The sequence below is a fragment of the Grampus griseus genome, assembly GCF_964374135.1.
Source record: "Grampus griseus genome assembly, chromosome: 10".
NCBI lineage: Eukaryota > Metazoa > Chordata > Mammalia > Artiodactyla > Delphinidae > Grampus > Grampus griseus.
The window spans coordinates 14082390-14226568 of record NC_139004.1 but is presented as its reverse complement, the minus strand read 5'-3'; the positions used below and the strand labels follow the sequence as shown (position 1 = coordinate 14226568).

The 144179-nt window shown below is 40.7% G+C and overlaps 1 protein-coding gene across 1 annotated transcript; it reads right to left on the bottom strand.

The window, feature by feature from the left end:
- Positions 1–40421: 40421 nt before the first annotated feature.
- On the bottom strand, positions 40422–121682 carry RNF144B (ring finger protein 144B). Its single transcript, XM_082664399.1, has 8 exons — positions 121360–121682; positions 108936–109139; positions 77840–77944; positions 67105–67165; positions 51375–51579; positions 49310–49454; positions 45851–45940; positions 40422–44449 (listed from the first exon to the last, which is right to left on the bottom strand). Exons 2-8 carry the CDS (start codon positions 109101–109103, stop codon positions 44309–44311), a joined length of 915 nt encoding a protein of 304 aa, XP_082520525.1. The 5' UTR covers positions 109104–109139; positions 121360–121682; the 3' UTR covers positions 40422–44308.
- Positions 121683–144179: the final 22497 nt, after the last annotated feature.

Here is a 144179-nt window from a genome sequence, read left to right as displayed (position 1 = left end):
CCACAACAGTGAGAGCCCCATGTACTGCAAAAAAAAAAAACAAAAAAAGAGTCATGTACCACAATGTCCACTGCAGCTCTATTTACAATAGCCAGGACATGGAAGCCACCTAAGTGTCCATCGACAGATGAATGGATAAAGAAGATGTGGCGCATATATACAATGGAATATTACTCAGCTATAAAAAGAAACGAAAATGAACTATTTGTAGTGAGGTGGATGAACCCAGAGTCTGTCATACAGAGTGAAGTAAGTCAGAAAGAGAAAAACAAATACTGTATGGTAACACATATACATGGAATCTAAAAAAAAAAAAAAAAAAAGGTTCTAATGAACCTAGGGGCAGGACAGGAATAAAGATGTAGACATAGAGAATGGATTTGAGGACATGGGAAGGGGGAAGGATAAGCTGGGATGAGGTGAGAGAGTAGCATTAACATATATACACTACCAAATGTAAAATAGCTAGTGGGAGGCAGCTGCATAGCACAGGGAGATCAGCTTGGTGCTTTGTGACCACCTAGAGCGGTGGGATGGAGATGCAAGGGAAGGGAAATGGGGATATATGTATACATATAGCTGATTCACTTTGTTATACAGCAGAAACTAACACAACATTGTAAAGCAATTATACTCCAATAAAGATGTAAGAAAAAAAACTGGTCCATATAATAGGAAGACTGCAAGGGAGCTGGAGATCACCTTTTGAGAGAATTCAATATTTCGTTTAAAAAAAAGAAAAATACTTCCTCCATTTAAAAAAAAAAAAAAAAAGGAACAGGTATGTTCCACCCACTCCCAAGCCAAAGGAAGGGCCTGTGCTACCAGGAAAAAAGTCCTTAAATAGAGGATTCCCAGCCTAGCATGAGTGCCAGGAAGGAGAGGAAGGTGAGTGAGAATGAGGAGTCTAGACTGGTGGGAGAAGGTTGAGGTTGGGGGATCGAGATTGGGGCTGGATGATAACGGAGGGGAGCTTGAACGGAATGTGAAGTTTAAAAATGAACAGGCGTGGGGCTTCCCTTGTGGCGCAGTGGTTGAGAGTCCACCTGCCAATGCAGGGGACACGGGTTCGTGCCCCGGTCCGGGAAGAACCCACATGCCGCGGAGCGGCTGGGCCCGTGGGCCATGGCCGCTGAGCCTGCGTGTCCAGAGCCTGTGCTCCACAACGGGAGAGGTCACAACAGTGAGAGGCCCAAGTACCGCAAAAAAAAAAAGAACAGGTGTGGGACTTCCCTGGTGGCGCAGTGGTTAAAAATCTGCCTGCCAATGCAGGGCACACAGGTTCAATCTGTGGTCCGGGAATATCCCACATGCTGCGGAAAAACTGAGCCCGTGCACCACAACCACCGAAGCCCACGCGCCTAGAGCCCGTGCTCCACAACAAGAAAAGCCACCGCAGTGAGAACCCCGCGCACCGCAACGAAGTGTAGCCCCCGCTCGCCGCAACTAGAGGAAGCCGGTGCACAGCAATGAAGACCCAATGCAGCCAAAAATAAATAAATAAATAATATTTTTAAAAATGAATAGGAGTGAGTCACCTAAATGTGATTGTTTTAATAGCCAAATAGCTGTGATTCAAATACTTTAAATGGCTCTCGCTGGTGATAGAATTGGGGTGATTTTTATTTTCTCCTTTGTGTTCGCCTAAAGCACCCAAATTTTTACAACAAACTTGTGATACATTATAGTCAGATGAAAAAAAGTTCATTTTGAAAAAAGTAAACTATTTAACATTAATATCTTGAGACGACATCACAAAACCATTCAATCCCATGAGTCAGCCAGAACTTCAGCAGCTACTAACACAAGCTTTGTGATTCTCACAGTAATTAAGCGAACTTGTACTACCAGATAATAAAACATGATGACACTACAATAACGTAATGTGGTACACACGTTAAGAATAGACAGTGGAACCAAATACTCTAAAAATGGAATCTCATACATATCTATTTAAAAAGAATTTAGTATATGGTAAAGGTGGCATTACTAATCATAGGATAAGAGAAAGTATTATTTAATAAATGGTGCTAAAAATAGCAAGTTAACTATTTTAGGAGGAAGATAAATCACTACCTCACAATGTACAACAATACATATTTTGGATGGATTAAAATGCTAAGTGTAAAAACTATACTCAGGAAACCTAGCAGAAATACATGTGAATTTATGATAAGACCTAGAATGACTTTCTAAGCAAAATGCTAAAGGAAGAAAATAAACCAAAGAGAGAGACCAATTTTCCTATGAACGTGGTATATCTCTCCAGTTATTTAGATCCTAATTTTCACTCCCTCTCACAGGTATCTATGGATGTTGGGATTCTCGATGCTTTTATTTTCTTTCTCATATTTTAGTTATGTTCCAAGGTTTCTATAGTGATCATATAATCCTTTCATAATAAAAATTATTTTAAAAATAAATGCTTAATGAAAAGACTAATTTAAAAGATCTTATAGGGCTTCCCTGGTGGCGCAGTGGTTGGGAGTCCGCCTGCCGATGCAGGGGGCGCGGGTTCGCGCCCCGTTCCGGGAGGATCCCACGTGCCGCGGAGCGGCTGCGCCCATGGGCCGTGACCGCTGGGCCTGCGCGTCCAGAGCTTGTGCTCCGCAGCGGGAGAGGCCACGGCAGTGAGAGGCCCGCGTACCACAAAAAAAAAAAAAAAATCTTATAAATACTATAAACCCTGTTAAGTATCAAATGCTTGATGAGAGTTGAATACCAAGAGGAAATTTGTGCATGAACATTGACATGGCTCTACAGAAAGATTTCAGAAGAAAACATGCTAGTCCAGAGAAAAGGGAATGAAGGAGAGCTTAGAGAATAATCAATTTTCTGTAATAATGCTCTCAATTCAGTTTTGATATCATCTACCACAAATCCTTGCCTTCTCCTAGTAAGCAGGGAATGGAGGTTATTCTGTGCACCAGAAAAAATCAAAGCAGCCTCTTGCAGTTTAGCCAAAAAGTCCAGGGTACGGGAGGCATCAATCAAGCAGCTGCAGTCTTTGTTATCTGTGTACCTTTTTTTGTTTTGTTTTGTTTTGTTTTGTTGCGGTACGCAGGCCTCTCACTGCTGTGGCCTCTCCTGTTGCGGAGCACAGGCTCCGGACGCGCAGGCTCAGCGGCCATGGCTCACGGGCCCAGCCGCTCCGCAGCACGTGGGATCTTCCCAGACCGGGGCACGAACCCGTGCCCCCTGCATCGGCAGGCGGACTCTCAACCACTGCACCACCAGGGAAGCCCTGTGTACCTTTTTGATGCGCACTGAGGGATGGCAAGGACAGTGTGACCTTGACAGCCATGACAGGCAGGCGCTAAAAGCAAGCAGCAGTGTACTGCTGCTCCACAGCTCTGTGATGCATGAGAAATCTTTGTTAACCTCTTGGAATATCACCCTTTGGAGACATCGCTGCTTTTTTTTTTTTTTTTAAATACGTTCACTACCCAAATGTTGCCTGCAGACACAGCACAAACTTAATGGCTCTACAGCAATTTGCCTTGGAAGAGAGTTCTGGCTCCACGAGATGCCACAGACATATCAAGGGGAAAAGAGACACCTTACAGAAAGGGAAATGTGTGCTTCCCACTTCCGCATGCCCCGACACATAGAGTTTCAGATCCTGAAGCACAGAAGGGGGCTGGGATCGAGTCACAGCCTCTTGACTCCAGAGAGTCCTGTCATTTATATCTGTGTATTCCCAGCTAACATCCCTATCCAGACATATGTGGGAGAGGTGAGAGCAACATCACTGGCCTCAAGGCAACAAGGCCAATTGGAATTTTGAAGACGCAGAATTCTTTTGTCCTTCAAAGAAACATCCACGTTAAAAGTTAGCCTCAAAAAAAAAAAAAAAAGTTAGCCTCACCTCTCAACAAATAGTTTCACCATCCTGAGTTTGTCTTGTGTCTTCCAAAACGGAAAAAAAATTTTGCACCTCACACTGCTAGGAAATCAATATCCCCTCCTACCTCACTCCCACGCCTCACAACTCTAATCTACCAGAATGCACAAAGCTCACTAGACCACATGGCAATCAGAGTGTCAGCTTCACTAATGGCTGATATTTAATCTTTAAAAACACAAAATAAAGGCAGATCTCTAAGGCCAAGACTGGACTTCCTTTCTGAAATGCAATCTTCTCCTTGAAATGCAAGATCACCCTCACACATCCTGTCAGGTACTGGTGAAGAAGCTGGGCCCAACAGTGAATCTGCTGAAACAGGTCCTGTTCAGTCTGCTTACCTCATGGGGAAAGGCAGTGCTAATCCCTTCTGCCCTTCTTGCAGAATTATAAGACAAGCAGAAAAAGAGTAAAGTCAGATTCTCACTTTGGAGGCATATTAACTACCCACTGTGTTGTACATGACCCTAGATTTACACTCCCTAATTAGTTATTTATCTTCCTTTCAGGAGGGTGAGCAAAAATGGTGGGTCAGAGAAACAAGAAATGTTTACTCCAGAACTGCCTAGGACTAAGGTGGAACTACAAATGAATGGATTGGAGCCCTGGCAGAATAGAGTATCCTGAGACTTAAATCTTAAAGACCCAGTTTACTACAAAGCTCAAAGAATACATTTTCAGCAAATGTTAAGAGTGAACATCAAGGTGGGGTGATCCTAGCAGAGGGAGAATTCTCAGGTCTCCTCAGTTTCTGATAGCAGATGGGCTCAGGCTGGTGACAATGGTATTCTACTTGTCCAGCGAGAGATCCTGCCAGGTTGCATGAAGACCGACCACTGTGAAATTCTGAACAACTGTTTTATGTGGCTGCAAAAACTAACATTAGTTAGCCACATGAGCTGGCTCTACCATCCAGTTCTAAGTGTACTTAGTTACAACCCCATTGGCACCATCTTGCTTTCTTATCCGAGACATTATAGTAATAGATGGGCAGTCACATGACAATTGTGACATGACCAGGCCATATGCTTGCCCAAACAGGTATCTAAGAAAAACTGAGCACAGCAGACCTAGCCCCTTTTATACTATCTCCATTTTACAGATGAAGAATTTAAGACAGAGGGTGGTTACATAACTGTCCAAAATCACAGCTAGCGTGTTGTAGGGCCAAAAAATTGAACCCGAGTGATCTAGCTCCAGAGTTCATACTCAACCAGTGCACTGTGCTGTGTTGCAAAACTACCTATATATGTTTCTAAGGAAACATGCCCTACTAAGATCAAAAGAAAGAGTGAGCTTTGCTCTGGTTAGAAAAAGAAAATTAGCCTCCACTCAGATTGTCACCCAGAGCCACAGACTTAGAATTAATAAGAGGCTGAGCCATCATCTTATCCAATCCCCAGTCCAGAGCATAAATCCTTTCTATAAACCTCCTGACAGATCTCATTTCTCCTAGTATGCCACAAATATCACAACCGTAAGAGGTAGTATTTATTAAACATACACTCTGTGCAAGACTCTCCTAAACGCTTCATGTAAGGTATCACATTTAGTCCCTATCAGATAAGAAGCACAGAATTGCCATTTTCAGATAAAAAATTTAAGTGTGAAAGGATTTCATACTTTGTAACTAGCACACTCAAGATTGCCTATTGGAAAGGGGTCTAGGAGTCAAGATCAGGGTGCAAGCCCTTGCCAGGGAGGGGCAGCAGTACACTGTGCAGGGCACAGCTGTCGTCTGAGCCCCCTGGTATGGCACATGTCCTCAGTAGGGTTGTCGCTGTGGTTGTTCTCTGTGCCATCACTTTATTCTTTCTGCTAGCTGCCTTTTTTTGCCCCCTCTCTTTATTTAATCTGTTTTATCTTTTACACATCAGCAGTCATTTAATGAGACTGACATAGGCACTGAGGATAAACCAGTGAACAAAACAGAAATCCTTTCTCTCTTGGAGCTTGAATACTGTTGGGGGCAGGAGAAGTGTGTGTGTGTGTGTGTGTGTGTGTGTGTGTGAAATATATAGTCAGAGATATCTAAATATATCTATTATCTATATATATTTACTATAGATATCTATCTATAGACATATCTATCTATAGACGTCTTCTATAAAAGATATCTATATCTATCTTTCTGATATATATCTGATATATCCATCAAATAGATGGATAGATGCAGAGAGAAAGAGAGAAAGCTTTGGTGATAAGTGTTATGATAAGAAAATAAAGCAGAGTAAGAGAGACTGAGAGTGAGAGTATAGGGAGGAAGATGGAATTTTATATTAGATGGGTGACCTATAAGCAGAGACTTTATTTCATGTACTTTTGGGTCCTCATATCAGAGAGGGGATGGGGTCAATAGTATATCCCCAAAGTAATGTCTACATATCTTCCTTCATTCATTCATTCATCTTGGAGTATCTTAGACAAAGATTTCATTATGCTAGACTCTGTGGAAGACACAAAGATGAAGAATAACAACTAGCTGTCTTCAGTTGGTTCCCTGGGTTATATACTCTGAGACCGAGATTTGTGTGCAGAAAGGAGTTTATGGGGAATGCTCCAGGGACAGCACTGTAAGCATTCAGTGTTGGGAAGCAGCATTGGGCAGAAGGACATATTGACTAGTCTTATAGGGAGCTCTAGAGCTGGGATGGCCCTACAGCAGCCAGGCCGACAGGCGTTTGAACTTTTGCATCAACCAGTCACTGGATGCAGGCTGTCCCTAAGGACAAAGTGAACTCTGGCTAGGCTGCTCCCCTCTGCAGAGGGCAACTGAAAGTGAGGGACTTCAATCCCACAGCAACCAACACTCCCAACAAGTGCAGAGATGAGCGAATTAACACCACGGTCCTGGAGGGAAGTCTCCACGACGCACCACAGCACTACCTGTGCCAATTGTTTTCTCAGTAGGCAGCATGATGAGATTGTTAAGAACATGTTGGGTCAGAGCGCCTGCATAAATCCTGTCTCCACCATTTGCCAGTAGTATGACTGTGCCTGCGTTCCCTTGTCTGTAAAATTAAGGTAATAATGATTTCTACTTCCTAGGGTGGCTCAGAAGATTAGATGAGTTGGTATATGTAAAATGCTTAGAAAAGCACCTGGCATACCATGGTAAGCATCAAATAAATGTTAGTTAGGATACCAATTTTCTCTTTCTGCTCTCAGAACATCTCCTGTACATATTACTATTTCCATTTTAACAAACAAGCTTAGAAAACTCATTCAACCTTTCTTTCCCTTCTTTGCTTTGCAGCCCATGTGGTTTAGATGGGGCTGGCCCCACCCCTCAAGCTCTGGAAATGGGCACATGACTTGAGCCCGGCCAATCAGAGCAGTGCAGAGCCTGCTGCAGATTTTGAAACAAGCATCCACCTGAACTGAGACAAGAATTTCCTCCCCTAAGTGCTTTTGCCGGACTTTCATGAAAGCATGCTCTTTCTCCTGAAAATTCTAGCTCTAAGGATAATATAAAGATTCTGAATTTCTAGGAATCCTCTTTTCTAAATTTTGGAGAAAGCCAGCCTAAAAATGAAGCCAACCCAAAGCGAACAAAGCCAATATATGAGAGACAGTTTGTTAATGACTGTGTTTGAGTTCCTGAATCCTGGAATGCCTGAAACCAAAATTTGGGGTTTTGTAAAAACATGAATTAAGAAATTCCTTTTTTAAGTTGGGTTTTTCCACTGGAAATACTTGGTTAGGTCAGCACAGCTGAGCCAGCTAGAACTCAACTCTAAATTCTGTGGAAGTGAGCATAACCCTGGAGAGTTACCTGAGATCTCAATATAAAGAGAATGAGGCGTCAGTAAGCAATCAACAACCACAGCCCAAGAGAGCCCCGTCAAAAGGAACGATAATCCCTGATACGGATGTGATGAGAATGGCACTTCCCCTCTCTGCTGTCACAGGAAGAGAAACCTAAGGAAACATGATGACTAAATGTAATGTAAACGTGGTAGCCTAGATGAGATCCAGGAACAGAAAAAGGACATTATGCAGAAATTAACAAACTATGAATAAAATATGGAGTTTAGCTAATTTTTAAAAAGGGGGGCACAGGGGTGGGCGAGGGAATAACCTCTGCATTTACTACCAGTTAGTCTTTGCTCTGACAGCTGCGTGGCCTAGGAAGATGAGGGCAAAGCAGAACGGCCTCAGCTCTAGCAACGGGAGCTGCTTCCATCTTCCTGGATTATACCTCTTCATCACAAGGCCTCTCCCACTCATTTAGTACAGCACGCTCTGTGCAAGGTACTGGGGCTCAAAGATGTGCAAGCTATGGGCCCACTCTCAAGGGATTTCCAGTCTGGGTAGCACCGGACAGAAAGGGTGGGTCTCTTGGCTCCAGCAGTGGCTCTTAGACCCACCGCCTCCCCAGCAGATCTATCCTTGGGGCTTGGCTTGGATCTTTCCGTCCTTGGCGTGGAGGACCCCTTTACTTCAGACAGCTGGGTCATTAGAGGAGACAGGATGGAAGGGAGAAAAAGGAGTTGGTTCAGTTGGCCTGGCTCTGAGAAATGACCATAGGCTCTTAAACCTATCCAGATCCACAATCCCTTTTCTGAAATCTTTGAGGCAGATATGCTTCAGAATTGAGAATTTTTCAGAATTTAGAAAGCAAATATAATGAATTACTAGGACCTCCAGTAGAATCTGGGGCCTTACCCCATTATCAAATGTATTAATATTTTATCAAATATTATCAAAACAAAACACAAATATTCACTCTAAGTGGGATAAATATAATGATCATAAATAATCTCATATGAATTCCAGACAGGTTTTGCCACCAATGAATTTTGGTGCCAAACTTATTTTAAAACTCTTGGTTTTCAGAGCTTTGTGAGTTAGAAATTTGGATAAGGGATTGTAAACCTGCTTAACCTTTCAGCTTCAACCCCAAGAGAAAATCAGTAGTACTCCCCCCATCCCTTTCCACTCTCCCTTGAGCTGTGTTTGGTTTATTTCCTAACCCTGCAGGAGACCACCTTTAATGTTCCTTTCAAACTTCTTTCAGCCATAGAACAATGACTGTATTTTGGAAGAAGCTGGCCTGAACCGGTTTCATTCCCTAACCTACTTCCCTTAGTTCTCCCTACCTCATCCACACAGAACTTACTCAGAAGTTCTTAAACTTGAGTGTGGATCACAATCACCTGGGGAACATATTATAACGAGTCCTACAGGCATAGTTTCTGATTCAGTAGGTCTGGGATCAAGCCTGAGAACTGCATTTCTGACAAGTTCCCAAGTGCATCGCTTAGACGGTGCTAGTTCTGAACCACACTTTAAGGACCCACAGCTATACTTGACAGTGCTTTCTCATTCCACACTGAGGAGAAAAAAATCAATAAACACTCAAACCCATTTTTTATTTTCATGAAGACTATCTCCCAAATGACCCCAATGTGTATTTGATGACTCACAGCTGCCTGCCTGTCTGACACATAGACAGAAAGACAGCAGGATACTTGTGAAAAGCTTGCTTGCCATGGGATTTTGGATGGGATGTCACCCTGAAAAGCCCAAGCTAGGCTCTTTACTGGTATAGGAATCAAAACATCAATGCTAACGGGGATTAGGGAGGGGGGTTAGACTTTGATTCTAAAGAAAATTCCTGAATTGAAGTTTCTTTCCCAAACCACTGTATCATGTTGCTATGTGGAAAAAAAAAAAAAAAAAAAACTTTGCAAATGATCTTCAAAAGTCATTAAACATGCAAAATACTATTTTCCTTTTAACGTTCATAACTGTCAGCCAACATGTAAACTAGCAGACATAGATTCAATTCCTTTGGGAATCAGGAGGTTGTACAAACTCTCGTGAGTTGATTTTCTTAATTTCTCTACTTATAGGCCACTTGCTAACTTCAAGATATCTCTTTTTCACACCCACACATATTTTTTTTCAATTCTCTTCTTCCCTCTTTATTTTCTAGATCTTATGCGCTAAGTCCAGAAAAAAAATCTCTCCTCTTCTTACTCTGCTTCAATTCTGAGGGGGAAAATGGCCAACTTTGAACAAACACAAGAAGGCCACCCATTTTTAGACTAACTTAGACACAAGAATCAGTGCCACCAACATCTCAATACAAAGATATTTTTCTTCTTCATGTTTCTCTAACACTACGTTTACTGAAACATCTTGATAACTAAAAATGTATTTCTACTGAATCTGGTATCTCCTTCGTAGTTTTGACTACTCTAGCTGTATTCTTTTCACTTGCTTCAGCTACAAATTGCATTATTTAACCTACCTCATGGGTTTAATAGCTTTTGGAGGGTTGATCTGAAAACCTATTCGTGATTTATAATTTTTGTAATAAAGGGACATATGCATTTTTGCCTCAATAAATATCTACAAGCCAATCCATTTCTTGTTCAAGGACTAAATGAATTTCTGTAATCGCTTAAACATGGAACATGTATTTAACAAGAGAGACCCTTAATGACCATATCTTGGCCAACACACAGATTATCAAGTTGAACTGTGTGATTATTTACTTTGCAAAAAGATTCTTTGCTTTTCAAAAGAACTAACCAGTTTCCTTTACTTAGTCCCATGTTTGACCCACACACATTTTCATGCACACAGCTGTTGCTAAAAGCAAATGTAAAAATGAAATAGAAATGAAGGGTAAGTATCATCACACTTATTTTAGGCCTGTAGACTCTGCCTCCTTAGATTGACTCCCAGTTCCTAAAAGAAAGGCTCAAAGCATGTACCTTTCCATGTGGATGTTAGATTGAACATTAGCAGACATGGCTACATGCCCTCACCATAGCTCAACAATAAGTAGCCAGGTGAAACCTAGGGCTAGGGATGTTTAGTGATGCCCTATGCATAGGGTCACCAACAGCAAGAATTAAAATGTCTAAAGAGCAAACTACAGTTGACCCTCCCTGAACATGCAAGGTTAGAGGCACCGACCCTCCACACAGCAGAAAACGTGAGTATAACTTATATGTGGCCCTCTGTATACTAAGTTCCTCTGTATCTATGGTTCCACATCCACAGATTAAACCAACCTCGGGCCCTGCAGTATTATAGTATTTACGATAGAAAAACTCTGAGTAAAAGTGGACCTGCGCAGTTCAAACCAGTGTTCAAGGGTCAACCATATTTATTTCCAAGTATCTTTTCTGAAGCTCACCCTTAAAGGCAAGAGTTGTGTCTCAGAAAGCTCTGCCTCAGGGGAAACCATTCTAAAATTAAGGCCCATGCCTGTTCTATCGTTCAGCTAGGGTCCCTGACTCTACTCCTAATTCCAGTTTTAAGGATGGGGCCTATAAATGGATTTTTAACATTCTCTCTGTTTTATGCCTTAAATGCTCTTATATTTTCATATTCCTTAACTATCCTTTAAAATATTCAGCCCTGCTTCTAGAAAAGGACCAGGTTGGTATTTGTCTCAAAGATACATGCCTCCCATTCTCAGGCTACCTGCCTCTGTGAAAATAAACGAAGAATCCCATAACTCACTCACTATCTGAGAAGACCTCCGGCCAGCAGGGTGTACATCTTCCTCATCCAGATGCCACTGAGGTGAAATCATACCATCAATGAGAGACAGAATGCGTACTCACTGGTACCTACTATGTGGCCAGTGTTTGCTAGGCTAGTGGTATGAAGATAACCAACTTAGTCCCTACCCTCAAAGGACTCAGAGTCAATTAAAGGGATCCCTTCTTTAGGGTTAATTATTGTTCTTTCTCTGTAGCCCTCTTAATATGCAACTACCCATGGGTAAAATGAATAATATAACATGCTATGAATTTGTTCATCAGGTCTTTCCTCCCAATCCTAAAGTATCTGTGGGAGAAGACAACTTTTAAAGAAAACAATTCTCTCAAACCTCTGAAAATCAATACAATGACTCACATACCCAGTTTAAGAAAAACTCGACTCTGTCACCTTAAAGACTCACTTTGCTGCAACCTGTGTCCTTTTATGACTGAGCCATTCCTCTGCCCTTCCTACCGTGAAGCACTAGATGGCACCAGAAAACTGCTGCATCAGAGTAACTGCACAAGCATCCTTGGCTTTCCATGTCTCCTTTCTCATCAAGGGGTCTCAGCATTTCACATATGGTGCCTCAAATTTGCCCTTGTAGGTATCATTTTCATCAGAGAGGAGCTAAAGAAACAAAAATAAATTGATATTCTAACAGAAGAAGCACCTACCATTATCATCGTCAACACTGATTCAATTGCTAGGGGCCAGCAATGTGGCTTCAAGGCAACTTCATGATTTTCCCAGCAACTCAGAGTTCTCATTTTCTCATATACTAATTAGATCCAGAATCTCGTCTACCTCCCTGAGAGGAATGTGTGAGAACAAAATGCCATAATGGATTTGAAAGGCTTTTGTGAACTGTGACGGGTTATTAATTGCCATTAGCACACATTTCCCCCTGAGATCAGAGCTTGTCTTGAGGCAACACAGGCTGTGAAGGGAAAAGCAGTTTCTCTGCAGAAGGCATGAGGTGCTTGTGCCTGGGTATGCAGTGTTTCCATTGAGCTTGGCCAACATACTCAACAGCATACAGTGAGGGAAGAGAAGTGTTATTCAGTATCTAGACACCAGGGATTTGTTCTCTCCACTCTCTGGTTAAAGTATCACCCCGACTCAATTCCAGTATCAGGCAGAAGCCTCGACACACTCATTCCCTGTCCTCTCAGCAAACTCCACGTGAAGCTGAGTTCTAAGCAAAATGGTGAAGTAAGTGAAGTCTCTAAAGTTTTCCTCTTCATCCATAGACTGATTTAACTTATCCTTCACAGTTAATCCTGTACCATCACTTTTACCCAGGCTGTCCCTGTCAGGTTGGGAAATGAACAGGAAAAGGTATATATAGATTAACATGTTACCCCTAGAAACATCTATATTTTAAATGAGAATGGTAACCAAAAAGACAGTGTTTCATCCAAAGGAATAAATCTCTAATGGTTGAGTATGAGGCACTGTAGAGAGATTTTGTTATCTCTTTGCACCAAAAAGTCATCTCTCATAGCTTTTAACAGAAGGCCCAGCCAGCTTTTTCTCCTTCTGCTCCCCCACCCCAACTTTTTCTCTCTGGTCTATGCAACTGACCACCCTCTGAAATGCACCTACTGTGCTTTCCTTTCCTCTATGCCCCTCAGCAACCACACTTTTAAGTTTACAGGACCTTTCTTTCTGACCCTAAACTCAATGATGACGTTCTCCTCCCTCCCTATACATACATGCTTAACAAAAATCAAGCTAGCCACCATGTAAGTACCAGAATTATAGCTCTTTACACTAATTTATAATTGACAAAGTGTTCCCATCCAACAGGTAACGGGAGGAAAATGAGATGCAGTAAATTACCTGAGGTCACAGGACTAACTGGCAGCAGGATTCAGACCCAAATACAGACCCCTGGCTCCCAGCAACCCAAGGACTGTTCTGAAAACTACGGAAGAAGAACCTAAAGACCAGAATGACACTGCCATGGAAATGCCCTAAGGGCCCACACCTACACCTCCAGGCCCACAGACTTCCCATGGGGACCAAAGGCAAATCATACCTACAGCCAGTACTGGTACCCTCACTTTCACTGGGGCTGGGGGAAGGAGATGGAGGACAGAAGTACTGTACTATCTCAGGCCCCGAGATAGCCCCTGATTTAAGGGGACCTGAGATACTTCAGACAAATCCCACCCTGAGCAGAACAGGACCCAGAGTACCGTTTCCATATCCAGATTCAACCTTGAAAAACCATGAGATAGGGGAAGAAAGAAGAGCCCAAGAAAGCAAAAAATTGGGGCAGTAAAACCATGTTCTTGTTTCCAGATTTCTTAATCCTCCCTGAGGACAGCTCACGTAAAAGAGCATTCTAGGCTGTTGTGAAAGAAGGGGAACCACCACGTAATTTTTGGGTTTTCACTGAAATCCCCTACTATGATTTAACCATACACCCACCAACATCCTTTCCTCCCATTAGACCATCCCTACTAGGGCTTCTTCTTTGGCCCACAACAGAGCTGCCTTGCCGGTCCTGGGCCAGCGCCTCCTGACACCACACGGTAAAGCCTTTATAAGAGCTGGCACTCCTTCCCCGCTGGGGAGAGCCCAAGACCTGGGAAGAGATTCTCTGCCCTAAACCAGGAAGGAAGCACCTTTCAGCCCTGAGTGCTTCACCATGGAGGAGAAGGTGGTAAAGGGGAATAGGAGAACTGGAAAGAGTTACTGAGAAGGGCCACCCATTTCTGAGAGTGCAGTCCTGTCAGTGGCCCCTCTTAAAACTCTTTTCCACATCCATGTGAAATGCTTTCATCCGAGAGCTGGGCAAGTGGCCCCAGCTCTCTAGGGCACCCCAGTGCCCACAGTACCCTCCCCAGTTATACTGCATACCTAGAGATAACTTCCACACAAGGCATCCAAAGGCAGAAAAAGAAGCAGGCCCGAAGCTTATTCAATTAAGATCATATCCAGAAGCCTTGTCAGCACAAAGGTGAGCTTGTGGTCGCTGCTGCCCTGGGACAACCGTGCTTTAGCGGTTTCTTTCTGCATGGCCTACCGCTGCCTTGGCAGAACCTTGCTTCCAAAGGCCCGTATAGACACCGGATAGACATATATATACCCGTGTACACCGGTATACATATATTTATATACATTTCTGTGTATATATGCACATATATACTTACAGCGTCAGCTCTCAGTATCCTCTGGGGACTGGCTCCAGGACACACACGAATACGAACTCGTGGACGCACAAGTTCCTTACATAAAATGACCGTGGACGCACAAGTCCCTTACATAAAATGACCGTACCGTCTCCTGGTTCCGCCCCCGCGGGTTCCGCCCCCGCGGGTTCCGCCTCCCACTGATCCGAAATTGACGCGTAATCCTTCAAGTGTGTGGCTAAATGGGACTACAAAGGAAAAGAAAAATAACAATACACTATACTTCTGTAAAACTTTCTACCTTTATCCAAAACTTTTACACCTATTACGGTATTGTTTCATTCCTAACTCATGAGGTAGATTGGACAGATGTTATTAGGAGCCGTATTTCACAGATAAGGAGATTAAACTTCAAATACAGTATGTTGGTTTGAGTCATAACTAGAATCCAGGTTGAATGACATCCATGTCGTCCTGCACCAAACAGATATTTCTTAGTAACTGTACAATTAAATATGGTGCAGTTTGAGATATCAAATTCCATGTTTTATTGATATAAACCCATTTTAAGAATTATTGTTGCTGATAATACCCCCTGCAGATCACTTTTTATCTCTATAATTAAAATTGGAGTAGAAGTGAGCAAAAATTATTTGGATACTACCTATCCTAAAAGAGCCATTTGATCTATTACTCTCAACCCTACCTGCATGTTAGGAATCAACTAAGGATCTTTTTAAAAATATCAGTGCCTGGGCTTCACAACCCTGAGCATTTGAAGTAGACTATCTGGCGATGGACAGAGCAAAGCAATTTTTTAAAGCTCCTTGTTGGATGTTAATATGCAATCACAAACTTAGTTGGCACGGGAGTATACAATGTCAACCAATGCCAGATCATTTTGTACATTGTGTGCATGTACGTGTCCCAGGTCTATAATCCAAATGTCCCCAAGTTTACCGGCTATTCAGGGGTCACCCTTTTCATCAATACTCAAATAAAATGACTAGAGCTACCATCTAACATATGCTGAGAAATCCAATCATCTCCCTGATATTTTTAAGGAGTCTAGGAACCATGTTCTCTTGGTTCATATCACTCCAACTTCCTGCTGTTGCTGGTTTCTCAGTCCTACTTACCATCTTGCTTTCTGCAAATGCTGACCTTTTTCCTCATTCTATCCCCTCACCTTTGGCCACCACCTTCCTACCTCCTTTCAACACCCAAAGCAACTGTATCATTACTACTTCATGGAACAAGCCTTTACTAAAAGCTTAGGTTTAATAGAAGAACACCACCAATCCTAAAGAAAAACTTACCACCGGGTATTAGGCATTACTCTTCTTGAAGCTTCTCCATCCTCTCACAGGGGATTCCTGCTGGCTGTTTTTTTTCCCTTAGCCAACAACAACTATTATTCAACCATATTCAACCAGACTTTTCTATCATCCTTTGTCTTCTCTCAGTCCCAGGGGTCCTCACCATTTTTCTACCAAGCTACCAACCAAGCAAGCTCACATTCACTTAATTTTTTTTTTTATTTTAACCGAAATGATCCATCCAGTATTTTCCTAAACAAAAAATTCATTACCTTTAACACCTGGCAGAAGCTTTGAAGTTACTGTTTTTCTTTGATTTGTCACAGACTGAGTTTGTAGACTGTGATCCCTTCCCTCACCACTTTCTTATGTATATATTTATGTATGTAATTTATATAGGTGTGTGTGTGTATATATATATGCATATATATACACATATATATGGGTATATATATGCATATATGTGTATGTGTGTATATATGTATATGAGTATATATGTGTGTATGTATATGCATATATACGTATATATAGGTATATATATGCATATATATGTATGTATATGTATATGTATATATGTGTGTGTGTGTATATATATATGTGGCAGGCAATCATTGGCTGTCATGTGGAAGACTGGTTAGAACCTTAGGAAACAAGGGACATAACAGGCAAGTTTTGGAGAGTCCATAGGAAGAGACAACTCCAAAACATGTGGAGACATCTGAGAGAATTAGGCAATTTCAAGGAGCAGCCAGAAAAGGCTAATTGGTGGGCCAAATGTGAAGTGCTTGAGCGCTGAACCATTAGAGAATGTCCCAAGGCCAATTTCATTTAAGGCAACCTAAGATCTTTCCTCAAGCAATCAAAAATATTTACCAGGAGGGGATCTACGCTCCCAGGGAAGCTGTGCAGTGCCAGACACTGAGCTGGGTAGTTTTATCACAAGCCTTCAAGATAGGGTATGATGGAATTCTCTGGCCAAGATGCCTTCCAGACATCCCATCTATCTCCAAATTACAAAATCGTCCTAATCGGGTTTTTGGTAACGAAGGAAGGCAGCCTCCTACTCATGACCTTCAGGGTATTAACTAGCAAACCTGGCAATTCTGGACTGTATGCAGGAGTATCTATTGCACTGCTTGGCAGAGTGCATAACCAAATCAGGACGATTTCAGAAACAGGGTATCTTGCCATGAGGGATGACCTAGAATTGGGGAACTACAAGAGAACTAAATAAGTCATCTACTTCACCTCTTCATGACATAAAGGAACTGGGGTCTTTTGGATGCTCTTGGATTCTTAGTTGCAGAGTTGAGGCAACTTGTCTCCCGGTTTCCTGTTGTGGGATGTTTTGTGAACACACAAGCTGTCATAAAGTGTACCTTTAATTAATCTTTATTCTCCGCAATAGTAGAAGAAGCCTTAAGATGTGAAATGAACTATATTTCAATAACAAAATCATGATGGAAAAGTATGTTTCCTGACACAAGTGCCGTTTCGTTTCTGGCTACACTGCCATCTTCTTCTCTCTTTCTCCCTGATACCATATCTGTCTACCCACCCACCCCCTACCCAATATATATCGCAATGCCTGAAAACTGAGCCTCTCTTCTGACAACTGCCCATGAAAACCGCCTAGAAAAAGGCAATGATTCAGTCTGACCCCAGGATGAATTAATAACAAAACACAGAGCCCTGAACAAAACATGGCCTTAGTTTTGTTGACTTAAGAGATTTTATCCCAGCATATTTTCTAAACCTTATCACCTCTAGATCTGCTACTTGCTCTGCTAAAAATGTGAAAAAAGGTAAATCAGTGCCAACCTTACCTATTAAACCATAAACATAAATTTTCCAGCATTTTTTTTTTTTTTTTTTTTTTGCGATATGCGGGCTTCTCACTGTTGTGGCCTCTCCCGCTGCGGAGCACAGGCTCCGGATGCGCAGGCTCAGCGGCCATGGCTCACGGGCCCAGCTGCTCTGCGGCATGTGGGATCTTCCCGGACCGGGGCTCGAACCCGCGTCTCCTGCATCGGCAGGCGGACTTTCAACCACTGTGCCACCAGGGAAGCCCATAATTTCCAGCATTTTGATAAAATACCAGGCAATCCCCCAAGGAAGTTTATCTCAAACACACACGCACACGCACACGCACACACACAAAAGTATAAACTTTCCAAGCTGGGCACAGTGAAAAATGACAGTGAATTGAGTGGGAGTCAGGAGGCCTAGATACAGTGTCAGCTCTTTTGCTGACTGACATAAGACACCATCCCAGTAGGCCTTGCTTACCTTACCTGAGATCAAGAACCAGACTAAGAATCCCTAAAGTTCCTCCATCCACAAGTTTCTTTGACTCCATATAATCATACAGGTATCCTCTGTGATATCCTGAGTGATGTGACTTAGGTTGGGTCATCAAAAAGGATGGACATGCCTCCCTGGGTTACCCTGGCAAAGCATATTAAGAAGCTGAATGTTGATAAGAAAAATTAATGTTGAAAATTAGGGTCACCCTACTTGCCCAGGAACCTGCTTTACTTGGAAGGAAAACCTCAGAAGCTCAGTGGCCGTGGGTCATTATTGAGGCTGTGGGATTCTTTCCTCACAAACCAAGTGTTGCCTTGCCCAGCACATCAGGGGCCTCTTCTAATACTGGCTCAGAGGGCACGAACCCCCTACACTCTGTTTTCCTTAAAATTTTCTTTATAAACATTTGACTACATCCCACCTCTGCTTATCTTAAATGAATGGACCAGGTATGGCTCCTCTTGGTCCACAGCCAGAAAAATAAGGAGACAAACAATTCATGGCTACTTTATGTCTTTCTGAGCAAGGAAGAAGCAGCAGAAGAGAAGACTCAAATAGGAAGACGGCATTGGAAATAATGGAAGAACCAAAGGGGGAAAAAATGTACTCGTAACTTTTGGCTATAACTAAGTCAGGAATAGGCAGTCAATTGGGAAGGAACCAAGCAGTGGCCTCTCTACTATTTATATGTCAGATTAATTATGGAAGCTGATGGGCAAGTTGTATGATTTGCCTAACAGAGTACACACGTCTCAAGTGCATGCATTCAAGAGGCCCTAATACTCAACACATAATTTGGTGCATGGCACTCTGGCAGCCTTCCAACATGCCTCAACTTCAGATACAAAAAAAGGTTGAAATCAGTGAGGCCTTAAAGAAGTGACCACATCACTGATAGTAGAATATTTAGGATGCGTTCTTGCTACAACAAAGCTCAAAGGTGGCAGAGGAGGTGGAAGTTCTGTGGTGCTTTTCCCTTTCTCCCTTTCATCTCAGAACTTGAGCATACAGAGTGTTGTGGACGGAATGTTTGTGTCCCCCACCCCGCAAATTTATATGTTGAAGCCACGACTCCCAATGTGATGTTATTGGGAGGTGGGGTATTCGGGAGATACTTAGGTTTAGATGAGGGCACGAGGATGGGGCTCCCATGATGGGATTAATATCCTTATAAGAAAGGGAAAAGAGATTAGCACTCTCTCAAAGAGGTCATGTGGGGCTTCCCTGGTGGCGCAGTGGTTGGGGGTCCGCCTGCCGAGGCAGGGGACGCGGGTTCGTGCCCCGGTCCAGGAGGATCCTGTGTGCCGCGGAGGGGCTGGGCCCGTGAGCCATGGCCGCTGGGCCTGCGCGTCCGGAGCCTGTGCTCCGCAACGGGAGGGGCCGCAGCGGTGAGAGGCCCGCATACCGCAAAAAAAAAAAAAAAGGTCACGTGAGTGACAGCAGCTTACAAGCCAAGAGAAGAGGCCTCAGAATGAAACTTACTTTGCCAGGACCTTGATCTTGGACTTCCCGGCCTCCAGAACTATGAGAAATACATTTCTATTGTTTGAACCCCCCAGTCTGTGGTATTTTTTTATGGGAGCCCAAGCTGACAAATACACCGAGACCCAGAAGTCACAGTCCTTCAGTTAAATCCTTTACCAAGGCTTTGGTGCGTGACATAGAGCACGGGATGTCTTGAAGCCTGAGCTTAATCAACACCACAAATCAGGTCAAATAAATCCCAAGAGTTGCAGGTTACTGAGTAGAGTTTTCCAGATAAACAGGCCTCTGCTGCCTCCTCATTCCTCTGTCTAATTTCCAATGTAGAGTTTCCTTCACAGACCATGAGGCAGACCTGGATTCCTCTGACGAATCTGACCATTTGGCTTTTCTGTAGCATGCCATTCAGCACTGAGTTACACACCATCATGGACTTTTCATGTTTTTGTTTTGTGCCTTAAATGTCTCTTCTCCCTGAAGATCAATTTTAAGCACCTAAAGTGCAGAGACCACATCTCATTTGGTTTCAGCCTCCACAAAGTCCAGCACGATACTTAGTATGTAATAGGGAATCAGTGTGTCTTGGATTTATTGGTCAAATAAAGAGTAACAATTTTTGTGGTCAGGCAAAGAGCAATAATTTGCTACAAGCCTCACCTGTGTCAAGAAAAGCCCTGCCGGGGCTTCCCTGGTGGCGCAGTGGTTAAGAATCCACCTGCCAATGCAGGTTCGAGCCCTGGTCCGGGAAGATCCCACATGCCCCAGAACAACCAAGCCCGTACGCCACAACTACTGAGCCTGTGCTCTAGAGCCCGCGAGCCACAACTACTGAGCCCACGTGCCACAACTACTGAAGCCCACGCGCCTGGAGCTCATGCTCCTCAACAAGAGAAGCCAAAGCAATGAGAAGCCCATGCACCACAATGAAGAGTAGTGCCCGCTCACCACAAGTAGAGAAAGCCCACGTGCAGCAACGAAGACCCAATGCAGCCAGAAATTAAATAAATAAATAAATTTATAACAACAGCAAAAGAAAAGACCTGCCATTTTTACAGACAAGATAAAGAGCTTTGCTCTTACTCAGCATCACACCTAATAGCAATAGTTCTTCCTATTTGCCTGGCACTTCATAGCATGCAAAGTGCCTTCAGAATGATTGATTCCTACAGGTTTCTTCCCACCAAACTGGCAAACATGATCCTCATATCAGAGCCCTTCCTGTCAGGGTGAATGGAATTGTAAAAGTCCACCTCATTAAATACCACCTATCTCTCTCCAATCCCCTCAACCAAATCTAGCAATATTTCCATGATTAGAGTAAAAGCGTGAGGCTTTAAACGTTCTATTTACTCACAGATAGGAGTCATGAGAGAAATTCTCTCTACGTGACCTGGACAAGGAAAATAATTTAGAAAGCAGACATAATCAGCTTCCTCACATTCAAAACTCCCTCTTGATTGAGGGCTGACTGGAGCCCTTTGTCCCTAGGAAGGTAGAAGAAGCAGAATCTACCCTGCCCTGTATCCCTACACATGAGTGAAAGGTTCTTGGAGACAGGTAAATGGTTTACCTATTTCTTTTATGAACAATAGAACCAGACAGCCTTTAGGGGAAAAATAAATCATAAAAGGGTAACATTGTAGTTTTAGCCAGAGGGGTGTATGCAAAAGAGGAAAGACTTGCCAAAATTCCTTTGTCCAACGTTACAAATAAATCTCCAATTTGTTACCCCCAACGAGTGCTTTCACTAAGCAGGCCACCCCCAAATTGGAGATTCAGGATCAGCATTTTTTTTTAAAACTAAACAAATAGAACAGATCACTTCAACAGAAAACAGAGCATCTCGCAGTCAGAATGTAAGAATCGCTTCATAAAACTTTTGAAATTTTATATGTAAAACTGTACTGGATCTTGTCAAATATATTTCTTACTACAGTGCTGAACAAAAAAAAGTTTGAAAGTTTTGCCCTAGCTGTAGTGAGGTTGCTGGTGGAGTAGTACCGTTTGCCCTCTCTTTTTTCCTGGTATTAGCCCAATAAAAGAACAGTATTGTTTGTTTTCTGATAGAGCAGCACTTGCCCTGGGAGCAGCCCCGGCAGGGTGGTGTAAGCCCTGGATTCTGGCCTATGAATCATGGCTGCATCATTGCCCAGTAGATAGGCCTTAGGCAAGTTACTTCACCTCTCAGAGTCTTTCTTCATCATTCTATAGGGATACCTGCTATTTCCTTCAAGAGTCTCAAAAAGTAATGAATATATTGCCTACAAAGTACCTAGCAAAGTGCCTACAAAGTACCTACAAAGATACTCAATAAATGTGACTTCCTGCCCTGTCCACACTTCCCACCCCACACCACCCCTTCTGTAGTGCTGTAGGGACTCTGGCCTCTGCATTTTCCCACTTTTCTTAGGTGGGGCTCTGTTGACCCTGAAAAGCGCTACCAAACAATCCATCCACGTCATCTCCAGAAGCAGTCACTGACTCAAAATGAGGCGAACGCATAATTCACTCAAAGTGTTCGGAAACACATGTCTCAAAGAATATGTGAAACAAGGCCTCCAGAAGGACTGTTCTGTGTCTTGGCTTGCAGAGTAAAGGCCTAAGAGAAATGTTTTATTAGATGAATGGTTTCATTGCCTTCAGGGGCTCTGAAAAACGTCAGTTTCATATTCTAAGCAATAAAAACGACTTCTGTATCTCCTCCAACTGACTCCACATTCCTCGTAATCAGGTGGTTTCCACAGCACCCAGGAAGGACTCTCAATAAATATTAACTAGGGAAGAACAGACCAGGAAAAACTCTACTCTTCTCCTTTTCTGGCTGAGCCATTTAACGGAAGGTCAGAGGCCTCATCTGTTCCTATGGAAACACCCCAGTGAGAATCCAACCCGATTTAGCCTGATTCCAACACTCAGTGAGGTGTTAACTTTTCCTAACTATGAAAGATTAACTGTCCCAAATTCCAATACCTTGAGGGAAGCAAGTTAATCATAGATGGCCTCCTGCTGTGTCACCCATCCCAACAGAGTTTTCGCAGCTGTATTTCCTCTCAGAACCTTGTAGCTCCTCCTCAGCAAGAATACTGTCTGTTCTCACCGTTGCTGGCTTTCCCTGGCTCTCTCTCCCCATGTCAGTTCTTTCCTGAAACCTTCCCCAGGTCTCTTGTCAGAATACTTCTACTTGTCTTTGCATTGCTTGCTAGTTTGTTTATACCTTCCCCAGATCCCTTACTACATTGGGATGTGTGTTACAATGACTTGAAAAGATGCCCATCCTCCCCCACAGACAGTGAGCACATTCAGAACGTGGACTGTGTCTCAACTGTTATCACCCCTCCCCTGAGCTCCATTCGTAACACAGTGCCTGACCCATCACGCACATTCATCGCAGGCAGTTGAACTGGCTTGACCAGAGTTCTCTGGGCGGCTTCAGTTGCTCATTTGTGCCTAAAACCAAGTCCTGGGGACTTCTTTCTTCTCCATAATATCAGGAGAGAACATTTTAAGACAGGAAAGAAACAGAAGGGCCAGAGAAAAAAGGAAGCTAGAGACAAAACCAAAAAAACTTCCTTCTGTAACATTCATAGCTGTACTTCACAGCTCTGTCTGCCACATCTGCCCATTTGCCCATTCACCACCTCAGCTATGCTTGAGACTGGTTTTACCTGAAAATCAGCTCACTCAACTGGAGCTTTCAAAGGCTTCCTGGATTGCTAATGAGAATGACACTGCATTTCAATTTAGGGTCCTTTTTACCATAATCTCAAAGCATTTTCTAGCTAAAGAACCAAACTTGATTAAATCACACGTTCAGTTTGCCTCCCAGCCACATTCCCAACATTCAGGCCTTTGGAGGCAGGCTAAGCTGAGACCCTGAAGAAGGAGAGGGTGTCTTGCAAAATTGTGACTGCCCACTCAGCTCTCTCCATGCATCTACCCTTCCTCTGGTCACTCACAGGCTGGCCTTGCAGCTGCTACTGTCACCAATGTAATGCATGATGTTGCCCGGGAAGCAGTGCTTTTTGCAGCGGCTGGAACAATGTTTCTGACATATGTTCCCATGGCCAGAACAATGACAAGGCTCCTTTCAACTCGCTTTCTTCCCTTGCAGGTTTGGAGAATGCTCTTTGTGAGGCCTGGCTGAGTCACAGATGGACACAGGGCTCAGGACTGCCCCCCTCCCGTCCCTCCCCACCAGGATGCCTAAGGCATTTGCATACGGTGAATCCTCCTGCCAGGCTCTTTACAAAAGCAAAAGAAAGGCATTGTTTTCCTTTCAGGGCCAGGTGGCTTTGACTAGTAGTTTGTTCCATTAACAAGAGCAGCCTGAGGAGATTAGACAGAAAGGTCAGTTTCCCACCACAATGATTTCACCCAGTGCTTATTTGAAGAGGCTCAGTAGCCCAGGAGCTCTGTGGCTACATCTGATTTCAATCTGGCCCGCACTCTGCACTTCTCAAAGGAGGTAGGAACCGAGGCTTTAAACTAGTTATAGACGTTTGCAGAGATCCCACCCTGGCTTGCGCAACTAGGATAATATCTGGAGATTGTCACCTCTATTAGGGTTAATATATCTGGGAAAATACACAATACAGCCCAGACCCCCACATACACGTCCTCAAAGACCAAGGCACAGGGACATGTTTATTCATATCCATCACAGTTTATGGCACCACCTTGGGCCCAGCTACGGAAACAAGCCCAGAAGTCATTCTGGCTGCTTCACTTTTCCCCATATCTAGGGGGTTAACTCTATCTAAGTGGCTCTCTTCCCCTTCCTCTCTTCTCCATCCCGTTGTTGCTAAGCTCTATGCGGCTGGTTGTATTAAGTTTGTTGCTTTTCTTCTGGCCTCTCCCTGAACCTCCTTCCACAAAGCTGTCAGAATAATTTTTCTGACGTTCAAGTCCAATTCCATCACTCCCTTGCTCAAAATTCTTCAGCAAGGCCCATTTGTCTTGGAGATAAAAGCTGACTGCTTCAGGTGGCTTCGGGATTTGGTTCTTCCCTACTTGTTCGTCCACCTTTATATCCCAACTTCTACCTAGACTCCAGTGACTCTAAATGGTTTTGGGCTCAGCATCCCTGCTAGGCTCTTACATACCTCCAAAGGTGCTCTTTTCCCTAGAATGCATCTGCTCTTTGGTTTGTTCCCAGTGCTCAAGACCGCCAACTATTCCATTAACTTACCTAATTTCATTCTGCTCCCCGTGACCAAACGAGGACACGTTAGTCCATTCTTACCTATGTTGTTTCCTTAATCGGTCAAGGTTAGCAGAAGTTTGAGAAGTTCACTTTGCCCACGCCACCATCCCCAAACAAGAAAACCTTAAGGGATATCCCACAGGGTGGAATCTAAGAGTGAAGACGCCCAGGTGGCAGACGGAACAGAGGCAAAGAGGAACTGAGTGCTTGGTAACTTTGAGTGACTGAGTAAAGCCTGTCTGGAGCCTACTTCACATCTGGACTTTTCAAGTTCATCAGCCAGTGAATTCCCTGTATTGTTTAAGTCTGTTTGAAGGCTGTTCCATTACAATGCAGAGAACCTTATCTGATACAGCAGAAATGAAGAGTATTATCTTTGAAAGAAGCAGCTTTCCTTAGAATAAATGATAAAATAATATTAAACCAAGGGAGCTCAGCAAATGCAGCATTGAATAAAGAAGCTTGAATTCTGGACTTCCCTGGTGGTTCAGTTAAGACTCCACGCTCCCAACGCAGGGGGCAGGGGTTTGATCCCTGGTCTGGGAACTAAGATCCAGCATGCCCCACGGTGCAACCAAAAAAAAAAGCTTGAATTCTAAATAAAAATTTGCCCACAACTTCTAGGGGCCCTGATTTCTTATACTTTATTCTTCTATCTATAAATTGAGTATTCCTACCAACTCCTTCCTTATTTTATAACACAGTTGATAGTAATGAAGCCTTGGAAGATGTTTTAGTCTGTTCTGGCTGCTATAACAAAATACCATAGATTGGGTGACTTATAAACAACAGAAATTTATTTCTCAACATTCCTCAGGGTGGAGGTCCTAGATCAGGGTGCCAACATGGTAGGGTTCTGGTGAAAGCTCTCTTCCATGTTGCAGACTGCCAATTTCTAGCTGTGACCTCACACGGTAGGGAGGGGATTAGGCTAACTCTCTGAGGTCCCTTTTATAAGGGCACTAATCCCATTCATGAGGGCTCCACCCTCATGACCTAATCACTTTCCAAAGGCCCCATGTCCAAATACCTTCACCTTGGGCATTAGGTTTCCAGTATATGAATTTCAATACATGAATTCAGACCACAGTGAAAGAGTTCTTCTGTTCCTTTGTATATGCATTTAGTCATTTAAAAAAAAAGACAAATAAAACTTTTAATGAGTACTTACTATTTGCTTGGTGGTAGGTATTATATACGTAGAAAAACCTGAGACATCCTCTAGGCTAGGGTTTCGCAAACTCCAGCTCACAGGCCAAATCTGGCCCCGCTTGCTGTTTTTGTAAATAAAGTTTTATTGGAACACAGCTGCACCTATACATTTACATAATGTCTGTGGCTACTTTCACACTGCAACAGCAGAGTCGAGAAGTTGCCACAGAGAACATAGACCTGCAAAGCCTAAAATATTTACTATCTGGCTCTTGATAGAAAAAGTTTGCCAACCTCTGCTCCAGGCTATTCACCACTGCTAAAACTTCTGGTTACAATAAACCTCCCTTTTCTGAAGAGCCATAGTGAAGTATACTCCACCAACTTTTGTGTAACACAGTCCCGAATATCAAATTACACTCCTCCCAAAAAAAGCATGGGGAGAAAGAAAAAAATGTTTTTAAACATACATTCAATTGAATGCATTTTGAGTTTCCAGAATTAATTGGTACCGCAAATGAGATGCAGAGCCCATGAATCATCATTAGGATCCTCCTTGAGAGATGGGCAAAAACCACCCCAGCTGGTGTCAATGAAAAACCAAGTGTAGACAATATGACTCATTAACAAAGAAGAGAGGTTTGTTTGTTTCTCCTCCATCCTTTCCCCTGGTGTAGTTTACTTCTCAGAACAATGATTTGATTTCAAGAAACTAGCCCAAGTGTAGATAAGAAAAGTAAACCCCAGTCCATTTCTGAGTATGAATGCAAAAGCTGAAATCTAGAAATTAGGCCCCTGGTTTAATTTTTTCTATATTGGTCTATGGTGACCCACAGGTAAGCTTCTAGCCTAAATATCCCCCTTTTCATTATGCAATAGGGGCTTTTTCCAAGCTCTTTTCAGATGCTAGAGGGATTAACCCCATAAGCACTAACATTGTTATACAGTGGAACAGAAATAGCACAGACTATTGAATCCAACAGATACCTGTGTGAATTTGTTTTGGCACTTATAATGTATGCAGTATAGAAGGAATATATTCTTCTATTCCTCTTCTCTGAACCGTGATTGCCTCAACAGTATGCAGACACTAACTCGTAGAACTGTTAGAGAACACGTGTGTGGTCACACGTGAAAGTATCTAACACAGTTGCAGGCACAGAGCTGTTTTCCAATAAATGTGGCTTTCTTTCCTCTTCCTTTCAACCTTCTATACCTCAGAAAATAAAAAGCATACCCTAATCTGAACAACAGAATCACAACCTCCTATTATTTTGAGTCTTTCCTGTGTTAAAGGAAACACAGAAGTTAAAAGTTGAGAGATATAAAGAGATTTAATTTAAATAAATAAATAAAGATTTAATTGTGTTCTGGGATTTTCTCCCCCTAACCCCACCATTACCTCCTCTCCCAACCCCAAGATTAAACATGAAAATAGGTTCCTATTTCTAAATGAACAGAATGCTACAGGCATCAATCAGTAGTAACCACTAATGGAAACTTGGCCACCAGCACCCACTCCAAGGCTGACACATTTGGATCTAATTGGCAGTCTGCTTTAGAGCAGCCAAAGAATATAGTGTCATACACATCACAGATCAAAGTAGAGGCAAACTTGCTAGTGGCCACGGGGCTTTGATTGCCAAACTTAGGTAGGCAGATCTGTGGGTTTTGTTTAGGGACAGGTAAACGCTCACTAGCTTATTTAGAGAAAACCTCTAGAAGACCCTGATTTAGCTAGTTTGGACCCAAAACATGAAGGTACAAGAAAAAGCATTCAGAGTAGCTGGCCACTTGGGTGGTCAGAAGGAGAGACCAGCTTATGTTCATCCTGCCACCACGTACATTGGAAATTACTTAATATTCTCTTCTGGGCTTCCATGTAATGAGTGACTCAGGCTTTTCAGTAAGAAATATGCCTCAGTCTCAAGCTCAGAAATGTCAACTATACATAAAAACACTCAAATCCATTATTAGTAGGAGAAAACAAAATTTCTCCTTTTACTAAAAACCAACAAAAAGAATGCTTTTTTCTAATTCCAGCATTATGCAGAAATGCCTATCCACCAGAATTTAAATGATAAATGCTCCTATTGAATACTGTTAATCTTTTTAGTGTCATAGCCTCCTAAAAATTATGGAAACCTCTTTCCAGAAAATATATATGCAACACAATTTTACACACAATTTCAGTACTGACAGACTTCCTGAGGACATCCTAGGGACCCTCTTGGGCTCTATCTATACTTCCTAGATAAAAGATTACTGTATTAAATCTATTAAACAGAAGAACAAAACCATTTGCCAAATGATAGTTTACCACTATAGGTCTGTCATTACTTCTAATTTATGACAGTCATAGCCAATTTACCATTGGACCTCCAGCTCACCAATCAAAAATTACTGCCTATCTAATATCATCCACTGTGAGAACCCCTAGGAATATCTGATCATTTAATTCATTCATCTAAATATGAACAGACTACTAAGAAACATCAAACATTTGAGAGAAGTCTGCAGCACAAAAGAAGTAAACCATGGCAAACTTTTTTAAAAGTACAGTTCTGACTAGTATCCTTAGAGAGATTAGAATAGATATTACACCTACAACAGGATGTTCTGCAAAAGGAGAATATGAACATTAAAAATAATTACTGGAGATTAAAAATATGATTGCTAAGATACACAATAAAATAGAACGGTTGAAAGGTACCAGTAAAGGAAGTCTCCCATAAAGGAGAACAAAAAGATGGAAAACATGAGAGGGAAGGTGAAACATGCAGGACTAAAACAGAGGATTTAATATATAATAGGAGTTTAATAAGAGAAAATGGAGGCAAAGAAATAATAGAAGGAAATTTCCTAGGGCTTAAGAAGAAAACATGTGTTCACATTGAAAAGATTTACCAACTAAGAAGAAGGAGGAAGGAAAAGGACTCATAACTCTAAACATTACTGTGAAAGTTAAGAACAGCGAAAGATAAATCCCCTACAGGCTAACTAAGATATGGAATTAATATCTTTAGAATTCTGAGGGAAAAGCATTTGCAATCTAAAATTCAATACTCAGCCAAACTCTCTATTGTGAGGGAAGACTAAAAAAATTTCAGATGAGGAAGGACTAAGAAAGTTTGCCTCCCACGCACTTTAGTTGAAGATTTCCTCCAGCAAAACAAGGGGATTAACCAAGAAAAAGAAGACAAGAGACCCAGGAAATAGTAGATCAGAACCAGGAATAAGAAAAGATGTCTCAGCATGACAGCTATGGAGCTGGCCTAAAAGTATACGTTGAGGCAGGAAGAAGTGGTGATCTGGGAGGGAAGTCACTGAGGGAAGAGTACACACCATAGAACAGACAGGATTTGAGAAGAGGAAGTACCTGAATATACGATAAAATTCACAAGTGCAATAAAAAAAATATAAAATATACTCACGGAAAAGCAGAAAGTTATATAACAAAGTCATGTACCAATAGAAAGGAAATTAACCAGTTAGAACAGTACCTTGATGGATTCTGTAGCAAAGAACAGAGTAAGTCTCAAGTAAAATACAGAATGATTAAGACTCTTAAAAGTGATAATGATCTAATGATAGATACATGTTTCTTTTTATCAATTAGAGAAAAAAAAAGGCAATCAGAAACTCCAGGATAAACAAAAACCAAACAAAAAAGGTATGGAAAATGTAGCATTTTTAACAATTAGTGAAGTATAAGAAAGAACAATCCATTTGAGCATTCTCCTTTAAGTGGTTCTTTTATTAAGGAAATATAATCATACCACACAGCTTGACTCTAAAAGAAAACAAGTATTTATAAAAATGAAAATATTTACTAGGTTTCAATTTTTAGAATCAATCTCTTGAAAGTGTAACATAAAAGACAAAATAAAAAATAAATATCTGTCTTGAAATGTATTGATAACAATAAAAATAACAGTAACGACAAATATTTAATGAGAATTTACTATGTATCAGATACTGAACTTAGAATCAGCCTCTATTCCTATTTTATAGGTAGAAAAAGTAAGGCATGGTGAGGTTGTATAACTTGCCCAAGGTCATGCAGATAGTAATGTGTGGGTCAAACCGCCAGATAGCCTGGCTTTAGAGGCAGAGGTCTTACCACTATACTATACTTTCTCCTTTGTTTTTACTAAAAACGTTAAAAGTACAACTGATAGATTTTACAAATTAAAATTGGGAGAGGGTGAGGAGAAAAGGAGGAAGGAGGGATTAAGGATGTTAATAGCCTTTTTTACAAAGTAGGGAGTCAAGATACAGTCTAGTGGATGGAAAGGGAAATGGAGGTTTTAATTCTTAAGCTTGGAAAGGTAACCAAGAAAGGAATTAAAAGTAATGATGTAACAATATTGGGAGGAGGTAGGAAGGATAGGAGGGAGTTTGTATAAGTGAGCTAAATCCTCATAACTAGTAGCAAGAAATCAATTCATATTGTGGTTATATTAAAAGGAACTTCCCAAACAAGAATTTGTGGTGTATACATACTATTTAGACTTACAGAGGCATCACTAGATGAACACAAAACCAAACTGATTAAAGGTTGCCTGGGGAGTGGACTAAAGATGGAAAGAAGAGGTCAGAGGCTCTGCTGTTATTACGCTATTATATTTTTAAATTTGATGTTAATATATGCTAACATGTATTAAAATATGAATTTTATTTTGACTTAAATAAAATAGTTTTAAAAACACATAAGCAAAAACCACCAGAAATACAAGGGAATTGATAAAAATGAGAGCATGGGGGGAGAGGGAAACGAATACCTTCCTCTCATGTAGATAAAGTAGACTAATAGCAAACAAAGATAAAATGGAATTGTATAGTAGTATTAATAAGCAAGATTTGATATTTATATATCAAACTTTGTACCCTTCAGAAGAAGATGGTGACACAGGAGGCTCCTGAACCTACTTCCTTTCACAGACACAGCAAATATACAACTACACACAGAGCAATTCCCTCTGAAAGAAATCTAGAAATGAGCGGATCAACTCCTACACACCAGGCAAACAAGAAAACACCCACACGGAAGTGGGTAGGAAAGGCTGAGATATATTCTCACCGTAAACCGCATCCCTGGCACAGTGACATACAATTGAGGAGGAATGCACAACTCCCAGCATCTCTCTGAGGAATCAGAGTTTGGAACAAACATCTAGCACACCTCAACTTTTAGGACTAGGACTTCCACCTGAAGGATGATCCCCAAAATACCCAGCTCTGAGAGCCAGTGAGGTTTGTGTCCACAAGACCCACAAGACTATAGCAAACAAAGAAATAGTTGTTTTGGCTTTTGTTTTTGGCCACGCCATGCGGCATGTGGAATCTTAGTTCCCCAACCACGGATTGGACCTGCACCCCCTGCATTGGAAGCACAGAGTCTTAACCACTGGACCACCAGGGAAGTCCCCAAAGAAATGGTTCTTAAGTGGCATTTATTAAAATAGTTTGGATGCTATCAAAGTTGTATTGAAAGGAAAAATCATAGCTTTAAATGCTTTTATAGCTAAACAAGAAAGAACGAAAATAAGCAAAGCATTTAACCCAAGAAGTAAATAAAGACAATTTAAAAATTAAGTAGAGAAAATATATGTAAAATAAATTAATGAATTAGAAAGCAAAATAAAATTAATAAATCCAATAACTCTTTGTCTGAAAAAACTAAGAAAACAGACAAATATCTGGCTATTAAGAAAAAGCAAAGAAAGAAAGAAAAAACCCCAAAAACAAACAAAAAGAAACAACTGAGAGGAAGCCAGATAAAAACATCATTCTGAGAATCAGAGATTGTTTTTAATTATAAAAGATTTCTTTATATCACTCAATTCTTCACCCTCTCAATACAACAAAACTATTAACAATTGATTTACATATACCAATGTCTATGGAAGAACTTAGGAAAACTGTCCAAGCATTCCTCCAAGTTTTACTCTTCCTTCCCGAACCTCAGTTGATCAGCACGCAAGAACTATGGGGGGATTGCTGAGCCTGCGCTCTAGAGCCTGCGAGCCACAACTACTGAGCTCACGTGCCACAACTACTGAAGCCCACGCGCCTAGAGCCGGTGCTCCACAACAAGAGAAGCCACCGCAATGAGAAGCCCGTGCACTGCAGGAAGAGTAGACCCCACTAGCTGCAACTAGAGAAAGGCCGTGCGCAGCAACGAAGACCCAATGCAGCCAAAAATAAATTTTAAAAATTATTAAAAAAAAAAAAGAACTATGGGGACTGGGGGTGGATGGCGGAGGCTGAGCTCTCCTGCTATTCGTTATAGGGATGGCCATGTTGGTCTCTGATCATTATATGCAGCTGTTCCTTTTTTTCCTCCTGAAATAATGGGTATTGATTAACAAACCGCCAAACTGGCCAAATTTCAATGTTCTTCCCCTCTCCTCCCTGGCATCTGTGTTCAGCTGTAGTAAGCAGAGCTCCAACAGCTACTGTGTCCGATGTACAGAGAGCAAAAGGTTTCCATGGGCAAAGGGCAAAAGAATATTCTAATGAGAACGGGTTAATCATCCTTTGTAAAATAGAATCACTGAGCTAAGTGATATTGCTAAAAGCTTTAGTCCTTCACATACAATAAATACTAAAGTATATAACATAAGATTACATCAGCTTATCTTATTATCAGAGTGGCAGCTAAGAAAGGGGAAAGACACACCTCACTGCACTTTCAAAGGGAATTCCTTTCCAAGTAAATGAAAACAACATGGTCAATTAACTTCCTCAAAGGACTTTCAGAACTCGGCTCCATTTCCGGTCTTTGTCAAGCTGGTTGTGTACTTTGTGTTCCCAGCTTTCCCTAAAAAAGGAGAAGGTAGTTTGGTTGAAAGCATTTCTTAAACCCTAATGAATTCATTAATGTAAGAAACTCTCCTGTGCTCTCTACTTTCTTATGAATTACTTAAAGTTACTACCTAAAATCAAGTAGAAACATATCCCCCATACAATTTTTCTATGTTTGGTCTGGCTCTTTCATCATGCCCTACGAGGAATTATTATTTATTCTCCGTTTTGTTCCAAAAACGATTTAAGGGAAAATCCTATGAGTAAGCCTCACATTAATAAAACCTTTTCTAAACTGGCTCTAGGTAAAAACTGATAGCAATTGTACGGAGGCTTTAAGATTCAATGTAGTGATGATGTTCAACTAAGAAAATTATATTGTAATACTTTTTAAAGCACTTATTCTGTAGGTGATATAACCACCAAAATGCTACTGATATATATATATATATATATATATATATATATGAAACTACCATATATGTGTGTGTATAAACATCTTTCTCTTTTGCTTTTTTTCCTTTCTCTGGACCAGGTCTTCATTAAGTGATACCTCTAGACTAGTGCAGGGTCCCCCTAACTAGTCATGCCACTTCCAGCTTTCCCCCTTGCAATTCAACCAGCACAGTGCTGTCAGATTAACCTGCTAAAGTGTACCTTTGCACGTGTCACCCGTCAAGCTCAGAACTGTTACTCAGCTCCCCAATGTAATAAGAACCCACCAACTCCTGAGCCTGGCACCCAAGAGTCTCTTTTTCCTCCTCATTTTCTGGCTCTCCTCTGTTCTACAAGTGCTTTGTTTCGGCTTAATTAGGCTAGTTATCAATCCTCAAGCCACCTTGCTCTCATCATGCCCCCTCTCCGTAATGCCCTTGTCTCCTTCTTTGCAATCACAATCCTAACAACCTTTCAAAGCCCTGATCCAGTACCGTCCCTGTAAAGCTCTAACCAAAAAGTTTCAGCAATATCTATCCGCCTCCACCTGCTCCCAACACATAGCTCAGCCACTCACCTGTCATCTATCAGGCATGACCCGATACGGTTACTCATCTTCCTATAGCCCGATGTGTTCTTTCTCCTCAACCAGACTAAGTCACTTTAGGCAACTAATCGCCACACATTTGTTTGTACAAAGATGGAACTGAATACATGCTTCATAATGAGAATGGTAACCTAATAGACTTGCCTTCTTCAGTGTGTTCAACCACAGATGGGCCATGTCCTGGGGGAAACAAGGCAAAGGTGAAGCATCTTTAAGAAGTGAATTTTACTTAGGTAATTTACAATGTTATCTTTAAAATGAAATCAAAATAATATGGAGCAGATTATAATTTTAGATGAATGTTAAAGACAAAATTAAAAAATAAACAGGTGATGTCAAAAAGTTTCTAGTCCTCAGCGGTTCACTTTGGGCAATGCTTTCAGGTCATTCTCTTCCTTCCAAGGGTGAGTTCGTGTTCTTATATCAGTTGAGGATGTTTATGCGGAAACATTCGAGAAATACCCTGTAGATTATGAATGAGCAGTAAGGAAGGAATACAATCATTGCCCTTTTTTTCCCCATTTTTATTTTAAGATGCAATCAACACACATTTTTGTTTTCATTAAAATGGGTAATAGAAATTAAACCTGAAGATTTGTTGAAGTCTTTATTTTACTTGCTTGGTTATGATATATTTGTGACATCAGATTTAAATATTAGAAATGAGTTTTAGTGTGACCATTCTTAAAATTAAATCTCAAACGTTTAAAAGTCAAAATTTTAAAGCATTTTTTGAATATTGATTTAGCTTTTGCTTTTTAGTTTACTGTTTTTGAAATCCAGAAGTAGTTTTGTGTTCTACTTTTGAAAATAAAATTTATTAAGTCTGAATAAAAATTTCTTTGTTCCTAAGTAGATGTGCCCATCCATCCACCTATCTATCTACTACACACACACACACACACACACACACACACACACACACACACTATATAGATAGGTAAATATACTATCATATATACTATCCTATAACACATCCATTAACACATGTACATATGTGCCGTAAATTTAATTCAATTCACAGAACATGCCATGTGTATAGGAAACATAGAGATAAATTAATCAATACCAAGCAACTGAATGTTAAAAAGACTCCTCAGACTGACACACTCAGAATAAATAGTCCATTGTGTGTTTAAAATAAGGATACTGAGGTTCTGATGTTTTTAATATAAGTACTAGAGGAAACACATCCCTGAAAATTCCCCAAACAACTTTTGTTGTAAGTCTTTTCAGCCATCAAGAGCTGTAAACAAACCAAGTTCAACCATTGTTCTTTGAATTTGCTTATTTTAAATAAACTTGTACTATATTTCACATGCTTCTGGAATTATCTATAATTTTATGCCTGGAAGCTTCTTCCGGTAATTACCAGTTCCTTGTCTAATAAGGAGAATTTCCCTTTTGTGTACTATTCTCATGGATATGAGGCTCACAATGGGTGCTAGTAATCTTTTCCATCTTACACAAAAGGTTAGATTTGAAGTGGACTTAGAAAATAATCACTTCCAATTTTCAAGATGAGGAAACTGAGACCAAGATAAATTGTAAATTGTCCAAAGCCAAAATGAACTAGTAGAGGTCTCACATCTCCCTCTAGTCTTCCATTTCTAGTCAGAAAAGTGACCATTCTACTTTAAAACATCTAAAGTGTATGGTCAGGGTCTGTATTCCTGCACTGGGGCAGGAAAATGGAAGAGGTGATGACCTTGACTTTCAGTGCAGGTCCTTCAACAACAGGCAGCAACTGGCTAACTGAAATCCAGTGCTTTATTGGTCTGACCTGGGTGGAAACACCATCCTGTACTTTAAGTCAACTCTTGAAAGGAGTTGTCCTTCCTGAATCCAACACAAGATTCAGTCCAATCCTGAATCTTCTGAAGGTTTGTTCAGAAAGATGAGATCAGGTTTTCTTCTAAGCCCATGTGGAAAAATCTGTCTCACGTAAAGACCAAGGAGACCTCTGAAGGACGCCAGCCAGAAGCAGAGTTACTGTTAAAACCTTGGCCATGCTAGGCTCAACTGAAAGTTCAGATCAACAGTTCCCTTGTAGGAAGCTAGATATTGCTTTTAACTCTTCCCTGAGTTTGTGATTTCTTCTAGTTGATACTATCACGTCTGCAAACTGCTTGGCTTCAAGGGGCAGGGAAACAGAACGGTAAAAAGTTAAATTTCCTATTGAAAATGACAAACATGTTCCCATTGGCCACTTTATAATTTAAAATTATGGAAGTCAGAAAGATGCAGCCAAAGAGGATGTCAAAGAGATCTGAATTATAAGAAGGACTCGACGTGGCTTGAAGATGGAGGGCACCACACAGAAGGCATGAGAACGAACTGAATTCTGCCAACAACCAGTGAGCTTGGAAGAGAACCCCGAGCCCCAAATTAAAACACACTTGGGCCAACACCTTGATCTTCAGCCCAGTGAGAGTCTGAGCTGAGAACCCGACTACATCATGCCAAACTTCCGATGTACAGAGACTGAGATTAATGAATGTGTCGCTTTAAGCCACTATTTTAAAAATTAAAATAATGCTAAGAGGCCCTAGGCTGGCTCACGCAAGATGTGGGTTCAAACTCTAGCTTTGCCACCAACCCACTTTATGAACTTGGGCCACGTCACCTAGCCCCTGAGTCTCAGCTCCCATCTGTAAATTGGGGGAGGGGCATATTAATAGCTACTTCCCAGAATAGTATGAAGAGCCAATGGAAATGTGATTCAAAGTACTTTGCACACCATAAGAAATCTTGTAAATGCAAGTTTTTACCATAAACCTCCCCCAAGAAAAACTTCTTGTGCTTTTGTGAACGCATTTCTTTCTCCACATATCCTCCATTTTAATGGAGCATAAAATTAGCTACATGCTTGTGAAATATTTGTGAAAAAGTGACATGAAGGAATATATATATATATATATATTTTTTGGCGGTACACGGGCCTCTCACTGTTGTGGCTTCTCCCGTTGCGGAGCACAGGCTCCGGACGCGCAGGCTCAGCGGCCATGGCTCACGGGCCCAGCTGCTCTGCGGCATGTGGGATCTTCCCAGACTGGGGCACGAACCCGTGTCCCCTGCATCGGCAGGTGGACTCTCAACCACTGCGCCACCAGGGAAGCCCAGGAATATTTTAAATCTAAAAAGACAACGTATTTACTGAGGAGGTCATTCCTACCTCACACACATTCACAAGCTTGAAATATATTTTGGGGACCCCCCCCCTTAGTTCTCTTTTCTCCTTTGGAAAGAATGTCTGACTACAAACTCATCACCCACACTCACAGCCACAGCACACACAGTACAATGGCTCCCTCTCCTCTCCCCTCCTAACAAAGAACGCTTAGAAGCACTTTGACATTCGTGATCTCATCCTATCCTCCTAAGCCTGAGTTAAAATAGACAAAATGACACTATGTGATAAATGGCTGGCCCCAAACCACAGCACCAGTCAAGAGCAAAGCCAGGCCTGGAACTGAAGCCACTTATTACAAGCTGGGTGTCTGTCCCCCAACCCCACACCACCTGGACTAGCAGAAGGCAGGGAGAACAGAGGACATCGCCTGCTGGTTCTGTGCGTGTGGTGTCTCAGATTTACCAACACTCTCCCAACTTTGTTCACGTACCCTTGTGGTGCCAAAGTCCAAGGGCCAGGCTGGAATTTGGGACACACCATGCAGGGCAGTGTGTGGATTTCTGGACTTGTTTGCTTTTAGTGAAACAAACTGGCTTGACTTCAAAAAAATCAGTCCAGGGCTTCCCTGGTGGCACAGTGGTTGAGAGTCCGCTTGCCGATGCAGGGGACACAGGTTCGTGCCCCGGTCCGGGAAGATCCCATATGCCGCGGAGTGGCTAGGCCCATGAGCCATGGCCGCTGAGCCTGCGCGTCCTGAGCCTGTGCTCTGCAACGGGAGAGGCCCCAACAGTGAGAGGTCCGCGTACCGCAAAAAAAAAAAAAGTTAAAAAAAAAAAATCAGCCCAGGCTGATGAATAATCAGATGTCTCACAACTCACCTCAAGAAAATCTTCATGTTTATTTTATCTAAATATGTTCAATAGCATTAATGTCAACCACCCATCCACTCCCTCCAAAAGAAAACATACCCCCTCAAATCACGCCAGGTCAGTAAGGAACCACAAGATAAAATGGCTAACATTAGACTTAATCTGCTTCTCATCAAAAGCCTGAATCCTAGTTATAACACACAGAAAAACGAAAGCTGATAAAACTGAAAGACAAAGTTTATGCAGAAAATGGAATTCAAAGCACGTCTTTATACAGATCAGAAATTCATTAATTTCATTATTTAGAGCCTCTTTTCTTGCTTTTGAAACTGCCAATCGACTGATTTATTTAATTCTAGGCCACAAATACACTTTAGAGTACAAGTTAGTAATGTTAATAGGGAAGAATCTGGATCTGAGTTAATCACGTTGAGTCTTGATTGTAAACATTAAAAGGAACTGATGACAATGTACCTCGTATTTGTGGGGAAGAGGTAAACACTTTGGCTTTTGGAGTAAGTACATGGACACAGCTATAATTCTAGTTCCAATAGCAAATCAGATACACACTCTGCATTACTTCTCTAAGGAATCACCATCTGTCTCCTGTCTCCTGCCCTTCTCTAGATGAACCCCAGGGAGTGATTGGGGTCGATCTCAGGGGGTGGCCCTTTGCCCTAGGCATGTTGTCAGACACACCAAAATACAGACTCTAAGTGATTATTTGAAATAACACATTCTTTTATACATACCTCCATTGATGCAGGCAATTGGAAGAGGAGGACATTTTCTTGGAACTCACAGACCTGAGAGTAAAGGCAAACTCAGAATTACTAGCTGGTATTTTTTTTTTTTTTTTTTTGGCCACGCTGCTTGTAGGATCTCAGTTCCCCGACCAGGTTAAGATTAAACCCGGGCCACAGCAGTAAAAAGCCCAGAATCCTAACCACTAGACCACCAGGGAACTCCTGTGGCATTCTTTTTCTATCTGTCACTTATAAATAGTATGACCCCTGGCAGGACATGTACACAAAACTATTGCTTTCTCTATGAAGTAGATCCAATATCTGCCCCACTTATTTCATAATATTGTTCTCAAAAGTTTTTTAAAAAGCATACACAAATATAAATAAAACATACTATAGTTACTCTTAAATTATTCAAAGAAATTCATTTCTTTCTCATAATGTAGAGCTGGATACTATCTTTAGGGTCCAAAAAATACCTAGATTTATTATCTAACAAATGAAAATAATTGAATTACAGGAAAACCTAATTATAATTCTCCACCAAACTCACTAGATTCATAATTTACATTGCAATGAGTTTGCTGGTTAGGGGATTAATTAAAATCACTGCTGTATAAAATGGTTCATTCAATAATTCTTTGGAAATGCAAATTCAAGTTCAGCAAATAATAAGCACTTTAAAAATGAAATAATGTTGACATTCTAGGAGACGATTAAGCAAATTAAGAAACGGTAACCCAAAAATGTTTTTAAATGATCTTATTTCCTCCAAACTGAATGCTTAGAAAATGAAATTTGAATTATAAGTCAGTTGTAAACCTTTGTGCTCAGGTATCATATTAGAAGCAAGTAACATTCAGCAAAAAGGCATCAACACCAGTATAGGAATGTGAGTTTCCAGTTTTGCAGAGACACAAGTCCTAGTTGTTAAGCAACTTCTGGCACTCAACTTCAGGCGAGTCCTGCCTTGAATACTAATCAAATGGAAATGACCTGAAGTTAACCCTCTACCTGTAAATCCTTTCTATAAAAATCATAACAAGGAAACACATTCCTCTACCATACTTTTGGGAGGTTAGAACTGACCTTAGAGCACACGGAACCCAACACGTATTTTATAGAACTGATAGCTCTGATGCCTGGCATTTTTTATTAGGATGATCAAAGACCTAAATTATTGGTTATTTTTCTGGATAATGATCAATGCCTGTACATTGGCAGAGTGAAGTATCACACACACAACAGAAAGTCTGCAACAAGTGAAGGCATCACACTTGATCCTATTTCCTTTTTTTTTTTTTTAAAGAAGATGTTGGGGATTGGAGTTTATTAATTAATTTATTTATTTTTGCTGTGTTGGGTCTTTGTTTCTGTGCAAGGGCTTTCTCTAGTTGTGGCAAGCGGGGGCCACTCTTCATCGTGGTGCGCGGGCCTCTCACTATTGCGGCCTCTCTTGTGGCAGAGCACAGGCTCCAGATGCGCGCAGGCTCAGTAGTTGTGGCTCACGGGCCTAGTTGCTCCACGGCAGGTGGGATCCTCCCAGACCAGTGCTCGTCGAACACGTGTTCCCTGCATAGGCAGATTCTCAACCACTGCACCACCAGGGAAGCCCGCTCCTATTTCTTTTAAGAAACAAGGTAGCAAGAGTTACTTCCATATATGGTATTGCAGATTAGGTTACTTTTTTGTCAGTTCCGAACCTAAGATTTAATAATGACTTGGTTGGCTCCTGGATGATAAAATTGAACGTGTCTAAAAACATGCAGCATAACAAAAAATAACACACTTGATTTCCTGCTCCACATTTATTGGGGCCAGAGAGACTAAAACAGCTATTTTCCTCTCAAATACTTGGAAAAATACAATACTACAGCAATTTCTTAAATACATAACAAAACTTTCTGGATGATGAATCAACATGAGATGTAACAGCCTATAGATATCAACCGTAACAGCTTTATAAAATGTCATTCATCAAAGGCATTCTGAAACTATCTTGAAAGCTACACATATACACATATTCTCTATACATAAAGGCAACTGTTCATGAACAGAAAGTCTTTTAGAAGCACTGCATAGGGAAGGCTAAAGTAATACATATCTAGATTCTGTATAATTTATTTTTTTTTTTTTGCGGTACGCGGGCCTCTCACTGTTGTGGCCTCTCCTGTTGCGGAGCACAGGCTCCGGACGCGCAGGCTCAGTGGCCATGGCTCACGGTCCCAGCCGCTCCGCGGCATATGGGATCTTCCCGGATCGGGGCACGAACCCGTGCCCCCTGCATCGGCAGGTGGACTCTCAACCACTGCGCCACCAGGGAAGCCCTAGATTCTCTATAATTTTTAAGAGACAATTGGGGTTCTAAGAAACGGTGATTTACATTCAAATAAACATGTAGACTTTCAAACCTGAATAGGTGAGATTTTTGTGATGCCAGCGACAAGAAAATTCACACTGTGAATTGTTGGTTTTTCAAAGGCCTCTTTCAAACTAGGGATTTCAAGTCGGGAGCAAACATCCATGGCATGAACAAATAGGATGCCTAAGATTCTAAAACTTGGTTCCAAGTGGTTTTCCTCTTCACCTCCCTGCCTAATAACAATGGAAAAAATCCCTAGAAGGGGCAACAGCTAAACGTTATGGAATTACATCCAATAGCTTTTCTGGATGGTGAGTTATCCCATCCAGATTACAATGTGGCGAAGGATTTGTTTAATTTCTATTTCAAATGGACTACACTACTTCAAACCAAACGATCTTCTGCCACAACATCCAAAGATAATTAGATAGACCCATATTTCTTCCTAGGACGGACAGAGAATCACTAGGGAAGGACAGAGCTGACAAACAGAGGAAGGCGACAAGGGTAAACCCTTTCTCTGGCCAGTTATACAAAATGAAAACATCAGTCTCTGTTATCAAAGTTGCCAGCTTTCCCCATTATAAACACAATCTCTAGACTGGCTTGCATCTCACCCTTTGATGCACTGGAGATATAAGTGGGTTTTAACCAACCAACCTCTTCCTGTTGATTCCAACAATCTCACACAGGCCAAATAGTTGAGCGCTTTAAGGAAGAAATCACCAGTTTTCAGGCACTTTTCAACATTTAAAAACTTAAATCCAGTTATTTTAAGCTATTCTCTACTTCAGTTCTTTTTTAAAATTATTTTATGTTATATATATTTTTTGGCTGTACTGCATGGCTTGCGGGATCTTAGTTCCCTGACTAGGGATCGAACCCGTGTTCCCTGCAGTGGAAACACGGAGTCTTAACCACTGGACCACCAGGGAAGTCCCTCTAAATCCAGTTATTTTAAATCTATTTGACAAACACTTCCCACTCCCCACAAAAAAAGTAAGCTAATTCTTTTATAGCATCTCTGTGAGAAGACATAGTCCTTCAGTTTGTCAAGGAAATAATAGCATAGATGCTTTCTTCCACTTTTACTCCAAATTCAGGAGCTCTGCCTCAGATAACAGAATTTTAGGTTACTTGAAATCAGCCCCTGTTTAAAGATTCTTTGTGGAACCCAGCTTGAAGACTGTATTAATATGGGGAGTACATTGCCATGACTGACATTCTTGGTACAAAAATTCAATTTCAGTTGAGTTCCTGTGATCCCCTGAGCAGTTATAAATGCCCTGTACTATAATAAGGCAGTGTAAGAAAAAGCAAATTACTCAAATATATATCCATTTATATTTGTACTAATATGAAATACAGTGCTAGAAGAAGAGATTGATTTGTTTTCCTGAAGTGTTTAGAGTTTCAAAGGAAAATAAAGACACTTAATATTGAGAAATTCCTAATGAATAATTTAAAATATTTTGGGGTTGGTGGCCATTCAAAAGTTTTCCCAGAGTTCTCATCTATGTTCTATACAAACAGTAAATAAAAATGTACACAACCAATAGATGTACTATACAGATATCAATATGTACATGTGAATTAAAGTTTCTTAAATATATACATCCCCACTTAGAATACAATCCATTACATAGGCAAAGCATCGTTCTTTAATAACAGGTCCAGGATAGCAGCAATTTAATAGTCTAGTTACCCAGTTACCTCAGAAAATAGGTCCTGATAGGTCTTGATGTGGTACCCCTAGCTTCAAGGAGAGCCGTCCACTAACATTTAACATGGTTCTCACGAAGCATCAGGTTACTGTGCTAATGGCAACTATAGTAAAAGTTACTGTCTTTTCAAAACTCATTTATTCAAAATCTGACTAACAGAATAATGGGAAAAATAAGCCACAGTGAGGTGATACGAACCCAAACTATTTAAGATACATAAAGCATTTACATTTTGTTTCTCAGATATTTTTTGTTGTTTTATCAGTGCCCTGTACATACAAAAAGTACTCTGACTGCCCTAACAGATGCTGAAAGAGCAAAACTTTGCTGCTGCGAAGAGAGCTGCTCTGAATCGTGTCTGAAAATACATAAACAACTTGATGATCAATTAGCGTTTTTACAAACTGGGATGGCACATTGTACTCTTTTAAAAGAGTTACGTTTATGAGTCAAAACCTTTGGGGAACTTATGAACTTGTAACCAAAATTTACATATATAATATGCAAAAAATATTTAGGTTGATTTATAATAAACCATATTATAACCATCCCAGAAGAATGGCTTTTAAGTAAACATTTATTTTGTGTGTACTATTGGGTAAATCCATTCATGCCCAATGAATAGAAACTCTAGGTAGGCAGCAAGTTATACAGATTCTAGATATACCTATGGACTTTGATATTCACTCTCGGTGTGTACTTGCAGGTCCAATTCTATATCTGTTGGGTGCATGAACAGAGAGCTCAAGAAAGGTCCCTGATACCTGTGATGATGATTTTGAATCTCTGCCACTTTACCCATACTTCATATAAAACAATCCTGTAGACCACAGCTACTAGCTGTAAGAAAAGTTCATCACCCAGGGGAGAGATACTACATTAGACCAGATTGTTTTACCTGCTGCAGCCCTTTTCCTGGGAAGGGACAACTCCCTCTGCATAGCAATTTCTCCTGCTTGACACTGAGACCACACAGGAGAAACCTATTGTGTTTCCGCCAAATTCCTGGGGAATCAGCACACCCGCTAACCGGCAGAGGCAGAACCGCCATATCAGCTCCTAAGATAAGCAGCTCTCTTATAATTCTTACAAGAATTACAATTCTTATAAGAATTTCCCCTTAAGCAGTCTGATCCTTCCCCTCCTACAGGAGGTTTTCCTCATGCTTCTCACGATGGTCCAATCAACACAACAGACTCTGGCTTCTCAGTTAGCGCGCGTTGTCACAACTGGCAGCACGTTTATTACACCAAGTGTTCATTCAGGCTCCTTGAATGTGGCTGGAAGTTGAACAGTCCAGTGGGATCCTTCAGACGATAGCATGACGGTGTGTTAGCTCCTCCCCATCAACCCCAAAGCTTTCCAACACGCTCCATAGACATGGCCTGGACTGTTGCACTCGGTTCTCTTTACACAGGAACATACGCACCAGCGCTTGGCCTTTTTGGATGCCGAAGGTGGGCAGGCAAGTTCAAAGTCTGGACACAGAGGCACTTCCAAAGTCTGGCAAGGAGGGGGAGGCGAGTTCACTAAGGGGGGCTTTGTCACTGTGCTGTCTCGTATAACCCAGACATCTGTGGCACATGGATACGAACGGAGATCTTTAGGTTGTGGATGGGTCATGCTTTTTCTTCTTGCCCCGACAGGACTTGCAGATGCAACAGATTATACATGGGGAAGCCAGGAGCAGCAAGGGTGAAGTCACCAAGGCAATGATGCCCAACCCCACAAGAATCCCGACCACCTGGAAATGTAGAAGAAAAGCCTATTTCAGCAGTTCAATCTTCCTATGTGTACACTCTACCATCAGCTGTGGACTGTTTGTGTCCCCCCCCAAAAATTCATAGGTTGAAACCCTAATCCCCAGTATGATGATGTTTGGAAATGGGAGCCTTTGGTAGGTAATTAGGACATGAGGGTGGTGTCCTCATGATGGGATTAGTGCCCTTCTATAAAGAGACAGCAGAGAGCTTGCTTCTCTCTCCATTCTCTGCCATGTGAGGACACAGTGAGAAGATGGCCATCTGTAAACCATGAAGAGGGTCCTCACCAGAACCCAACCACACTGGCACCCTGATCTCAGACTTCCAATCTTCAGAACCGTGAGAAATAAATCTGTGGTTTGAGCTGCCCAGTCTAGGGTATTCTGTTATAGCAGCTTGAACTAAGACACCATCTCAGGCACATAAAGCAGTTACAATTATAGCCAGTGCCCGGAAGGACAAACCAAATGCTAACTCAGGCTCTGGCGCAAGCCCAGTGGGATCATGAATTGTTGGTGTTGGCTCTCTACCTGTTTCTTCAACAGTCTTAGAAGGATGTTAATAATGGTTACTAGGCTATGAACACTGACTCTCTCAAAAGGAACACAGAAATAAACAAACAAACAAACAAATACTATTAAAAATAAACCAGGACTCCCTTTGAACCTGCCACGTAAACACACAATGATATGTACAGAGGGATCTAAGCCACAACAGGGGCTCATGGGATTTTATTTTATTTAATAAATTTATTTATTTTTGGCTGCGTTTGGTCTTCGTTGTTGCACATGGGCTCTCTCTAGTTGTATCAAGCGGGGGCTACTCTGCTTTGCGGTGCACGGGCTTCTCACTGCGGTGGCTTCTCTTGTTGCAGAGCACAGGCTCTAGGCGCACGGGCTTCAGTAGTTTTGGCTCACGGGCTCTAGAGCACAGGCTCAGTAGCTGTGGCACGCGGGCTTTGTTGCTGTGCGGCATGTGGGATCCTCCTGGACCAGGGCTCGAACCTGTGTCCCCTGCATTGGCAGGCGGACAATGTGTGCCACCAGGGAAGTCCGGCTCATGGGATTTTAGAGCCCTGCCTTTCATAGCAAATATGCCTCAAAGGGCTTTGGGAAGGTCATTCTCTCCATTTTTTCAGGAAGAACGAGCATTCATCTTCATTCTGCTGGTCACTGTTAATTACTTGGCTGCTCTGTCGCCCTGCCCCTCCACCTCTCCTCTAGGAGACTGTGCTCATGAATTAACTTCAGGCCCCAGAAGTTCCCCAGAACCTCTCAGGCTGGGCTGGGTAAATAGGGAATGGAGTGGGGAGGATAAGTAGGCGGGCTTTTTAACCCATCCTAAGTCTGGTTTCTCTCACGCTCCTTTCAAGGTCAGGGTACCTGTGTTCGGTTCCACATCACTGAGGCTCTCGAGTGGCCGAGCTTATTCCTACACGGCCCTTTGTCATAATGTCTGAGGAAAATGTCATTCTGAAAAGCAAAGAGAGGTTTCGGTAAACACGCACTTTTGAGTTGAGAAATGGATACGAACCCCATCAGATCACCTCACTGGAAGCAAAGGCTCTTTCTGGTGATATTAACGACAGCCTGTGGAAACTCCAAGCTGACAATCCTTAGACAGTATCTTAGTAATTTTACAACTCATCGAGTGAAAACAGATGATAGTTCTTGAGACTCCATTGATTCTAAACAAGATTAATGACCAGACCAATTACCTTTGAAAGGTAGCTCTAGCAGAGGTGCAGTATGGAATGAGAGGATCACGAATGAGGCAGCTAAAAGGCTTCGTAGTCAACCAGCTGAGATAAAATGCCAGTGGCTGAGATGGAGAAGAGGTAAATACAGCCATGAAGAATTAAGAAGGTAACTAACTAGACGGGGAAACAGGGAGAAGAAATCACAGATGAGGGAGAAGCACCGCATGGAAGGCTTTATTGAGGGAAGTGACAACATAGAGATGCATTTTATTGGGAAGATGATGACCACAGTTTGGACGTGTTGAACTTGAGAGATACTTGAGACATTTAAGCACTACTGTTCAAAAGACAGCTGATTACATAGATCTGGATTTTGGGAAAAAGACTTGGGAAGCAACGTCCTTGGGCTGAAGAAACCACAGAAGTAGATGAGATTACCCAGACAGAGGGTGCAGACTGAGAAGTGAAGAGGTTATTGAACACAAACATTTAAGAGAGGGCCAAGGAAAAACCTGGAAAGGAAACTGAGCAGTGGCCAGAAACAAAGAAGGGAAATCAGAAGAGATGGTATCACTGGAGCAGAGGTGGTTGAGATGTGAAAGGCAGCGGAGAATCCAGGTAAGATGAGGAATAAGGTATGCACTGGATTTTACCCAAAAGGAATCTCTCACAGTCTTGGAAGAATGCAGTCAGGGTGTGTCTAAGTGGCAATCTGAGTCACTGCAGTGACTGGAGTGTCAATGGCTAGAGGCGATTATGCTTATTTGAGTCTTGGCTTCTAAAGGAAGGAGAGAAATAGAATGGCAGTAAGGAAAAGATGTAGGCTTGAGAAAAGCGTTACTCGTTTTTAAATGGGATACAGTTGAATGTGTGGGTAGGTTAGAGAGTAGAGAATGGAAGCTGAAGTCACAGGAGAGAGAAGATATAAATGAAGGGGACAAGTCTCTGAGGTTCCCAAAGCAGAGGACGAGGACTCTCTCATCCTCTGAAACAGCAGAGATGAGAATCAAGGCAGAAACAAACCCAACTCCCCACAGCAAAACTCAAAATCACTCTTTTTGGTGTCTGTCTCAGGCTTGGCTTTTGGATAACCACCCTTCTCCTAGACCCATGCTCTAAAACTTTCCTATAAACAAAGATCAACCCCACCATCTGACGTGGAACACTTGTCTACAGGAAAACATCATTATCCACAAGCCAATGCCCCCTGGCTAAAACTGAGAAAAATGAAACCTCAAAACACAATGACCAGAAGAAGATGCTGTGTATCTAGCAATTTCACATCTGTAGCGTTTTACTCGAGTACCAGAACAGCACAAGTGACGGAACACTGTGTTCTTTGCAACACCATACCCAAAACATATTTCAGCCAAAGGAAGGAGTGATCTGGCACACATATTTATTCCCTTACTCTCTTGCCTCCTAAAGAGAACCTCATGGGCTCAGCCTCCTAGTGGATATGAATCCAATTACTGCTTTGGTTAAACCTGAAGGAAATCAGAAAAGATTTCTTTCATTTATAAAGCATGAGGGGTGTACAATCGTGAGTCATACCCTCAACCAGAGTATCATTCATTTGGAATTAGGAGAGGTCTCAAATATCAAACATAATTGTAATTCAAGGGGTTATAATAAATAGGATATTTTCTAAAGAATGAAAACATGTCTTTCAATCTGACCTGCTGGGCTTCTAGAGTCTAAAATGTCAACTTTCTCCTCCCCAGTGCATACCTCTTCCTGAAATCCTGACATCAAGCTGATTAAGATTCTTACTCATAGATGTCAGCCTAAACAACTTATCTAATTTTCAGTTAAAAATCAGGCATGTGGTGGCCAGCACGCATGCCATGTTAACTGCACTCGCTCACTGAGTGTGTATAATACTCAAGCACTACACAAATGGCCCATGAAATTAAAGCAAACTAAGCAATTAAAATGAAAAGCTGAGAAAAGAACGGCCACCCATCCAACCATGACTGAGGGCTTACACCGATATGAACACATTTTATGGGTCCAAATTGTCAAAATAGGGAATATCTATAAGCAACTTATGCCACCCCAAACTGTAAAACACTAGAATTGAAAAAACTCTCTCCAATCCTTCACATCAACTGTGAGGTTACCATTAGCCTCAGCACTGGACTGAATGGAGCTGCACCTGAATTTGAGAAGACACACTTCATGCATGGTGGGGGAAAAGAATTAGACGAGACCCCTTTATGTGGGAACTCTGAGAAAGCGGTAACTAATGATCCTGCTTTCACGCCAATGAATGAGATAGTAATTAAGAGATACCATTTATTTGAATGGCTTTTTTCCTTAAATTCAAAAAGAAAAAAAAACCAATCTAATCGTGGTAGGCAGAATAACTGCTCCTCTAGAGATGCCAATGGCCTATTCCCCATAACTTGTGAATATGTTACCTTACACAGCAGAAGGGATTTTGCAAGTGTGATTAAAGACCCTGAGATGGGGGAGATTATCCTGCATTATCCAGAGGGGCCCAACCTAATCACACGCATCCTTAAAAGCAGACAAGTTTTCCCAGCCTGTCGGAGGGAATCACTCTGGAAGTTAAGACCATGGAAGAAGGGTCAGAGAGATGTGATGATGCTGCCTTTGAAGATGGAAAAAGGAGCCATAAGCCAACGAATGCAGGCAGCCTCTAGAAGCTAAAATAGGCAAAGAAATGGATCCTCTCCTAGAGCCACCAGAAAGAATGCAGTCCTGCGGACACCTTGATTTTAATCCAGTGAGATCCATATCAGACTTCCAATGGACAGAACTAATGATAGTAAATTTGTGTTGCTTTAAGCCACGAGTCTGTGGTAGTTGGTTACAAAAGCAATATAAAACTACTACACTAATAGTCCTTTACATAATAAAATGAGACCGTGCCCCCAAAGCAGGAAATGTCCCTAAAACAAAAGCTTGCCTTTAAAGTTAAGGTGAAACACCTAAGGCAATCAAAGAGAGGTATCTACAGTAGCAGGCTCAGGATGTCTCATTAAGAAAAATAAACTTCTTTGGTGAACAAGAACAGGCTCAATATTTCAAAAGGAAAGCCCATCAGATACCGGCTGTCGCACAGATACGGGATAGAGAAGGACCACACGGGGAGACTCTTCCAGGTGGGACTTACGTCCAAGTTCTGGAGACAGTACCAGCAAAACGTGTGCTTGCAGTTCTTACACATCATCTGAGCACAGCCTTCGTTGCGTTCAATATAAACCCGGCACACTGGGCATTGCTTAATGGGGGCTTCTGCCTCCGTCACGAAGAGGGCCCTAGAAACAAAATGAATGAGAAATTATAGGGGAGGGATGGAGAATGCTGCCTGGGTTTTTAAAAAGCAAGGACCGCAAGGTGTGCACTAACCAGAGCTATGGGAAAAGTGGGCTGAATATAATTAATTAATCAGCTAAATATGCTCTTCTAGACTCAACTTTATGGTCATCAACTGAACTCCCAGGGCTCCTATTGGGTAGGGAGTGAACTCTCTTCTATCTGTGCTTGATTCCCCAGCGCAGGAGAAGGGTGTGGGTAACAGTAGGAGAGATGCCGATTATTTGTTGTTCAGTTAACTCAAAACAAAGAAGAACCTTAATTTATTTATCTTTGGCTTTGAGTGAATTACATAATTGTATTTTCCACAGCTGATTGAATTCATTGTTTTGCCAAATTAGTCTTTCATTCTCTGAGCACACCCTGTCTGAATAAAAAGTACAAGAAGTCTGCCACACAGTGGAAAAAACAGCTCAGGATCCAACGGTGGGGGGGGGGGCGGGTAGAGATCATCTATCTAATGATCTGTGCAAATAAACAAACGGAGGGGATTGGAGGGAGTCAATCATCAATTCTTTCAAATAAATGCCCAATATCATTGAAAAGACCTCCTCCAAATAGATGAATAGGCCAGCAAGGCTCACAGGCTCAAGGGTGTAGAAAATAAGTAGAACAAGCTGAGGTGGAGGGAGGCCTGGGTGAGCCAGAGCACTGAGTTGCATTTTAGCTACTGTTCATCAAAACCACCACCCAGCACGTGGAAACATCAGTTTCACAAAGTGTGCTCAAACCTAGGACTGGATTTGGTGCTCATAATAACCCTACACAGCAGGGGGACAGCCACCGTTTTCATTCCTCCCCTTTGTTTTTTCAAATAGAGAAATGACTCATAGAGGCTGAATGACTTGCATGAAGTCACAGATACCAAGTGACAATGTCAGAACTCAATCCATCTCTCCTCTAGGATCTTTACATCGTCCTGTGATTCCCCGGGGACCTTGCTGCGTGGCAGTGACAATGTAGCAGGTACTGGCTAAGCGGGCACATGCCTGCCACGTGTGTTAGCTCTTTTTCTCCTCTTGATGTGTTTGGTCTGCAGTTCAAGCACAGCATCACAGCCAGGTAGCATTTCTGTTCCTGGAGAATGGCTCTCCACACTCCGAGGGTGCCGGGTGATTAAGCCAGCTGCACGATAACAATGGTATTTCTGACCTTGCTGATGCAAAAGAGCTATAGCCTCAAGCAAAGCAAGGGATCAAACACAAAGGTCTCTCACTCGAGGCCCTGCTGCTGCCATAAAAACCCTCCGTCCTAGAAGGTACAGAGTGCATTGCTTCTCATCATAACAAAATCTCAACCTCAGCACTGTTTTTTTTCAGAGCACAACGTACTGAAAGATAAGCTCTCTTTCTCTAGTACACGCGAATTTTAGCAGCGTACTACACTGAATGGCTGTTGCTTCTACTGCTGTGTTCCTTTTGATATGATTGGCACACCTCACAAGCTGGCAAGTGAGTCAGGGAAGAGAATCATTTCTGCATCTCTTCGCAAGCAGGAAGAATGAGGTGTATCAATTGTAGGCGGTCACGGTACCTAAGCAAACGGCTGTGGACAAAAGTCATGACTTCCTACGGAGAACCAAGGGACCACATGCCTCCTACCTAAAAAGAAATCAAAACTCATATAGACTCTAATGTCAGCCGTATCTGGAAGATTCTCTGGGGGTAAATAACTAAAATTCCTTTAGACATGCTTATTTGGTTATTCTTTGTTAATAACTTACCAATCCTGAGACACTTCTCAGGAAACCTCTGCAGGGAAATAACTTACCTTGAAATTTCATCACAATATAACTCCTTCTCCAAGCAACATATTTCTAAGAACACTAGTGAATAATCCCAAGACGAAGTTTCCTTTCTTACCCGTGCTCTGTTGGCAGGACGCTAGGCTGACTGTCTCTGCAGGAGACCTCTGCATGCCAAGCATCCTTGCAGCACGAGCAGAACTTCAGGTGGCAAGAAGGGCACTCCACGAGCACGGGCTGTCCTGGCTCACTTGATGCGACGGGGCATACTGTCTGACAGTCTGCGACAGGACACCACGTTCTGTAGGGGTCCAGGTGAACTTCTAAAGCGTAAAGAAAGAAAATGTGGTGGTCTGTCTATCTTTCATTCAAGCTTGAGGCTTTGCTTTCTCTCCTACATTTATTCTTTTATAGGTCGACACTTACGGAAGCTTAGTACAACCAATGGCGATGGTTTCTACTACTGGTCTTCACAGTGGATCCAGACCTACAAGGTCACCCAGCCCTGCCACACTTCCCAAAGTACGTACTCAATGGAATAGGCCACCATTGCCCTTATGAACAGATAAGGAGGCTTCTTACTAACCAAAATGCACAACTCTTGGAATATTTCTCACCCTTCAGCATTCGAAACAGGCAAAAAGCCCAAGTCCCTTCTACAATTATTCTGGATACCATCTTGGAGAAAAATTGGATGTGAAGAACCAACCAAAACAAAAGAAAAAAAGTCCACAAAAGATTTTGTCCTTTCAGGCACTGATAAACAGGTAGTGAGGTTTCTTCTGTTGTTTAGAGAGAAATTAAAGAAGAAGAATCAAATAGTTTTAGGACCAAACAGTGTCTGGTGTGGCTCAGTCAAGAAGTCGGATTAGCTGTCAATCTGGATATTCTGTTGCCCTGCCAATGTGCTGGTGAGGGACGATTTGTAAAAGACACACATGCTCTAAAAACAAAAGGTAGGGACCTTCACAGGCCATAAAATGATCAGACACCACACTGGCTAGATCCACGTGGCATGCAGAAAAGAAGATACGGTTTGGGAGATGTGCAACTGTCTTTCTATGCGAGTGTTTACAAATCTTGTTCAGTTTTCCATTTTCTAGTCAATAACAGACTCCGTATTCTTGTCATATAACATAACCTTTAGTGGAAAATATCATGTGGGAAATGATGTTATTTAAGAGGTAGAGTAGCCCTTTTTTCCCTGAACCAACGTATTTTGCAAATTTTAAACTGATGAGATTCTAGTTTCAAATCTCTTAAGGCTTGCGATTCTTGGAAATTTCCATGCAAAAAGCAAAAAAAAAAAAAAACCCCAAAGAATGGTGCAAAAACAAAATGAAGGTATTAAGTATGAGCTTAATTTTAAAGGTAATAATTTTACAAATTCAGTACCGGGGGAGGGGGGAGAGTCTGAAATCTTCCAGGAAACACTGGTTCCAATAATGTTGCATCTAGAAAATGCAACAATTGGTCCTACGCTTATTATAGGTTTTCATTCAAAAAGAGCATCCTTAAACCTATTTTCTTATCTAATAATTCTGGAGGGCAGGATTAGAGAATGATGGGCCAAATATAATCAGAAAAGGGAAGCTTATGATTCACAGGTCCTCAGACTCCGAGAGATGAACCCCTCTAAGATACCGAAAATTTTGGGACAGGATGATTAAAATGTTAAGGAGACACTGACACACATATGCTTCAAGACCCTGACCTTTGATTTCCACACCATTTATGTTTTCTCCCAAACTCTTTAAACTGCTTTGCAAATACTAAGCCCAAAGAAATGAAGTCTGGCATGTAACTTAGCACTAAGGATTCCCACCTTAAATATCTACTTACCATTCTAAATCACAAGTCTTCTAAAAGTTTGATGATAATGGAGGGAAAGGAAAGGAAAGTTAAGAGATATAAAATTTATAGCATCCCTACTGATCACCTTAAAAAGATTCAAGTATGCAACCTGTCTTCATAGCTCTAATCAATTAAAATTATTTGGTGGATGTTCTGACTTGTTCCTACTTGTTTCAGGTATCTGGGTGGCACAATAGAAACAGAAACAATAAATAGGGGAGCAATGAAAGATTCAGATGAACTCCTATTAACAAAAGGGCCTTAGTATGCAGTGCAGCTATGACACACAGTCCAATGCAAACGCTAGGGAAAAGTCGGAGACACAGAAAACAGAGATCATCTGTAGTTTTCTCCACTATGACAGTACATAAGTGACAATGAAAAGGAGTGTGGAAGGAGAGGCAGAAGCGAGACATTACAGGCTTCTACTCATTTCTTTCATTAGAAGTCCTGTTCTGTAGGAATAACCTATAGAGCTTAACAAACACCAAAAGTGGAGTTACTAGGAGGTGGATGTGACTCAATTCAGAAATGAAATTGGCTACTCCAGCCAATTCTAGTGTTATCTACTCAATATCTATCCTTACCCCTGTCAACCCTCCTTGCTGAGAACTTTTATCTATCTCTATAGAGGTGGAATATTCCAGAGACTTGCTTTCTCCGCCTTCCCTGCAGCTAAGGCTTGGGTATGTGACAAGAGTCCTGCCAACAGGAGGTCCACCAAGGGGCTGCTGGGACAAGATCTCTTCCCTGATACAGGGGGAAGAATCGTCCTTTGGTCTTTCTGCCTTTGAACACAGCCGTTCAAAGCTGACTGAAAGGCTACTTTCAGTCTGGCATATGAACAACAGACTAAAAATAATTTTGGAACTAAGCTGTCCCCTGGAAAATCATTTACTTTTTATAACATTGAAATATATTCAAATTTCCCCTTTGTTTCACCTTCTTTTCCAAATATACAGTTCTCATTCTGTGCTTTTCCTTCCCCCTAAAAACCCCCTCTCTTCTCTACCAAGTCGTAGCCTATCCATTCCTAAAGGACCTACTTTCACGTGCTTGTCTTAATTTTTGGAGTCACAGAACATGCGTCTTGTTCACTGCTGTTCTCTATTCATTTCGTAAAGATGGTCTTTCTCTCTTCAGACTGTAGGCAAGAGCTATTTCTTACTCTATTTGTGTGCTCCAATATACCTGACACAGTGACGGGATATTACCTATTGATATAAAGTAGTAATTCCTGGGTTTTTCAAAAGCATAGACAGACTGCTCTGCAAATAACTGATTTATAATACATACAGTAATAATACCATCTTGAACTGCCTTGCACCAAAATTCCCTTCTGGGACTCTCATCAATAGATGTGCACACTAAAATCATCCAATATCAGTCCTGGTGTTGAAAGTATGTGATGATCTATATTAGACCATAGATCTCCACCCACCTCAGTCAGGGCTCTCTACATCTGAAAAGATGTCAACTTGGCAAAACATGGACTTTTACATATAGCACTTTCAAAACTAAACCTCTTTTATGAAGTGTCACTTATAAGGGCAATGATGAAAAATGTTTCTAACATTAAAATGAATAAGTATCCCTTCTAGAATCCTACTTTCTCTCTATACCTAACATTCATTCACTTCCTATCTCATCTTAATCCTTGGGTGAGCGATCCACATTCTCTGATTCCCATTCCTATCCCCTCATATCCTCCTTAAGTCTTTAAAACAAAGTTTTTACTCCCAACACATTAAATAAACTGCTCTCTGAAAGGTACAACTGACATCCCTCTAGTCACATCCAACAAATGTTTCTCAATCCATCTTTTATCTGATACTCTTCTTGTAACTCTATCTAAGGCACTGGCCTCTCTGTTTTCTTCCCACAATCTTCCTTTCCCCTTTATCATTAATACTGCTTCCTTTGCTCCAACGATGGATGGTATCTAAGACTTAGTCCTGGATTTTACTTATTTATAGAGCTCACGCCATGACTCAGCCTCAACTCTCATTTTAATTTGGACTATTCCAAATTTCTCCCTCAGGTCTTACTTCTTGTGATGATAAGACTGATAATTAGACAAATGTCTATTATTCATTGTTCATTCAACAAATGATCCATTTCAGCTACTTACTGGACACCCTGTGTATAGAGGCTTTGCTCCTGAGAAATCTCACAGTATGAGAAGGGAAAGAGATGTTTAAATACAATGTAAAAAGTAATAATAATAAGCTATGTAATTACTGACAAAACATCTCACAAGATAACAAAAATAAAACTATTAACAAATATCTGTGAACAGATCTTAGGGGATGGAAGTAAGAAAGTTTTTAAAATACAGAAACATTCTTATATACAGAATGTTTTTTATGCTTTTTTGTCCAAGTATCCACAATTAAAGTTTCCCTTTTTAATCAGCTCTAAAATCAGAAGGTAAAACTAGTCCCTCCTAATCACAGTACGAAGCAGGTGACACAGGCTGAGATGAAACACAACGAGATTAAGTTAGAAAGAGCTAAAGCATCACATAAACACAGATTAAAAAAAAAAAAAGAAATCCCTGGAATAGCAATTCTGTAGGCAGCCAGAGTTTACAAGGTGTAAAAGTGAAAGGAGAGTCTCCTTCCAGATATTAGAATAAAGATTCTGCACTTAGAGGAAACACTGAGCAAGGATACTGGCAGTCACCTCCAGAAGTGGGTTCTTGCCAGTTCACAAGAACCCACTGCATCTCTTTCCAACTCCATGTTCAGCGACATCACATTGGCTGCTGGAAATCAGCCACAGTGGAAGTATTTACACCACAGAAATTGGTAAGCACTATAAATCAAAGCCTTCCCCACCCCCCTAAAATCTGTTTACAATACATCATTGAAAGCAAGCCAAACTGAGAGTGAACACATAAATGTATAAAACCAACTCCAGCACAGACAAGTGTGGAGCACCATGTGGGAACGTGAAGGACAGAACTCACACAGCACAAAAAGAAGTCAAAACTATAATAGAAGGGATGGTTCTTTCAAACAGATTTGCTGATCAACTCTTCCCACTTCCTGAACATCCTATATACAGACAGGTATTTATCCCGGAAGTCACATTCACAAATGTCTACATCTTCTTCTAAAGAGTACTTAGTATTTGGTTATATATTCTAGTTTACTATTCATTAACTGCTTCTTGCATATCTGTCTGGGTTCTTCAACTCCAGGGAGAGCTACCCTAGAGCACAGGCTTAGGTTCCACTTAGAAACACAGCACATCACAAGGAGGTGTTTCTGGGTCTCCCTAACAGGCTTCCAAGCCCCCCTCACTAGGCCAATCAGTACCATCAGATGGGGTGCATTCACTATATTCCCCTCCATCCCAGCGGATCAAAAAATTTCCTTTTATAAATGTAGGGGGCTCGGGGAGAAAAGGAAGACCAGATATCTACTAATTTAAACCAATGACTTCTCTCAAACGGGGCCCCCTTCTCCCATCAGCCTCCCTTTTAAATAATTTAAATAAAAAGAAAGTCCTGCTAGTTAGAATCACATAATTAAAGCCTGGAGAAACGTCTATCCATACAGGAGGTACCCACAGTAGCAATACAATATCTTTTGTTTATGGAACGTTTGTTTTGGGGCACAGATTTTTTTTTTTTTACACAGGTACTTGAGCGTGTCCTACAACTTTTAAATACTGCTCTGCTTATGTAAAAGATACTTGCCGAAAAAGGTGTGTCATTATTGCCTTCTTGATAAACCATTAAAGGCAGAGTAAATGACTACCCTGGTGGGTAGGAGGGTTGGGGATGGGGTGGGGGCAATCTAGCCAAATTCATTAAAGTCCTCTCAGTTTATATTTCTATGTTAAAGTAAGGAGCAAACTAAGTTAGCAAGGAGTTAGGGAATGAGTATTCAAAGGAGTAGTGACTCAATTTCTCTTACTGGATGTACAGACGGGACCGCAGAGATTTCTCCCTTATAGTCAAACAGCCACACGCTGCAGAAATTCATGATGGACATTTCTGAATGAGAAGAAAAGGTACATTGGTGTTTCTGGGCCTGAAGACACGAAGAATACTTAATGTGTTTTTCTCTCTGCCTTCTCTATTTTTGATTCATGACAGAGATGGCTCAGCTCAAATGCACACTTTCTACTCTTTCAACTGGGTGACTACAGTATTAATTTGGTTAGAATTGGGAAAGATAAGCCTTTGGGACTGTTAACATTTGTAAGAACCAGATGATACTGAGCAAACATCACTTCTGTTTCTGAGGGTTTTTTATAGCTGTGCAATTTTAAAAATCACATTTAAGTCTATAAGTGAGAACCGTGAATACGTAGCCAACCTACACATGGTTCTTGGTCTGACAGATATCCAACTTTTATCCAAATAATGCAAAAGAAGGGATTTACACATGTAATAAGGCAGTGCAGTCTTACACGGAGCTAAGTGAGCAGAGGGGAGCATCACAGGAAATAATCTGGGGATAGTCGTCAAGGGTCTGGTCGCAGATGAAGATGATAAGGCCTAAACGTGGTGAGAAGCCATTGGAGCAGAAGGCCATTTGATCAGGGGAGTGCTGTGATATGACTTCCACTTTTAGAAGATTATTCTGGCTACTGTAGGAACAATAGGTGGTAGCAGAACGAAGTGGCAGCACAGAGATCTAGTAAGAGGCTATTGCAGTTATCTAACCCAAGATGATACGTCTAATCCAAGACGATATACGTTAGAAGTGGAAGTACTAAAAATGTGGAGCATAGTTTGAAGGTGAAACTGTCAAGATTTCCTGGTAGAGATGCAGTTGGATGTAGTCACCCAGTTGACAGCTACTGACCTAGACACGTACCTGGAACATAGTATTCATTGAGTAAATGAGTGAAGCAACGTAAGAAATAGTATCTGTAGGGCTTCCCTGGTGGCGCAGTGGTTGAGAGTCCGCCTGCCGATGCAGCGGACGCGGGTTCGTGCCCCGGTCTGGGAAGGTCCCACATACCGCGGAGCGGCTGGGCCCGTGAGCCATGGCCGCTGAGCCTGCGCGTCCGGAGCCTGTGCTCCGCAGCGGGAGAGGCCACAACAGTGAGAGGCCCGCGTACCGCAAAACAAAACAAAACAAAACAAAAGTATCTGTAGATCAATTCCCTATGGTAATAAAAGATAATGAAAGCATCTATGGCAAGGTTCTATATTGTTCAGCCCTGCGTCTAGATATTTTCAGAGAACAGACACAACTCTTCAGAGAGATATTTGTATAGGGCACCTTGGAGTCTCTTGGAGAAGAGCTTCCCACAACAGAACAGGGATCTAGACATACAATTCTGGCCAGGTTACACTGAAAAGGGATCTGAATACAATATGGCACCTGTCCTTCACATTATCCTTCAGCCTGGCTCCCAGAAAAGCAGCTACAAGCAAAAGTCAAAAGAAGCTAAAGGGGCTCCCCTGGTGGCGCAGTGGTTTAGAGTCCGCCTGCCGATGCAGGGGACACGGGTTCGTGCCCCGGTCGGGGAAGATCCCACATGCCGCGGAGCGGCTGGGCCCGTGAGCCATGGCCAATGAGCCTGCGCGTCCGGAGCCTGTGCTCCGCAACGGGAGAGGCCACAACAGTGAAAGGCTCACGTATCGCAAAAAAAAAAAAAAAAAAAAAAGAAGCTAAAAGAGTTGTCTTGCTTTTTTTTAATTATTAACATTCCAATGTGCCATTAAGAGCACCATTTTGCTTCATATACCTCAGGTAACAGAGTATACCACAAGCGGGGCCTAGAAGCCAGAGTGGTAGAAACGGTGAAAAAAGCTGAAGAGCCATCAGAAGTTGGCAGCCCCGGCAGCTAACAGGACTTCCCAGAAGCCAAGCCAAAAAGGAACATATTAATGGATACCAGGTGGTAGCCAAATCGCTATCCCATGAACAAGAGCTGTCTTCTCCACACCAATCATCTGAGAGGAGTTTGAAGGGAAGGAGAGCCCCCGGGTTGAACGGAGGACTTTCTAAAACACTTTTTATTACTATTACTGTGAATTCAATTCTACCTCCTGGCTTTGGGCTCAGGAAACACAGTTATTATGTAGATAAACAAAATGCACATTATTCAAAACATTTAAGGTTCAGTTTCTTCCTCCTCCCCATATCTATTCCAAAGACGGAAAAAAAAAAAAGAACTGATGCATATTCAAATAATTTCTTCTGTATCAGCAGTGATGAAAACTTTCTGCAGCTTTGAGATGGGGCAAAGCTCAGAAACCTAGAAAAAGAGAACAGTACCCTCAACACTTTAATATGGACATGATTGAAAAGTGATTAATTGTAACATACTTACATCAGAGACAGACGAAGTCACAGACTTCAACTGGAATTTACTTATGAAAATTAGAATTAATTACTGAAGTAAAGTCCCACTATTTGATCTTCAGATTCTGCTTCTTCATGTAAATTACATAAGGCAGGAAACGCTATTTAAAACTATTTTCTACTTCTATACTCTGACAATTATTAGGACATAGACACATTCCAAGAAAATAAAACTGTCATGAAACCTACAGACCACGTCTGACCCCAATAACTGTTTTCAGCTTTCAAAAACTAAACTCCAGACCCTTGGTTTTCCCACCTGGAACTAGATATGTGAAGCTTACTTTTTATTCGGCTAGATATTTTCTCAGCTAACACAAGTTGTTTTTCTGCCATCTTCTACCATTGTGAGGCTGTACCAAAAAAGACATCGGAGGCACGTTTATTATTGTGGGAAATGCCATGCACTCAAGCTAATTTAATTATCAGCTGAGCTAAATCAAACTGTTTTAACTTTTACAACCCACTGCATTTTTAATTATGCCAAAATTAATTTGCTTTCTACTATCTCAAAGAACAAAGGTCTTCTGCAGATAGTTAAAATGCAATTAAACCAAACTGATTGGAATTAACATCTGCTACAGTAAATACCCAAACAGAGGTGGCCATCAGCAGAGGGGTTGCTCTCAAGATAGTTGTTGAGAACCATAGCATTTCAAACTTGGAAACAACTTTTGAGGTTATCTAGTCTAACACTGTTATATTGAGACCAACAGAAGTTAGGAGTCTGCATAACACATGGTTAGTGAGTATGTGATGGGATCAGGCCTTTTTACTCCTAGAATACCATTATTTATGTAAAAACACAATCATGTTATTAAATAGATTTCAATCCCCCCATCACCATGGGAATCTTTTCTCTTTGAAGCAGCAACTCTGAATGCTCCGTCTCAGCAAGTCACAATCTCCTTGGAGGTGTTCAGAGAAGGCGGATTGATGCTTTGAGTAAGAATATACTGTATGAAGGAAACTGATATGATAGGTGGGGTAAGGAATTTGCCTTGATTATCAAATTTCTATACAACTCTCTAGAATGTAGAACAATAAGGAAGGAAACACACTGAAAAAGATCTGAATTAAGATGAAAAGAAAACAGAGTGATATTATTGTGCACTCACTCCAAGACATGATCTGGGTTCTGGAAGATTCTTTCTTAGTTTAGTTTAGAAAACTGGGGACAAGATTTGGGGGTGGTAGTGATGAATAACAAGGAGAATAACAATAATGGCATAATAATTCATTGAATGCACTCTGTGACATACACAATATTAACTCATTTATTCTCTACAGCAGCTCTGGGACCATCATTCCATTACTATCCCCATTTTATAGATGAGGAAATGGACTTGCAGAGAGGAAGAGGAAAACACTTATGAACACTGTGCCTCTTATTCAGGTCCCTTTAGAAATCTCACCCAACTTGCTAATAAATGTCTTTTCTTGCAGACACTTCCGTTTTTCAGAGGAGAGCTGTAACATCTAGAGGGTGCTGTGTTAGGTTTAAAACTGATCAACAAAATGAACGGGATGGTAAAGTTAAAGAAGTGTGAAGCCAAGGAGAAAGTGTTACCACCTGAAAGCACAGAATAGCTTTGGAAGGAAACCCTAGACTTAGTCATACATTTACCACAAAACACCAGAAAATCAGGCTTAAAAAGAAAACACACACACACAGATGATAAGAATGAGCTTGTGATCAGAAACTATGAAAAGGAAGGTGACTAATGAGAGATGGGAGGTGTTAAAAAATAAAACTGAACTCATGATAAAGTCATTTAGTATCACCCAGTCTTAAAAAGTAAAAACACTAAAAGAAACCAAATAGCTACACAGGAGCTCTGGTGAGATAAGACCTTAATAATTAGATAGAAATGATGGAGTGGGAGCATCTCACCAAAGGCAAATGCAAGAGCAAGATGAAATTTGAAGAGCCGTCTCATAAATGTTAAGGCTCAAAATGAAAGGAGGCTTTTGTAGGGACTTCCCTGGTGGCGCAGTGGTTGAGAATCTGCCTGCCAATGCAGGGGACATGGGTTCGATCCCTGGTCCAGGAAGATCCCACATGCCACAGAGCAACTAAGCCCGTGTACCACAACTACTGAGCCTGCGCTCTAGAGGCCATGAACCACAACTACTGAGCCCACGTGCCACAACTACTGAGCCCACGCACCTAGAGCTCGTGCTCCACAACAAGAGAAGCCACTGCAGTGAGAAGCCCACGCACCAGAACCAAGAGTAGCCCCCCTTGCCCACACACAGCAGCGAAGACCCAACGCAGCCAAAAATTAATTATTTTTTTTAAAAAAAAGAAAGGAGGCTTTTTGTGAAAAATGCTGAGAACAAAAGAGCTTTCAAAGAAAAATGGAACCATAGCTTGAAGCCACATCTGGAATTGCACCTGGCACACACAGATACTCAGTACATAAATAAGTACATATTGAATACATGAATGAATACAGTAGGATTAACAGATGATAACAGGAAAATAAAGCCCTATTGTATTCAATTTTTTTATGAAGGAGAACAATAATGGCATTTAAACCATTTGTAAGAGTCTCTAGCCACTTGGTAACTATACAAATATCCAAGAACAGACACATTCACTCACCAAGGAACTGAAGCAACTTGCAGTTACAGTAAGTAAAAAGGATCACGAAAATTAGAAAAAAACTCTTAAGGCCTAGAGATGCATAATCTTAACCCAACTTTCCAAAAAACTAATTTGAAAAAGTAGGTTCTGGAAACAAGAGACAAACAAAATTCTAGCCTTAGTAATCAGACATGTGCTTTGAGAACCAGAAGAGAGTAAAGCAATAATCACTAACACATGCCAAACTCAGTATTCCCTCTTCTTTGTTAATACTGGAAGACAGACACAGAAAACCCACAAACACAGCAGTAGCCAATGGAAAAATCACAGATGGATGAAAAGTGGATTCACAGAATCCACAGAATCAATGCCAAGTTGACACTTCTCTGCTTTGTGTAAACAGAGTGGTGATTTGGGACCATTTCTGTTCAAAAGATTTTCCCCACAAAGATGCAGATGAAAACAAAGACACAGAAGACAAGCTAATCATATATGTGACATAATGTAGAAGAAAACTAAAACACTGGATGACAAACTAAAAACTAAAAAAGAACTTGGTAGGCAATAAGAATTGGACAAAACTAATGATAATTTTTCTTACTAAGATACAGAGCTGCCACTAATCTGATTCTACATTTTTTTCAGAGTAAAAACAATCTCTCCAATTCTATCTGAGTCCAGCCAATGAGTTTTAGTTTCCACCAGTTAGTCATTTAACCCATTCATAATATTAGTATTTAATACATCTCAAGATCCCCTCTTAAAGAGTTCCACATAAAATATGTTCATGACATAGACCTCAAAGTCACCTAGCTGGTAAGTGTTGAGTTAGAGGTGAACGCGAAGTCTATTATGTAAAACGGAGGTATACAATTTAGATAAAGATTATTCCTATCAAGTAAACTGCATTTACTTAATTCTTACTTGGAATTAAGAATTATTCTTACTTGGAATGTTATTAAACTTATTCTTACTTGGAATGTCTATTTTCTAATAATAATTATTTATAATGGATGCTGAGGAAGAATTACATGAGTACAAATTGCCTTCCAAAATCACCTAAGATCAAAACGCCTCTGGGTCTCAGTTTCCTTTTTTACAAAATGAGGAAGTTGAACCAAATCATCATCAGATTTAACAAATTTCCAAATTTAAAATACTTCCATACGGGACTACCTTGGTGGTGCAGTGGTTAACAATCTGCCTGCCAATGCAGGGGACACGGGTTCGAGCCCTGGTCCAGGAAGATCCCACATGCCACGGGGCAACTAAGCCCATGTGCTCTAGAGCCTGCGAGCCACAGCGACTGAGCCCACGCACCACAACTACTGATGCCCGTGCGCTCTAGGGCCCACGTGCCGTGCCTAGAGCACGCGTGCTGCAACTACTGAAGCCTGCACGCCTAGAACCCGTGCTCTGCAACAAGAGAAGCCACCGCAATGAGAAGCCTGTGCACCACAACAAAGAGTAGCCTCCACTCGCTGCAACTAGAGAAAGCACACATGCAGCAACAAAGAACCAACGCAGCCAAAAAAACCTTTTTAAATAAAAAATAAATTTAAAAATACTTCCATCCTTTACAATAGTATAAATGTCTAATTGAATTACAGAGTTTTACAGTTTGGCAGTTCCTCAAAAACTAAACATAGAATTGCCATAGGACCCAGCAATTCCACTGCTAGCTATGTACCCAAAAGAATTGAAAGTAGGGATTGTACCCCGATGTTCACTGTAGCGTTATTTGCAACAACCAAAAGGTGGAAACAAGCCAAGTGTCCATCAACAGATGAATGGATAAACAAAATGCGGTATATGTACACAATGGAATATTATTTAGCCATAAAAAGAAGTTCTGATACATGCTACAACGTGGATGAACCTTCAAAACATTACACTAAGTGAAATAAGCCAGACACAAAAAGAAAATACTGTATGATTCCACTTATGTGAAATGTCTAGACTGCAAATTCACAGGACAGAAAGTAGATTAGAGGTTATCAGGGGCTGGGAGAAGAGGGGAATGGAAAATTATTGTTTAATTGTTACCGGGTTTCTGCTTGGGGTGATAAAAGTTTAGCAAGTGGATGGTGGTGATGGCTGCACAACATTGTGAATGTTCTTAATGCCACTGAATTGTACACCTAAGATGGTGAAGTGGTAAATTTTATGTTGTATTTATTTTACAATAAAAAATTATAGAATTCAAAAAATTTTATAGATGAGGAAGCTTGGACACACCTATGTGGTCCTAAGCAAGTCTCAATCTCTCCAATTTTCAGTTTCTTCATCTATAAAATATGAATAATAAAATCAGTTGTCAATTCATGGCATCTGTATGGGGCATCTGTCTAGAACTTGCGAGAAAAAATAAATTCCATGTATGAGTAAAACTATTTGATCTATAATGCATCAGAGATATGGAAGACCACCTATAAAAAAAGACTGACTCCAAAACCTGCTTAACTTGTAACCAGACTGAATATATTATCACATCTAATGAAGAAATAAGACAGTCAGAAGTAGGGTTGAAAACAAGAACCTCGAAAAGTCCAAGTCACAAGGCAAAGTGTGGTAGCATCTATCCAAGCACTATCCGGGGCAGAGTAAGAGTCCTGGCCAATAATCTTCCATGTGCACCTTGCATAGGACAAGGCTATTCCTATTGTAAAGATGGATAGGGCACTTACCTGCATATTACTAAGCGAAAGAAGCCAATCTGAGAAGGCTACATACTGTTTGATTGCAATTATATAACATTCTGGAAAAGGGCAAAATTATGAAGACAGTAAAAAGATCAGTGGTTGCCAGGGGTTAAGGGGGAGGAAGGGACAAACAGGCAGAGCACAGAGGATTTTCAGGGCAGTGAAACTACTCTGTATGATACTGTATTGGTAGATACATATAATCATAAATTTTTCCAAACTCACAGAATGTACAATACCAAAAAAAAATGGATGTGGCCAATTAATTTCAAGTGTTCTAATCCCATTGACAACAAGACAATTATAACATCTATTTCAATATGAGGGTATCTCCTAGAGAATGTTATGATTGTCTCATCTTAGAAAAAAGGGAATAGAAGCAGAACAGTGAATATACTTTAAGTTATTAGCATTTTTATTACCAACAACCTAATATTTTGAACATTGAGACACAGGAAGTACTCAAGAAAGTGTTTTATATGTATTAATTCATTTAATCCTCCTCTGAACCCCGTGGTATAGGGACTATTAATATCCACATTTTACAGGTTAAACACTGAGGTACAGAAATTAAGGTCACACAGCTAGTAAGGGGTGGAGCCTGCATCCCTACACAGGCGCTCAGCCACTATTTTTAGAATACACTAAAAATTCATATTCATCAGTGAGAACCAACTCACAGAAAGTTTTAATTCCTAATACTATTAGAATCTGCCTAATTAATTGCAAAAGACATTTTATTTAATAAAATGGCCTGCTACTGACAAGATGGGGCAATGGGTGGTGGGGAGGAGGTCGATGGTCTGGAGGAGAGATGCATCTGGGGCAAGGGAACCCTATAAACGGGCTGAGCCCTGGTTACTGAGTGGGACTGGTGAGATCGACAGGTCTCACCATTTAAGAAGTCTGAAAATCCAGCCTAACTCCTTTGACTTTCTCCAGGTAAGAGCCCTCACATCATGGCACTGCTACCAGCCACATCCATCCATGGGGTTAATGCCTAGGTTCCAGCAGTAATTTATTTTTATAATGGAGGATATTGGGATAAAGTGGGAAAATGGCAGGGCAGATGTCTGATACCATTCATCAGCATCTGATGTTATAATGCTCAACCTAATCAGCCCACGTGGATGGATTAGGGAGGGTCAATATAAAATACCCCATCATTAATTCCTCCAGTTAGCTCAGAATCTACATAGGACAGTGTAGATGGCATATCAGGCCATGTCTTCATCCATTAAACCTAAAATTCATTTGACTCTTCTGGTTCTGATTCTATGTTCCACAACATCCTTTTTGCATCTTCCTATAGGGCAAGAATGTAATTCAAGTAATGCAGTCCAAGAATTTTTAAATAAACTCCATATATCAGTCTTATAAATTTAGTTAAATGATATACCCATGAGAGATGAATCTGTTTTTGGCTTGCTGAAAAAAAATAAGCCTGTGAGACTGAACCAAACTTTGGTCAAAGGTAGTGAATGCCATCCTGCGATTCTCCTGCGAATATTCCTATTCTTACCCCCTTTATGCTCCACATGCTCTTTTTTATTTTTTCATGTAAGAATTATCTGTCAGGGTAATTGCAAAAATTAAATGAGATAAATTGTTTACCAAATTTACTGGCACATTAAAAAAAAATGTTCATTTCTTCCCCTACCCTCTTACCTCTAGACTTTATTAATCCAGATTAAAAAGGTAGCAATCAGAAAACTGTACATTCATGCTAGATTAGAGTTGATTTTATATACGACGAGGCCTATGAGTTCCAGAGGAAACAATTTTCTTCTACTTCTCAGATATGGAAAAGTACACCAAAAAATAATTCCTACAGATAAAAAGCAGTACAAATAGAAAAGCTATATAGATTACCCCAAGTCTAAAGTCAGAAAGAAAATTAGTCCAATACATTGGAAATAGCATTAGAATGATTACTTAGCCATCACTCTGACTGAACAAGAACAAACGGTGACTATCACAATGAGCAGTGAAAATGTTTGGATGGATGAATGTTTTGAAGTGATCTTCAAGAGCAGGGAAGTTGGTGGTAAAACCATTTTGAGGGTCACTTTCTTTGTCGTACTGTTATTGTGAAACTACCCAACTTTTGCAGAACTTCTCTCACGTGAGCCCAATTAAAAATACAAAACAACCAACGTAAGGAAAGTTCTGTTTCCTGCCAGTCTGCATTTTTTTTTCCTGGCTGTGGCTGAGAAAGTTGAAATTTTATGTTGCAATTACCGTTTGTCTTTTTCTGAGTACCCTGGTGGCTTTTCTGACAGCTCACAGCTGCCTTAATCTTCCACACAGGTTAGGGTTAAGATGGTCACATTCACCATCAGGATAAAAAGAAGAGTGTTTACATACCTCGTTCAGATTTTAACCGCTGATAAAGCTGAAACTGATCCACAGATACCAAACAGGCAATCTGAAAGCAGAGACATTTAAAAGGTGAGATTTCAGTCATCACAGAGCCCTGAGTTACCAGTCTTTTTATGATCCCTTTTTCTTGTTTGGCTTACTGTATCCTCTCTATACCAGCTGTCCACAAACTTCTTTTTCCTTATACTGTTCATGCAGTAACAGAAGCAGCAATTCCCAAATCATCCCCAGTCCTCTGCCATGGCTAGGATTCGCTGCTCAAGGCATCAGTTACAGAACTCAGGGATCACCTCCTGTTCTTTTATCAGCATCTAACAAGACCAGACAACCAAATTTTTGGACTTCCCAAATTATCTGGGCACGTATACAAATGATGCTCCTCTTCTCTTTTAAGACATTTTTATTTTTATTATTTATTATTATTTTTTTTTTTTTTGCGGTACGCGGGCCTCTCACTGTTGTGGCCTCTCCCGTTGCGGAGCACAGGTTCCAGACACACAGGCTCAGCGGCCATGGCTCATGGGCCCCGCCGCTCCGCAGCATGTGGGATCTTCCCGGACCGGGGCACGAACCTGTGTCCCCTGCATCGGCAGGTGGACTCTCAACCACTGCGCCACCAGGGAAGCCCTTAAGACATTTTTAAAAGATTATAGTTCTACTGGGCATCATTCTTCAAACAAAGCCTGAAGATTCAAGTGTAGGGAGTAGCTGGGGTGAGTAACAACGAAAAAAGATTATAGTTCTAATCTAAGAACTAAGACTAAGCTAAGAAAAGCTAAGACTAAGATCAGGTAGATACTGTCTCAGGAAAAATGAGAACTTCATTAATCACCTAGGAAAGAGTACTTTCTAAGCAACAGAAAAATCATTTCTTCTGACGAAAATCACCTCACGGGGCCTTCGGTGATCACTCATTGCCATCCATGCCCTGGTAGAAAAGAAATGCCTGAGATATTTCTTGTGGCTAGACTCCCACTTCCATTTCAGATGCCACTAGGAAAAAACAGTGATTCACATCTAACTAAATGACATTTCAGATTAATCATTTTTAAATTGCATTTCAAAGGCAGATGCAGGAAAAGCTAACTGCTCTTAAACTGGCATTCTAAAAATAATAATTCCACTGACGTCAACATATAAATATATTGACATTGCTTACAAGACTTATAACTGAGAAAATCAAAGGACTTTAGATTAGGTTTTCAGACATTCGGCAAGTTGATAAAGGACACAGTCTTAGCCTTGGCAATTCCAGCTGTAAAACATGACATATTTTTGGTATAAAATATATCTAGATGAAAGTTCTTGCAACTAATGGAAGGAAGTCTGCTTTGAGAAAACCCTTAAAAATGAGGCATCTAAAATGTTATTTAACAAATATATTTTAAAAGGAAATGAAAACCTAATTCTCCCCCTCACAAAAAAATTCAACCTGTTTATTTTGCAAATGAATTAAACTAAGTTAGCTAAAATGTATGAAGAACCACAAAATGGGCAAGTTCAGTCTTCTATGTGCCAAGTAAAATCTCCTAAAATATAAATTTAGTTATAACATTTTTTCCAGTTGGGGGGAAAATGTTGTACTTTCATCTGGCACCTTAAATAAAAGCTCCTTAGCAATCACTGGGAAAAAAAATCATGGTTAATTTTACATGATGTGTATTTTACCATAATTTTTTTAAAAGTATGGTTAGGCTTTTCTCATACTGAAAGCCAGTTTTGTTTCATCTGTTATAATACTATGTGGACATCTTTCCTGAAAGACAAAGGTGTCTCAAATAAAATGCAGAGTTGGAGACAGAAGGTACAGGCTCGTGAAGAGATCGGAGGCATTAAGAATCAGAGTATAATTCTTGACTTAGTCACTGATTCACTGCAGGTGGAGGACAAATACTCTAATACGACATTAACTTTTGGGCCAATGGTACTTGGGGAATGATGTCATCTGGGCCTGAGAGACCTCAGTGATATTCTAGAAATCTATTTTTAACAACACGCCCCCCCCCCAAAAGAAGCTACTTGAGGTCTTTGATTCTATGGGACAGTCTTGTACTCTAACTGCCACCACCTAAAATAGTTTCTGGACTGATGAAGACCTTCTTCAAACCCCTGAAAGGCAACCCCTAAAAATTATGATTTTTTTCAATGACAAGCAATTTATATAACAGCTAAGTCCAACGGAGTTGATGGAAGACAAAGCAAACAGGAGATATTTTAGACACAGATGAAATTCTAATGAGAAAAAGGACAGAAATTAATGCAGTAAAAAGTCAACAATGATAGTGATGGAAGTTAATTTTAAATTAGAAAGATAAATTTCATCCGAGGACACATTACTGCCAACAGGGAAGTCAGAGGTCTCTAACTTTTTGTCTCTTACTCTACCTTGTATCTCCTATTTATTATTTTATAGCTCAAAGGTTTGTATGGAATTAGGTCTTAATATGGTATATCAATTTTTCTATTGAAATGTGTGATCAAAAAAGCTAGTTCCATCACTTCTCACTCACACAAAAAGTTAGTTTCATCACACTCACGGTTTGATCCTTTTGGAATAAAGTTAACACAAAACACACCAGTCTATTCTCCAGCCCCTACCTCCTGGACTTCTTTTCCATATACTCATTGAGAGGCTATTACAGGCAAAGCATTGGCTGGAAGCTTGGGATACAAAAGAGGAAGGAGATACCAAAGCTGCCTTCAAGAAACTTAAGTTACTCAGGAGGCAATATGTACACATAAGTTTAGAAAAAGATCTATTCCTTGATCTTATCATTTTTTAGATGTCATAGATTAGAGGTAATTTTCTGAAATATTTTTATATACTTTGACTTTAGATGAGAGAAAGCTGAACCCAGTTTAAAAAAAAAAAAAGCTGATCCGGAGTATTAAATTCCTGGTTCTGTTACTATTTGGAGCTAAGTCACTATTGCTCGAGGTCTTTACAATTATAAAATTGAAATAAATGTGTTAGGATGATTACCGAAGGTTCAATCAGGCCACAGGTTAAGGGGCTACTGCTTAGAAAAAAGAAACAAATCAAAAGGACACTAAGATTGATTGCAAAACTGAAAATCCTAGAGAATAATAAAAGAGATTATATATAATGAGGTGTCTTATGTATTCAATTATCCTCTTCTTGCCAACAAACAAATTTCAAATCATTCAAAACCACACCAAGACACCTTTTTATTTTGAAATAATTTTAGACTTACAAAAAGTTGCAAAAAATTGTATAAAGTTCCTAAACACCATTCCCCCAACTTCTAATGGGAACACCTTACATAACCATAGTTAATTATTAAAATAATAAAATTTACACTGATACAAAATAATTAATCTGTAGTCCATATTCAAACTTCACAAATTGTCCCACTAATGTCTTTTTTTTTTTTCAGTCCAAGATCCAATTCAGGATACCACCTTGCATTTAGTTGCCACGTCTCCTTAGCCTTCTCCAGTCTATGGAAGTTCCTCAGCCTGTTTTTGGCTCTTATGACCTTGACATGTTTGAAGAGTCCAGGCCACTTATTTGTACAATGTTCTCCTATGTGGGTTTGTCTGATGCCTTCTCATGATCAGGCTGAGGCTGTGCATTTTTAGCAAGAATATCACAGAAGTGATGTTGCGTCATCAGGAGATACATGACGACAATCTGTCTCATTACTGTCGATGTTAACTTTTTAACTTGATTAAGGTGATATCTGCCAGATTTCTCTACCCTTTGTAACCAGCAAGTATCCTGTAGTGAGATATTTTGAGATTCTGCAAATACACTGTTTTTCATCATACGTTTTCCCACTAATTTTTGTATCTATCAATAATTCTTGCCTATAATAATTATCACTGTGTTACTTGCTTAATAATGATTTTCTATTTCCATCATTCATTTCCGCATTTATTAATTAGAATTCTATTATAAGTAAGAGTTGTCCCTTATCCCTCATGTATTTGTTTATTCATTTATTTATTTAGGTCAATATAGACTAACAAGGCTTATTTTATTCAGTGAGTTCTAATCCATTACTAACCAGACTCATATTTCTTAGAAACAGAAATTTCTAAGTATTTTCTCATCTATTGAGAGAACTTCCCCCTCAAATCAACTACTAAAAAATCCTGAACTTGATTTAAAGTGATTTTTCGTTATTTGTCTTTTGAAATTTGTACTAACCTACCTGTTAAACAAAAATTTTCCTCTCCTCCTATCCAAAGACCACGTTTTCTCCTCATCACTATTGAAACTTTCCAAAAAGAAAAAAAATTTTCATTCAAAGAGAAGGCAAATTCAGTTTCATTTTAATAGAACAAAAACAATAATATCAGAATAATAACAACAAAAGGCTACTAATTACCTGCAATCACTGTCTTTTTTGTTGTTGTTGTTAAAAATGAACCTGGGGGTATTTATTCAATATCCAGTTCCTACTCTGATGAAAGTCTTCACTTTTTCACCCCCCTCCACCTACAGCAGAGCATAGGCAGGGAATTCAGAATATACGTATATGTGGGGTGCTGGAACTATTATATATAACAGTTAATTGGATATCGCTAAAATCCACAAATGAGAAGAAACAAAAAGTCACACCCTTGTGGACCATTACTAACTATGACCATAATATTTGAGCAGACATCACCACCTACATTGACACTAACCCTACAAAAACCAAAGGAAAAGAAAGAGCAGACAGGGAAGCCTGCTTGCCAGAGAAGCATTAATGCTAAGAGTACAGTGTGTTCTCATTATATTGATAAATACAATATATGCTGTCTTTTAGTTAGAAAAATAAAATGGTTAAAACACAAAAACTAGGGATTGGCTTTCATGTATGTACTACCCATCAAGGTCTGGAAAGCCAGGACAGAAGAGGGAAAAAATAGTCTGGACTTTACTTAGGTTTGACCCTTTAAATCATACTTCTGCTATGGTTGCTCTTAAAAATGAAAGGAACAGGCTGAACATAGAATACAAAAGATCAGTAGATATGGAGATGAAACTGACCACAGAAATTGATCATTACAGCATGGCAAGGTTTTGGCAATTTTTGAAGGGCTGTGACTTGCAAAAATACTGGTAAGAGAAATAGTACTGGCCTTATGGATAAGTGCCCTATCACACTAACACAGAAACTAAGAATGTTTCCTATCACAACCCAGAAAATAAAAACTGGCCCATCCACCCATTCATATGACTGCAATAAACGAAGCTCACACTAGCTATCAAATCCTAGCTGAGGGCTTCCCTGATGGCGCAGTGGTTGAGAGTCCGCCCGCCAATGCAGGGCACACGGGTTCGCGCCGCGGTCCGGGAGGATCCCACGTGCCGTGGAGCGGCTGGGCCCGTGCGCCACGGCCGCTGAGCCTGCGCGTCCGGAGTCTGTGCTCCGCAACGGCAGATGCCGCAGCAGTGAGAGGGCCGCGTACCGCAAGAAAAAAAAATCCTAGCTGAAAAAACAAGAGGGCATCATTGTCTGAGAGCCGGAAGGTATGGCCCATTGGGGAAGCAAAAGATGGAGGAGACCTGGAATTCCAGGGCCAGGAATATTTCAGAAAGGGCTGCTTTCACTCTTCTTTTTCCACCTGTTCTGCAGAGGCCTCAGTACATCTTCCCACATCATCCCCCGCCTCTCTCCCTCAGCCCATCAATGAGTAAAAGGGATATGCCCACGTGCACATCCACGTGACACATTCACCCCACTGCTGCTGAGTCTTCTTATATTTGCCTTTACTTAAAGGAGAAGCTTAGAAACATTACTCTCCATTTACATGCAGTTTTTAAAAAAATTATATAGCTATACCTTTTTTTTAAAAAAATCATTTATTTATTTATTTTTGGCTGCATTGGGTCCTCGCTGCTGCGTGCGGGCCCTCAAACAACGTTTTAAATATGTTCTAAGACAAAATTCAGCTTGGAATCTCAAAAACATCTACTAACTCCAGCATGGCAGATTCCTTTATCCTGTGCCACCCCAAAGTTTTATTCTTCTCCAGCCAACAGGGAACACAGTCAAAGGTTGTTTATAGACATGCTCAGTCCCTTCCCATTCAGGTCCTTAAACTACAGGAACATCGATATGGACACTTGCCTGGGCATCCTCATTTTTCCTCTGCCCCAGCTTCATACTCAGATAATGGGGGGAAAAATGAGTTAAATGAAAAGACGGCAAGTGGAGACAGGGCTAAAGGGTGATTTGGGGGGAACAACTGGATCTCCTATAATTCCAGCAGCCTTTACATAAGCCACCCTAAACAAACACATGATACGAGTAAAAACTGTGTTTATTTTGCAAATATAACTTCAAATTTCTTGGCACTCCGCTCCTCCATGCCCCCATCCCAGTCCTTCCACAGTGTCCCACCCTAAATCCCTTCCTATAGCAATTCTGGAGCTCCCGTTCTTGACGAGAACAGCTGCACCCATTCATCCTCTGGGTATGTGCTGTGGCACCAGCAGTAAAGGCAGGTCATGTCAGTGCCCCAGGACTTGGAAGGAGTATTGGTGGGTGAGAAGCTGTTCCCTGTCATCCACTGCCAGCTGGCAAGGGGTAGAAGTTCAACTTCTCAGGCCGTGTAATGGTAGGTATGTGCTCCACTTAAAATTTTTTTTTTAATATGTATTTTTTTTAATTTATTTTTGGCTGCGTTGGGTCTTTGTTGCTTCATGCAGGTTTTCTCTAGTTGCAGCGAGTGGGAGCTACTCTTCGTTGCAGCGCATGGGCTCTAGGGTGTGCGGGCTTCAGTAGTTGTGGTGCATGGGCTCAGTAGTTGTAGCTCTCGGTCTCTAGAGCGCAGGCTCAGTAGTTGTGGCGCACAGGCTTAGTTGCTCCGCGGCATGTGGGATCTTGCCGGACCAGGGATTGAACCTGTGTTGCCGGCACTGGCAGGCAGATTCTTAACCACTGCACCACCAGGGAAGTCCCTCGCCACTCAAATTTGACATGGCCCAGACAAATGGGTCAGGTTCTCCCTGTGGTGGTATGTTACTTCCCTAACACAGTAAGGAAACTGCTTAAATGAGTCATCACCTTTTTAACAGGGCTACTAACTTCAAGCAAAGGCCTTGCCTGAAGAAATGCTATCAGGACCAACCATCTGTGTCCTGCCTTTCATAATTCCATGTTGGACAAGATTCCTGGATCAAGTGCATTCGAAACGCCACTGAGCAACAGCTGAAAGTACCAGATGACGCAAGTAAGGTTTTCCTTTTCCCCCGGGGTCCCAGTAATTGCGCCTCTAGGGCACAAGTCCTCCAGTCACTGACTCCCGCCAGCTTCCATGACATTGAAGGGAAGCTGCCCTTTCTGCTGTTTCTTACATAAATAGTATTTGGGTTGGGCATTGAATGCTTTGCTGATGAAGCTACTCCTGATAAATAGAAGTGAAGGGGCAGAGCCACGACTGAGCCAATTTGGGAGCATTACAGCTTGCAGGAGACACACATACGAAGCACAGTCAACTGTGTGAGCTAGACCTACATAGGAAAGCATTCAGAGGTGTCCTTTGAAGATGAAAAATTTTAGACTTACATGCATTTTGTAAGACAATGAACGGTGAAGAACCATACATCGTACTATAAATAGCTGCAGCACAAAGGGAACCTCAGCCTTAACCAGAATTATGCTTTTTTTTTTCAGAATTATTCTTAACAAGCAAAGTATATTTATGTGTTACCTATAAAAATAAATACTTTTTTAAATGACGGAAGAAGCAGTCATAGAGATAGAATCCAGTCGAGCACAATGTCGATAAGCCCCATTGTGATATACTCAATAATATCTAGATTAAGAGCTATGTGATAGAATAATAATAACTGTATATGAGAAAAGCTTGATGTCAAGTCAGAAAGGGAGATGGTACAGCCCAAGCTCCTGTGTGTAAGGTATTTGCTTTGAAAGGAATAGTCCCATATAAACTGTCGAAGCCACCAAGAGCTCCATTATAACCTACTCATTTCTCAGTTCAAAAATGAGAGGTAATCACCACCACCACCACATTTTTTTACTCTGAAAAAAAAAAATAGTGGCAAGTTAATTAAGAACATTTGATTACTATAATTCACGCCCATCTTCAGTCAGGCTCTTAGCCAGACCTATGAGTACAGAAATGGTCCTTTAATGTCCTGGAGTGTCTCTTACTTACCTAATGGGAAACAGACTTTGGAGAATGTAAGAAGTACCATAGTTTAGTTTGGAGTATGTTTTCGTTCCGTTTTTCAAATATCCTTTTGTCATTTTTAAGAGCCATTATGGGTTTATTTGCTTTTAATGCAGCCTAAAAGTAAAATTGTTTTTCGAGTAAAGCTGGGTAAATGGAATCAGCCCTAGGGAAGTGTGAATGAGCACGTGAACAGAGGGAAAAGTAAGGATTAAGAAGGAGAAGAGAACTACAGGGGAAGATGACCAGGGAATGTCTATACTAAGAAAACCAGAAAAGTTAGACTGTTCTAGAGATCTCTCAGACAAACCATGGCCTGTCTTCATTCATCTGTACAACATTAGCCCTAACATTTGATATCCAAAGTGTCAATGGCGAATGGTTACCATGCATTCAAAGTCTAGAACGCCACTATGTAATGAGCTTTCTGCAAAGATGGAAATGTTCTGTTCTGTGCTGTGCTGTCTAACCTGGTAGCCACGAGCCACATGTAGCTACTGAGTACTTAAAATGTGATCAGTGCAAACAAAGGAATGAATCTCTAACTTTAATTTTAGTTAGATGTAAATAGACACCTGTAGGCTTATCTAGAAGAGAGACTGGGATTACTTTCAAAGGCTTGTTTAGAAACGTCACTTCACTTATGTTTAATAGATTTTGCATACATGAATTAAACAAGATTCCATGGCAGACACGGCTCTTGCTGCCTGTTCCGTCTCACACTTTTTCCTCTTATAATTATCTGGTTCTTTATCAGTATAATGTCTCCCTGCTAGATCAGAAGCTCCAGGAGGACAGCACTGGGACTGTCTTATTCACCTCTCTGTCCTGGCCCAGAACAGGGCCTGGCACATTGTACACTCAGTAAAAAAAAAGCAGCATATTCCCTGGAAGGCTTATGTATAGAAAGATGCTCCTGCAGATCTGGGTCTCATTTTAAAAACCACTTCCAAGTTGCACAGATCAATAGTATTCTTGGTAGATAACCTAATTTTTCCCCATTTTAATTTCCTCTACCCATTACTCACACAAAAGTAAACATTTCTCACCACAGGATGTACATATTCAATACTGCCTTTTTATTTTAAAAATTCAATTTATTTCATGATTTTCCTAAAATGAACAACTTCTAAACCATTATGTATTCCTTTTATTCTTCCCCCCAAAACACTTCAAGCTCAATTGTACCACTTACCCGATATTTCATAAGCTAAACACAGGGCGCTCAGATGCAGATTGGTTAAATATGGTCTATAACATCTTTCTGACTGCTTTGCGTACAAAGCAAAGGATATATATGTAAAGCATATATATTTGTATACAAAGCATATGTGTGTGTATGTATCGTGTTTACATACACATATTCATACACACACAGGCACATATCCACATACATACATATCCACACACCTATATATCTATACACATATATGCACTCTATTGGGCTTTCAATTATCAAGTCCTTTATCATGCATTCTATTTATCTACCTAGTTCTACTCTTAAAGCCATGTAATTTGTCAGAAAGTATTGGATTGGAATTCTAGCTCTTCTGCTTTTTAGATATGCACTCTTGGGCAAATTACTTAGACACTCTGGGCTTCAGTTTTATAAGTTTGTTGAAAGAATTAGATGGTATACTGGCTAAGAAAGCAACTACATGAACACAGACAAGATTTAAAGTGAGCAGGGCCGGAAGGTTGAAAGCAGATTTAAGGGCAAGCTACTAATCAGGGACTGAAAAAACAAAGGAAAGAGATACATCACAGTCTTAATACAGTGGGAGAAGAACTCACTCAAAAAAGACATTTCTATGCCTGATAAATATTGAATGAAAGGCCGTTCTCTGCTCTTTGGAAATGGTTCAACTCAGGCTACCTTTGCAGAATCACAATAATTTATATTATCTATAACCGTGGCTAATCTGTCACCTATCTGACTATTCAGATAAGGCCACTGACTATTCAGCCTCCAAACCTCACATTTGGTAAACAGTTTCTATAAAGAATCCAAGGTATGTAGCAATAAAGTACTCCTTTAAAAAGTTAACCTCTGGGGCTTCCCTGGTAGCACAGTGATTAAGAATCCGCCTGCCAATGCAGGGGACACGGGTTTGAGCCCTGGTCCGGGAAGCTCCCACATGCTGTGGAGCAGCTAAGCCCATGCGCCACAACTACTGAGCCTGCGCTCTAGAGCCCGCGAGCCACAACTAATGAGCCCGTGTGCCACAACTACTGAAGCCCGCGTGCCTAGAGCCCATGCTCCGCAACGCAAGAAGCCACTGCAATGAGAAGCCCGCGCACCCCAACGAAGAGTAGCCCCCGCTCTCCACAACTAGAGAAAGCCCGCGTGCACCCAGCAATGAAGACCCAATGCAGCCAAAAATAAATGAATAAATAAATTAATTAAAATAAATAAGTAAATAAAACATGATCTTTAAAAAAAAAAAAAGAAGTTAACCTCTGTATTTTGTTTCTAGACTCCCTGGCAGAGAAGTACATAAAGAGTCAAGATCGTAGGAAATCATGTCAACAGGAAAGAGGGAAAAATCAGTGCAGTCATCCATACCTCAGCTTCCTGTAGGGTCCCGTGGTTTAGGCACACCATGTCAGGGCAAGTGATGGGAGACCCACATCCTTCTCGGATTGCCAGCTGCATGTACTGTTTCAGACACTAGGAGTTAAGAAAAAAAGACAGATAATTACCCACCGCATTACAGAAGCACCAAGGTTATACAACCGCCACTGCCTCTTCTTCCTTAATTGGCAGACCTGGGGCTCTTGTACTCAGGAAACATAAGTTATCTTGAGTGTGAATAATACTAAGAGCCATCACTCTGGAAAGAATGCAGAGACAGGTAATTAATTATGTATGACTTCGTCCTAAGAATACTGAGTTTATCCAAGGCAACAAGTCAATGCCTGTATGCTCACACATTTTATCTACCACAGATTGGGAAAAGGAGAAATGTTCTTTTGCACTAATGGCAAAAGCCTTCTTTGTACTTTTTTTTTTTTAACTTACATGACTTCCCGGTTCCATTTTTACGCAGTGGTCCTCTCCCTCAAAATTTGCCGGGAAGTAGAACTCTGTGACCCTCGTGCTGAGCTTGCCAAACAGAATCAAAATAGATTAAGGCACTGGCTCCCCTATGAATACTCTCAATAGCAAATACACCTGGAAGAAGAAGCGTCAAAGACAATTTGGGAGAATGAGACCTTCCCAGAACTATAGGCCTTGGCAGATGCTATGATGAGGAAGTGTGAGGAGAACCCGGGGAGAGAAAATATTGGATAGGAAATAAGAAATCCAGAGAGAAGAAGTAGAACACCGTAGACAAACTTGGTCTACTCATGCCTGTTGCGTGTGGATCTTGGGCACTGGGTGGAGAAGTGAGTCAGACTGAAAAGGAACTGAGAGCATTATGAAGACCTCCGACCCCTCCCTTCTCCCTTCCAACCCATCCCCACAGGCCCACAGGGAATTAAAAGGCATAGTTCCGGGAGATCAAACTCTTAAGAAATTCAAAAGCTGGCTCCTCAATTTCTACTAATTTGCTTATAATTGGTGAGCTCTTTTCTATATGCATGATGAAAAACAATCAAGCTCAAATGTTTGAGGAAGACACCCCCCAAAATACATAAGCGGCAATAAATTACTGACTCTTACAAAGTAATGATTAGTCATAATTTGGTTATGATTTTTACAACACTATACATTTATGTATCAACCTGCTACATTAAAAATACTGCTGTCGCACCTTTTATAAAAGCTTAACTAGTAAATAAATCCTAATGACATAATTGTGAAATCTTTTCCTTCCATTGACCATCTTTATGCATTTTCCCTGTCTGAAAATAAAACTATCACAATTGTATTATTTCAGAAAAACAATCCTGCATTTATCTGATTGAAGTTACTGTTACAATGTAGTAATGAATTAATGACTAAGGCAAACCATTTAAACCATATTTTTAACTCGGTAAATACTTAAAAATTCCCTTTTCCAAGGAGTCAGTTCTTTATCACAGAAAAAACTAGAAAATAACCTAAATATCCAAAAACGAAAAAGGCCTCAATAAATTATACTGAAGTCATGTAATAGAATGCTGAAGAATCGAGAAAAGTATTTTCAAATGATGTTTAAAGACATGGGAAAATGCTTAAGATTTAGTATGAATTGGGGAATAAAAGATGATTTAGTATGAATTGGAGAATAATCAATATCTGCGAAGAGAGTCCTCTTAAGTCACTCTTCCCCTACAACTGACCAAGTATAGATGTAATATTTTAACTTTCACTGTTTTGCTCAAGAGAAGAGTGAACAATCACTTGCTCTAGGAGTTACTACGCCAGACAAGGTCTCCAGTACGAGGAAGAATGACGAGAAAGCAGTAGCAAGCAAATGTGGGGAAGAACTTCAATGTACAGGCAAAACTCGAGAGGAACTGCAAAAGTGGCTAAGAAAAATAGTGTCACACTAAGGGGCAAACAAATGAGTCAATGATGTGAAGCCCTGTCCACCCAGCTCTGCTCCTGAGGACCTCTCGGCCTTCCAACTGCCACACGGATTCCAGCGTTCCTGCCTTGGTCTCTCCCCCTGCCACTTGAAACTGATGTAGAAAGAGTGAAAATGTATGGTCTCTAGGCTCAAAGGGAAGATATCTGAGAAAAACAAAGTGAACAGTATAATAAGCATCAAATCCCAATATCTGGGCTCTAGCCTCAGTGCCACTCTATCAGGTGACAAGGGGACCATTACCTAAACCATGACCCCGACTTGCCTCCCTTAATTTTTAAAATGGGGACAATAATACCTGTTATGGCTACTTCACAGGGTTTTAAACACTCATACGCACAAACACAAAGCTAAAATTGTGTACATGGAAGCCCTTCGGAAGTGTGCAAAATGCAGAATATTTAGTCATATTTCTACTGCATTTCACCTGGTCTCAGACTTCTAAAAACTTTGTGGAGAAATGTTAATCCTTTAGCCTTCTAAGATTCTTTCTCCACTCCCTTCAGGAAACTCGTTAAACCACTTGTGGTAGAGAAGCTCCATAAACAGAGCAGATATTTATAAGAGAACATCACACACACCTCTATTCAATCCTCTCTGTAGAACTATTTATTTGCATCTATAGAAAAGGTTTAGAGTTAAATAGGAACTAAAGAGACTATGTGAGTCTTTATAGGCAAAAAAATTCATCTCAACTTATACTACAAACTTGTAAAGCTGAAATCTAAGTTTTCCCAAGAGTTTATAATGTATGTTCTATTTGCTAATGTAATGCTCTTAGATACACTGCAACCAGGATACATAAACCCAGTGAATTTTGAAGCTTCCCACAAAGACTCTCCTGACCACAATATTATCTGACCTGTGCTTTTAGGACAGAAGTTAGAGGTGTATACACTGACGACAGTGTCTAAGTATATAACTTTTTTTTTTTTTAAATTCTGAGAAACACTGCTTCAAAATAGAGATTCGTAAGTGCATGTTGCTAAGTGACGCTACAGCACAGGCACTTGACACTCCCTCACTACGGGCATGCATTTCTATTCAAAGGCAAAGAGGGAAAACAACCAGCCCAAGTTACTGCCTCTTATGAATTTTCAAGTAACTTAGGTTCATTATATGTCTTCTATTAGCTTTCACAAAAATTTAATCTCAAACCCTCCCTCTCTTCTTTAGTACCTCTGGCTAAAGCACAAAAGAACCATAAGCATGCACGTGAACCCCTGTGCACGTTACACAAATTAAACCTACATACAATGGTTAACAATTCTGGGAGAAATGGCACCTAGCTTGTAAATACAGAGAAACACAGAAAGAGAAAAAAGAAAACTACCGTCATTTAGTCACATTAAAAAAAAAATCACATTCCATTAAACAACAGGATTAAACAAATGTCTAACTATGCAATTTTCATAACAGCTAACAAATTCTAAGGGAAATGTTTCAAAAATTGAACTTTTCAAAAATCTTTTTTTTTCACATCTTTATTGGAGTATAAATGCTTTACAATGTTGTGTTAATTTCTGCTGTACAACAAAGGGAATCAGCTATATGTATACATACATCCCCATAACCCCTTCCTCCCAACCTCCTTATCCCATCCCTCTAGGTCATCACAAAGCAGCGAGCTGATCTCCCTGTGCTATGCAGCAGCTTCCCACGAGCCATCCATTTGGTAGTGTATATATGTCAATGCTAGTCTCTCACTTCATCCCAGCTTCCCCTTTCTGCGTCTTTATTCCTGCTCCGATGACCCAAAAGATAATGAAACAACTTTTTCTTTTAAATCGCCAATATTCCATTTAGTTTGATAGAACATAGAAACATCTTTAGGTCATTAAGGGTCATGTATAATAATGACTGTTCCTCAAGATCATTCCACAGCCCTCAAGAATTCAGATGGGATCTAACCAAGGATTTAACCATCAAACACCTGGTGAACCAGATGACGTGTCTCTTCCAACCCTGAGAGCCTATGAATTATGCACAGTGGAGTCTTCCCAGAAAGGGGTTTCTTCTAGGCCCCTTTCAGGGATGTTATTTTCCAGTTGACCAAAGGGCATTCTTCATTAGATATTCTCATCTATTAGGTGGACAAGGCAAAAAGGGCTACAACATTCAGACAAAGCTCCTATGTATCCACCACAAGAATTATACATACACACACACACACACACACATCAATATATTTACTACACAACTGCTCATTCTGTTACTACATTATAGCTTTCTTAAAGGTTTTTTCCTTTAAGAAAAAGCATTATAATGAATAGTTGATGGAACTGGATTCTAATGATCAAGATTGAAGTACAAGCTCTAAAAGTCTCCTCTGCATCTTGGGCAAGTCATTAACCTCTCTCGCTGCAGCACTCACAGTTATAAGATGGGACAATACCACCTGCCTAGCCTACTCTCAGGGAAATGGAGGGTCCTCCATGAGGATAAATACATGAAAATACTCTGAATAGTGAAAGAGGAATGCAAATGTACAGAAGAAGACGATGGAATAGAAGTCTCTGAACTTCAGGCAGGCATGCAGACATGAAAGCCCCAAAAGAGATGTGACCCCAAGAGGGTGGGGAGGGGAGGTAAGAGGACAACAGGCATTGTTGGGAGAAGAGAGGTAATGAGTGCCATTAACTGAAAGTTTAAATTGAGCCCCAGGATCGTGGACACTTCGAGGTGCCGGTGCTGGGGTTCTGAGGTCAAATAAAAACTGGCAGCCCACGTGGCTTGAAGCTGAGTTGGTGACCTACAGACTTAGGGTTTCTCATCCCTAGCTCAGCCGTGGGTGGGAAAGAAGGTGATGAGGGGGAAGTACTTGAGGTCAAAATCTAGACAGGCCTTGAGTAAGTGTCTGTTTTGCTTTTTATCATTCCTAGTACAATGCTGTACACTAAAATGGATATTTAATAAAATGCAGACTAACACTTCTCGGCCTCGGTACACAATTACATCACAATGTCTCAAGTGTGTTCTAAATAACATCTCTTATTGAAGCCAATATTCTGTTTACTCCAGTTCAGACTATGATGTGTGTACACGATCCAAGAATAATGCCTTCTTTGTTGGATGCCGTTGAGCTAAATTATTAGTACAACTCAAGATGGTATCTCTTCCAATTCAAAAAGCCTTTTAACACACCCAAAGTATCCTGGCTTGGAAACATATAATGGGTTCAAAAGAATTCAAATAAATCAACAACCCATAGCTAAGCAGTAAGTTGTTTCCTGGTACAGCATGATCCTAAAACTTTTTTCTTACAAAACCCCTTTCAGAAATCTTGACTTTTCACAAATACGATATTCCTAGTGACGGGGATCACCTTCATACCCCTTTGTCAACTACACAGGACATCAGAGGACTGATAGGAAAACCTGGTACCAGATGACTGCAAAGAAGCCCCAAATCAAACAACAAACCGTAACTAATGTTAAAAAGAGACCTTAGCTTTACATTTCTCATCCTTAAGCTTCTCTTATTCGAGAAAGCCTTCCTTGCCTTGGACCCCAGTCTGATGCAACGCCCAGACTGTCTGCTCTCACAGCACCTTGATGACCAGCTAGCACAGTACTTTTCAAACTGGGTGCAAAGATGCATTCTTGGGAGCTCCCAAGTTCTCCATGGCTAGGTTTTTTCCCCCCATTTTATGTTTATTTAATGGTATTAATAAAAGCAGAGAAGACCCATTTCCACTCAGTGTCAACGCTCATACTTGTGCTGGTGGAGCAGTCCTGTTTTGCCAAGCAGGAATGCTTTCATTGTCACAGGCTGATGAGAAAACAATGGAAGTATCTGGGCCAAGTGAAAGCTGTACAAATCAAGATTTTTAGTGATTCCAACACAAAAAAGTGGCAAGATCACTGAATTACCACTTGTTCACTGGAACACACCAAACTCAGAGCCTAACTGTTAAAAGTCGTTTAGTGGAAACTAAACATCGCCCATCACATCAATGTTCACTTGAATTTTATTGGTCTATAATTTTAGTTAATATTTAGCTTATGCATTTATTCTGATGTTCTTGTTGTTTGAGATAGAAGTTTAAGGTGCTTATCCCTTGTATTATGTTTTATCAGTTTAAGTGAGTTTAAAATTATTTTTACTTTAGCCTATCTCAATATTGGGGTTCAAGTTATTTTCCCCTTCAAAAGAAATCCCTACTAATCCATCAAAAGGAGGAGAACAGTGTGATTCTCAATGGCAGTGGGGCTGGTAGTATAGCACTTTCCCTTGAGGATGTATTAGAATATCAAGCCCTCCAAAGAGAATCTTATAAACCATACAACCGCCTCCTCTCCTCCAATTCTCCAGAAGACTCGGATTTCCCTCCCTACTTGCCAATTTTCCCATCAACACCTTAGGTAACACTAGATTTTAACAATTGAAGCATGTTGTACATGGAAATCATGCAGCGATTATCATCCTACATTGCAGGAGACTGTGAACTTGCATATCTCTCCAGTAGCCCAGACACCTTCAAGGTCTGGATCCTGTCTTACTCCTCTTCATATCCTCTGGAACCACCCATCACAGGAGCTGGTACATGGTAGACACTCAGACATCTGTGGGAGCTGGAAGCATGAATCTACCACCCACCAGCTTTGCGGCAAAAACTCCTTCTGTTCCAATCACTGAAACAGAAACCCACCCCACCTGCGGCATTCCTCTCTTTTCTTCTCCTTGGACACATATGAGCCGATACCACCTTCCAGGGCCAACTCCACTGTTTTCTAGTTCCCATTCCCTGCTGACTTTCAGGAAATTTACCCTATTGATCATCTAGTTTCTTTCCTATATCTTGAATATTTCCCCATGTATTGGGTTCTTCCCCAGCAGTTAAACATGCCTAAAAATATCCTACTTAAAGAAAAACAGTCATAAAGCAGCAAAGAAAAACAGCCCTCCCTTACTCCTATTGCTGGCTGTACACCACCTTCTTCATTCCTCTCTTCAGTCAAGTGTGTGAAAGAGCTGTCTGCCCTCACCTCCTTCACCAGCCCCATCCCCATTCTTCCCCTACAGTTTCACTGAAGTGGGTGCTAAAGTCAACAGCCACCTCCATGTCGCTACATCCATACACACGTTCTTTCTTCCTGACCTCTCGGCGGTCTAAGACCCAATGAACCCACCCCTACTTTCTTGGAACTTTCTCCTCTCTTGCCTTCAGAATTCCACACTTCTCTGAGTTTCATTCTTCCTCTCCGGCCATTCCTCCTCAATCTCTTTTACTTCCTCTACTCAATTTTTAAATGCTGGAATTTCAGGATGGGATCAAAACTCTTTTCTTTTCACGCTTTCTTTTTGGTCACCTCACGAACTAGATATAACTAGTTATTTATTTGGTCCACTGCCTATTTGTTCTCAGGTCCATTCCCCACTTCCTGCTCTGCTCCGTAACGCAGAGAATGTACTTCCCGGGTTCCAGGGAGACTTGGCCAATGGGAGGCATTACTAGAAAAACTAGAGGGTGGGAGGAGGGAAGGAGGCTGGGCATTTCCACCTCCACCCCTTTGCTTTCTGTACTGACCTCCGACAGTGGCTGCATCTCCTGCTCCTCCTGGACAGGACCCTTCCCCATGGCTCTAGCTCCCACAATGGCTCTAGCTCTCACCAGATACCCTAACTCCTATTCTAGTAATACCTTTTCTTCCTCTTGTCCCCTAGCTTCCAGGGGAGTGATGCTTCCTGTTGTTGCTAATATCTAGGTGCTTCACTGCCCTATTTGGCTTCTCGGTCCTCCATCATCTTTATAACCAATCACCTGAATGAAACTTCCTGTTTTGAAAGACAAGGAGTGATTTCCATTCTCCTGGCCGAATCTCAACCAATAAATCAATGAATCCCAAATTTACCCTTCCAGGCCAGGTCTCTTCACATGTGCTCCAAAGCTGCTTATCAAACTGGGTACTTAGCATACTGGGCCCTGAATGGCTCATAGGGACCTCACACTCACATGCAAAGCTGAATTCATGATCCCCTCCCCCAAATCCCATCCTTGTCCTATGCCTTCTATCTCTAGGAATGGCATTTCCATGCACGCTGTTGTACAACCCAGAAACCTAGGAGTTTCTGGGTTGACACCTCTTTCTCTCTTACCCCTATATCCAATAAACGCCTACTACACATCTTCACCTGGTTGTCTAATCACAGCCTCAGACTTGACTTAGCAGAGCTTTGGAATCCGCTTGCCCCATCATATCAACACACACGCTTCCCCACATCCCCAGGCTTCCCATCTCAGTAACTGAAACCAATTACCTACTTGCGGAGCCAAAGCAAAAACCATCCATCCCTGATTCCTCTCTTCCTCAAACTCCACAACCAAAACAGGCCCCAAATCTAACCACTTCCTACCACACCCACTGCAATTCAAGTCACCATCACTCTTTCAAAGACCCCTGCAAGAGCTTTCTCAGGGGTCTCTTGGCTTCTCCTCTATAGGGCAGCCAGAGTGCTCTTTATACATTTTTTAAATAAAAATCATATATTATTTTCCTGCCCCAAACCCTCCAATGAATGTGCACCTCACTTAGATTGCCTCTCAAACTCTCTACCACGCCTCACAAGGTCCTAAACGTTCCAACTCCAAGCTACTGCCCCGACCTCATTCCTACAGCATTCCTCCCTTATTCTGGGAACACGCGCCTTCTATTTCTCCAACATGCCCAACTTGTTCCTGTCCTAAGGCCTTTCTTGGTATTTGAATTTCCTCTCCCGGGGATGCTCTTCCCCCAGATGGCTCACTCTCACTTCATTCATTCTGCAGAGCACAGAGCCCCGAAGAAAAGGATATAAGACAAATATGTTTCTATAGACAAGAAACACTAGAAACTACGAGATCCCCATTGGGAAGGGCAGCTGTGATATTGTGATTTATATTAAGAAAAACATACTTGGTCTTCATCCTTTTTCTAGCACAGAGCTTCTAAAACCCTTGGAATTTCCTAAGTGGTAAGAGAGAAAAATTGTGTCTTTTGTTATGTTAATGACTTTTTTTTTATTGGAGTATAGTTGCTTTACAATATTGTGTTAGTTTATACTGTACAGCAAAGTGAATCAGCTACACGTATACATATATCCCCTCTTTTTTGGATTTCCTTCTCATTTAGGTGACCACAGAGCACTGAGTAGAGTTCCCTGTGCTATACTGTAGGTTGTTAGTTACCTATTTTATACATAGTATCAACAGTGTATGTATGTCAATCCCAATCTCTCAATTCATTCCCCCTACCTTCCCCCTTGGTATCCATACGTTATTTTGTTTGTTTTAATAGAAATTTATTTTTATTATTTATTTATTTTATTCATTTATTTTTGGCTGTGTTGGGTCTTTGTCGCTGCGTGCGGGCTTTCTCTAGTTGGGGCGACTGGGGGCTACTCTTTGTTGTGGTGCACAGGTTTCTCATTGCGGTGGCTTCCCTTGTTGTGGAGCACGGGTTCTAGGCATGCGGGCTTCAGTAGTTGTGGCATGCAGGCTCAGTAGTTGTGTCTCACGGTCTCTAGAGCGCAGGCTCAGTAGTTGGGGCGCATGGGCTTAGTTGCCCTGCGGCATGTGGGATCTTCCCCGACCAGGGCTCAAACCCGTGTCCCCTGCATTGGCAGGCGGATTCTTAACCACTGCGCCACCAGGGAAGTCCGGTATCCATAGGTTTGTTCTCTAAGTCTGTGTCTCTTTTTCTCCTTTGTAAATAAGATCAACTATACAAATTTTTTTCAGATATTAACTGATATGCATTAATATATGATATTTTTCTCTTTCTGACTTACTTCACTCTGTATGACAGTCTCTAGGTCCATCCATGTCTCTACAAATGACCCAATTTCATTCCCTTTTATGGCTGAGTAATATTCCATTGTATATATGTACCACATCTTCTTTATCCACTCCTCTGTTGATGGACATTTAGCTCACTTCCATGTCCTGGCTATTGTAAATAGTGCTACAATGAACATTGGGGTGCATATGTCTTCTTGAATTATGGTTTTCTCTGGATATATGCCCAGTAGTGGGATTGCTGGGTCATATGGTAGTTCTATTTTTAGTGTTTTTTTTGTTTTTAGTGTTTTTTTTTGCGGTACGCGGGCCTCTTGCTGCTGTGGCCTCTCCCGCAAGCACAGGCTCCAGACGCGCAGGCTCAGTGGCCATGGCTCACGGGCCCAGCCGCTCCGCGGCATGTGGGATCTTCCCGGACCGGGGCACGAACCCACGTCCTCTGCATCGGCAGGCGGACTCTCAACCACTGTGCCACCAGGGAAGCCCGTTTGTAGATTTTTTTGATGATGGCCATTCTGACCAGTGTGAGATGATATCTCATTGTAGTTTTCATTTGTGTTTCTCTAATAATTAGTGATGCTGAGCATATTTTCATGTGTTTCTTGGCCATTTGTATGTCTTCTTGGGAGAAATGTCTATTTAGGTCTTCCGCCCATTTTTTTTTTTTTTTTTTTTTTTGGCGGTACACGGGCCTCTCACTGTTGTGGCCTCTCCCGTTGCAGAGCACAGGCTCCAGACGCGCAGGCCCAGCGGCCATGGCTCACGGGCCCAGACACTCCGCAGCATGTGGGATCTTCCCGGACCGGGGCACGAACCCGTGTCTCCTGCATCGGCAGGCGGACTCTCAACCACTGCGCCACCAGGGAAGCCTCCGCCCATTTTTTGATTGGGTTGTTTGTTTGTTTGATATTGAGCTTCATGAACTGTTTGTATATTTTGGAGATTAATGAAATGACTTTTGGAATGCCCCCAGGTCACCTAAGGATGGGGGGCTGGTTGCCAGGGGAACCAATGCTATGATTAAAGGATTAGAACTTTCAAGTCTCAACCCTCAACTTCCAGGAAGGGAAAAAGGGCTGGAAGTTTAATTGATCACCAATGGTCAATGATTTAATCAGTTGTGCCTATGTAATGAAGCCTCCATAAAAACCCAAAATGATGGGGTTCAGAAAGCTTCCTGGTTGGTAAATACGTGGAGATTTGGGGAGAGTGGTGAGCTCCGTAGGGCTTGGAAGCTCCGTGCCCTTTCCCATACTTTGCCCTGTGTATCTCTTCCGTCTGGCTATTCCTGAGTTATATTCTTTTATAATAAGCCAGTAATCTAGGAAGTAAAATGTTTCTCTGAGTCTATGAGCTTCTCTAGCAAGTTAATCAAATCCAAGGAGGAGATCGTGGGAACCTCTGCTTTACAGCCAATCAGTCAGCAGAACAGTTAACAACCTGGGCTTGAGACTGGCGTCCAAAGTCTGTGGAGGGAGTCATAGGAATCTACATCTGAGCCAGTGGTCAGAAGCCCAAGTAACAACCTGGGCTTATGACTGGTGTCTGAATTGGGCAGGCGTGTGTGTTGTCGGGAGGGGTGGGTGGGTGGGGGGAGTCTTGCACAACTGAACCCTTAACCTTTGGAATGTAACACCATCTCCAGACTCTGCTGGTATCTGAAAATTGGTTGGTAGTACGTGGGGAAGGCCCCCACATACACACACACTGGAACAGGGTACATTAACCCCAAAGAGTAGCCTTTAGGAGAAGCCCTGGGTAAAAGGAAGAACAGTGTTTCAACAGGAAGGTAGTGAATTTCAAAGATAACACTCACCAGCCTTACTATTCAAATACGTTACTGAAAATGCTTCTTAAACGTTAATGTCCATTCGAATCACTCAAGGATCCTATTAAAAATGCAGATTCTGATTCAGTAGATCTGGGGTGGGGTCTGAGATTCTGCCCTCCTCATAAGCTCCCAGGTCTTACTGATGCTGCTGGCACACAGAATACACTCTTGAGGAACAAGGTCTAGTAACAAAGACTCTCTACATTGGGTGCTTTATAGAATCACCTGGGGAGCTTTCCAAAAGTCCAACGCCCAGGCCACACCACAGACTGATCAACTCAGAAATTTCAGAGGGAAGGACCAGGCATCAGTATGTTATATATGAATGTATATGTACTGACATATGTACATGTGTATATTATACATATATATACATGTGTGTATTTTATATATGTATATATGTTTTATTGCTTTTATTCAATGGCTTTTAACATAATTGCAGAGTTGTACAACTATCACACATCGACTTTAGAACATTTCATAATCCCAAAAGAAACCCCATGCCAACTAGTAGTCACTCCCCATTTCCCCCCAAATCCTCCCACCCCAGGTTTAGGCAACGACCAGTCTACTTTCTGTCCCTACGGATTTGCCTAGTCTGGATATTTCACATAAACTGAATCATACAAGATGTGGTCCTTTGTGACTGGCTTCTTTCAATAGTATATACATGTTTTCATTTCTTTCGGGTCTATACTTAGGAGTGGATGTGGTATACGATAACTCTATGTTTGTCTTTTGAAGAACTGCTAGGCTATCTTCCAAAGCAACTGCGTCATTTTACATTCCCACCAGCAGAATGAGGGTTCCAATTTTCTTCAAATCCTCACCAGAACTCGTTACTGTCTTTTTTATTCTAGCTATCCTAACGTGTGTAAAGTGGTATCTCACTGTGGTTTTGATTTGCATTTCTCTGATGGCTAATGATTTTGAGCACTTTTTCATGTGCTTATTGATAATCTGCACACCTTCTATGGCGAAATGTCTACTCAGATCCTTTGCCCATTTTTAATTGTGTTTTTACTATTGAGTTTTAAGAATTCTTTATTTAATCTACATATGCCCCTTATCAGACATGATTTGCAAATACTTTCTCCCATTCTGTAGGTTATCTTTTTACTTTCTTGATGGCATCCACTGAAGTATGAAGGTATTTAGTTTTGATAGAGTATAATTTTTTCCTTTTGTTCATGCTTTGCCTAACCCAAGGTCATTAAATTTTTTCTATTTCCTATATTTTCTTCTAAGATTTTTTTGGCTTTAGCTCTTATAGTTAGGTCTATAATCCATTTTTGAGTTAACGTTTGTCAATGGTGTGAGGAAGCAGTCCAAATTCATTCTTTTGCAAATGGATATCCAGTTGTCTAAGCACCATTTGTTGAAAAACTATTCTGTCCCCTTTGAATTGCCTTGGCACCCTTGATGAAAATCAATTGACAACATGAGAATTTACTTCTGAACTCTCAATTCTATTCTATTCATCTATCTGTCTGTCCTTTTGATGGTATCACACAGTTTTGATTACTATAGCACTGTAGTAAGTTTGAAAGTAGGAAGTGAGTTCTCCAACTTTGTGCTTCTTTTTCAAAATTGTTTCGGCTATTCTAGGTCCATCAAATTTCCATATGAATTTAAGATCAGCTCGTCAATGTCTGCAAAGAAGATGGTTGGGATTTTGATAGGAATCATGTTGAATCTGTAGATCCGTTTTGGGGAATACTGTCATTTTTAATAATATTAAGTCTTCTAATCCATGAAATGGGGTATTTAGTCTTCTTGAATTTCTTTCAACAATGTTTTGTAGTTTTCAGAGTATAAGCTTTGTACTTCTTTTTTAAAATTTATTCCCAAGTATTTTATTCCTTTTGATATTATTGTAAATAGAATTGTTGTCTTAATGCCATTATCATATTACTTTGCTAGTGCACAGAAATACAATTGGTTTTTGTATTCTGAAACCTTGCTGAACTGGCATCAGTATTTTTAAGCTCTCAAAGTGATTCCAACGTGCAACCAAGTCAGAACCACTAGGTTCAATACCATCCATGCCCTCAGGTCTAATGAAGGAAAATATGTCCATCATCACTGCCTTTATATCATTTTAGAAAATTCATCTTCATAGAGAATACATGCATCAACTAGTTCCAGAAGAAATAGTAAAGGAAGTCTAAAGGGGAAGTTATATATGTAAATTTTAAATATATATAAAAATTTAAAGTATCTTGAAACACTTTACCTTAAAATAGTGCTGTTACTTTTTCTGGAAAAGGGTACTCAGATCCACCCCGTAAGTTTGAGAACAGTCATTCAATACGGTAGATTAAATCTAGGCCCCAGTTAAAAGTACCTCCAGTTCCCACCAAGCAAGAATGATCAAAAGCTTCTATCTTGATCTCAAGTGATCATGAAACATTTAAATTAAGAAACTTGGGGAAAGTAATAGCTCTGAAGATAAATCCACTGGAAATGCTGCAGTCCCGTCAATCCTCACAACGAAGCCAATTAAATCTGCTAACCTGGAAGAATATTTCAGTCAGAGCAGGGAGCAGGCACTAGGAGCGCTAAGACCTGCTTCCAACATGAGTAATTCAATAACTCTTCAGTTGACCATTCTGAGGTTTTCCCTTTTGTCTCACCTGTGCTGCCTTTCTTAACAGAGGCAGGCCCCAATTCTAATACTAGTTCCAAAGGGATCCCTCTGTGCCAGATGCTATCTTACGACACAGTACACCCAGAAAAGCAACCAATGGTTCCAAGAGAAAAAAACAACAACAACAAGGCGGCTTGCCTGCCAAGTTTACATCCTTCCATTTCCTCCAAAGAAACATTAGACCTCAGAACTGCCAGCCCTCAGCTGGCCCCAGCGCCCCAGCCAACAGGCCCAGGACAGGCAGTGAGAATAAGGACATCCCAGATTAAACATCGGTAGATTCCACTGAACTCATTTATCACTTTCTCCCTCCTCCTCCTGTGTCCCTAAAGAGTCCCTATTTGAACTCTCAAGCAGCCCTTCTGACTCCCTCGGAATGCACACAAGGTCTCAGCAACACAGAAAGGAACAAATCCCAAAATAATAAAGGGTCAAGAAACTCCTTTAGCCATGACGTAAGACTAAGCAAGTTATCTGTGTAAAATACAACCACTGAACCAATCTAAGCAAACAACTGGAGAATGCAGTACTTACATTCTACAAGAGAATTCACAGTGAGTATTAAAACTATATCATACAGGAAATTCCCTGGCGGTCCAGTGGTTAGGACTCTGCGCTTCCACTGCGCGGGGCACAGGTTCGATCCCTGGTCAGGGAACTAAGATCCCTCATACTGCACAGTGTGGCCAAAAAACAAAACAAAACAAAACTACACAATACAAAGGACAGAAGGATAAATTAAAGGGATGGACAACAGATGTGTGACGAAGCAAGAACAGTAAAAAGTTAATGTTAGAATCTATGAGGTGGTGGGAATATAGATATTCATTGTTAAAATTCTTTTGTCTTGGGCTTCCCTGGTGGTGCAGTGTTTAAGAATCCACCTGCCAAAGCAGGGGACAAGAGTCCAAGCCCTGGGCCAGGAAGATCCCACATGCCACAGAGCACCTAAGCCCGTGTGCCACAACTAAAGACACAATGCAGCCAAAAATAAATAAATTTGTTTTTAAAAAAATTCTTTTTGTGTTTTGTTTTGTTTTGTTTTTTAAATTAAGGGTACTTTAATTTATTTATTTATTTTTGGCTGTGTTGGGTCTTCGTTTCTGGGCAACGGCTTTCTCTAGTTGTGGCAAGCGGGGGCCACTCTTCACCGCGGTGCGTGGGCCTCTCACTGTGGTGGCCTCTCTTGTTGCGGAGCACAGGCTCCAGACGCGCAGGCTCAGTAGCTGTGGCTCACGGGCCTAGTTGCTCCACGGCATGTGGGATCTTCCCAGACCAGGGCTCAAACCCGTGTCCCCTGCATTAGCAGACAGATTCTCAACCACTGCGCCACCAGGGAAGCCCTTTGTTTTTTTTTTAAAGGATTTTTTTTAACATCTTTACTGGAGTATAATTGCTTTACAATGGTGTGTTCGTTTCAGCTTTATAAGAAAGTGAATCAGCTATACGTATACATATATCCCCATATCTCCTCCCTCTTGCATCTCCCTCCCACACTCCCTATCCCACCACTCTAGGTGGTCACAAAGCACCGAGCTGATCTCCCTGTGCTATGCGGCTGCTTCCCACTGGCTATCTATTTTACATTTGGTAGTGTATATATGTCCATGCCACTCTCTCACTTTGTCCCAGCTTACCCTTCCCCCTCCCCGTGTCCTCAAGTCCATTCTCTACGTCTGCATCTTTATTCCTGTCCTGCCCCTAGGTTCTTCAAAACACATGATAGTAAAAAAAAAACAAAAAACAAAAAACACATGATAGTGAGCAACTCATATGTACTTCACTCATAGAGTGCTCTGCAAATACTCTGGACCAGTGCATCGGAAACCCCTGGAGGAGGAACTGAAACACAGATCACAGGACCCCATCCCCAGAGTTTCTAATTCAGTAAGTCTAGGGTGGGGCTCAAGAATGTATAATTCTAACAGGTTCACAGCTGCTCCTGATGCTGCTGGTTTGAGGACCACTGGCCTAGAACTAAAATACTCATTACATGAGAGGCAGGAGAAAGGAGGAGATGATGGCAATAAGAATATTTGTCGAGCTCCTATGATAGCTTTGGTATGCGTCTTAAAATTATCTCGTTTAATCTTCATAGTAACTCTGAGACGGAATTATTCCCACCTCACACAAAGCAGTTTGGTAACTTACCCTCAGTTCCCATGACTGGGAAATACAGGAATTGAGATTTAAACCAAGGTCTAGTGGAGACACAGCCTTTGCTTACTTCCCCCAACCTCACCATGATTTCTGCCATTAGAACAAAAGCAGGAGAAAATACTGGAATCTTTATAACTTGAAAACACTACTTTTGTTCCATCTGAAGGTTACTGACCCCATAAAGCACAGAATTATTCAAAAACTAGACACCATTCCATATTAAAATGATCTGCATTTCATACCATACCCAGGAAACTTTTACAGCTATAAAATATTTTTTTCCAGTTGCAATAAAGATCTCTTTGCTTTAGAGTCCCTCATTCATTAATTACCCTCAGCACACAGGAAGCACTTGGAAACAATTGGAAGACTGACGACCGCTAGGGAACGCCAGTAACTCCACAAGCATGATGCATGAGGGGGTGAAAGAACACTCATCTTTGAATTAGGAAGTCTGGGCTTGAACCCTGACTTCAGTTTCAACATCTAAATATACACTAAGTGTACTGGAAGCTTCCAGGTGTGTAAAACAGACCTCTTAATCTCTCAGCACTTGTTTTCCTCACATAACTTGCCTGAGGTCACACAGTTGAAAGTTCATAGCACACCCCTCAATCCCTTCAACCTGGGGCTATGGCCACCAGTGTATTCAGATTATACATATACTCTCTGGTCTCTGGAATTCCTTGGATTTTTTAAAATCATTTGCTACTTACATCTTCTTTGTACTGACTCACCTTTTATGTACATAAAAACCAGTTGTCAATTTTACACTAGAAAGGCCATGGTCCAGCTTTAGAAACTTTTAGGATTACAAAAACCTAATATGGGCCTCATCCATTGTTCATGCTAACAAATGAAATTTAGGGAGCACATACCATGTGCTAGGCAGTACATTATGTATTTTCACAGAGATTGTTCTTATTTCGTCCAAAATACCCTATGATCCAGGAATTAAGAGTATGGATCTTGGTCAAGCAACTTAATTCTGCACTGGTTTCTTGACCTGTAAACTGCAGGGTAAGAGTAAATGGGGGAAAAAATAATTATCTTACAATATAAATATTACATAATAGGTACTCAAATGCTCTTGTTTGCCCTTCCTTGATTTTTTTTTTAAGGTAAATAAAGAGAGGGTCAAAAAGATTGAATTAAAACCCTACATTCACGTGGCTAATAACTCACACACACTTTCCAGAAGAGGCGAACCAAAAGGACCTCCTTACTGGGGGTGGGAAATGATTCAAAACCACTGAGGCTTTCCGTTAACACAGAGCTATTTACTTCCATAGAAACGGGGCACTGACTGTGTCCAGCCTGATTCCAAGAGGTTCCATGCATATCTGAAATCCATATCCTAACCAAACTTTGATTAACTTAAATGTTCAGAAAATGGTGTTTTAGAGTTAATTGAATTTTCTAGTTAACTCACAACCTTTTCGGCTGCCACTTGTCTAAATTTTTAAGTTTCTTTTCCTACTTAGTAACATCTTGTCGCTGAACATAGAGTTTGTGTGTGTGTGTGTGTGTGTGTGATAACGCATCTCCCACCACCTTAAGCCCACCACTATGAGCGTTATTTTTTCATTCATTCATGTCTCCTATGCGTATACTTTCCCAGACAGGGCCCATTTTTCTAATTTGACAGCACTGTGAATACCAAGGTATAAAATCAGCTGAAACTGTACTGGCACTGGACGAGCCACATATTTTTTAAAGATAGATTCATGAAACGAGTTTGTTTTGCTGCAATTAACTTCCTCCTTTAAAAAAGGAAGCATGGATTAAACAATGAGATAGTATGTTCTTTTCACACATCAGATTAGAGAAGGTGAAAAGTTTGAGAATACCCAGAGTGTCAAAGAAGGGGTTTTTTCCTACCCCATTGGTGGGAATGTAAACTGACACAACAGTACGGAAAGGCAACAGGGCAACACGTGATGATTTAAAATGCACCCACCTTTTAGGCAATTCCACGTCTGGAAATTCATCTCAGATATATTTTCATATTTATGTAAGTACAAAAATGTTTATTTATAATAGCAAAAACTGGCCCATCATTAGGAGGAACCTAGTTCATTAAATTTTGATACGGCCATACCAGAGAACATTATGCAGCACTTAAAAAGGAAGGTAGGTCTGTACATTATTATATAGAAACATGTCCACAAAACACTAGGTTCAATGTGTAAAACTCAAGCTACAGATCCCATTTCTCTATTACGTGATGTGCACGAATGTGTATCCATCCATGTGTTTCTATACATTAACAGAGAAAGAGTCTAGAAGGGGGTACAGGTGAACTGTTCATATAATCAAGACTTTGAAAGGTTTTTAACTTTGTTTTAAAACCAGCACATGTCACATTTAAGATTAAAAATTAATTTTTAATTTAAAAAGAAGAGAACAAGGAAAAATGGAATAGAAGACAATAAGTTACTGAGATTTCACTCTATTTCTAATTAAATTCTCTACCCCCATCAGCATATACGACACTGGTCACCAAAACCTTTGCATTTAGCTGAGGTCTAAGACTGAAAGCCATTCTGAGTTGACAACTGAAGGGAAGAGAGAATTCAGCCAAGTAGCTTTTTCTTCTCACTCTTCTGTTGGGGGCTTTCATTTGCCTGTTGGCTTCCTATTTCTACAAAGAGATAAAAGAGGAACAAAAATCTTCCACATGTCACACTGAAATTACCGCCAACTTTGAAGAAGGACTTGAAGTTAACTGGAGTAGCCATCTGGTCCTGGCACAGTTGCCCCTGCCTGTCCCGGTACTTTTGGAAACTGGCAATTAGGTGAAGGATTTGCTTGGGATGGCTGATTGGGCCTCAGAACATGAGTATACAAATCCCAAAAACTGTTATACTAGCAAACAGGCAGTTACTGTATATCTCCTCCATGATCTTCAAAAATAGAGATTTTTTTTTTAAATTTTATTTATTTATTTATTTATTTTTGGCTGTGTTGGGTCTTCGTTTCTTTTCACGGGCTTTCTCTAGTTGTGGCGAGCGGGGGCCACTCTTCATCGCGGTGCGCGGGCCTCTCACTGTCGCGGCCTCTCTTGTTGCGGAGCACAAGCTCCAGACGCGCAGGCTCAGTAGTTGTGGCTCACGGGCCCAGTTGCTCCGCGGCATGTGGGATCTTCCCAGACCAGGGCTCGAACCCGTGTCCCCTGCATCGGCAGGCAGATTCTCAAGCACTGCGCCACCAGGGAAGTCCCAGAAATAGAGATATTTTTTAATGACTGATTTGGGTCATGATATGGATGAAATAAGTGAAAGTACTTAGAAGGATGCCTTGCACTAAGTTGGATAAGTTTGCTGCTATTATTATGACAACAACAATGATGATTAATGATACCTAATTACCTTCCTGGGTTTCTGCCCTCAGTGAACTTCAAGTCTAGGTGGAAAAATAAAATGGATCTATGCCAAACAGCTAGAGTACAAGACAATACAGATATTTGTATGAAATCTTTTATATCAGATTTTAAATGCTAAATGCTTTCAGAGAGAAGATGATCATTTTACACTCAGGTAACATAACTCAAATGTTACCAGGGTAAGAACAATGTTTGAGCTTTTCATCAACAAATCCTCCCCAATCTAGTGTTCTGCTCGTCAAAATAAGTATTTGTTGAATAATGAGCAGAGGTATGCCCTGACCAAGCAATGAGACATCATTAGAAATTGAGCAGGGGGAATAAAAAAGAAAGAAAAGAGGACAATTCTAGGAAGAAGTAAAGACCTGGAGGTATGAGGTACTTCACACACAAGAAGAGCAGAAGGTGATTTGGGTAAACACTGTGCAACAACGGTTCCTAGAGGAACTTGAATGTTAGCACTAAGGAGTATGATTCAAATAGGATCACGTGAATCCCTAATAATGGCAGTAGCATTATGACAGCAACATTTTAAGAAATCTGACAGTAGTATCCAAATGGATAGGAAGGAGGAGAAATTGGGGACATGAAAATAATTTAAATACTCCATACCTCAAAAGTACAGTCTACCATGATAAATACAGCATATGTTGACCAGGGTGTTCTCTGAGCTCTACCCACCTGCCCTCCTTCATCCTACTCCAGTTCTGTGCACTTTCAGACCATTCTCAACCCTATGCCAAAGCCATCCTCCCCACCCCACACCCAAACAAAGCCTTCCAGTGCCTCCATAATGCTCTTCAACATGGCATACAAGACCCTGCTTGCCTTTCCAGCCTCCTGCCCAAGAACACCCATACTTCCAACAACATGTTCCAGGGATGTCTTTCAGTGGGGTTCCTCAGTAGACCTCTCCTCCTTGGTTCTGTGCCTCACACGTGGTTGCCCCTCCTCCCTGTAGCACGTCTATCAATCAATCTCCTATTCATCTTTTGGCCTTATCCCCTCAGGAGACCTTCCCTGACCTCCTCAGGAGACCCTCCCTGACCTCCTCAAGTCTAGTTTAAGAGGGTTCCCACATGAACCCTCAGCACACTGTACTTCCTCTATCAGTGGATCTGCTTCCCACGTGAAGGCTGGACTGATTATACCTTATGCAGACAATTAGCACAGTGGCTGGTACACAGTAGTAGCAAATGAAAGAGTAGAATCAGGACTTAGATGGGAATAGACTTAGAGGAAATTGGAATACAGGTGATACTTCAAAAGAATAAACTTTGATGACTCAGTGGATGGAAGGGAAAGTTCTCTCATTGGACACCCACTTTCTTTCTTTCTTTCTTTTCTTTCTTTCTTTCCTTCCTTCCTTCCTTCCTTTCTTTCTTTCCTTTCTTTCCCTTCCTTCCTTCCTCCCTTCCTCCCTCCCTCCCTCTCTCCCTTCCTTCACAGCTGTGTTGGGTCTTTGTTTCTATGCGAGGGCTTTCTCTAGTTGTGGCAAGCAGGGGCCACTCTTCATCGCAGTGCGCAGGCCTCTCACTATTGTGGCCTCTCTTGTTGCGGAGCACAGGCTCCAGACGCACAGGCTCAGTAATAGTGGCTCACGGGCCCAGTTGCTCCGTGGCATGTGGGATCTTCCCAAACCAGGGCTTGAACCCATGTGCCCTGCATTGGCAGGCAGATTCTCAACCACTGTGCCACCAGGGAAGCCCTGGACACCCACTGTTGCCCACTCTCTGGTCATGATTTGCATGTTTGGCCAGCCTATCACATTCTGCTATGTGGTTCAAAGAATTAAACACTGGCAAGGTATGCTTTAAAAAAAAAAAGACATATAAGTGCAGATTACCAACATACCATCTGTTTATAACCTTCTTTGTGAAAAAGAAATTAAATCTTGGTCCATTTTCTAGAACCACCCTGCTACCCTGATACTATATGCTTTTCTAAAAGAAAGTAGAAAAGCCTTAAGTACTTGTTCAACCAGTGATCAAAGTCAAGAATGTTGTGCAAATGAAGCTTGTTCCAAAAGAATTGTGTCAACCGAACCAGGGGAAGGGGGAACAAATTTATTAACATTCCCACATTGGACAGAGCCCTGTGGGTGAATTTTTAATGAGTAACCTTGTCCTTGCCCTCTAACAGAAAGATAACCTTCATTCAAATAATACAAGGCTAGTGAATAGAATAAAAATTTGATTTCAACCAATTTTATTCTAGAGAACAGAACTCATACTAATAAGTAGAATTTATACAGAAACAGGTTTCAAATCAATGCAGAAGAAAAAGATAATTCAGGATTAGAATTTCCAATAACTGAATAGCTAGTGTTATGGTATGTCCCAATCCTGGATGTTTTCAAGCAAAATCTAGACGATCACACCAAAACCAGTAGAGCTATACATGCTACCTGTATTCCAGGCACTGTACTACATGCTTTATCTAGATCTTCTAACCTTAAAGGATGATTTATTATTATCCCTAAATTATATAAAAGAAAATGAAGACTCAGACTATCCACAGACATAAATGGCTATCACCTGCTGGTCCAAGCCACTCTCATTTCTGGCCTGGGTTATCATATTTACCTTCTAACTAGTCTCCATGCTTTCACCCCTGCCCCTGTAGTCCATCCTCTACACAGCTGGCAGGGTGACTGTGATGGTTAATTTTATGCGTTAACTTGACTAGGCCATGGGATACCTGGGTATTTGGTTAAACATTATTTCTAGGTGTGTCTGTGAGGGTGTTTCCAGATGAGATTAGCATCCAAGTTGGAAGACTGAGTACAGCAGATCCACCTGCCCCCCAACCCACCATGTAGATGGGCCTCATCTAATCAGTTGAGGGCCTGAATAGAACAAAAAGGTGGAGGAAGGGAGAATTCACTCTCTCTGGTCGACTGTATGAGCTGGAACATTGGCCTTCTCCTGCCCTCAAACTGGAACTTACATCACTGGCTCTCCTCATTCTCAGGCCTTCAGACTCAGAGTGGAACCACACCACTGGTTCTGATGAGTCTCTAGCTTACAGACAGTGGGTCATGAGACTTCACCTCCATAACTGCATGAGCCACTTCCTTATAATAAATCTAAGAGAAAACAGAATCCTAATAATAGAACCAATAAAAGATGTATGTGTGTATATGTATGTACGTATATACTCTTACATATATACACGTGCATACATATGCATATATATACATATGTGTAAGAGCATGTGGATACACACATACATACGTATCTTTCATTGGTTCTGTTTCTCTGGAGAACACTTATTAATACACTGATCCATTTAAAACAACATTAGATCCAAAATAACGCACAAAAAATAAAATAAAAAGGGGGGGAAAAATTACATCATGTTACACTGTGGGTTAAAACCCTCCAAAGGTTTCTGTTCTCACATCAACCTAATGTCGAAATTCTTATCATAGCCTGCAAGGTCCTACCCACAAACACCACTATCTCTCTGACCTCATGTCTGATCTCCCTACACACACACACACACACACACACGCACAGGCACACGCACACGCATACACGTGCATGCACACGCACACTGGCCTCCTTGCTGTATCTGAACATATCAAGCACACTTCCAGCTTAGGACCTCTGCTTCCCTCCACCTAAAACTCTCTTCTCCCAGGCATCTATACAGTTTGTTCCCCATGTTCTTCAGATCTCTGCTTAAATACAGAATAATGTATTTTCTGCTTAAATAAGAAATAAATTAATAATACAGAATAATGTATTTTCTGTTTAAATAAATAAATGCTTAAATAAGTCAACCCTCTGTATCCGTGTGGTGGGCAGGTTGGTTGGTTCCAGCACCCCCGCCAGGTAACAAAATCCACTGATGCTCGAGTCCCTTAGACAATATGGCCTAGTACAGTCGGCCTTCCACATTCCTCAGTTCTGCATCCGCAGATGCAGAGGGCTAACTATAACACCTTGTCAGTGAGACTTCCCTGACCATCTAACGTAAAATAGAAACCCCCTCTCCTTTAGCTTTCCCTATCCCCTTCCGCCTGCTTTGTTTTTCTTCAGAGCACATATCATCATCTGACGTCTGCATTTACTTATTAGTGTCTGTGTCTTGCACTAACCTGTGACCTATTTGAAAACCAGACCTTGATCTGATTATTTACGACTGTATCTTCACCATCAGAGCTGTGCATGGCACAATAAATCTTTGTTGAATAAATGAAGCCCAGACAACCAGATTTGAAATCTATTCTCTTAAATGTCAAGCCATGCTGGCATCCAGGAAAGGAACTTCTTTCACTAGGAAGGCAGGGGCATTAGATCTAAGGTCCCTTCCAATTCTAGGACTATGATGCCATGACACCATCATTAGGGCCTTAAGAGCATGGTTCTCTCTGCTGCTCTTTCCTTTGGCCACATTTTACCACTTTCCTTGAATAAGTAAGTGGTAAGCATTAGGCAATGGATGAGATCATAGGTCCAGGAAGCCAGCTCCCCCTTAAGTCATCTCTAGTCCATTTCTCATGCTACTACAGTTTGCCTTTATTTCTCAGATGCTATCTGACCTGCAGCCACTCAGTTGTCAGTGGAAAAAGAGAGTATCAAAATTTGTGTTTTCACACCAGTGGCTTGACTGCCAAATATACAAGTCATCATAGTTTTATCATTAAAACTCCAGTCAAGCATAAGCAGCAAGAACATTGAGGTCATTTACAAATAAAGACAAAGATAAATTTACCAACTCACCATCGATCGTCCAAGATAAAGTTAAGGGAAAGCATAACACCAACCTTGCAAGCCAGGTTATATTTTAGTACCAGAAACCAACAGAGCAAGAGAGGGCTCTGAACTGGCAGAATTTACTTCTGTCTATCTAGTACTACTAGAAGACATGGGAATCCAGGGAGCTGGAGATTTTAAAACTTCAGGAAAGGCAGGCAGGTCACATGACCAGAAGAGGGGACGGAAAACTGTTCCATAACATTGCTGGAGTAAGATGCCTCATTATTTCCTGCAGTCCACAGAGTTCTCAGTAAAAGACACTAAAAATGATACTAGATTAAACATATCAAGCCAGTAAGTAATTATATTACTATATTCTTATTGGGGGTCAGCAGCTCTTAAACGTTAGCTTGAGACACTTTCATCTGAATCTTTTACATCCACCAGAAATGTACTCATCTGTTGACTTTCCAAGTTGTGTTGGTTTTTGGTTTTTCCTATAAGTCCTACTGCTAGGTCTTCAGTTGAAACATGCAGCCATTAGCCACTCTTTGGACAGATCCAACAGAGAAATTTCTCTTTCTCAACCCTAACTGCTAATCTGTGGGTGTCTCAGAATAGTAGTGAGTTGAAATCACCTATATAACCACCTTTTTTTTTAACATCTTTATTGGAGTATAATTGCTTTACAATGTTGTGTTAGTTTCTGCTGTATTACAAAGTGAATCAGCGATATGTATACATACATCATCATATCCCCTCCCTCTTGTGTCTCCGTCCCACCCTCCCTATCCCACCCCTCTAGGTGGTCACAAAGCACCAAGCTGATCTCCCTGTGCTATGTGGCTGCTTCCCACTAGCATTTGGTAGTGTATATATGTCCATGTCACTCTCTCACTTTGTCCCAGCTTACTGTTCCCCCTCCCCGTGTCCTCAATTCCATTCTCTACATCTGTGTATTTATTCCTGTCCAATTCAATTTCGTTTCGTAGTTCAATTTCGTTTCTTTTTATGGCTGAGTAATATTTCATTGTATATATGTGCCACATCTTCTTTATCCATTCATCTGTTGATGGACACTTAGGTGGCTTCCATGTCCTGGCTATTGTAAATAGAGCTGCAGTGGACATTGTGGTACATGACTCTTTTTGAATTACGGTTTTCTCAGGGTATATGCCCAGTAGTGGGATTGCTGGGTCGTATGGTAGTTCTATTTTTAGTTTTTTAAGGAACCTCCATACTGTTCTCCATAGTGGCTGTATCAATTTACATTCCGACCAACAGTGCAAGAGGGTTCCCTTTTCTCCACACCCTCTCCAGCATTTATTGTTTGGAGATGTTTTGATGGTGGCCATTCTGACTGGTGTGAGGTGATACCTCATTGTAGTTTTGATTTGCATTTCTCTAATGATTAGTGATGTTGAGCATCCTTTCATGTGTTTGTTGGCAGTCTGTATGTGTTCTTTGGAGAAATGTCTATTTAGGTCTTCTGCCCATTTTTGGATTGTATAGCCACCTTTTTATAAAAGGTTAATGAGGAAGCAAGTCAAGCCTTTACACGATTTCCTTCCTCTAAAACATTTTCGAAAAACAGAACAGCTCAGCCTACTGACAGAACTTAGGAAAGAGAGGAATAATAATGTTAACTTACTAGGGGTCTGGGACTGTGCTAGTTGCTGTACGGGGATTCTCATTCGATGCTTCCTACAACACTCTAAGATAGATACTACTATCCACTACTCCCCCTTCATCCTACAGGTGAGAAACTAAGCTTCACAGAAGCCAAAGAACTTGCCTAAAGTTATACACCAGCAAACAGCAAAGCCTGAACACGAGCCTGGGTCTTCCTAGCTCTGCATCTGCACTTTTAACCACTATGAGTACGACACTGGAAGGGAAGAATGGAGGTGGGAATAGAAAAATGACATTCCTTCCTCCTTATGTAGGTATCGGTTAGAATCCAGGAAAGAACCACTGCAGGTTCTTTGCTTCATTTGAAAGTTACCAGTCCGTGTGGGTGCGCATGTATGTTTGGATGTACTCAGAAACATACACAACGTATGCACGCACACACACTGCAAATCTTCCCACACTGTAAATGTCTCCCAGGCTCTATGTGGGCCTTGCTTAAAGGTCACCCAACAGGCCCCAAGGAAAAGAAGGGCTTGGTTTAAAAAGCTTTATATTTCCTCTCACTTTTTCAAACACTGGAAAATCCATTTGGCTCAGAGAAATGAATAGTAAAAGGAGTTCTAACTACTTAGAGCCAACAAAACATAATGGAAAAAAGGCAAGAATATGGCTGGACTTTATTTTCTTTTTGCTCAGCACATCCTGTCTTTAATCTGAATGGTAAATAGGCCATGCCAACATACTAACTCTTTTTAGGTGAAATTATCTAGGTTATGAAAACAAGCAACAACTGTGTTTTCATTATTCTTTAATTCGTGGCTGACAGAAATAGCTTCCAAAATAAATCAGAGAGGCAAATATTGCTCACAAGGGAGAAACCCACAAATTTTCCCTCCTTTGATAATGGATTTTTGTGAAATTTTTTTTCTTTCCCTTGAATTATAATTGTGTGGTATTATCTGAAAGAGTGTGTTGCAAAAGCTAGAAAAGGGGAATTTGAATTTTCATATTTGCATTATTTAAATCCATGGGGGAGGGTGGGGAGAGAGAGAGAGACTTTTTCCATATTATTCATTATTAATTAACATCCCTGAGATATTTAACTTTCAAGTACAACAAGGAATTTTACAACACCTCCCCCTGTAACCCCACAATATCTTTGGCTCCGTGATGCACCTAATGATTCATGACTTAAGTCAGGCTAGTGAGAGCTCCGCCCATCTTTGTCCGTATATTTAGCTTCCCTTGCTTCATAATTTACTTTCTTCTCTATGTTAAATCTGAGCAAACAGTCTAACAGAAACCATCTTCTCAAACAGAACATGGTAAATCTTCTTTTAACAAGAAACTAGATACATCGATGGATTATTTGAAGCAACATCTGTCCCCTTCCTTTCTCTGGATGTCATTTAAATCAAGAATTACATCCATGGGGTAAGTCAAAGCGGCATTCTTCCATGCACTGGTTGTGGGGAAATTAATAGGTATTCCACTCAAAAAGAAGGTGGCATTGGTCAAACGGAAATGCTTCATCAGGAGAAGGTCAACAGGGTCCCTTTGCTTTCTTTCTAACCACAAGATTTCACAGAGTCTCTAAAATGCAATTATGCTTTACATGCCTCCAAGAGAGGACTAGAAAACATACACGTTTCCAAGCTAATTTGACTTGGAAACAGAGCTGGAGGGTCATGGAACACCCTTGGGTTAGGGAACACCCGCTTAAGCGCCAGGTCTGAGCTGGCCAACAGCCAATGGTCCAGTCAGACATTGTCCATCCTGTACTCTCCAAGCACACTGATCACACTGTTTCTTAGGGAAAACAGGACAGGGACAGAATGTATAAAGAGCTTTATTGAACTGATGAAAATATATAAGTATAGCACCATCTCTAGCAAGAGAACCGTTACATTTGGACATTCTCTTCATGGGAGGGGGAAGAGGGAACCATCTTAGCAAAACCATTTTAAATATATGGCATGCACAAGAAGGCTTTCCCAGTCGATAATTGGAAGATGTCATCCAATCGTACTTAAAATTGGGAATTAGTAGTATGTAGCCTATTAAAAAATGTCACAGGTTTCTTTTCAGCCTTGAAAACACAAAACACATTTAATATCTTTAATTCGAATGCAAATCAAAATCTAGGGGGATCAGACACATTTTTAACTGGTATTTTTAACTGGTTTTTAACATCAGTAACCCTCAGATACATTTTTAAACTGGTTTTTAAAAAGAAGACATAAGAGCTCTAACAGAAACGTTAGAATAGTATTTCAGGTGAATCTGGTATCAACTGCAAATTTATAGACACTAATGTAATCAAACACATACAGCTCACTATTTTGGCAGATCATAGAAAACGGGGTATTGGGAAGCCAGGGAAGGTTAATGTTTACAGCGATGAAAAGTTCCCAAGTTGGAGGGATACCAACAATACGAAGCCATTTGTCTTTCTGCTCTTGAGTACTCCCCAACAATGAGGAAGTATGAATCTAAATGACAGAATAATCTAATTGTATGAACTCCTACCCCCAAACTGCTGAAGGAGAAATAAGAAGCAGTTGTCTGTCTTTAACTGGGAACTAAGCTCTATGGAAACAATAATATGGCAATGGCAGTAATCTGTGAGTATGAAACACAGCCTCTGCTTGTCTGCGTATTCCTTACCCAACGCTGACGCACACATTTGAATTCTGCTCTTCGAGATCTCATTGCAAAAAGTGAATTCCATATCCTGCTTTGAAACATCATTAACCCTCAGACAAAAATTTCCACTCTGGCTTTAACCGAATGTTGCTTCTGACTCATTTGTTTCAAGGATTAGCAAAGGTCCTGAAGCGATGTGAGAAAGTCAAAGAAAACCGTTTTGAAGCACAGCACTCAGAAACAAAGTAAGACCAAAGGAAACTGAAGCTGCCCCGTGATGACAAGGCCGTTTCCTTACTTCCTGCGAAGCAACACACGCTGACAAGATGAGGAAGAACCAGCATAAACATCACTTACTGAAGCCTCCTTCTGTCCACCCAACTATCAGTGTAACATCCTGGTCCATACACTCCTAACCTCCTGCTCTGCTTTTTTTCTAAGCCCCTATTACCCACTAGTATGTAACTTACCTATTTAGTATGCTAATTATTTATTATGTAACTCCTTTGATAGCATGTAAGTTCCCAAGAGCAAGGATCTATGCTGGGTTTTGTTTCTTTAACTGATAAATCGCGGCGCCTAGAACAGTTCCCGGAACACACAAATGCTGCTCATTAGATATCTGTTGAATAAAGGGATAAATGATACTATTTCTTTGCCATCTTTGGATCCTACAGTTGAAAACAGAAGGAAAGGATTTTAGTCACTTTCCTTTTTACCTAAAAATTATTCCAAGCCTTCTCTCTATGCTAATCCTCAATCCAAAAGAATTTAAGAAAATTGATATAAACTAGCTAGAAAATGTGTCATGTGAGTTAAATTAACTTAGAAAAAAGAGATGGAGCAAAATTTACTTCACCTTAACTGTTTTTTTTAAAAAAGTATGCTTAGTAAAATGTCTTTTTATAAATTATTCCAGTATTTCCTAAATGATTTCTTTCTCCTCATTCCCGTTGGTTTAAGCACTGATCACTGTATCTAAACTGGTCAATGTCCTTCACAAGTCAGGGGTATTAAATTCACATTTGGCTGGTGATTATTATGCTTATTGTATAATAAATATTAACAGTCTGTCCATACAAGGCCTACCAAAGCAAAGATAGACAGTTGACTACTGTGATTTAGGCATAAGGCCCTCCCCTCTACCATGCTGAAATGCCCAGCACTCTTCCTAGCTGACTCTTACTCCATCCTTAGTTTAAAAGTGTAGCTATTTCAAACACACAGGACACACAGGAGAGAGGTAGGTACCATAAATAGAGGAAAGATCATTTATTTCTGGGCCTATGAATACAGGCCCAGAGTAGCTATATCTTACTACTTTTTCATTTTTTCATGAAAAATTTACCAATTTGTTATTTGAAATTTCCCAATTGGGGATGCAAACAAAAATGTGTTGAGGCCCGATGTGGCCCACAGGCATCAGTTTACAATCTCTTGTTAAGGCCTCAGGTTAGAGAGTACTGCCACCAGGAATCCTCCTCCCACTCCTAAAGTGAGTGAGGCACTCCTGCAGTATGTTACGTCTAGCCATCCCTGATTTCACCAAACTCTTGTATAGCTCCTGCAATGTGTCCATCTTTTCTGTGGGGAGTATCTTACTTATCTTTATATTCCCAGCATCAAGTGCCTAGCACAGAGGAGGAGCTCAAAAAATGCTTTAATAAATGAAAATTTGAACAAGACCACCTGGTTCACACTTCTAGTAGTCCCCGTGAACCCATCAGTCCATTTCCTATCTTTGTTCTTTAACCAACCAGCCTTCAGGGATACATGCAATCAAGGTCACGGGCCTTGATACCAAGTGCCAAACTAAAAGAGACAAGCCCACCCCTGCAGATCTATAGGGTTATATTTGTTATGAGGAATAAGCAGCATTCGGCATATTGTGAAAATAGGAAAAAAATTTAAAAAGGAAATTCGACAAAGTAAAACAATTGTATACCATGTGCTTTGTAGGAGACGAGCAAGTACATGAAAGAAAATTCAGCAAATTGCTACCTGATTTCTCCATCATTCAAAACACTTGATGAGCTTCTTACAGATGATAGTTAACTAAGGGATGTTTAAAATGTCTATTTTGTTCCTTAGCTAGAGCTTTAAGAACAGAAAGATGCTGCTTATTCAACCAATAATTCACCTTCATATACGTGTTACACTTTGCCTAAACCCCAGTAAATATCGGGTTTACTATTCAAGATAGTATTTGGAATCATATCCAAATGTGGAATTGCGCTCCCAAGCAGAATCATATTGTAGCAAACTTTGGCTTCTCGGTAAGTCACAGAAGTATATCCTGTATTTTTACAATTCTTCCCTTTGTATTCTCTCATGATGAAAGCATCAGGGTAAACTTACAGCTGTGCAGAAGATGCACCGGCATTCCTGGAGCGTGGTCATCTTGTCCAGAGACTGTTCACACAGGCAGAGTTTGCAAGTGACGAGGGGGGCCAGAGCTAGGTCTCCAGGTGTGGGATTTTCGGCAGCGGTCATGGTGAGACAGTGGAGCCTACCAGCTGAGCCCATCAGCCTGTCTTCAGCGTTCTTCAGTCTCCTCTATCCCTACAGAAAGGCCCAAAGCAGAAAATATTATATCCATTGATACAGCTATTGTTTAACCAACACATCTGGGCACCAGCAGGGCAAATCCTCACCCTCAATGATCTAAGTGTACAGTAAATGCACTTCTAAGAACCATGGATTAGAGAGCTTATCACCTTGGCAACCTATTCCTAGAGTCCTGAAATGTAAGGTGACCTCACTGTCCTGACTCATATCAAGTCAACTATGGAAATTAAAAGACTACTGTGAACAAACACACCATTTAGGAATCGCATTGCTATGATCAATTCAACAGATCCAAAAAATACTTAAAAAGAGAATGTCACTCAAAAAGTTAAATATAGAATTACCATATGATCCAGAAATTTCACTTCTGGGTGTACACCCAAAAGAATTCAAAGCAGGGACTCAAACAGATACTTGCACACCGATGTGCACAGTAGCATCATTCACAACAGTCAAAAGGTGGGAACAATCCAAATGTCCATAACGGATGAATGGATAAACAAAATGTGATATAAACGTACAACGGAATACTATTCAGCCTTAAGAAGGAATGAAATTCTGACACATGCTACAACAGGGATGAACCTTGAAGACATTATGCTAAGTGAAATAAGCCAGACACAAAAGGGCAAATATTGTATGATTCCATTTATATGAGGAACCTAGAACAGTCAAATTCACAAAGACAGAAAGTAGAAAGGGGACTACCAAGAGCTGGAGGAAGGGCAAACGGAGAGTTATCACTTAATGAATACAGAGTTTCTGGCACGATGAAAAAGTTCTAGAAATGGATAGTGCGATGGTTGGACAACATTGTGAATGTACGTAACACCTCTGAATTACAGTTAAAATGGTTGAAATGATAAATTTTGTTATGTATATTTTACTCCAATAAAAAAAATTTCAGGGCTTCCCTGGTGGCTCAGTGATTAAGAATCCACCTGCCAATGCAGGGGACGCAGGTTGGAGCCCTGGTCTGGGAAGATCCCACGTGCCACGGAGCGACTAAGCCCGTGTGCCACAACTACTGAGTCTGCGCTCTAGAGCCTGCCAGCCACAACTACTGACCCGTGTGCCACAGCTACTGAGCCCTCACGCCACAGCTACTGAAGACCGCACGCCTAGAGTCTGTGCTCCACAACAAGAGAAGCCACGGCAATGAGAAGCCCGCACACCGCAACGAAGAGTAGCCCCTGCTCGCCGCAACTAGAGAAAGCCTGCACACAGCAACAAAGGCCCAACACAGTCAAAAATAAATTAAGTAATTAAAAAAAAAATTTCAATAAGGTGTCAGTGTTAATTGTGTTCCTTCACATGCATTATTTCATTTAATGTTTTGCAACCACAATGATTATTTCCTTCGTTTTATAGATGAATTGAGGTCCTGAGAAGTTAAGTAATCTGCCGAAAGTCTCAGAGCTTATACACGGCACAGCTCAAACCTCCATCTTCTGAGGCCAAGTCCAGTGCCTGGCCCATTACCCAAGAACTCCCTCACAAGTGGATACTATGTGGAGGGATGTAGCAGGGAGAGAGAGAGATATAGGAATAGGGAGGGAAAGAGACAAAGAGAGAGAGGTGAATTCCGTGACTACGGCTACCATAAGATCACTGAAGAATAAAATTTGTCTCTACACATAGCATGACTATAGGAAAGGATATTTCTACACCGAAAAATAAAAATTATAACCGAAGCCCTTCCACTAGATTGTTTTTATTCAGAATATCTTTAAAAGAGGTAAGATAATTGTGAAAATAATTTCCCTACATATACACAGTTTATATCACATCAAGAAATTTCACGTTCTGATTAAATAAAAGCGAAATCCTTAAGTTCTTACTATTTTAACAGAGTACGGCCGATTCTAATAAATTTGGCCATAGAAATAATTGTATCCTCTCCCCCCAGAAGAACCAGACTCTCTTCCTCCCAATTTTTGGGCAAAAGAAATTATTTTACATATTCAGCATCTGTTATACAGCCCCACAGCGACTTAAGTCTCCATATATTAGTACAAAAGTACTAAAATACGGGAGAAAAAACCAGATTAGATTAGAAAGAAAAAAATCTATGAGATCTAATTGCACTAACTTTCTCAGTGGCACATCAGAAAGAGTCAACAGTTTCTAACTCTAGTGCCCTGAAGTGTTTATGGTTTATCACCTACTCCTTAAGTAGTAGTAAAAGACTTGACCAAAAATAAATTAAATAGGAAGCTAACCAATGACTGGCTTCCAATATGATAGATGTTTCTTGGGAAAAGACCAATATGGTTCAAGACACAGTATTCTTATTCAATTAACTATTGACGATCTATCATCCAATAGCAAATTAAATTCAAATCAACCTACACATCAAATCCAGGATTTTAAAGATAAAAAAAAAAATCCCTTTAGGGTCAATTAGGGGTAAAAGTGAATGATTTTACTTCTCCCCTGTTCCCAGTTTATACTTAACACAATTATCGCCTGTTTTCTTCTCCAAGACTCCTCCGTTGATAACATACATCATCTTATCGAAAACGTCTTTTCATCTCTATTTTCCCAACACTGCTCATACCACATATTCTGAGTTATTTTCCCCCTCAAAAAAAGAAATCCCAAGTCACACAAGAAGAAGAAATGTAGCCAGTAAAGGCTTCCTGTGTAGGTAAGATGGGAAATGACACAGGCCAGAAACATCCCACACCACAAATGTCAATTACACTAACAGCCCATTTGGAGGAAGCTGTTGAGAATAGATAAATCCTGTTGTCCCAGCCTAGGCAAGAGAGCAAGGTATTCTTCAAGAAAGTCATTTTTTTCTCACAATCTATTTTTCAGAAGGGGACATTTAACAGGCCAATGTACTTGAAAAACAAAGACATAAAGGGATACTTCTTAGAAGGTTATCTCTGGGACTTCCCTGGTGGCACAGTGGTTGAGAGTTTGCCTGCCGATGCAGGGGACATAGGTTCGTGCCCCGGTCCGGGAAGATCCCACATACCGCGGAGTGGCTGGGCCCGTGAGCCATGGCCGCTGAGCCTGTGCTCCGCAACGGAAGAGGTCACAACAGTGAGAGGCCCGCGTACCGCGAAAAAGAAAAAAAAAAAAAGTTATCTCTTTGAAATAGTCTTCTTTTGAAGGCAGGGAGAGAAGTTGTGTGAATCAAGGACATCTGAAACGTAATCTTGTCCCTTGCAATATACATAAGTTTTTACTCAGTTTGTGAGTTACATGCCTATAGGCTATGAAATCAAAGTTGTAAAAATATAAAAATATCACCTCCAAAAGTTTTCTCCTGCCCCCTTTATTTATCATTGTTTTGTGTGCGCGTGATTAAGAGCACTTAACATAAGCTCTACCCTTGGCAAATTTTTAAGTATACAATACAGTATTGTTAACCACAGGCACCATGCTGTTCCACAGGTGTATACTTACTTCTCAACTCATCAAATTCTATACATTAAATATGTACACTTCTTGGTCTGTCAATCATACCTCAATAAAGTGGCTTAAAATTTATACATATAAATTTAAACTATATATATATATTCTTATAACATAAAAACTTTTTACAAAGCAGAGACCAATTTTGTTTAAAAAAAATTCCAAGCATTCCAATCAAGGCAGAACTTGTGACTGAGACAGAGGAAAGAAGTCACATATTTCATCTCTTTGAGAGCTGAACAATCCAAAATAATTCTTCAAAAAGAAGTGATTTATCTTTCTGTCTACCAGAACCCCAGTTCCCCAAAGTGATGGCTTTTGAATATTTTTAAAGCAGTGGAATTTTATAAAAACAAAATCTTAAGCACCCCGCCTTTGGATAACCGAGATAAGGTAGACTAGCGCCAGTTGAAACAACACGGGGAGACCCCGTCCAGGTACCCTTGACTTTCCCTTCAGCAGCCTCCCAGGCACCGTCATGGAAGCTGAAGGCTTCACCACGCACAGTTCGAAAACCAGCCCTTTGGTTTTCACTCTGGGCAAAATCAGTAATGAATGTTTTAGAAATAAATGACACACAGTAGCACTTCATAGAAAAAGAGTAACAAACAAGAAATCTGTTCACCATTGATTCATTAGAAATTGAGCCCTTCAAGCAATAGTCTGGGGAATCCCGAAGTCCTCTAAACGAATCTCCCCCGCACTTGAGATGTTTGTGAATGGCTCCAAGGTGTCCTAGTGTTTCTTCATTTATGTCTTAAGATTCACTGGTCTCGGGGTTCCCTGGTGGCGCAGTGGTTAAGAATCCGCCTGCCAATGTAGGGGACATGGCTTCAAGCCCTGGTCCAGGAAGATCCCACATGCCACGGGGCAACTAAGCCCACGAGCTACAACTACTGATCCCACACTCTAGAACCCACAAGCCACAACTACTGAAGCCCGCGCACCTAGAGCCCATGCTCTGCAACAAGAGAAGGCACCGCAATGAGAAGCCCGCGCACCGCAACGAAGAGTAGCCCCCGCTCGCCGCAACTAGAGAAAGCTCGCGTGCAGCAACGGAGACCCAACACAGCCATAAATAAATAAATAAATAATAAATAAATTCTTAAAAAAAAAAAAATTCATTCCTCTCTACAACATGAAACCACCACTGGCAGAACTATCCCCCCACCCAAACTACTAAACTAAATGCCAGGAAGCATAGAGGGGTGGCCAGAAGAGGACCAACCACACACGCGCAGTTCCTCCTGACCTGCTCACGGAACCAACATCCTCGTAGGTACACTGACAATACACACACTCCCCTCCAGGTTTCCAGAAAAGTCTTCCTTCCAGAGAGCCAGTAACTCGCTCTTACTGGCTTTTGCTCAACTTGTTTTGCCTCACACTTCACATTTTACCTAAAATAAGAAAGTGACTTGAATATTCCATCCTCCTGCTTGATTTAAAATGGTACCAATTATAATTACTTTTACAGTTATTACAAGTGCGACTGAGCCTCTTTTTGGATGTCAAGAACCCAACGAGAAAAGAATTTTGGTAGCGAATGTAAGAGCCATGTTGCAAAGAAGAAAAACGTGACAAGCTAACTTCAAGTTCAAATGTTCTAAAGTTGGTGGCAGGGTTGAGGGTGGAGTGGTGAGGGCAGGCTTCACCCAGATTGTAGAAGTCTCACTTGCTTAACTATAAGTAACCACACAAGAGGACAGATTGGCTGGGGCATGCAAGGAAGGAAAGCCACTCTAAAACATCTGATTTTGCACTAAATTACCGGGAAAGGGGAATCAGCAGTTCTGCCTACTCTGAGTGTCTCTTACCCTACAAAGTATTCATTATATGAGAAGCAACCACCTTCTGATAGGAAAGAACAGGACACTTTTTCCCTCTTGTGTTTTCATTAGAATTGCCAAAGAAAGGAATACTTCAGAAACGGTGCTGGAAAGCTCAGGATGTATAAGGAATTTTCATATTCTGCTGGCGGCCTGAAAAGGCAATCTGCTCCAAAAACGCAGTGGGTGAGAGAGCCAACCTTCAAAGTATTTTTAACTAACGTAGTTTATATCCGTTTCACTACCCAAAATCATAGCTGTTATTCCACTGCACAAAGATAACATGATTGGAGAGGATAATGTTTTACTAGGATACTTGTCTAGTTATTTAGGAATTTTTACACCATCTGTAAAAACTTTAAGATTTAGATAAATTGGTAAAGCACAATTAAAGGGACTAAGAGAAAAAGAAAGTTAATACAATGAAACAGCTGGATGTTACTTATGTAATAGAAATATTAATTTATGTAAAAATCCAGTTGATCTGTGGTGAGGGGTCTTAATTCCAGGCCATGATATGAAAGTCTAAGAGTTACTCAAGAACAAGGGACAAAACAGAAGAGACACATGAATGTTCTCAAAATGTTTACATGCCCCTGCAAGACACTGAGTCATCCCTGCAAAGTATTCATAAAAGGTATGAATGCTTCACAGTGACAGGGAGCTAACAAAGGGAAGCATTTTCAGGAAGAGTAGGTAGTGGGGAAGGTAGGGCTGAAGTGCTGCCTGTATAATGGAGAGACATTCTCAGGAAGCAGAGCAGAGATACTCTAGCAGAGCAGAAAGAAACAGTAATCCGAAGGTCCCACCTCTGCCTTGTTGGGAAAGCCCTCCCAATATCAACTAAGACTGACATGTTAGGCAACCAGCCCAACACAATCCAAAAATTAGTATTTTGTTGACCTTGGCATTTCTACCCAATGCAATGATTTATTTCACTGCTGGTTCACGTTCTTGACCAAAGCTATTAGTGACTCAAATGGTACTGACTGAACCTAAGAAAGTGCTGACCATCATCAGCCATTAGCCACTTGCTGAAATTCTACCCTAATACAGTTTGGAATGGAAGGTAGACCAGCTGACTGGTAGAGTACCAAGGGCTATGGACATTGGTGGTAAGTGAGGCAAGGGCTTATGCAAACCTCCATACTGGCCAGTGTTGTGGTTCTACTCCCTTACTACATCTTTGACCCATTCTCTGGCCATTCATCTGGCCACTCAGGGACTAGATGAACCAGTGCACAGCCAGTAATATCAGAAAAACAGTTCTAATACATGCCTTGAGAGGGCGAGAACAAACGGGAACACAGGCAGCCTCACTAGTAATCACAGAAATGGAATTACTCAAGTATATTTTATGTCCATTTAATTGCTTTGTAAAAGAATGAGTAGATGCATGGCATCACAATAAGATACTTCATCATTATTTGAAAACAATAAAACATATTAGAAACTATTTTCTAGTACAGTCGTCCCTAGATATCCATGGGGGATTGGTTTCAGGACCCCTGGCAGATACCGAAATCCTCAGATGCTCCAATTCCTTTTATAAAATGGCCTAATACAGTTGGCCCTCCGCACCCGCGGCTTCTGCATCCACAGGTTTCACCAACCACAATGTAGGACCCACCAATATGAAGAGCTGACTGTAAAAACAAACCCAAGAAATGCTTAATTCTTAGCAATAATGGAGGTAAATATTCACCTACTCAGGCTTTGTGAGGTGGTAGCATTGCTGCAAAACACTGTTTATCACTGTGATAGGAAAGGGAACTTCGGTTTTCTTCCCCACTGTTTCGCAGCTTCATTCAGGGGAAATCAAGAGATGAAAAAATATTCAGTCTAAAATTCTTTTAGTTTTAACATCTTCATCTCAACAGGTTCCAGGATGTCAATAAGATTATAACTCTGTAACCTGGAGACCCGGTTTCTTCTAAAAATGGAACTGATGTGCAAATATATCGCTACTAATTTTTTTGTGGGTCAAAAGGACAGACACTCCCTTAGGAGGGGAATCATAAATATTACCAAAAACTTTTCTAGGCAGTCTCTTTGCTATTTGAAATTATGTAATGAATAAAGCCCATTATTTTAATAAGATCTATTTTTTCTAGCTTTATTGAGATATAATTAATACAAAAAAATTGTATAAGTTTAATGTATACAATGTAATGATTTGATATAGATATATTTTGTGAAATGATTACCATAATAAGGTTAGTTAACACTTCCATCACCTCAGTTACCATTTTTTTAAGATGAGAATAATCAGATCTAATTTTTATATTTTTTCCTACAAAGTACATAGGAGAAATATATGGAAAGACATGAGATCACGACCAACAAAGTACATGATATTGTGATAAGCTAACTCTAAACCTTACAGAGTACAGGGCATCTGGGATGTCAAGTTTTAACGTTTACAAAACGCCTATCCTTCTAAAAAGCGCATTTCTTTTTTCTTGCCTTCTTTCTGTATTCTCATTACCACTGCGAGGTAAGACCCAGGAGGCGGAAAACCATTCCCAGCTTTCCTAACAATAAAAACTTACCAAAGAAGGTAGGAGTGAATATGAGAATAACAGCTCAATGATATTTTGGGCATTGTAATTTTACATTCATCATTGTAGGTCCCTCCTCAACACCACTGCGGTGCCCTGCCCGCCTCTTATTTAATCAGTGGGTCCCTTGCCTCCCACAATTATTCATACAGCCCTGCTGAATAATTGCCTTCTCCCTGCCTGGCATAACAACAAAGCTCAGAGGCAGGAAGGAACGCCACTTACAGGCAGGTCAGACAATGATGTAATTAACAGATCAAGGAGAAGTGTTATTTCAGAAAGCCCCATTGAGCAAGAGACAGGCTGAATTCCTGGCTTATGACACTACCAAGAAACTACAGTGCCTAAAGAACGAATATCTAAACCAAAATGTTTTCTCCAAATGAATAAAAGCATGTGTAAATATTACCCTCTCCTGTGAAAGTTAAAAGTTGTATACAGACATATTATAGACACAAATTTAAAACCAGTGTGGGAAAAGAACTCCTCCATCCCACACCAAGCAAGGTGCAGGGCATGTATTTTTGTACATCTTTGCCAAATGAGTTTCTCAAGGAATCAAATACAGAAAAATGCAAAACGCAGAAAATAAGGTCAACCCACAAAGAATTGAATTCCATACATTAGGTGCTATGGACGTAAAGGTGATTAAACATAGTCCCCACTTATAAAGCATAAACTGGTTGAGGAGGCTGTCAACAGACAGGTTCATATAATCATACACAGGACAATTTGTGGGTTTATAGCTTCAGCCACAAGTCCAACAAAAAAGAGAAATGAGATAGTCTTGTTCTATCTTCCCAAGAAAGACAAAGAACCAGTTGACTTAAGGTCTGAGACTCAAACTCATGACTGCAGAGGAATTAGAAACCACTGAGACATAGCTTTCAAAGCATGTTCTTTTTTTTTTTTGCGGTACGCGGGCCTCTCACCGTTGTGGCCTCTCCCGCTGCGGAGCACAGGCTCCGGACGCGCAGGCTCAGCGGCCATGGCTCACGGGTCCAGCCGCTCCGCGGTACGCGGGATCCTCCCGGACCGGGGCACGAACCTATGTCCCCTGCATCGGCAGGCGGACTCCCAACCACTGTGCCACCAGGGAAGCCCCCCAAAGCATGTTCTTTAATAGATACCACAAGCCATGTGATCAGAAGTATCCCCAGCTATGAATAAGAGAAGTGTATTTCACTTATATTGTTGTGTTTTCAATTCAAGCAAGGGAGCCAATCACAGATGAGAAGTTTCTCATTTCATGTTGCGAAAGCATTGATCACTTTCACTCTCTTTAATGTACAGTTTTCCATTTTTTAATAACTACTAAGGTATAATGCATTGGGTTTAGGCGTATTCATCCACCAAGAGCAAATGCCAATATTAATAAAAATAAAATGTTAGTGCAAGACCTCCCACATATGCCTAAAGGTGAAAAAACAAATTTAAAATTAAAATAATGAAATAAATTAACTTAGATGCTCTTATGCCTCTTTAAATTATTTAACACTCAGGTGACATCAGGGAAACATTATCAAAAAAAAAAAAAAAAAGCCCAAAAAACAAAAACATAATTAAAAGGACAAACATCAAAGTATTTTTCATTCTCAGGTAAAACAACATGAATTAAAATTACTATTCTAGTCCAAAGTCACTTTCACTTCCAAGCTTATTCAGATTCTTTCAAGGCAGAGGCTACATCTTATACATCTTTATACACTCAGCCTCTAATCACTCAATACCACAGTAGATAACTTCTCTAATGTACATGGAGGAGAAGAAATACTCAGGGCCTGATTCTCATCTGGATTCGTTTCCAGCAAGTCAAAAGCTGAAAATATTGATAATTTGTTATAGCTAAGGCACTTCAATAAATTAAGGCAGGCATCCCTGAAAAAAAGTCTAAGTACTCAAGAGCAGTGGCTGGAGATACCAGCTCCCCAAAGCTCAGCTTGGCCCAATTCCCATCTCCGAAATAATCAGTTGCACAAAGTAGGTTTAGTCCCCAAACTGTCTGGACTTTGTTCCTCCACCAACATCTGGGTTCAACATGATTCCTGACCTCTACCTCAAACTAGAGATTTCAAACACTAAGAACCTCACTCAACAGGAAAGTAATACCATAAGTCAAGGCCAGGGGAAACACAGAAGCCAGGACCAGCAGAAACAGTACAGAGAAATGATTCTGATGTCCTTAAAAATGTTCCTAAACATCTAAAATATTGAAACAACTTTTCAAAAAGGAAAACTTAAATATAAATTTCTCAGATTAAAATATTTGTATCAGGGCTTCCCTAGTGGCGCAGTGGTTGAGAGTCCGCCTGCCGATGCAGGGGACACGGGTTCATGCCTCGGTCTGGGAAGATCCCACATGCCGCGGAGCGGCTGGGCCCGTGAGCCATGGCCGCTGAGCCTGCGCGTCCGGAGCCTGTGCTCCGCAATGGGAAAGGCCACAACAGTGAGAGGCCTGCGTACCGCAAAAAAAAAAAAAAAAAAAAAAAATATTTGTATCATTCAAGAGAAAGACAGTTTCCAGAAAGCTAAATGATCTTACCATTTAAATAAAATGAGCTTTTCTCTTTCTGATAGAGCATACTTTCCCCTCTGCTGTAGGGTTTGGCTCTGAAAACCTGGATCATAATCTGGGAGACCCAAAAACTAATTATTATGTTTAAAAAAAGACATGTCTTAAACTGACCTAGTTTGGAAGCCTGGATGCCTTTAAATTGCCAATGAACTGAAACCATTCATGAGAATGGGGCTTTTGAATGCTGAGAATGTTCTTTGGGGCTCAGCACAAAGATATTTGGCATAGGTGACTGTAAATATTTGTAAAACTCTGGGTAAATGGACAGTGTTTGACCACACTCAGAACTCACGTCCAGCACAGTACTGTAGAAGCAAGTTATCTAGGGTGATTGGTTTGGGGGCGGGGCAGGGCGGGGGTGGCTGTTGGTTGAGGGGTTTTTTTTCTGTTTGTTTTAAATAAAAAGCCAAGCAATTCAATTTCGCTACTTGACATCTTTTTACATTTTCTATACCTTGAGTTTGTTTACTCATCAAGACAGTTCGAATTTATTTTCTTTCCCACTTTCCTAACTTTATGCTCAGCACAAAGAATAAAATCCCAGTCACAGGTGTGCAAAAGGGAAGACAGGAGTTTTATGAAAATGTGGCCTTGGACTTCCTAATACAATTCTCTCCACGTGGCCTTATGGATCTGATATAGATGTCTTTCTTTTTCTCGCTCTCTCTCCTCTTCAAGATAGCTTCAGAAATACTGAAGGGACTGTTACCCATGAAAAGGACTAAGGTCGAAAAGGGAGGACAGAGTAAGGAGGAGGGACCAGCAGAGGAATTAGATGTGAAAGGGACTGGGGACCAAGAGGCTCATCTCAGTGAAAGCTACAGCAGCCAGATACTTTAATTAGCCAGCAACTCAGTGAAGACTGGTTGGGTTCCTTTTGCCTCTTACCCACACCCTAAAAACTGAGTCATCTCAAAGTTCATTTATTTTGCTTCTGGGACTAGACTCCCGCAATCGGCTGCTTCAGAAACGTTAGATACATTGCTCTTTAATTCATACCTGGCAACGTTCAAATAAACCTCCAGAAATGCCAGTTCAGAAGAACACTGCTAGTCCTATTGTGAGCCCCAGCTAATGTTTTGAAAAGATACGTGCTGCAGACAGAAATAAGAAAGCGAGACTGTAGTGCAAGCGTGAAGACAGAACATTTTTTCAGAAAGGGGAAATCATTTCTGAGAAATCCAAATGTGAGAAGTATATGCTTCAGGAGCAGACTTACAGCAGAATCCCTGAAACTAGTAAGAAAAACAAAAGGTACCCTGGAAGGGGTAAGCTAAAGATACCTTAGTCTGCTGATACAGGAATTGGTTTCATTTTAACTTAAACTTGAGAACAGCAATATAAGATCAGAGTTTCACCCTGTTTTATCAGCAGTTACACGACAAAATAAACAGCATAATATATGACCAAGATCCCACAGATAATAAAATATCTTATCCATATCTAGGTATGTCAACGTATTGCTGTGCACTTCCAAATAGCAGAAGGCAGACATCTGAGATTATGCCAAGTTTGGTCTCCGCTGAAGACACAGCGAGGTTTGATCTAATCTGGAATTTTGCAATACATTCTGAAGAGACTGTTTTATTAGAAATTAAACGTTTCTTTTTACCTTTACAAAGGTATCTATTTTTTAAAGTTAACAGGTGTTTCAGGCATTCAGAACGAATTCAGTTCTGTACGTTTTAAGCACTGGAGGCAGAAAATAAAGCTAAAAACCATGGTATCAGAGATAGTCTCTCGTCCTTTTTTCTTTTCTTATTCCAACCCCACTGCTGTCTTGCAATGCCTGCAGAGTTTAAAAAGCTCGCTAAACCTACCTGGCAGGAGAGCTACGTTCCTCCCAGCCGCCGGGCTTCTCAGCAGACTCCCTCGCGCTCACCGCCAGCCGGGGCTGCTCGCACCCCGGGGAAGAGGAGTTGTTCCATTCTCTCCCTCTGCCGCTGGCAGCTTCGCGCTCTGTAGGACTGCACAAGGGCTCGGGCTCCCAGACCTACTGGGCCGGAGGAGGAGTACCTGTAACCGCCTCCTGCCTCGGGGCACAGCTGCGATGCCCGGGAACCTTGCAGAGCGTGGGGCTCCGCACGCCAGCAGCAGCCCCAGGAGCCGCGCGTTTATTTATACAGGAAGCTCAGGCGCGGCACTTCCTACTTCCCATCTGGGTCGCTCTTCAACTGCAGGTGATGGTCTTAACCCTGTCTGAACCCGGCTGCCAGTGCGCCCGAGCAGTCCCGCCCTCCTGCACTCGCTCCACTTAGCAGGACCTCTCTCTTGTCCTTCTTGGACGGCTGCTGCAGAAATGCCGAGCAGGGTAGCCAGCAGCAGCCCCTAGTGTCCTTCCTTCTGCCCAGACAGGGGCACTTCACCTACTGGCTCTCAGAACTTGACGCTTCTCTGCACGCGTCCTCCCAGGACGCCTGTCTCCCTCCTTCCCAGCTCTTTAAGTCTCTTGTTCCTACTTATAACAACCCAGACCTGCCTTCCCACCTTGCCGGAAAACTGTTTCTGTAGAAACACTTCCCATGCATGTTTCATCCAAAACACATGTACTCGATTTGTCCTTTTGCATCTAATGATAAAATTAGATCGCAGGCAAATCAAATCAGGACAGTCTCAGTTTACCTCATATAATACAGGCACACTTTTATGAAACAATAATTTTGCTGGAAGTGCTTTGTCAACAAATTATGTGGGGAACTGCTCAGTAACCTAACAGGTTGTACTCCAGCTAAAGAAAATGTAACAAAGTAATTCAGAAGCTTTGGGGTACTAGGATTCGCCTTCCTCACTCCAAAACCTCAGACACTTAGTCTGTGTGATGTTTATAACACATTACATACCTACTCACTGCCTACATCCGCCAAAGGTCACAATCACAGTCCCAACTCCGTTGAACATTCCCATTTAGAAACGTGGCTCTTCCGATCGGGAATCTTTCTGCTCACTCTGCACCCTCACTCTGCTTTTGCAACCACAGTCAGGAATGTGCTGCCTACAAGGAAGGGACTCACAGCCCTTTGTGGAAGGAATCTGAGCATGCCAGTGAAGTATCAGCAGTAGGCACAGTGCCACAGGACACAAGCAAACTGCCTCTCGGCTCTCCACGTTGAAGAAAACCTCGAGGTCAAAGCCAAGTGCCGAAGCACACAGTGTATCTCTGTGTACGGTGGTAGGACAGGCAGGAGGACCAGTCCACTAGTGGGGGAGGAAGGGAAGGAGGCCGAGGGAGATAACATGGTAAGAAAACATACAGTGGAGACCCAAAATAATAGAACTGAAGGATATTTGAGCTTGACAAGTCCTTCTAGCTAGTTTAGTTCAGACACCTAACTTTAAAGTCCAGACACCTAACTTATGTCCAGGGAGATTTAAGTGGTCGGCTTGAACCAGACAGGGGCAGAGCTGGTACGACACCTAAAGCTGTGTTAGATGAGAAAGGTATTTGTTAATGAAAACCACCCCACGGATGTCTAACTTCAAATTTAACAGTAGCTTAGGTTCTGGGATAAACAATCTCAAGATATTTTCTTGGTGTAGTGACCACTGTGGATGGACAGGAATCAGGAAAGATAAACAAAGCACGTTCTAAGAGGTTACTTTATTCATTAGTGTCAATACAAAACTCTGGTGCCTTAAACCAAAGTTCAACAGAGTCCACGTTTTCAATTACCATGCAATGAAGTTATAATCTCTTGTCAACAGGATAAGGGAAGAAGCTATTGCTAATACGAATGAAAACATGGGTTAAGCAATAATCATGCTGCCTGTTGCTGCAAATGGCAGATGGGAAGAAAAATATATTGTATAATTAAATATCAGCACTGATTATTTTCAAGTTTATAAAATCTGCATGCAAATTTTTTTTTTTTTTTTGCGGTAAACGGGCCTCTCACTGTTGTGGCCTCTCCCGTTGCGGAGCACAGGCTCCAGACGAGCAGGCTCAGCGGCCATGGCTCACAGGCCCAGCCGCTCTGCGGCATGCGGGATCTACTCAGACTGGGGCACGAACCCGTGTCCCCTGCATCAGCAGGTGGACTCTCAACCACTGCGCCACCAGGGAAGCCCTGCATGCAAATTTTCATAGAACTAAATAAACATATAGAACACTATAGTATTACGTGAACAACTCTTTCAGATCTGGAATAAAATACATAAGAAAAAATTTAACCAAGGAGGTGAAAGATCTGTATACTGAAACCATAAGACACCGATGAAAGAAATTCAGGACAGAAATAAGTAGAAAGACATTCCGTGCTCATGGACTGGAAGAATTAATATTGTAAAGATGTCCACCCTACCCAAAGCAATCTACAAATTCAATGCAATCCTATCAAAATTTCAATGTCATTTTTCACAGAAATAGGACAAACAATCCCAAAATTTGTGTGGAACCACAAAAGACCCCAGATAGCCAAAGTAATCTTGTGAGAACAAAGGTGGAGGAATCACACTTCCTGATTTCAAACTATATTACAAAGCTATGGTAATCAAAACTCTTTCAGATCTGCCTAACGAATCCACAGCGTGCATCATCCTCTCAAGCATGTATTGATCTCCTCCCAGACAAGCTGCTTGATGTTAGGAAGACAGACATAAGTTGGACACAGCCCCTGTCCTCAAAGAGCTCTCAGTCCAGGGAAGGAGTCAGACAAGCAAATCAATTATCAGGATACTATGGTGTGTATGTATGTGATACAACAGACTGAAACATGATGTGCTTTGGGAGCACAGAGAAGAATTTAACTAAAGGAAAGGGGCTGGTAAAAAGAATCAAGGAAGGCCTTCCCTGAGAAAGTGACTTAAAGCTGATACTTCAAGGAGCCAAGTGGGGAAGGTAGAAAAAGGTGAACCAGTCAGAGGCAAGAGCCACTGCAAATGCCTAGAGATGTCAGACTTTAGGTGACACTTTTCATAATTCAGACAGAGCAGATGCATTCAGAAGAATGAGGGCTTGAACTAACATAGTGGCAACTGGCATGAAAAGGAAATGAACAAATGGAGAGAGAGCTCAGAAACAGAATTAACGGGACTTGATACCTGATTGGATGTAGGGAATGAGGGAGAAAAAAGAGCCCAGGCTGCTGGTACCACTAATTGAGAGTGAGAATAAAGGAGGAGCAGCATAAGGAAAATGATTCCATTAAATCCTGCAGAATCTGAGGTGTCTCTGGGACATATAGAAGACTTGTCTAGTAGGCTGTCAACAGAGAGAGATCTGGAGTAGAGGGTCTTTTAGGAATTACCACCATTTAGGTGGTGACCACGGATGAGATTACCAAGAGCTGAGGTCACCCACAAAAGGTTGCAAGCTGTAGAGGGACAAAGGGCCTTTGGACCCATACACACTCTATCACCCACCAATTATTACGTAACCTTAAACAAGATATTTAACATACCCAAAACTCAGTTTGCTCATGCACAAAATAGGAATGATGATATTCATCTCATAGGTTGTTGTGAGGCTCAAGGAGAGGTTTGTAAAGTAGCTAGCACAGTGGCTGATGGCACTATATGAGTTGTGGAGGTAGGGCAGTGAATGCCACCTCCTAGAATTGTGTGGTACACAACCTGCTCAGCTGTACAGCATGGCCCTGGCCTGATACACAAAAGAAACTCAATCAGCATTGTTCACCTTAGAAGGAAGGGAAAAGGAGAGAAAAAAAGAAAAGAAAGGGATCAGAAAAGAGAGCCCAAAGGAACGCCAGTATTTATTTAAAATGTAGGTAGAAGAGGAGCCCTCATATAAGCCTAAGAAGGAACTGCTTCACTCAGACCACAAAAGTAGATGTAACATTTGATATCTCAGACTGAGAAGTAAAATCCAGTCACCTCAATCTACAAAAATATTTTTTATCTTTCTGAGCAATGATAGACATAATATAATAAATTGTTCACCAGAGATTGCAGTCATATTGACTTTCATCACAATAGAGAATTTCCTAATCTGAATCACAGACCTTCCTAAAGAAAAGGCAAACAAAATCTTGGCATTAATGGTAAGTAATCCAAACCACAGGAATTGTATTAACTTGTAACATACCTAAAGTCATGTAAAAGCAAGACCAAGATGAATCTAACACATACTTATATAGCCAAAATGCAAATATAGAAATATAATTACTAGATTACTAGATATGCATGTGTAAGATACTTATGTAATATATGCCATATTATATAAAATGTAACATGTAACAGATTATATATAACATACATTGTAGTCCTACGTAAGAAGGAAATCAACAATGGAATTTCTTTTTGGAGAATTACTCTCATTAATTAATATAAAGAAATATCAAGATTCATTCTGATGCCACTGAAATTACTCTTCTCGTCTACCTTAGTATATGTTAGTAACACACACCTTAGACTTGACATCTTAATTACATCCTGCGATAAAACATTTAAAAAAATTTTTTTAATGATTTGTTGAGTTTCAAGAAATCAGATGAAAGAACACAAGTACTGGGAAACCAGCTTCTGCAACAGGTGCAATTCTCTCTCCATGGGAAAAGATTTAAGGCAAAGGTCATGGTATTCTGCCAGTGACAATTTGGTCATTTCTCATTTAGAGCTACCATTTCATTCACATTGTTCTGTTGGATCTAATGGGGCTCATCTTATACATACATTCAACATTTATTGAGGGTATTGAGTATAGAACAAAGACTAAGACACAATACAAAAATAAAACTAAAAAATCACAAAATAATATAAGAGAAACTATGCCAGAGATTCGTTCAGGGTGGCATGACAGTCAAACTACATGGAAAGTCAAAATATGACCCAGAAATGATCACCCAGCTACATCTGACTTGATAATAAGAGTTTTCAAAAAGCTGGAAACATCATTTTGGTTTATTTCATGCATACAAGAGCATCTCAACATCTCACAGAGCAAGTCAAAACCAGCTGGGACCCAGTAAGAAAAACCTGACCAGAATGGTCATCATCAAAAAGTCTACAAACAATAAATGCTGGAGAGGGTGTGGAGAAAAAGGAATCTTTCTACACTGTTGGTGGGAATGTAAATTGGTACAACCACTATGCAGAACAGTATGGAGGTTCCTTAAAAAACTAAAAATAGAACTACCGTATGATCCAGCAATCCCACTCCTGGGCATATATCCAGAGAAAACCATAATTCAAAAAGATACATGCACCCCAGTGTTCACTGCAGCACTATTTACAATAGCCAGGACATGGAAGCAACCTAAATGTCCATCGATAGATGAATGGATAAAGAAGATGTGGTACATATATAGAATGGAATAAAAAAAAGAATGAAATAATGCCATTTGCAGCAACATGGATGCACCTAGAGATTATCATACTAAGTAAGTCAGACAGAGAAATACAAATATTATATGATATCGTTTATATGTGGTGGAATCTAAAAAAGATGATGCACATGAAGTTATTTACAAAACAGAAACAGACTCACAGACTTCAAAAACAAACTTATGGTTAACAAAAGGGAAAGGTGGGGGAGAGGGGTTAAATTAGGAGCTTGGGATTAACGTATACACACTACTGTATATAAGATAGATAATCAACAAGGACCTACTGTAATAGCACAGGGAACTCTACTCAATATTCTGTAATAACCTGTATGGGAAAAGAATCTGAAAAAGAATGGATATATGTATAACTGAAACACTTTGCTGTACACCTGCAACTAACACAACATTGTAAATCAACTATACCCCAATATAAAATAAAAATTAAATTTAAAAAAATTTGAAAAGAAAAACCTGACCAGAATAATCTCATACTGCCATTGCCATCATTCCACACAAGAGCCCATCATGACCCGAGGTGAAGGGCTGAACAACAAAACTCCTAACATCCTACATATAACACCACTAGCAAGCTGGGGTTATGGACTGATGAGAAAATGGAATTCAGCACTCTTGTTCATCACCTAACTCTAGAAAAAAATGACTATGTTAGCCCTGAATTTAAATTCGCCACTAGAAAGTCAGATGAAATCATCTTGAGAATCCTTGTTTGCAAAGTTTACATTAATCCTTCTATTAAAATTACCATCTCCTCCAAATTCTTGCATATCAGACAATCAATGAAAAAATTCCCCAATGTTCCCATAAATCATCAGCCCAGCCAATGTACCAATTGGTTTGTAGAAAATGAAGGACTCAGTGCTGTGTACCCATATCCTATAGATAAAAGGACTCAGCTGAAATAAAAGTCCAACTATTTCTTGCCTTAAATCATGAGGAACTTCTTCTTGGAATTAAGATTCCAATCTACAAGGATCAAATTACCCATACATGGGAATATTATAAATGTTGAGTTTTCCAGTGGGACTTTATTTTGAAAGGCACCTTAAAAAGTTAAGTCTTCTCTGTGATGTAGTTGGCTGATTCCCTTCTTTTCCTGCCTTCTCCCTTTCCTTCATCTCCTCCCTCTTCCTGAAAAACAGTGAATCATAAAGTCCCCAGTGAAACCAGGAGCCAGAGAGAGCGAACAAATTCTATCATCTGCAACAGATCAAAGAAACCAAAGTTAAGGGCATGGACGCGAGGGCTCCGTGAATGCTGGTTGAAGAAATGCACATACCTTGAAAGGCAGGCATCCTATTCTGAATCCTACAAGAGAAAAAAAAAAAAAAAATTCCCTCCTGGGAAAGTCGATTTCCCTTCCATATCTACCACCCTCCACCTAAAGTCCTCCATGTAGATATTAACAATTGCAGCAAAAACCAGACTCTGTGCAACAATGCCTGCATCCCGAACAAAATGAAATCTCAGCCTTCTTACAAATCAGTGTTCCTTTAGTGGATCCTTCTCATTCCCCTTGGCCTCTGGAGAGGAATCATACTCAGATTAAATATACAAAGATCAGTTTAAATAAGCAATAATTGCAGTCATGCTCCACGGTGTTACAAAGCGCCTTTTTCCACAAGTCCCACAATCATTTTAATATATTCCTGACCCACAAAACTATACTTATCTCATGAAAGTCACTGTTACTAGTTGCACATAGTTAATGATCTCATAAGGCCAGTAATAAAGAAAATAATCTTCTGCCCAGAGTGTCTCTATTCAGATCATGGGTCTTTCCTTCCTCCTCTAACTCAGGTCCCTTTATTCCCCAACCATGGAACTTAACACAGCACTCAAATTACTGATGTGTCTACCTCCCTGAGTAGTCTGTGAGAACAGTGTCATAATATTTTTCCCACTTTCTACTCACATCATGTACCAAAGTTAACAGCCTATGGTGTCTTCTAAACATTTCCTCTGTGCTCATTTCATCACACTGATGTTTGCTAAACACACACACACACACACACACACACGCACAAACCATTTATCTTAGCTCTGTTGTCTATTCATAGTCTTCATTTTGCTTTAGGGTAGTTCATGTTTTTCCTGTCTATTTACAAGAGCTCTTTGTAAATTATACACATTAACACTTTGCCTGCAATATAGTTTAAAAATACTTTTTTCCAGACAGAGCTGATTTCTATTGATTTATTTTATGTTACTATTTCCAGGAAATGGTTTCGGATGGTATATATTCTGATATACCTTCCTTTTCTCATAGAGCTTCTGGGGTTTGCAGTCTTGATTAAAGAGGTCTCCCAAGGTTTAGATTGTACATGTGGGCTTCCCCAGATTCTTGTGAGATTTTGGGGTTTTTTAATCCATCAGGGAATTATCTTTAAATAGTATATGATAATTACTGTTATATTTTAACCAGATAGAGAATTACCTATAAGCAGAACAATTTATTAGGTAACCAGGATTTTCCCACTGAGTTGGGCTGCAACATGTATCAAATATTCAGTTTTCCGTATTTTGAATGATCTGTTCCTGAATCTATTCTCTTCCAATAATCGATTTGTTGATTCCGAGGCCAAAGGTATTTTGAAGTAGTTCTTCAAAGACACAAAACATTTCTAAAATCTGATTGACAGTGGATGGCAAAAAAGAGAAAACACATACTGTACACTGAAGGATTTTTTAATATTCAACATCAGCTTCATCACAAAAATGTTGTAGTTCAACTACTTAGTGAATGTAGAAAAATATTTGTAAAATTTGGCAATGATTTCTATTGCAGTTTGCTTGAGAGAAATATTGAGTTATATGTGCAGTTATTTGTGCAAATTTCTCTCCGTGGATTCCTTATTTTAGTAATTCCACTGTATGTATTCTGACATTGTGTGCCACCAAAATCCTTATTTGTATTTTAAAAAATAAGTCATTTTCAGTGGCTGCCTGGGGCTGAATGTGAAAGTGTGGATTGGCTGCAAAGGGAGCACCCTTTGCAATTTTGGGGTGATAGAAGTGTTCTAAAGCTGTATGGTAGTGATGGTTGTACAACTGTATACATTTGCTAAAAGTCTTCCAATTGCAAATGTAAAACGGGTGAAATTTTGGTATATAAAGTCTACCTCAATAAAGCTGTTTTAAAAGTAATTTTATTTTTGATGATAGTTTTAAAACAAATTTACAATAGAATTCACAATAATATTAAATATTTAAATTTCAGTAGAATAACTATTCTAAAGCTTTACTTTGATTCCATGAATTATATGAAAATAATTAAACCATTCAGGTAAAAAGTTTAACTGAATTTCTATTTGAAGAATCTGATAATATTTATATAAATCTAGCATAATCTGTGAAAATTCCTCTTTTGCTAATGGGGCCAACAGATTAACAGCTATTACTTTACTTTTCTACATGCATAAGAAAACTTAACATTGAAAATGGGTGGAATAGTTTTAGAAGAGTCATTTGATCTAAATGAAAAGCCATGCTTCACAGAATGAAATATAATGACACCTTCTGTGACTGCATGTGTTAAATCATGGTCTCTGGGCAAAGTATTCTTTTTTTTTTTTTAACATCTTTATTAGAGTACAATTGCTTTACAATGGTTGGGCAAAGCATTCTTAAATAATTAAAAATTTTTGAAGTAGATATGGATGCTGCTCCAGTAGATGTGTGAATTATACATTCATCACCATCGTTCTTAAGAAACAGAAATTCAGTACTTAATTTTTCATTAAACTTTGTACTTCTTTAGTTCATTTTCTGCCAAAGGGGATTATCCCAAAATAAATGTTAAAGTTTTAAACAATAAAATAAATAGCTATCGATTTGTACCCTACAAAAATGACAAAACTGCTGTACCAGGAGGAGTCAGACTTTCTACACTTCCCACTGACCTCACCAGTGGTCAGCGTGGCAGCTGCCTGCTTTTCACAGGTCACAGTGGGGAGCGTGGCATAACTGGTCTACCAAGTAGCTGACAGGGTTAGCAACATCAAGAACTTCTCCCACCACCATGAAGACTGGAATGAGTTAGTCGTTCTCAGCCACCACTGTTGGAATGCATTTCATTTTCTCAGCAAGTGCTTTGCATGCTGTTCTTCAAAGGGAGGTGTAAGTTAACTTGCACTTGGAGAGAACTGGGGGTAAAAACAGGGTTATACTACCATCTTTCACATTTAAGCATGTGTTAAAGTAAAAGCACTCTTTTCAACAGATACATCTCACATGCTATTAGAGGAGACCATATAGTAAAACCTGATGTTATAAGGTGGAGGCTTACTATCTCATCTTATTTTAGTTCATTTTAAGATAATAATACTTCCTTAAAAATAAAGTCCAGAACCAATGCCAAATGGGACACAACAACTGGCACAAACTGGGACTTCTATAGTAATTGATCTGTTTGAATTTTCTACATGAGTCAACATTGGTCATTTATGTTTTACTTATAAAATTGTCCACTTCTTCAATATTTTCAAACTTGTTTCTACAGAGTTTTGCACATAGTCTTCATGTATAATTCTTATAATTTTTCCAACTCTCCTGCTTCTGTAGTCGTGTCTGTTTCCTCGTTCCTAATGTTGTATGTTTTTGCTTTTTCCAGTTTTTTGTCTTTAGCCGTTTTATCTATTTTTTTCTCCATTCCATTAATTCCAACTTTTAAAACTTTATCGGTTCCTTTATAAGTTTTCCTTTATAAGTTCTCCTTTGAGTAAAGTTTAGGGTATATGCTATGCCCTAAAGATTTGGGTATTTCCAATTTTTTATTGCTTTCTTTTTCATTCTTTTATCAAAGGTTTATCTGGGAGAGTTTCTTAGTTTCCAAGTGGTTTGGGTGGGGGTCATATTTTTACTATTAATTTCTAATTTAATTGGATTATGTTGAGGGAATGTGATCCAAAAAAATACTCTACTTTTTATATTTGTTATAGTTTTGCTTTGTTTTTGCCAAGTAGGTTAATAATTCTATTTCTAGTCATTGGTGTTTGGAAAACTGCACATCGCCAAAGAAATACTCCCTGAAAGGTGATGTGACCAGGTAACCTGCCCTGCTCACCTAAAGGCTAACTCCCAGAAGTAACAACGGCTCATGTTGCAACAAGAATTCTCACTTGCAAATCTGGAACCATTACATCTCTAAGTAGAAAACAAGGCAATTAATTATTTTTAACAGCCAGATGATTGTTTCACCTGGGAATTTAATCAAAACAAACCAAAGACATGCAATACTCCTGAATGGTGCCCAGCAAGCACCTGGTTCAAGTTTTCATTTTCCAACCTGGCATCTCAATTCTTCCACAGCATTAGTAGACATTGAATAAGCATCAGGCAAACCTGCTGTCCATCTACAAATCCAAGAGAAACACATTTGTCTTGCATGTCAAGAGTGCCTCAGCATGATTCACTGAAACCTGGAGGTGAAAGGGGCTAGTACTATTTTAGATGCAAGTAACTGCTAAAATATTTAGTCCCACCAAAGCTTTGAAGACTCTGTACTCAAATCAGATCAGCCTTGGTGATCTAAGATGCAAACAATGAGCACATTTAAGAGAGGAAATCTTGTTTAAAAACACCAAGGAAATTCCAAACTCTTACAAAAGAATTAGCAGATATTTCAGCATAGATACACTTGGAGGCAAGGAGTTGTTTTTTTAAAGTTTTTCCTGAAAGTTCATAAAGGTAAAGTGGAAACTCCCTCAGGCCTGGTGTGTTTGAGGAATAAATAGATTATATTCTTGAGCATCTACTGTGTGCCAGGCAAGGTACTTGATACTAAGCATTTTGCATACATTATCTCTTTTAATCTGCACAAAAGTCATGATTACAGAAAATAACCTACATTTATGTGCGTGCATTTTTAAATGGTTAGTAATGGACATATAGGAAAGGCTCATTAAAACATAAATTCGGCTATAAATTTCTCTCATGATATAGTCCATTTAGAATTAAATTAAGACTCCAATATTTTTACCTCTAAGTTGAGAAGAACCCCTTAAAACTTCTAAGATTTCAGTTTGTAATTTCAGCAAACTTTTGTTTCAAACACAGACCGATATGCCCATCCATTTCCTTTGAAATAACTGTTACAAAAAAATTAATTAAATAATAAGTCATCTAATCAAATAACCTCAGGAGATCTAATCCCATCTGGTATTATCCAATTGACCCAGCACATTACAGAGGTAACTCTGGCTAATACCCTAAATAATTTTAATTGGCACAAAATTCAAAGTAACATATAACCTGCCTACCCTTTTAGATTCATCTTCTGCCCTTATCATTTTGCATCTAAATTCTAGCCATACTAAGCTATTTTCAGGCACTCTGAATTTCCCACTCACAAGTTCCTCTGGTCCTTCATTAGCCGAGGCCATTCTTCCCCAACTTTCTCACCGAATGAAGAGCTCCTCATTTCGCAAAATGTCACTCACGGTGTATCTTTTCTGGGGCCACCTCCCTCTACCTAACTCCTCCCCCATCTGGTTAGATGGCCTCCTCTGGTCTTCCTCCGTTAGTACAATGCTCTCACACTATTAGAGCACCCATTCCTTTCTTCAGTAAACATTCATTAAGCTCCTATTATCGACCAGGTTCTTTACTAAGTACTAGGACTATAAAAATAAATAAAACATCAGACTTCAAGTGGTGTAGGAAAAGTCAGAGCAGTGCCACAGGATCCAGGAAGGCAGTTTTGTGAGCCCCACCCTGTAGGACAGGAAGAGTTGAATGGGTAGAAGTGTGAGACACTGGGAAAAAGAAATTGCATGAGTAATGGTATAGAGATGGATAACAGATAAGCTTTGTTGATGGCAGAAAAAAATTGCTAGCCAAGACATTTGATTAAAAAAGAAAAACTAAAATGAATCACTAATAAAACTTTGTTCAAGCTATTATAAAAGCAAAAGATAATCAGAGAAAGTCAATCCTAACTTTATTCCTAATTGTTGTTAATATCCAGGGCTTTCTTAAACCCAAAGAGGCTTATCAGTGATGTGTTAAGACTTTCAACTTTTATCTAAAGACAAAAAGGTTATTATTATTTTTTTTTAGATTCCATATATGTGTGTTAGTATACAGTATTTGTTTTTCTTTTTCTGACTTACTTCACTCTGTATGACAGACTCTAGGTCAATCCACCTCACTACAAATAACTGATTTTCGTTTCTTTTTATGGCTGAGTAATATTCCATTGTATATATGTGCCAAATCTTCCTTATCCATTCATCTGTTGATGGACACTTAGGTTGCTTCCATGTCCTGGCTATTGTAAATAGACCTTCAGTGAACATTTTGGTACATGACTCTTTTTGAATTATGGTTTTCTCAGGGTATATGCCCAGTAGTGGGATTGCTGGGTCGTATGATAGGTCTATTTTTAGTTTTTTAAAGAACCTCTATACTATTCTCCATAGTGGCTGTATCACTTTACATTCCCACCAACAGTGCAAGAGTGTTCCCTTTTCCCCACACCCTCACCACCATTTACTGTTTGTAGACATTCTGATGATGGCCATTCCGACCGGTGTGAGATGATATTGCATTGTAGTTTTGATTTGCATTTCTCTAATGATTAATGATGTTGAGCATGCTTTCATGTGTTTGTTGGCAATCTGTATATCTTCTTTGGAGAAATGTCTACTTAGGTCTTCTGTCCATTATTGGATTGGGTTTTTTGTTTTTTGATACTGAGCTGCCTGAGCTGCTTATAAATTTTGGAGATTAATCCTTTGTCAGTTGCTTCATTTGCAAGTATCTTCTCCCATTCTGAGGCTTGTCTTTTTGTCTTATTTATGGTTTCCTTTGCTGTGCAAAAGCTTTGAAGTTTCATTAGGTCCCATTTGTTGATTTTTGTTTTTATTTCCATTTCTCTAGGAGGTGGGTCAAAAGGATCTTGCTGTGATTTATGTCATAGAGTGTTCTGCCTATGTTTTCCTCTAAGAGTTTGATAGTGTCTGGCCTTACATTTAGGTCTTTAATCCATTTTGAGTTTATTTCTGTGTATGGTGTTAGGGAGTGTTCTAATTTCAGTCTTTTACGTGTAGCTGTCCAGTTTACCCAGCACCACTTATTGAAGAGGCTGTCTTTTTGCCACTGTATATTCCTGCCTCCTTTATCAAAGGTAAGGTGACCATATGTGTGTGGGTTTATCTCTTGGCTTTCGATCCTGTCCCATTGATCTATATTTCTGTTTTTGTGCCACTACCAGACTGTCTTGATTAATATAGCTTTGTAGTATAGTCTGAAGTCAGGGAGCCTGATTCCTCAAGCTCCGTTTTTCTTTATCAAGATTGCTTTGGCTAATCGGGGTCTTTTGTGTTCCCCTACACATTGTGAAATTTTTTGCTCTACTTCTGTGAAAAATAGCAGTGGTAGTTTCATAGGGATTGCATTGAATCTGTAGACTGCTTTTGGTAGTACAGTCATTTTCACAGTGTTGATTCCTCCAATCCAAGAACATGGTATATCCCTCCATCTATTTGTATAATCTTTAATTTCTTTCATCAGTGTCTTATAATTTTCTGCATACAGGTTTTTTGTCTCCTTAGGTTGGTTTATTCCTAGATATTTTATTGTTTTTGTTGCAATGGTAAATGAGAGTGTTTTCTTAATTTCACTTTCAGCTTTTTCATCATTAATGTAGAGGAATGCAAGAGATTTCTGTGCATTAATTTTGTATCCTGCTACTTTACCAAATTCATTGATAAGCTCTAGTAGTTTGCTGGTAGCATCTTTAGGATTCTCTATGTATAGTATCATGTCATCTGCAAAGAGTGACAGCTTTACTTCTTCTTTTCGGATTTGGATTCCTTTTATTTCTTTTTCTTCCCTGATTGCTGTGACTAAAACTTCCAAAATTATGTTGAATAATAGTGGTGAGAGGGGGCAACCTTGTCTTGTTCCTGATATTAGTGGAAATGGTTTCAGTTTTTCACCACTGAGGATGATGTTGGCTGTCGGTTTGTCATATATGGACTTTATTATGTTGAGGTAAGCTCCCTCTATACCTACTTTCTGGAGGGTTTTTATCATAAATGGGTGTTGAATTTTTTCAAAAGCTTTCTCTGCATTTATTAAGATGATCATATGGTTTTTCTCCTTCAATTTGTTAATATGGTGTATCACATTGATTGATTTGCATATATTGAAGAATCCTTGCATTCCTGGGATAAACCCCACTTGATCAGGGTGTATGATCCTTTCACTGTGCTGCTGGATTCTGTTTGCTAGTATTTTGTTGAGGATTTTTGCATCTAGGTTCATCAGTGATATTGGCCTGTAGTTTTCTTTCCTTGTGACATCTTTGTTTGGTTTTGGTATCAGGGTGATGGTGGCCTCCTAGAATGAGTTTCAGAGTGTTTCTCCCTCTGCTATTTTGGGAAGAGTTTGAGAAGGATAGGTGTTAGCTCTTCTCTAAATGTTTGATAAATTTCACCTGTGAAGCCATCTGGTCCTGGGCTTTTGTTTGTTGGAAGATTTTTAATCACAGTTTCAATTTCAATGCTTTTGATTGGTCTGTTCATATTCTGTATTTCTTCCTGGTTCAGTCTCAGAAGGTTGTGCATTTCTGAGAATTTGTCCATTTCTTCCTGGAAGTCCATTTTATTGACATATAGTTGCTTGTAGTAATCTCTCATGATCCTTGGTATTTCTTCAGTGTCAGTTGTTACCTCTCCTTCTACATTTCTAATTCTATTGACTTGAGTCTTCTCCTTTTTTTCTTGATGAGTGTGGCTAACGGTTTATCAATTTTGTTTATCTTCTCAAAGAACCAGCTTTTAGTTTTATTGATCTTTGCTATCATTTCCTTCATTTCTCTTTCATTTATTTCTGATCTAATCTTTATGATTTCTTTCCTTCTGCTAACTTTGGGGGTTTTTTGTTCTTCTTTCTCTAATTGCTTTAGGTGTAAGGTTAGGTTGTTTATTTCAGATATTTCTTGTTTCTTAAGGTAGGATTGTATTTGTTATAAACTTGCCTCTCAGAAGTGCTTTTGCTGCATCCCATAGGTTTTGGGTCGTCGTGCTTTCATTGTCATTTGTTTCTAGGTATATTTTGATTTCCTCTTTGATTTCTTCAGTGATCTCTTGGTTAGTAAGTAGTGTATTGTTTAGCCTCCACGTGTTTGTATTTTTTACAGATTTTTTTCCTGTAATTGATATCTAGTCTCATAGCGTTGTGCTCGGAAAAGATACTTGATACGATTTCAATTTTCTTAAATTTACCAAGGCTTGATTTGTGACCCGAGATATGATCTATCCTGGAGAATGTTCCATGAGCACTTGAGAAGAATTTGTATTCTGCTGTTTTGGATGGAATGTCCTATAAATATCAATTAAGTCCATCTTGTTTAATGTATCATTTAAAGCTTGTGTTTCCTTATTTATTTTCATTTTGGATGATCTGTCCATTGGTGAAAGTGGGGTGTTAAGGTCCCCTACTATGATTGTGTTACTGTCAATTTCCCCTTTTATGGCTGTATTTGCCTTAAGTATTGAAGTGCTCCTACGTTGGGTATAAATATTTACAATTGTTATATCTTCTTCTTGGATTGATCGCTTGATCATTATGTAGTGTCCTTCTTTGTCTCCTGTAATAGTCTTTATTTTAAAGTCTATTTTGTCTTATATGAGAATTGCTACTCCAGTTTTCTTTTGATTTCCATTTGCATGGAATATCTTTTTCCATCCCCTCACTTTCAGTCTGTATGTGTCCCTCGGTCTGAAGTGGGTCTCTTGTAGACAGCATATATACGGGTTTTGTTTTTGTATCCATTCAGCCAGTCAATGTCTTTTGGTGGGAGCATTTAATCCATTTACATTTAAGGTAATTATTGATATGTATGTTCCTATTACCATTTTCTTAATTGTTTTGGGTTTATTATTGTAGGTCTTTTCCTTCTCTTGTGTTTCCTGCCTAGAGAAGTTCCTTTAGCATTTGTCGTAAAGCTGGTTTGGCGATGCTGAATTCTCTTACCTTTTGCTTGTCTATAAAGTTTTTAATTTCTCCGTCAAATCTGAAAGAGATTCTTGCTGGGTAGAATAATCTTGTTTGTAGGTTTTTCGCCTTCATCACTTTAAATATGTCCTGCCACTCCCTTCTGGATTGTAGAGTTTCTGTTGAAAGGTCAGCTGTTAACCTTATGGGGATTCCCTTGTGTGTTATTTGTTGTTTTTCCCTTGCTGCTTTTAATATGTTTTCTTTGTATTTAATTTTTGATAGTTTGATTAATATGTGTCTTGGCGTGTTTCTCCTTAGATTTATCCTGTATGGGACTCTCTGTGCTTCCTGGACTTGATTAACTATTTCCTTTCCCATATTAGGGAAGTTTTCAACTATAATCTCTTCAAATATTTTCTCAGTCCCTTTCTTTTTCTCTTCTTCTTCTGGGACCCCTATAATTTGAATGTTGGTGTGTTTAATGTTGTCCCAGAGGTCTCTGAGACTGTCCCCAATTCTTTTCATTCTTTTTTCTTTATTCTGCTCTGCAGTAGTTATTTCCACTATTTTATCTTCCAGGTCACTTATCCATTCTTCTGATTCAGTTATTCTGCTATTGATCCCTTCTAGAGAATTTTTAATTTCATTTGTTGTGTTGTTCATCACTGTTTGTTTGCTCTTTAGTTCTTCTAGGTCCTTGTTAAATGTTTCTTGTATTTTCTCCATTCTATTTCCAAGATTTTGGATCATCTCTCCTGTCATTATTCTGAATTCTTTTTCAGGTAGACTGCCTATTTCCTCTTCATTTGTTAGGTCTGGTGGGGTTTTGCCTTGCTCCTTCATATGCTGTGTGTTTCTCTGTCTTCTTGTTTTGCTTAACTTACTGTGTTTGGGGCCTCCTTTTCGCAGACTGCAGGTTCATAGTTCCCGTGGTTTTTGGTGTCTGTCCCAGTGGCTAAGGTTGGTTCAGTGGGTTGTGTTGGCTTCCTGGTGGAGGGGACTTGTGCCTGTATTCTGGTGGATGAGCTTGGATCTTGTCTTTCTGGTGGGCAGGTCCACATCTGGTGGTGTGTTCTGGGGTGTCTGTGGCCTTATTATGATTTTAGGCAGCTTCTCTGCTAATGGATGGGGTTGTGTTTCTGTCTTGCTAGCTGTTTGGCATAGAGTGTCCAGCTCTGTATCTTGCTGGTCGTTGAGCAAAGCTGGGTCTTGGCGTTGAGATGGAGATCTCGGGGAGATTTTCACCGTTTGATATTATGTGGAGCTGGGAGGACTCTTGTGGACCAGTGGCCTGAACTTGGCTCTCCCACCTCAGAGGCACAGCCCTGATGCCTGGCTGGAGCACCAAGCACCTGTCATCCACACGGCTCAGAATAAAAGGGAGAAAAAAAAGAAAGAAGATAAAATAAAGTAAAAGTTATTAAAATAAAAAATAATTATTAAAAAAAATTTTTAAGTAATAAAAAAAAGAAAGAAGAGAGCAACCAAACCAAAAAAACAAATACGCCAATGATAAAGTGCTAAAAACTATATTAAAAAAACAAAAAACAGAAAAACGGACAGACAGAACCCTAGGCCAAATGGTAAAAGCAAAGCTATACAGACAAAATCACACACAGAAGCATACACATACACACTCACAAAAAGAGAAAGAGGGAAAAAAAAAAATATTTATCATTGCTCCCAAAGTCCACCTCGTCAATTTGGGATGATTCGTTGTCTATTCATGTATTCCACAGATGCAGGTACATCAAGTTGATTGTGGAGCTTTAATCCGCTGCTTCTGTGGCTGCTGGGAGAGATTTCCCTTTCTCTTCTTTGTTCGCACAGGTCCTGGGGTTCAGCTTTGGATCTGCCCCGCCTCTGCGTGTAGGTCGCCAGAGGGCATCTGTTTTTCGCTCAGACAGGACGTGGTTAAAGGAGCAGCTGATTCGGGGGCTCTGGCTCACTTAGGCTGGGGTGAGGGAGGCATACGGATGCAGGGCGAGCCTGCGGCGGCAGAGGCCAGCGTGACGTTGCACCAGCCTGAGGCGCTCCGTGCGTTCTTCCGGGGAAGTTGTCCCTGGATCCCGGGACCCTGGCAGTGGCGGGCTGCACAGGCTTCCCGGAAGGGAGGTGTGGATAGTGACCTGTTCGCGCACACAGGCTTCTTGGTGGCGGCACCAAGCAGCCTTAGCATCTCATTTCCGTCTCTGGGGTCCGCGCTGTTAGCCGCGGCTCGCGCCTGTCTATGGAGCTCCTTTAAGTGGCGCTCTTAATCCCCTCTCCTCATGCACCAGGAAACAAAGAGGTAAGAAAAAGTCTCCTGCCTCTTCCGCAGCTCCAGACTTTTTCCCGGACTCCCTCCCGGCTGGCTGTGGCGCACTAGCCCCCTTCAGGCTGTGTTCATGCCGCCAACCCCAGTCCTCTCCCTGCGATCCGACCGAATCCCGAGCCTCAGCTCCCACCCCGCCTGCCCTGGCGGGTGAGCAGACAAGCCTCTCGGGCTGGTGATTGCCGGTTGGCACCGATCCTCTGTGCGGGAATCTCTCCGCTTTGCCCTCCGCACCCTGGTGTCTGCGCTCTCCTCCGCGGCTCCAAAGCTTCCCCCCCTCCACCACCCGCAGTCTCCGCCCGCGAAGGGGCTTCCTAGTGTGTGGAGACCTTTATTCCTTCACATCTCCCTCCCACTGGTGCAGGTCCCGTCCCTATTCTTTGTCTCTGTTTTTTCTTTTCTCTTTTGCCGTACCCAGGTACGTGGGGGTTTTCTTGCCTTTTGGGAGGTCTGAGGTCTTCTGCCAGCGTTCAGTAGGTGTTCTGTAGGAGTTGTTCCACATGTAGATGTATTTCTGATGTATTTGTGGGGAGGAAGGTGAGCTCCACGTCGTAGTCTTCCGCCATCTTGAAGCTCCTCCCAAGGCTGGTTTTTTTATTGGAGTATAGTTGATTTACAATGTTGTGTTAGTTTCTGCTGTACAGCAAAGCGAGTCAGCTATGTGTATACATATATCCCCTCTTTTTTAGATTTCCTTCCCATTTAGGTCACTACAGAGCACTGAGTTCCCTGTGCTATGCAGTAGGTTGTCATTAGTTACCTATTTTTTTAATTAAGTAATTCATTTTATTTTTGGCTGCGTTAGGTCTTCGTTGCTGTGCACAGGCTTTCTCCAGTTGCAGTGAGCGGGGGCTACTGTTTGTTGCAATGCACGGGCTTCTCACTGCAGTGGCTTCTCTTGTTGTGGAGCACAGGTTCTAGGTGCACGGGCTTCACTAGTTGTGGTATGCAGGCTCAGTAGTTGTGGCTCACGGGCTTAGGTGCTCCACGGCATGTGGGATCTTCCCATAACAGCAATCGAACCCATGTCCCCTGCATTGGCAGGTGGATTCTTAACCACTGTGCCACCAGGGAAGTCCCTAGTTATCTATTTTATACATAGTAGTGTATATATGTCATAAAAAGGGTACTTTATGACTGCTGTGATAGGCATTAGTGAATAAAGATAAATCGTTCAGTCATGTGAGATATTAACATAGCAAACTGAGAAACGGGCTAAACAGGAGAGCGTCACTCACCTTTCCATGTAAGGATGAGAACCAATCAAGACAAATGGTAGAAACTTGGCTGCAAGGCTCCTAGACCATTCTGTTGGGCTTGGGGTCGGGGGCGGGTGTTGTCAAGGACCTACCTTGGACAACATAGATGTTGCAGTACTTACCTACAGCTACCAAAATTAGAAATGAGGACGCAGAAATCAGATAACATCATCCCCAAAAGAATGTGGTAAGCTTGGGTGGCTGCCTACCCCGTTCATGCTGATTGTTTCAGTTGAACAGTACAGATTGCTCCAGATGTTCCTTTGCCATCACGTCAGCTTATGTCTCTTATCAGAAAGCATGGTAACAATCAATGCCCCAAATAAACAGAGGCACTGATCCACATCATGCCCTGAATTATGCTATGTTTATTTTATACTGCATTCCAGAAAATCAAATGGTCAACTATACGCCAATAAAAACTTTTTTCAAAATCATTATGTTGCACACCTGAAACCAATATAATGCTAGATGTCAATTATACTACAGTATGTATAAATCAATCAATAAATAAAAAGAAAATCAAATGGAAGATGAAATGACAAAGGAATGAACATTATTACCTCTTTTCTGCAAGGATGGAATAAAAGGCGTTGAGCACAATACCCTAGGTTTAAAACAAATAAACCTTTAAGCAAATTAATCCTTGTTACAATATAATATAAACTATTTTGTTATAGTTTATATTATATTGAGGAAGGATAGTTCTAATCTCTAAAAACTAATCAAAACCTCGGTTACTATAGCAATGTGACCTCATCTGAGTGCTTTCACAAACATCCTCTTACTGAATACATGCAGCGCCTCTCAGTTGAAGTTGTATCCTTGCCCTTTTACAGATGAGAAAACTGAGCACTGAAAAATGAACTGACCTTCCTGGGGTCAAAGAGGCAGTTACTGGCACAACGTGGACTAGAACCTAATAACCACGTCGCCTGATCTTCTGCTAGAGGATCACTTGCTTCCCAAAATAAACTTATAAGTGAAATCAAGCTCCCCTTGTTCTCATATCAGGATCTTTTTTGGAAGGAGGACAAAATTAGAAGGTTGATGTAAAACGTTTATTCCTATTTTTAGACCTCTACTTTGGGCAAAAAGCCAGGTGTTCTACCAAAACAAATTAGACAATACTCCTATCTTAGCAAAAGCCCAATCTCGACCAAGAAGAAAAAAGAAAATGTACATTGAGAGTTCTGCAACTCAGGGCATTACATCTCAGCAGTAGCCTTCTGCAAGAAGGATGGGGCAAGTTTCCTGGAAGAGTGAACAGAGTATGACTCAAAGACTATTTTAGTACAAGATCCTGTTTCACCCTTGTCCATCTGTTTTGCCGAGAATGTAAAGTTGTCTGGGTCCAAGTCAAAAAAGGGGATGAAATCAGTCTGCTAAAGCCACATACGCAGGAGCCCCACGAAGGCACAGTGATTACCTAACACGGCCGTGCAATTAGAGGCCAGGGCACACCTTCCGTTATCTGGCTGGACTTCTATGCAGTCATGTTGCCTCAGCCCAGGGAGGGGAGTTCAGGAATTCAGCTAAACCAATGGGGAATACTGTAAAATTCATTATTAATTTACTACAGGCTGATCGAAGGCAAAGAACGACTCAACTGCATACAAGAAAAAATATTTACACGCAGACATTGACTAACTAATGACAATACCTATTTATCAAATGTTGCAGCCAGTTATTCTCCCCCTTCTACTCTTCCCCCCACAAGACTTCCCTATCTTTCCTATGAGAGTCACTAAGGACATCAAACTCACTACTCTCCACCCTACCCTTCCTTTTGTGCCATCTAGTACCCCTGCATCCTTCAGCACTTGGAGCCCACATCTATCGTCCATCTGCACACCTCCACGGTTTCTCCCTACCTTCTTTAGAGGGAGAAAAAAAATGGGAAGTCCAGAGATTATCAAACTGTAGAGAAATACAGGGGAATTAGTATTAAGGAAGCTAGTGAATTCAGGGCTTCTGACATAGAAGAGTCGTGACGCTCATTTTAAGGGCAAGGAAACCATTTCAGCTGTGTTGTAGACCAAATGATCATTTACAGTTTGGCTAGAAACCTAAACTATCAATTGTAATATTGTTTCCATAGTGAAATGAGTTCCAAGTTTTAAACCACTGGCCCACAAATAAACTTTTGGAACACTTAATATTCATAAGTTTGGGCCACCTACAAAAAATGTAACAATAAATATTTCCCCTTGAGTTTCTCTTTACAGCTGCAGAAGAATATATAGAAAGTATACACATGTATAACTGGGTGCTAAGATTTGACCTCCTTCCTTAGAAGCTGCTTCAAATGAGAAAGTAGTTGGTGACCACCACTGGTTCCCAAGAGCCCCAGGTGAATTTGTTCTTCTCACTGAGCTCAATGAGAGAAACTGGACTCACTTCTTGATAAGCAGTGACCACTGGGGAAAGGACTCTCAACATTATCATAAAGAGACAATAAAGCAAGAGGGAGGAGATATGGGGATATATGTAAATGTATAGCTGATTCACTTTGTTATAAAGCAGAAGCTAACACACCATTGTAAAGCAATTATACTCCAATAAAGATGTTAAGAAAAAGAAAGACGGTAATGACAACAGGTTGGGGGAGGGTTTTATTCGCTTTATATTGGCAAAGAGTCAGTAGAATTGTTACCATTGCAGCTTAAATCAAAAGTGAGTTCCAAGGAGGCAAGTGGTTTCTTCTGAGCAGAAACTGTAAACATACTCCCTATGTCTAAGTGTGTGTCTGTGTGTGTGTCCGTGTGTGTCTGTGTAGAACCAACTGAGCTATGAAGAATAAGATTGAGGGGACAACAATG

Coding starts and splice junctions, on each gene's coding strand:
- RNF144B (XM_082664399.1), bottom strand. CDS start 109,103: ATGGGCTCAGCTGGTAGGCTCCACTGTCTCACCATGACCGCTGCCGAA. Junction 77,945..108,935: donor GGTGCATCTTCTGCACAGCT/GTAAGTTTACCC, acceptor CTTAACTCCTAG/TGTCTGAAACAGTACATGCA. Junction 67,166..77,839: donor GGACCCTACAGGAAGCTGAG/GTATGGATGACT, acceptor CTCTGCTTTCAG/ATTGCCTGTTTGGTATCTGT.